Below are 107299 nucleotides of genomic sequence, written 5' to 3'. Positions count from 1 at the left end.
TAGATATCTTTTCAAAACTTATATATAACCACGAATTAATATATTTATTTTAATAAAGTTAAATTAAAAGTACCTCAATACTCTTATATACATAAATATTATGTATAATATAATTATATTTATTTAGATATACATATATTTAATTGTGTATATAACTTTAAATATTATTAACATACTTAGGTATTTTGTTAAACAGTCTTTGGATATGCTTTAATATATTATTAAAAGAATTTTATAACTAGGCTTAAAAAAATCTCATTTTATATATTATATAAATATTTATGTATTTATTTATCAGTATTATAATTTATTATATATTTTAAAAGTTGTATGTCAGTAATATATGTATGAAAATATAGTATGTATGAGTTTTTAATTATGCTTTAATAATATTATATATTAAATAAAATGTACATATGTAAATATTTTTTGCATTTATTATATCTATGTTTATATATGTTTATTAAAATTCAATTTAAAATATAATAATATATATTTATACATACTATATATTTTCTAAAATATATATTACAGATCTCAATCATTATTATATAAATATATTTATGTTCACTATTTATTTATATAATTTCATTTACAAATGGTGCTAATAATAAATAATTTAAATATGAATTAATAATTTAATTATTTATTTGTAATTAATGTACCATGATGTTCACTTGTTTGTTTATGTTCACAATATTCAATAAAATTATTTGTTGCTCGTAAAATGTTTTATTTATAATAAACTTTATTTTAATGAATTTTTATGCTAATTTTCAGATAAAAGCTAAATTAAAGATAAATGTGTGACTTTTACAGCCTAATCTACCTATTAGTTACTAAGATGGATGGATGTTTGTTAGGTATCTCCAGGACGGTTTCATTGATACTGAAATTTGGCATCGATGTAGAACATAGCCTGGAAGAATACATAGGCTATTATTTTTTTGATAACGCTCGGAATAAGTCGCGGGAGACAGCTATTTTATGGTACTTGTTACTACAAATTTTGCCATCATCATCAGCTCACTATACATCCCCTCCGATGGGTTCGGAGCCTACCCTAAGTTACGGGTGACTAGACCATAGTCAACCATGCTGGCCAAGTGCGGGTTTTGTTGACTTCACACATATCTTTGAATTTCTTAGATATGTGCAGGTTGCATCACGATGTTTTCCTTCAACGTAAGAACGTCGGATAAATGAACATATGTAAATCGGAAATCGAAAAACACATTGGTACATGGCGGCATTCGAAACCAGGACCTAAAGATTGCAAGTCAAGTGCTTGACCACTGACGCATAAAATTTTGCCAACAGTAAAAAATAGTCTAATTGACTTCAAAATTTACAAACTAAAAAAAACTTTCCAAATAATTATGAATAATATTTATACTAAATCATATTAAAATAACTTCCTGTTCTATCTTTGATACATTTCCGAACTTCAACTTTCAAATTATATTTAAAATTAAAATATAATTTATGTCAAATGTATATTTATTAATTTAAACTTTCACTGATCGTGTTACTCAATATACGATAGTCTAATATGGTTTTGCCGAACAGTCAATGGAGTTCATGCATAATGTAAACTGAATTCGCATTCTTGCCAAAATACGAATAAATTTATGTCGGACACGGCGCAATGGTATTTATGTCGGACATGTTTAATGATTTCCCTTGACCTTGAATTATACGAGTTAGTTTGTAATTTTATAAATGCCTATAACCTATGACTTTACTTTAGTTATTACTAAAGTGGTAAATAATCTCTCTGAGAATATAATCAGTTTCAGAAACCTACACTAATATTATAGATTCCCTTAGATCTCAGTTTATATTTATTTCATATGTTACTCGACCATGTTCTATATCTGTGCCAAATGTTTATAAGATGCGTTGAACTAAAGCAGAGACTCAAACGTATGCCACGGGAACTGTACACATTTTTGGAATCATAGCTGACCTACGTGTTCTTCCAGACTGTATTCTATATCTATATTAAACTTCTTAGAGATCCATTCTGTAGTTCTAGATATACATAATATCAAACATCCATCCATCCAACTAAACATTCGCATTTATATTATTAAGGTATTAACTATGCCATGTCTTTACCACTCATGAAACAAACTAATTTACTTATATTTTAATTACACGATTATAAATATGTGAGGTCAATGAACTTTGGTGAAAGTAACAAATCTCTATAAGTACTCAATGTACAAATAATTCCCTTAAATTACACGCTCTTCGATGCCTTGAAGGTAATTGTGTGTGTATGAAGAGAAATTAATGACAGTGTAGATGATACCGACAATCATTTTTATCCGTGATTCTTCGGAGCGTTGGAGTCCTTAATTATTAATTTACCTTAAAAAAAGTCTGTTAGCCTAAAAATATTTGTAAAAGAAGCCACGTGTAAAGGCCATACTAATATTATAAATGCGAATGTTTAGATGGATGGATGTTTAAAGATATCTGTGGAATCGCTCAACAGATCTTTAAAAAATTTGGCATCCATGTAGAATATAGTCTGGAAGAACACATAAGCTATTTATTAAGTTTTTGTTTTTAATTCAGCAGAGATAATAAAATAATTTTATCACAGCAAAACGTTGGAACGTGATTGACGTTCACTTGTTTTCACTTTTGATATAAATCCGGCAAAATTAAAAACACTTTCCACACACTTTTCACAAATTAACAACACAATTTACTCACAATTATGTGGGACTTAGCAATTACTATTAAGGTTAGGTTTCCACTGAAACATAAAATTAAAACATATGTATTCAAGAGTTTGCACAGTCGATTTTTTATGTTACTCAATTTTAATAAAATGTTAAAAGCAGAACACTATTGCTGTTTTTATAAATCATTTTCTATTACATACACATACTGGCTGTCGTCCGCAACTTATTCCGCTAGGAATAAAAAAAAACTTAATTAATATTTTACGTGTTCTTCCAGACTATGTTCTACATATATGCTAAATTTCAGCGAGATCCATTTCGAGGTTCTGAAGGTACATTATAACAAACATCCAACCATCCAAACATTCGTGTTTATAATATTTGTAAGATAGTGAGATTGAACTCAGTCGTAATGTTTGTTTTTATTCAAATTTTTGTTCTACAGCTCTCAAAGTTCATTACAAGTTTTTTTACACATCGGAAACAATTTTATTTATACAGATAAACACAGGATATTCTAAGCAATAAAGTTTCAACTCCATTTATGACAAGTTGCATTGAAAGCTGGTCTCGCTACAAACTCGATTAATTAAACGACCTTATTTGTTCTTATTTACTTTTCTCACGTTATAAATTACTGGTACTATATACATAGATTTAGGTATATAGTATTTACTCATCTTTTCATGTATATAAAGTTATTTTTTTTTTACAAATTTTGACTAAATTGATGATGACGATACAAATGCGATAATTTGTGATAGTTGACTTCACCCGCGCGCATGTTAAAAATAATACTCGTAATTAGTAGCCTATGTGTTCTTCTCGATTATGGTATATATGTATGCCAAATTTCAGCGAGCACCATGTAGCCGTTTTGGAGATACCCTCAAACAAACATCTATCCAAACATTCGCATTTATAATATTAGTAAGATAAGATAGCATTACTTACATATCAGATGAAATACTACTGAAATTAAAAAAAAATGTTTTAAAAAGCTGGCAACAGATGATGCCATTTCATATATTGTATCTGTCAGTGAGATTTGTTTAAATAATGTTAGGTTATATATAATTTTAGTAATCACTACTTAGTCTACTATTAAGTGACTCACGTAGATGTTGATAAAAAAACGCTAAGTAGATTATAAAAAGCGATGACAAACAAAAAAGTCGGTTTGTCGTAAAAAAAAGTAATGAGGTTACATCACGATAGTTATTCTGTGGTCAGTTTTTTTTCAAAAAGAAAGCAAAGACCAGAAGAAGTTTTAACTAGATTCTATAGTGTTACCATGTAATTTAATTTTGTGAGACATTTATTTTATTAAGGAAATTCCTCATTATATTTGTCGCGGTCATATCTATATTTTCTTTGTAAAGTATACCATATATATATTATATTATTTAACAAAGATTAAAGATATTTTTTTTGAAGTTTATTAGGTCTTTTTATTATAATAATAGTATCTGGATGATTGTGTTTTTTGGAAATTATATTTAAGTACGAATTACTAATAAAATGATGAAATATGAATAATATTTTTCGATCTTACCGGTAGAAAAAGTTACATTATGTTTAAGTTGATTGTCGATAAAACACGAATAAAATGACATTTTCTAAAAATGATTCCTAACTAGATCGATTTATCGCCCCCGAAACCCCCTATCGTAATCGTAATCGTTGGAGCCGATTTTCATATAATAAAATTTTGTATATAGGTTAATAAAGAATACCTCTGTCTTTTCAAGTACTAGCTGTAAATTTCTTAATTTTTAAAATTAAAAACAAAATTGTCCTTAATTTTATTTAAGACGTATGGTCACAGTAGCGTCTACAAAACAATATAACATGACACAATTGTACCAAATGTTTGTGGAACACATAAGTGAATTAAGTATGTATCTGCACGCAGAGTCGTTCGGCACTAAGGGATATCCTTACAGTTGTTAGTTTAAAAACCTTTAAGTAATCAATTTAAACTTGGAGTTTCTGTGATAAAATATAACTTAGTTTTCCAATACCAATTAACTTAATCTTTACAAAATTGTATTTCCTTTACCCTTTTTTTTTAGTTGCCTTTAGTTCGAGCCTTCTTTTATGTTACTTATATATTTTCAAATAAACTTAGAAACTTCAAAACTGACCTCTTTTTAATAACAAACTTTCTGCAACTCTTTCGATTTACACTGGGGCCCTAAGTAACAAAATGTCTAGGTAAACCTCTAACAATATATGTACTGACAAGTGCAAGGGAAAGTCGAAAACTGCACATGTAACATGCACCAAAAGGAGTTTAGTATTTTAACCATGAAAATGTACTTCAAAACTAGTATTATGGACTTGCAAGCTTTCGCCCGCGGCTTCGTCCACCCGGAATTAAAAACTAAAAAGTAGCCTAAGTGTTCTTCCATACTGTGTTCTACATCTATTCCAAATTTTAGAGAGATCAACGGAGCCGTCTTGGAGATACCTTCAAACAAACATCCATCCATCCGGTAAACATTCGCATTTATAATATTAGTAAGATAATGGAAGATACAACATTATATTTCTATAAGCCTTAAGTTTCTATTAAATATCCTCTCGTTGCGGACACCGCAATGTTGTGGACGTCATTTTATGACGTACATTTCACGACAACGTATAGTTCAACAAATAGTTCTTGATACTTGATAATTAATAACTTTTAATTCTCAGTAATTTATTTAGATTCGACGTCAAATTTAAAAGTATTAACATCAGATTTCTTTTTATTCTACAAGTGTGTTAAAACTGCAACAAATGGAATCCCTGCCTACCACTAAGGTTTACGGGCGTGAGGATGGTTTCGAATTAATAGTATTGATTATTATAAACCAGCAATTTACTGGTGAGAGTGTCTGTATGTCGTATCAAACAATCATATTTCATAAACACAAAGATTTTGTGTTGATTATAACGATTTTCTATTTTTGCCTGTCTGTTTATCTGACTGGAATGATTGTGATCGAACTTTGACTTGAAGGTAGCTGATACGGCTACTTTTTTTTAATTCTGACATTCGTGGGTCGCTCGTCTTTAATACAATGAAACATAAACGCAATAAACAATAATTAACTCAGTAAAACAATAAAATTAACGAGAACTCTCGAACACTTATGGAAAGTATAACATGTGATTTTTATTCTGTAGGCATTGTTTTTGATGTGAACACCAATATACTTATAAAACTTTGCTTTCTTTCATGGTAAATTAGAATCATGTTGCGTTTATGGGAAGTATGAGACTCTCACGCTGTTTATTTTTTAAATAATGGTTGACTGGCCTAGTAATAAAATACATAGTCTATATTTCTTTATGCAATTTATAGATGAAAAGTTATAACATATCTATTGGTAATGTGGTAGAGCCCGCTTTAACATCTTCGCACGAATTGTCCCGGCTCGCCCGGTGAAATACCACGACCACACAGAAGACAGGCGTGAAGTTTCGTCTGATGAGTGTGCGTCCCGGAGGCCTAATTTAGTCCTCTTTCCCTTCCCACCCTTTTTCTTATAAGGAAAGGATGGGAAGTGGAATTGGACATGAGAGGATGCATGAAAAGGGAAGATATTTTCTTTCTGTGCATCCTCTTCTCCGTCGATTAAAGGTAGGTAACGCAGATGCAATTGCGTATGTCTATGGGCAACAGTCACTCAGATGGCCGCTCGGTCGTTTGCTACCTTATGATACAAAAAAAATGTTTCTTGTTAATTCTATTATAATTGAAATTATTTGGTCACTCGCGACTCCGTCCGTGCGGTTTAAAAAACTTAATTAGTAGCCTATATGTTCTTCCAGACTATCTACATTTATGCCGAATTTCATCGATAATAATGCAGCCGTTTTAGAGATATCTACAAACATACGTCCAAACATTCGCATTTATAATATTAGTAAGATTTATATACCATAGATTTTGTTCATTAAGTTATTACTAGTAAGAATTAAGCTTGAATAATATTTCTTTTATTTGTTACTCCGGTTTTATACCATTGCGAAAATAAAGCGAATGCTTTTACCAGAACTTGTTATAATTATAAATGCACATATAATATGTATGTCTTGATATATGAGTCTGCATTAAAATGTATGTCGTTTTCTTATTTAAAAGTAAATTGTATCAAAAGTTAACGATTTCATTTTACTTTCTTTACATAATTGAATATGGATATACTTGCTTATTTAATCGTACAAAGTCTTTTATATTTTATCGTTATTATTATTATTACGAAATACAAGAGTAACAGATTTATTTTATGCTATTAATTTTAAATTTAAAATAAAATTATGTACTGGTCAGCAAATAAAGGCTTATCTTATCTTATCTATTTTAATTGTTATTTGTCCCACTAACAGAAGGATTGTACTATTCTGGAAGTGACAGATGTTCCATACGAAATCTTTCTTAAATGAATAAGAGGTGTCAGGCTTTTCGATTTATAAATTAACTAGCTGACAACCGCGAGTCCGTCCGCGTGGAACAAAAAAAAACTTAATTAGTTCCCGGCAATTATTCGAATTTTTCTCACCTTTCAAACCTTCCCTAGGCCTCAATAAGCATTCCAAGACCAAGATAAGATAAATCCGTTCAGCCGTTGTCGAGTTTTAGCGAGACTAACAAACAGCAATTGATTTTTATATTATATATACTTACTTATTTTTATATAAAACTCTTAATTATAAATCTTAAATAAAATCAAATTGAACTAAAGTTATAAAATAATAGTATTGAAAACAAATCAAATATAAAAATTAAACGTGAACTAGATTGAAAGTATCAAGAATGTTTTTATCTAGTTCTGAACGCATCCGTGCCGTAGCCTGTCCTACGTAAGTAGTACCATTGATCCGTGAACGAGTACACACATACAAGAAACATCAACACATACATATATGTGAATGAACCCAAAAAATCTAACATACATTAAACTGATCGTGTTAACGTGAAATTATTTCGTCGGTGCCAGTTTAATCGGACCGCCTTTGGGTTCACTTTTCTTGTCCGGACGGTAGTGGGGTGATACGCTTAAAACAGTCCGACTTATACACCGTAGCCACAGTTTGTACTAAGCTTTCTGGGGTTGTAGACAAGATGAGAGGTTTACTCGCCCTATTTCTGGTCGCGACTGCGCAGGCTATGCCTGCCTTCGACCAAGATGCGAAAGAACAAGGACTGATGACCAGCGTTATGGGAGTTGTTAAGGAGTGTGTTGAAAACGACGTATCTTTATGCTTAAAGGTACTTCGTAGTGTCTAGTGTTGTGTAGTGAAGTGTTCGTGTATTGTTACTAAGTTTATCTTTTGGTTGCAGGAGAAGGCTTTGAAATACGTTGAATCGCTGTCGACTGCTAGAGAGATGGATTTGGCTGATGGAGTAACACTTCTTGGTACTGGATCTCCGAGGTCTGCGAGGGCGTTTGAACCTCTGTCTGATGAACCTCAAGCGAGGGAAGCTCAAGTGGAATCAAGACTATTGGATTCAGCTGCTGACTTCTTGGAGAATCATGTGATACAGTTCAAACTACCGTCATCAGCTGTCGAAGGCATGAAGCGATCTTTGGAAGAGGGTGAGTTTTGTAACAGAACATGCATAATTAACTTTTAAACGCAATAATACAAAATTAAATCAAATCTACTTAAGTAATTTTGCAATATAAAGTTCTAAATAGATCTAAATTGATTTATTAAAATGTTTGAAATAAAAACTAATAAATAAAACTCATAATCAGTACGAAACTAGATTATATAAATCCTTATTCTTGACATTCATATGACGTCTAAAAAGAAGTAAAAAAAAAATCAATAGGTTTTTTGCACCAACTTCATAAACAATTAATAAATTCAGTCAGTAACAAAATGACATATCTAAAAATGTTAAATATATCAAAAATCTCATTTATTGAAACGTATCCAAGTACTTTCGTTTTCCATAAACTATTACATAAGTTACGAAACATAAAAGGAAAAAAAAATAATGAAATAAGAGACAAATAAAATAAACAACAAAGTAGGTCGGTAAACAGTTGAGAGAATGAAAGAAATGCTAACTTATTCACGGTCTGCATTTCAATGTTAACCAAATAAAAGATAACGCTAATAGTTTTTATTTTTTATCGTAGTTTACACATATTAACAATGCATTTTTAATTTAGTCGGATATTATCTGAATACACATTAATTAAAAAAAAATATTAAAAAATAAACTTAAATATGTATACGTAAATTTACATCATTATTTGTGTTTCTACAAAGTTCATTGACCTTTAGATAAATTGACACATATTTTTATCTAAGTAACTTAGTCAAAATAGCAACTAATTTATAAGGATAATTAAATCTATAATTTCTCCTATTTAATTGCTAATCTGACATTAACTTCCGTCATTTAACTAGCGTTTGTTTTATAAATAATTTAAATCTTATTTCGATGTTATTCTTTGGATGGATTGAAGAATATATCGATGTTTGTTATAAACTCCAGAAAAAAATGAATAACGATAAAATTTGGAACAACAGAACAGAAATGAAGGGTCGCATAAACTGATTAGTAACTTAAATCTTCGTTTTTTATTTTTAAACTTAATTCTGATGAAATCTCCTGCGATTGATATGAAAAATGTCTCTGAAATTTGCGCATTTAACATCCGAAACAACTTTTACTTTTCAACGATCGATTTCCGTTTAATTGATCTTAATATTCTCCTTTCTGTTAAATAACAATTTTAGTCACTTTCTCCCGCATAAAGGATCTGACTTTCACTGTGTCACTGCCCGCTATATTACCGTAAGCCAGTTTACATGGCCGTAAATGTGAACGAATATTATTATGTCGAATACATATATTAAAATATTTATATGAGACTAATCGTTGGTTTCTGAGACCAAAACTTACTAATATTATAAATGCAAATGTTAGGATAGATGGATTTTTAATAGAAATCTCCAGATTAACTGCATGGATCTCGCTGAATATAACTGAACATAGTCTGGATAGGTTACTAAAGTTTTTTTTTATCAAGCGCAAACGAAATCGAAGGCCACAGCTTGTTCATGTAAAAATCATATTGTTATCTGTTTTGTTCGAGATAATAAGATGTTTTTTTTTGGCTTCAGAAACCAACGATTAAAAAGGTTACTTGGAATAATGTTTATATTATTTTACATAAGCAATTGTTATATTTAATATTAAAAAAAGTTAATTTATATTATATAAATTTATCTCATTAAACAGCTTCAAAGTATTCCGAAAACATAAGTTTTATCTTAAACGTGTAATCTAATTACGATATAAGATCTATTAAAAATCTACATCAAGACTAGACTAAATGTATACATCCATTATTAATAATGCGTACAAAACAATAGGAATAATATTGACCCAATTTTTTTGCAACTTAGTATATTCGTATGCCTAACAGGTGTGTTATACGTGATCACACGTTAGTAAACACACTGGGTCAGGAAAGTGGAACTCAAAGTGGAATTCCTATAACGGCCATTAGACTTGTTCCGTAGTCGGAATCCTTGTATTCCGAGCTTTCAAACCAGTTACCTTAAGCAAGTCATCGTGAAATCTTACCACGATGCGGAAAGAAAGTTGTTTTACCATTGATGGTCAATTATGATACATCACTGCGTACCATTCAATCATTCAATCGATCAATCATTCAATATAGAATGTCATAACTGTCATTCAGTTATTGATATTAAGAAATCTTTTAATACTTCTATTTAATTAATCGATAGTTATAAAAGAACTTGCCGTCGAACGCGCCTTCGTGCGGAATTAAAAAAATAATAAGTAGCCTATGTGCTTTTCCAGACTATGTTTTATATATATTTCAAATTTCATCAAGATCCATTGAGCCGTTCTGGAGATTTCTAACATCCATCCATCCATTTAAACTATATCTCTCTCGCATTTATAATATTAGTAGGTTAGGTATGGTTAGATTTATATGATTACAATGTAACTCAAACGCGAAATACAAGTGGCTTGTAAACAGTATTTTCGAGTTAATTTTAAACTACTATAAATTACTTGATGTTGACAGCAACTCCGTCAGCCTTGAATTAAAAAATAATCGTGTCTATGTATAATTTGAAAAATAAAAAGGATTCTATCCCAAGGGAAACTTAAATTTTTCCACAATAAAATATAGTATATACGATATTCCAGGCTCTAAATTACTTAACGAAAATAAGGTGTTTTAAAAATTTTAAACTGTAAAATTCAATTAAGAATTAAAAAATAATATAACAGAACTCTACAATTATTATTTTCCATTCCAGCTCGTGGCAAAAAGAAGAAGCTGAAGCAACTCATCCCACTCTTGGCGATCGCTAAACTGAAGATCATGGCTCTCATTCCTCTGTTCTTGGCTATCATCGCCTTCGCCGCTGTTAAGGCTGTCCTCCTCGCCAAGATCTCTCTTCTAGTCGCCGGTATCATTGCATTGAAGAAACTTCTAGCAAGTAAACACCATGAAACTAGTTACGAGGTTGTCGCACATCCACATCACGAAGAGCACTTCGCAAGCAGTGGACATGGTTGGGGACGGTCTATCGATGATGCTCAAAACTTGGCGTACTCCGGACATATTAAATCAGATTAAGCGGAGCCTTAATGACAGTTACATAAGCGATATCGATAATCAACAAATTAAAATGACAGAGAAGTGACAAAAGTTGTCTCTTTTCTGGATAGCATTTTCAAATCAGATTAGACTTACGGTCTTATCTGATAAAAACTTTGAACATACATTTTGTCACGCTGATTATTTAAGAGCTAATGTAATTTTTGTCTACAGCCTTAGAAGAGTCATAGTGTTTTATGTTAATATTAAGAAATATTTATTTGATTATTTATTCAATTGAATGATTAAGAATAAGACGTGTTGTTGTTTTCATAAATTTGTTCTGAATTTGTATGGTCTTGTATGTACTATATTAGTATTTTATAACCCAATACGGTATCCGTATTCGTGTGATTTGTTTTAAACAAATCGTTTTATTTATATATATATATATATATTTATTAATTTTTATTCTAGTCCTATATTCTCATTATATGTAACTAATAGAATATTATTTCTATCCACCTAAATAATACTAAGTATTATAAGTATTGAATATTTTGTAAATATATTTTAGTTTAACTCTTTTCCAATATTTTATCTATCTATAAATATTATTCTTTAATATTTTTTTTCCTATAATATTCTTTGTCTATATTTCAATATATTTGTCATTATGTAAGCATGTTTTAGTATATCTTTACAGATACAAGTTATATATAACTATATTATGTTATATATTGCTTCTTTGGTATACATATAATATATACTTGTTTTCAATGCACGCACGTTTGTTATAAATATTGTTTTCTAACACTTGTTCAACGCACATTTTATTTTCCCACAATAAGATTCGTACAAATAAAGAACTGAAAAATATTACGTGTTATTATTAGAACCTTTAGAAAATCAATAAAAAATTGTAAAATCTTTTCTTGTTCTCCCAGTGCCTATTCAATCTTGAAGTTTGGCCGCTAACTTGGAATATATTTTTCAAGGCGAAACAGTTCCCCCGCTGACCTAATCCCCGTATTCCCTAATATTGCGTAGCCACGACTTCTTCCTATATTCAGCGCATCTCTTCCCTTCTTTCATCCAATCTTGCCCATCATTATCAGCTGAAGTAACTTATACCTGTCATTCCAATTTACGCTTTTTGACGGTTTACATGAATTTTCGGCTCATAGCCACGCGAAGCACCGTCTCGTTTCTGGCTTTCTGCGTCTAGCTAATCCGGGGCATATAATAAGTGTATATCGATAATCAGATTGGTTAAAAGTTTAACCAATATTAACCAACGTAAACTTATGTGGGATGTTGCTTAAAACAATTGTTCTAGTCAGAGTTGTTCTTAAGTCTATGTGTAGTGCTTCGCTGTTTCGGCGAATCCATGTGGCCCCTTGGCCTATTGCCACCTAATGATAAAAAAAATTACATCTTTAAACATTAAATACAAACTGATAACAAAAAAATACATTATATTATGTATAACATACAGATAGAAAAGGTTTTTTTTCTAGATTTAAAGTAAACCAAAAAATGTATAACTTAAATAAATATTATACGGCATTTAACAATTTATAAAAACAGAATACATCCCACAGTCAAATAATTTAAACGATTTCCTAGCTATTAATTTCGTGAATTAATTAATTTTAAGCTAGTTGTCCAAAAAAAAAAAATGATATTTTCATACTACAAATTGCTTTTGTAAAAATCTTGTCGAATTAAAATAATTGCGCAAGTACTGCTAGTTCGTCTACTAGTCGATAGATGGCACTGTTATACATTTTAAATACAATCTTTAAAATGGTTTCTTGCAAGATGCAATACTTATAGCTTTATGAAGCTTAAATTATTAAAAAAAACTACGATGTAAAATAATAATATAATTATTACTTGATTTAATTTTAATTTTTCGGTCAATACGCTCATTATGAATAATATTTATGATCACAGATAAAAAATTATATTATATTTCCTTTACTTTTCATGCTTCATATAGTTTTTTATTTTATGATATAAAAACACTCATATTATGCTATTTTTTCGAATATATTATTTGCGAACGTGAGTAAGAATCACATTAAAACCAAACGTGAAAGTTTAAGGAAGCTATAAATCTGAAGTGACGTAATAATAACGCGACTACGACCTAAATATTTCACGGATGAGATGAATAAAACAACTTTCATCCTTACTTCATTTGTTATTTAAAATTGCAAATTATGTCAGAACAAAACACGATGTTTTTTTATTTATTTTGGTTTATACAACACATCTTAATCATATTTTGTAGTAAGAAGAACAAACATAATTAAACCAAATCAAGTTTTTATTTTTCTTTTTTATGTAATCGCATAATATTTTTTTGTGCTTTTTGTTTAAAATATATAATATTTGTTCGCGCATACATATGTGTAAAATGCCACTATCGGCGAGGACCTATAATTGGCTATATATTTACTAACTATTGTTATACTTAATTTGTAAAAAAAGGCTTTGTTGAATGGAGGTTTTTTGAAGGTATTCAAACTATCCATCCATCCATCTAAACATCCGTATTTATAATATTAGTAAGATATAAAACGAATATAAAACGTTTGTAAAAAGGTTTGTTTATACTGTTACAGTATTAATTACTTAGTACGGCAGTTGACATCGAAATTCGATTAAGGATGTGTTAATAATATAACTAGTATGACAACTTTTCTAAAATAACTTATACAAAATATTTAGGTTCATAACTTTCTTCTAATATTATATTACCGGTTGTATAGTTATGTTCGCGGTTCCCACCTAAATATTTTATCAATGAGTAGACATTGTGTAACTGATTCCGGTTACACCCATCGTAAACGTGAAATACAAACAAAGAAAGTCGTGTCGCAAGGCGTAAATATGTCATGTCCTCTATTTGATTTCAATATATAATATATTAGTCTTTATTTATTTAGGTAATTTAAGTAAAATATTATTTAAATTGTGGTCATGATTAATATAATTCTAAGTTTAAATGAGTAAAATTTGATTTTTTAAATTAATATTGAAAATTGAAATTATAGTTTATTTTCTTGTATGAAACTCTACTGCAAAAAAGGTTAATAACATATATGTATATCAATATTGCGGTTGGGTAATTCAATAATTATTAATACATAATTTTACAGATGTGAAAATTACAAATGTCGAGTGATTTTGTAGACACTCCCGTTTATGTCTTTTATTTGACGTGACATCAAACTATAGAAAATCTACACCAAAATATTCATAACGTCAACAACATTTGTAAAGTACAATGACAAATGTCTTACAAATTTTGTCATATGATTTTGATGACGTTACAAAATTGCATATCGAAAAAAAATTGTTATAGACCCTCGGAGATTGCGTGTGTTGACTGGACTAACTTGGTACTGCCTATACGATACTTATGGGTACATGTATAAGGGTTATCCCTTATTATAATATCCAAAAGGTACTATTGGGTACTTTTGTAAATACACGCGGCGTCACTTCGTTTAACATTAATAGTATTAATCATGCAAATTACATAAAATTATATCAAGATATTTAAATTTTAATCATTACATGATAAGTGAAATTCACTTTCAAGTTTTATCACAGAATAGCAATTTAACTTCCGTTGAGAAAACATTTAACTTAAGGAAACGAATGAAGTAAACATTAGACAACGAGGATTGACTACGATAGCCATTTTATATAACTTAAGCACTATTACGTGTAGTCATAGAGACTAGAATGTCATCATAGACTTTGATACATGATTTTGTACTAACTTAGCGTGTTGGCAAAATTTTCTCTCAATACTTAAACATTCAACTAGTGCCTGTAGGCGTATATTTTTGTCCTTACAGCCAAGTTCATATGTAGAAAATGTAGCTACACGACAATCGATTATGGACCTAAATATGTTGTGTGTAAAGTTTAATTTTCTTTGTGTTTTTTATTCTTTGGATGTCGCATTGAATATGTATACTGGGCAAATGCACTCTCACCGATTCAGATGTGATTGTCTGAACGTCAATAGAACCTTTTTGTTTTGTATAAAGAGAGTTGAGTCTAAAGTGTGATGTCTGAGAATCTTTTGAACTGTATTATTAATTATATGTGAACTGTTACTCAAACTTATGAACTACGGGGTAAAAGTTCCCAAACATATTGATGTTTATATACAAACACCACCTCTGAACATTTTATGTATTACCTTAAGTTTTGGTCAAATATTTGACGAATCGAATATAATTTTAATATTTTCAAAGCACGTAAAGTTATCTTCTCTTTTCGACTGAAGTAAAAGACATTGTTCAAAATTAAAATTAAAATCATGACAACAATATGCAAATACTGAATCCCATTCAAAGAATTCAAAAAAACAAGAGTTTACTTTATTTTTTTTTTATTTTGCTAATCGTAAACCATCTTTCTAATATTATAAATCTGAATGTTTAGATGGATGAATGGATGGATGTATGTTTAAAGGTATCTCCGGCATTGCTGCATGGATCGAGCTGAAATTTGGTATAGATGTAGAACATAGTATGAAAGAACACATAGGCATATGTTAAGTTTCTTTTAATTCCGAGCGGACGGAGTCATGGGCGACAGCAAGTTTAATAAATCAATGCTGAAGACTTTCATTTAGTACTTATAATAATAATTATTAAATTAAATCTCGTTAATTAACTTTGAGGACTATAACATAAGATAATAAAATTTCCATGAGTGTACCAACAATATAAATTAGTAAATTAATTACTCATGCAATTTCACATTGTATACATTATGCTAACTTAAGTTATAATCACATAAAGTCTAAGTGAAATTTGAAGAAAAAATACATACAATTTTTTGTAAAAAGAAATTACATAATTCAACTGTTTATATTCAGCATTGTTCATATTTTGTTTCTACTAAACTTTCGCCTAAATGCTACGCGTTTAAATAGGCTGTATAATTTTTACCGCATACAAATGGCATTTATTACACCCAAGGATCGACACATCGATTTTTAATGGGAAAATTATCAATGACTTTCGAAAGTTCGATGCAACGTAAATGTCTTACTTGTTCAAAAAAACATGAATGAACCAACGTAATTTCAAACTGAAATCACTCGCAGAACAAGTTTTTCGGATGATGATTATAGAATTTTTATTTTGCATAATTACATATCTGTCGTTAAGTTTTAAATGTCATTAAAATTATGTCAAAAGATTAAAAAATATTAAATTAATAAATAAAAATAAAATTCCTAAGTTAATTTTTTTTAGGAAACCTAACCCTTAGAAAAAAATATAGTTGACAATTTACATTATTACTACTTGATTTCCAAAAAATAAAAAAGACAATAATACAAAAAAGTGAATCAGATTTAGTTGCACAGAGTATCACATGTGTACTCAGGTTCTAAGATGTAGGTTAAATATATCTATCTAGCAATTTAAAATAAAACAAGTGAAATTGCTGCTTAACTTTGTGACATAAACGTCAACTCACCATAAGAAATTAAGTGAAAAGTAACTTAACATAAACTTAAAAATAGAAAAGTGAAAATGCGCACAATCTAACCCTGCAATGTGATGATAACATACTTATTCTAATATACCATTAAAAATAGCGGTGTAATGTTAATTTGTTTAATGTGCGCGAGATTCGTGTGCTTTGTGTTTCGTCATAGCCGCACACATCTGCCAGTACGTGACATATGGAAGCTTGAGGAGGGGGGCACAAAATAAAACTCTCCGCCTTACAAGGTTCTATGACAATTGAACATTGGACATCGTGGAAGATGAAGGCGTTCGTGATATTATGTTTGGTGGCTACCGCCGTTGCCATGCCAACGGCCAAAGAAGATGGTGTCATGGAGAGGTTCATCTCTACTCTAAGAGATTGCGTGGAAACCGACACGATGCTGTGCCTTAAGGTGTGTGAAGTGAAGTGTTGTGAAGTGACAGAGGATAGTGATAAGTGACATCATTTAGTTCGGGAATATTAAGCCTTTTTAGACGATAGAGAAAATGAATTAAGTTAACATCAAGTTACTTAAAAGTTATTGCAAAGAAATACCTTGTAATTTAACCGTAAAGTGTTAAATAATTAAATTAAGGATTATTCCTATAAAAATTTAAGAAGCTTTAAGCTAAGTTACATTCTTGAATTCATATGTTTTAATCCCAATTAAGTAATAATTAAAAAAAATAGAAAATCTTAAATGGGATAAAACGGTAATCCAGATCTAGTTGTATTCTTTTATCACATATTTTCTCTCATAGCAATTATAAATGTCTAGCCTAAGACGTGTTAGTTCTCATGATTAAACGAGAAAGCTTGGGTTTAAAAGACAATGACTTAATGCAAAAAAACAAATTGCAGTCAATTATCAAGCGTCTGAATAACGTCTAAATACTCATCGATCACTATACTTAACTAGTTAGCTTTTAATATTAGCCGTACAGTAACTTGAACTTTTAAGAAAACATTTTTTTTTGTTTTACAGGAGAAGGCAATGAAATTCACAGACAATCTTGCGGTGGCAAAGGACTTGAATTTAGTTGAAGGTGTAACCTTCGCAAGGACTGGCAGCCCAAGATCTGCGCGTAGCTATGAACCTTTGGACACAGATCCTAAAGCCAGGGAGATGCAAGTCGAAGAAAGGATAATGGATAACGTAGCCGATTTCTTAGAAAATCACGCTCTACAATTAAGAATGCCGAAATCTTTCATCGAAGATAACTCTGTCGAAGAGGAAGGTGAGAAATATTTTTAATAGAAATTCGAAATTACCAGTCACATATTAATTAAAGAAAAAAGTTTAATTTACAACTAACATATTTTTGTAATAAATTACGAAAATATTGTTCAATTTGAATAGTCTAAATTAATTTGTGCTTTAACTTTTTTTTTTACTTTTACCTTTGCTTAATTTAATAAAGCCTATAAAAACTTCTGTAAACTTAACATCGGTGATTTCAAAATATGTACCAAATGTCTCGTAAATAAGTCTTACAGTTTTTCTTTAAATGTTATTATTACTTATGCTTCTGATTATGTTATATGTATAGTTATAAATTGAACGTTATCAAGTCTAATCTTAACGCAATATTACTTGAGTTTCATTCGGATAATAACGTTCGACTAATTTCTTATACGCTTATTTTAACAGTAAAAGATCTCAACAGATAAAAAATTAACATAATTGTGCGGTGTTTCTAATATACTTAGTGGGTTACTGTACGTGGGTACCGTTAGTATTTTTTTTAAACCTTATATCTAAAAAACTATCAAAATGTTAAAAATAATTTTTGATCTTTTAAGTTACTTTTAAATTATTTCTGTTAACTTACATACTTACATATGCCACACATTATGACGGTTAATTTATAGTCAAACCAAGCATTTTCTTATAATATTACTTGCTTAGTGGGATTTTTATTCAATAAAGTACATACGTTATATAATATATTAACTCAAAGTATAAAAACGTAGATAGAGCGAATTTAAAGCTGTTTATCAACCTTAGTTTCGTGACTAAACGTAGTTTAAAATTTTAACAATTAAATAAAGATTAATATTTATCAGTGTGCTAATTTGTCAACATATTTAATTGCATTACAATTCAACACATTTACTAAGAAGCTACTTGCATAGAATACATATGTACATAAAACATATAAAGTGTGTCCGGAGATCTAACCTTAGTGCTATTAGATTTAGTGGAGGAAGGATTGCATAACAATTGGAATGGCCTTTCTGTTCGTTCTCTCCTACGCATCTGCAATTGCGGGTTCCTATGAACGGCAGTTACCTCCCTATTTCGGTGATTTCAGGCGGTCGACAGCTCGTTTGCCACCTTATAAAAAAATAGTGTAATAATATTTGAGTCCATTTTCGAAAAGTTATTTTTAATATATTGTAAATTCCATCAAAAGGCCTCCGGGGGGTTTTTTAGATTGAGAGCAGACATAAGATGGTGATTTTAATGATATTCTTATTTCCAGGTCGTGGCAAGAAGAAGAAGAAGCTGAAGAAACTCCTTCCCATCTTAGCTCTGATTAAACTGAAGCTCGCTGCCTTAGTGCCCCTATTCCTTGGTATCATTGCCTTCGCTGTGTTCAAGGCTTACCTCCTCGGCAAGATAGCTTTCATCGCTGCTGCTTTTGGAGCTTTGAAGAAGCTTTTAGAATCGAAGAAGAATAGTGGCTGGTCTGAACCACCTCATGAAGAACATGGATGGGAAAGTAGCGGCGGTTGGGGAAGATCCCAAGATGCTCAAAACTTAGCATATGCAGCCCACGCTAAGCAATCATAGATTACAATCTAAGTTATTTATTTATTTATTCGTGTAATCTAAGTCTTGAAACGTTTTTTTTATCACGTATTTCAATTTTATTTCTTCTTTTAACCACCGTTTATGACACGTTTAGTTTGTGTGTATGAAAGATGATTGTATGAATTTTACTGTACAGTATTTTACATCATTTTTTTATGTATGTATATTTTTTTGTCTAAGTCCATGACTGATTTTACTTTAGTTTATGTATATATATAATTATGGTATATATGTAGTATATTTTTTATTTACAAAATGCTCTTTTTATAGGAGATATTGAGTAATACTGGTTGTTTTTACCAAATATTTATTTTTTAAGTTTTATGTTCCAAAGATATGATTTCTTTAAGTTTTTTTTTCTCATATAACAACGATAGAAGTATGCGTGCATTGGAAACGAGTCAAATATTTATTACCGATTTTAATATATTTATCATATGAATGTAATTTATATAACATATTAAATTGCAATAGATTTATATAAGAGAAATAAATTGTTTATACAAGAATTTAAGAAATTATTTCTATCCTCAAAACGCTATTTAAAAGAAACTCCCATTGGAAAGTATGTAAAAGTGTTTCAAGTTATTGGCATGTTTCCAATATCAGTTGTCCTACCAAAGGTCATTGACATCCTTGAATATGTGATGAACTTTCCTTATATATCAGTGTCAAGCATATAACTTTGACATTCCAACAGAAGGTAAATAAAAATCATGCTGTATATGAAACATCTTTCTCATTTTAAATGCGAATGTTTACATAGATGGATGTTTGTTTAAATATATCTCCAGAACGGCTACATGGTGATCGCTAAAATTCGGCATAGATATAGAACATATTCTGGAAGAACACATAGCCTACTAATTAATTGTTTGTTTAATTCCGCACGGACGGATTCGCGGTTGACATCTAGAGTTTTAATTATATTAGAAAATTCTTAATGAATATTTTATGCCGATTGTATTGTAATTATGTGGCATCGGGAAAGCTGTATATTATAAATTAATTTGAATTCATTTAAAATAACTGTTTTTTTTAATAAAATTAGCTTAATATTAACTGCTTCTGAGATAAAAAAAACGACAAAACAAAGTCTATAGAAGCTAATATAAAAAAAGAACTAAATATTTCTAGACTTTATTTTGATCTTTAATTGTAAACATCATATTTGAAAAAGGTTCTTTTTTCTTAAGCAGTATTAGATGCTTAACTGTGAGAAAATGTGTACACAAAAAGATTGAATGTTTGTCGAAAGTTATGTGCGCTTAGTACTCGGTACATCAAACATTAACCTGTTGATAGCTTCGTAAACAGAAAATTATTTTAACAATAGGTAACTCAGCAAAGTTTCACAGGTCACACGAGTACAAGTAACTTTCACTCTTAAGCTGAAAGAAAGTAGGTCTATAGTGGCATACGCAGTGAGATGATATAAGCAGATGTGTTACGGTGTGTACAAAAAAAACTTTCATTTTCATGTTAAAGAATTTTCGAGCCTTACACAATCCGCTTATGACCGGACAGTTTCCTAAATGTTAATATCGCGCGTAACTACATCCGTGTGGAATTAAAAAAGTTAGTAGCCAATGTGCTCTTCCAGACTAACTAACATAAATTAATTCTGAAGTTACATGGTGTTAAACATATTTAAATTAATTTAAAGTTATTAAAAACATTGGTACGATTTATTCCTCTAGTAGCGTTATTTAATTACGTTCCTTCTATCTTTCAAGCAGATTTACATATAAAGTAAGTCACCTAAACTAATCTTTAAAAACTATTCGGTAATTTTAAATAAACCAAAATCTAGATAGATAGTTGCTTAGAAGTCTAACTGTACTCAGAAACGATAACTGATCTCCTAAGTATAAGAAACCTATACTGAACACTCAAAACAACAAAGGATCAATGTATTTATGTATGTGTGAACGTGAGTATGAATAGATGCAACGCACTGCATCGCGTGAAATCGTCTGCTTAAATGTCTTGTGCGTTAGGGTTGCCACACAGTAGTAATTTTTTTCAATAGAAGAAGAAAAAGTTATATTTACAATTGTTGTTAACTAGAAATACTTAAAATAATATGCGCTGTATTTCAAAATGTAAAATTTAATAATATTTTTATTTCATTTTATTGAAATGGATATAAGAAGACTACCTCACGAATCACGAAGCCTTGTAATATTAAGTAAAATAAGTTTATAGGGAAAGTGATAATTGAGTGATCTCTGGATAATCCTAAATTAGGAATTATATGAATAGGAATTTGAAGGATGGATGACTAATAATAGATAAAAACATATTTTTGCCAACCCTATATATGTGGGTCGTTAACGTGTCATGTTTGTTGGAACATAATGTGCACTGTACGGAGGCGGATGCAATCCGTAAACATCTATTTTGAACTTACATCGTTATTATGATGGTATAAAGCGATGTCAACACGATGCAATAGTGAAGTCCAAACACGGTAATGTTGAGTCTAGAAATTGTGAAAAATAGTATAATAAAAAAGATAAATTTAAAGCTCATTAAATTCTGATTAAAAATTAATCACACATATCATGGATTTATAGATACTCATATATAGTATAAGCTTATTTTTAAGATTTAGAAATAGCTTAAATGTACATAATACACCTCAGAATACCTTTTAAACGATGTTTGCGTGGAAAGCATCACGGAAGATGACAGAAGATATATACATAGAAAATATAGTTAGATTAGTATTACTAAAATGGACATGTACATAACTTATTAAGTTACTCGTGTTAAATAAAAATAAACATCGAATTAAATTGATACATTTGAACACATCTACAAATTTTGAAAATCATTCATAGTAGTAATTTTTTTTTAAATTCCGGGCGGACGTAGTCGCGGGCGACAACTCGTTTATTATATGTTTATTCAAAAACGGTTTACAAAAATATACTTCATTTACTTCTCGTATATACATTGTTTTAGTCGGTTGAAATTCACTTATGTATCAGTTATGTACATACCGTAGGACGTGACCGTGAGTTGTAACCTCGTGAGGTGCGGTACAATGCGAAAGTTGGTACAACCGCACCCATCAACTTAGGCAAATATCTTTCTTAAAGAGTTTCCATTGTCAAATTCCTTGAATTGTAAAAGCTACATTCTTTTCGAAAACGGAGAGGAACAACACAAGAAGTTAAACTATTTATCACATTAATAATATTATATGCGAATGTTTAGATGAATGAATGGTTGCATGGATGTTTGTTAGATGGCATCTCCAAACCTGCCAAACGGATCTCGCTGAAATTTGGCATATAGATCACAGTCTGGAAGAACACATATATAATTACTAAGTTTTTTTTATATTTCCGCGCGGACGGAATATATTATGTATAGTATAGTATATATAATATAGTAAAAAATAAGTGGGATGATCCAAGCTCATTTTAAGTCTAAAATACCGTTGTCCAAGGTCACACACATTCTTAACCAACACCCAGTTACTGAATCATCAGTAGCCACTTTCTTTTTGGTTTTTAAGGAATTTGCTATTTGATAAATACTACTTTACGTAGTGGGTGTAGCCTTAAACTATTGAACGCAATTTATCTCATTCACCTTTTTGTTAGAAATTAAGTATGATAGTTGAAAATATTTCCAAAGTAATGAAAGTTAACTTTATACTGTAATGCAGTGATTGTACCTTTATTGTTTTATTAAAATTAGATAAAAAAAATACTGAAGTTTTTTTCTCAAACACGAACTTCGGGTTAATAATTTCACTTTTATTAATTTGAAACGGAATACTATAATTAAAACTATTAAGAAATAATTTAATAGGCATAATTAAAGATTAGAAAGTGATTTGAGATTAGGTAGGGCCGACGAGAAAAGGCAGTGACCCCATTTTTTTACGAGGCGTCATGTAAAAGACTTAAACGCGTGTCTTCACAAAGTCACTTTTAAGTTAAAAAAAAAAACTATTTTTTTTTATTGTTACGCATCATCATTCAGTAACCTAATCCATTGGTTATAAATTAGAACTTTTTAGGGTCTCCCTTCATGTAACTTTTACAACATAAGACCTTCTCTAAATTACTGTTAAACCATCGGATCTTCTCAGAACTGAAAAAAAAATTACAATAAATAGGTCATACGACTTTGTTAAACGGTAGCAATTTATCGCTATAATTAGTATTACAAATCTATTATTATTATATAATACTATTAGAAAAAAAAGGGTTTTAACAACATATTTTACATTTTTTTTATTTTTCAATCTAGACATAAGTTATAAAAGGTCTCGTATTTTGCGACAAGTAAAAAAGCAATCGTATACTTTCACTGTAGAGGCGAGGCGGTTGTACGTAATGCAAGTATTGCATCAGCTATGGTTGTAACACAATTGTACACTTGAGCTCAATTACTTAATCGTTTTATAATAATTCATGGTCAGCGGTCGCTTACTTATTTGCAACTTAGAAATTATATGGAATAAAAAAAAATAAAGCTCCATTTATATCACTATTTCTTTTTAGTTTTGATATTATGGGACATCATTGTTGAATGGAATTAAATAGATTAAAGAGAGTTTTTAGCAAATAAGTCAAAAAATAATACAAAAGACAATTATTATATATAAGTTACATTACCAAGATACAGTAAGAATTTTGATGAAATAAAAGAAATTCTCAACTTAAAAATTTGATAATATCTCTCAGAGAAATCTCGGCGATTTTACAGCCTTATTGTTTGTAATCGTATGAATAAATCTAGATATCAGATCTCCTAATGAGTTGTTTTTGGCTACATTGTAAACAACAGAAAAACATCATTTATTTATTAAAAAAATCGCTGTCATATAGATTTAACTGTGCTTTTGAATTTAGAGCAAGTATACGATAGGAATAGTAATTAACTTTTCATAGTCTTTTAAGCTATACTTCTTAACAACAATATAATTCACCCCCATAACCCAGAGGAGTGCGCATAGACCACGGACCACCGTTTGGCGCGGTCCTGACACATCTCACTCGCTTCTACATTCTTACATATACGCATACGTACACCTCGGTTTCTGATGGTCTTAATACCGCCCTTCTTTAGTATTTTAACCTTGACGGTATAAGTCCTCGGACGGCCCCGTCTAAGACGATAGTTCGCAATAGAACTAAATAAGTAAAAAAGTATTTTCCACATCATATTCAGTATTATTATGTACATTTAAAGGTATATAGGATGTAAGTAAATAACTTGTTTCATACTACCCATACCACTTTCACTTAAAATACATAAATCAATAGCCACACACACATTCACACACATTTACACATGCATACAAAACACGATGTAATTACATTCAAAATAATCTTTATAATCCATTACAAATCTGAGGTAACTAATATCTCTTTCAATTCCAATTATGTTTCCTCTTTTTATGTAACCATCTAGTTTCTATGTGAATATTCATTGAATTGATTTATGAATAAAAATAATCTAAAAGCCTCGTAGGCGATATTTAGATGTAACAATATTTTCTAATATATTAATAAAAATATATTATAATATAAATATAATATTAGCCCGCGACTATGTCTGCACGGTATTAAGTTAACAAAACTTATTAGTCCATATGTTCTTCTATGTTCTACATCTATGCCAAATTTCAGCGAGAACAATGTAGCCGTTCTGGAGATACCATTCATTCATCCATCCATCTTTCTAAACTTTCGCATTTATATAGTAAATAATAATTGTTATAAAAAAAATTAAGTTTAAAAATAAACTTAGTCTCAATCATTGTTATATTAGCAAAATATTATTGAATGAAAATGAAAATAATTCAAATCAAGAAACGGCAAGAAAGAAATGTGACTACGGAAAGTCAATCGAGGTCATACGACACTATCCTTTCCGGTTTCGTCGTTGACTATTATGACCTCCTATACGACGAATTAAAATTGGCTATATATAAAAATAGAAAATGTTTATGCCAAAGTGAACAAGTATTTTATTATTTTTATTTTTATTTCTAATTTTGATGTTTAAAATTAGATTTTTCGATGTTAAGTTAAATAATATACCAGATCATAATCAAAATTACATAACCGTTTTCACTGGAGCCTAAAAAGTGTAAATAATCACACTTTTTCTTTCATTTCATTTACACATAACATACGCTAACTAGCATTGGGATGTGAGCAAACGCTTTCTAACATACAATATTTATTTTTCTAATAATCCTTACGTGTACAGAACTTTGACGCGCGCCCCATCAGTTAGCACATGTCGTCAAACTGAACACACATACTTTGCGTCATCTTCAGTCACATAGTGGGGGTTTAAGGATAAAATGCATCACATTTTTTGAAAGAAACCATAACCTGTTCAGCATTCTTGTAATACATTACAAACAGGAATCATGTGGAAGATAGCATTGAGTGTAGCGTTCTTAGCAACGGTGTATACCAGTCCTATAGAAAATGGAGTTGCGGAAAACTTTGTGGGCGCAGTATCCGATTGTGTGGACGGAGACACGTCATTGTGTTTAAAGGTGAAAAGTGATTTAACGTGTTAGTGCAGTGATGTGGATAAAACAACGCGTCTTTCCTACACATACTTTAAAGAGAAACAGTTGCTTGTGTCCGATAAACTTAAAAACTACTGAATAAGGCCCTTCTAACTTTGAATAATGTAGTATATATTTGTTATAGCAAAGCCGGGACTTGTTGCTAATTTTCCATGTGAACTGTCAACCTTTACAGCTAGATAATCTTTTCAAGCTATTCCTGTCTTTTAAAGTATCGATTCACATAACTACTTAAGCTCATTACAGATTTAATACATATTAAGTAACTTTATTGAAACAAGTTGTGAACGTATTTTTCAATTGTTTCAGGAAAAAGCATACAGACTAACCGAAAGATTAGCAGTGGCTAAAAACTTAGACATCTACGAAGGTATCAGTCTTGTGAACACTGGTTCAGCTCGCAGTTCTAGAAGCTACGAGCCTTTAGTTGAAGATCCTAAGACGAGGGAAACACAACTGGAGGAGAGAATCGTTAATAATGTAGGCGACTTCTTAGACAATCACGTACTGCAGTTGCGTTTGTCTGAAGATTCAGAAGGTCGTGATCTTGATGATGAAGGTAAGACTTACATTTCATTTAAAACAATTATTAGTACTATGTATTCTTCCAGATTATGTTATATATGTATTCCAAATTTCATCGAGATCCTTACACCAGCTTTGGAGATACCTTCAAACGAACATCCATCCATCCAAACATTCGAATTTATAATATTAATAACATTGTGATAATAATTTATATAAATAAATAATATCATTGCAATTTCTAGTATATTTGTGAATAAAATAATTAGTCGTAGTCTAATTAAAATCAATAGAATACTGGATCCACTTCGTTTATTTGTCACTATCAGATCCATAAAAACCTTAAACTTTTTTAACTATTAATTTATTGTTCTAGCTCGTGGCAAAAAGAAGAAGAAGATCAAGCAACTCCTGCCCCTCCTTCTCCTCTTGAAAGTCAAACTGGCAGCACTCGTCCCACTATTTCTTGGAATTATAGCTTTCGTAGCAGTCAAGGCTGTCTTCCTTGGAAAGATTGCATTTGCTATTAGTGCATTTAATTTAATCAGGAGGTTATTGAGTAAGAATAATCATGATTCAGGAGTTGTGTCCTATGCAGCATCTCCTCAGCATCATGATGAGCATCCAGGATACTCCTATGAACCAGCTGGTGGATGGAGCAGAAGAGTCAATGATGCTCAATCCCTAGCATACGCTGGTCAATTAGGAAATTAGAAGAATGATTATTTATTAGTGTGTATGTGTGTATTTATTTGTGTGTGAAAGTACCTCAAATTAATTTATTAAAAAAATAAATTATTTCTACTAAATTAATACATTTCTTTAATTTTTCTACCGTATTTATTAAAAAACATATTTCATTTATAGCGTAATATTATTATATATAACAACTAGTTGACGCCCGCGACTTCGTCTGTACGTAATTAAAAAATAGACAGTAACCGATTCCCATGCATATTTAATATGTATATAAAATTTCATAAAAATCGGCCAAGCCGTTTCGGAGGAGTATGGTAACTAACATTGTGACACGAGAATTTTTTATAAAAGATATCAATTGTATAGGTCTAATAATTTTCACACATTTTGCATAAACCTTACATAAAAGAAAGAAAAAGCGCGCATATCGGAAATAAAATAAATATTAATGAAAAAATAACTATGTCACTCACAATGGCATAATGTCTTCTGCGTCTTGAATATGGCATCAATTACATTAAAATGTTAATGTGACCAAACGGGATAGTGGGGGAAATTTAGATAAAAAACTCTTACCAATCTGCCGATGAACACTGTCCAATCGGCCCCGCTTGAGGACGTACGACAAAAATTAAAAAAAAATAAAAAAGATGAAGTTCATCATATTATTAAGTGTTGTGGCTCTAGCAAGATGTGTGCCTTTGGCTCAAGAAGATTCAGTGATGAAATCGGTGATAGGAAACTTTGTGAATTGCATGAACAGTGATTTAAATATGTGTTTAAAGGTAATTCAGTGTTTTAAAACAAAACATAAAGGAACGTTTTCTTAAGATCGAAGTTGAAAGGACGAACTGGTTTCGTATGTGACATTCCCTCACTTTCTTTGCGCGACTTGCGTTTATGTTGTGTTCGTTATTCGACGATCGATATTACAACAGTGTTATTCCGTTAAAAAACATAAGCTTTTAAAGTGAAAAACTGAACATGAAAAAGCTCCCTCTTATTAAAATATTAGTGACAAATAAATAAAATAATTCCATGTTTAACAATGATTACACTATTTCATTCACAAAACACTACATTCAGTATATATAAAAAAAACTATTTATAAAACTACAAAATATTAATAAGTTAATTATTTCACAGGAACAAGCTTTAAAAGCTACTGAACGACTCGGCACAGTGAGAAAGCTCAACATTATTGAAGGAGTTACTCTGTACAATAACGGTCCTAAAGAAGCCAGAAGCTTGGAGCCTTTAGCCACGGATCCTGAATTGAGAAGCAGACAGGTTAACGAAAGACTTTGGGAGAGCGCCTCAGATTTACTCACGAAGAGTGACTTAGAACTCAGTTTCAATGGCTCTGATGATGATGATGAAGAATCCAGGTCCCTTGATGAGGGTAAGTTAGCAATCAAAAATTAAACGAAAAAATATATTGATAAAAAAAACGTTTTTTTCGAGTTTGCAATTTAAATAAAATTATGCAGCTTGAAAACAAATTAAACTTCGTGCTTTTTAAGTAAAAGTTAATTTTTTTTTCTAAAAACATTACATTTATTTTATTAATAGAAAAAGATATACATAAATAAAATAATATCTGAGAGTAGTGCATTGTGTTAAAAAGATACAAAAAAATGTACTGAAAATAAATTATAAGTCATTCATTTTTTTGTTAATGCTATCAAACATTTTCTTCAATTAAAAGACTCCGTAAAATATTATAAGTATTTCGTCAGTGGAATTTTACAGTAACAAAACAACAAACACTCTCACATAACTATTCACAAAGCACGCAGTGCGTAAATCTTCAAGCAATTATAAATTTTAACAGACTTTCCAAAACAAAGAGAATGTTGAGATTTAATTTACTTAATATGTTTTCTCACGTTGTTTTCACCGTAGAATTTCACTATATTGATATTATTATTATCACTTTCATTCCTTTTAATAAAAACAGATACCAAAATAAATACCTACTTCTAAACTAAACTCAAAAACGTATTATAAAGACGATATTCTGACAATTATCTATATTATATGAGTAGCAGTCGCCAGCGACTCCATACGCACGGAATTGAAAAAAAATAATGAGAGGCATTTGTTCTTCCAGACTATGTTCTACATATAAGCCAAATTTCAGTGAGATCCATGCAGCACTTCCGGAGATACCTTCTAACAAACATCCTTCAATATATTCAAACATTCGCATTTATAACATTAGTAAAATATGAGAAAAATTATAGTGTTTTTTTAGTAGAAAATCTGTTGAAATTTCTCTTTCTAGTTAGTTGTTTGTCCGGTGGCTATAAACTACTTTTCATTTTACGGTTACACATAAAACGTATGGTTAGTTTAACGGTTATTTTGATATGACATTTCGAAGAAAACACCGAACAGTAGAACTACACTGCCGTAACTTGAATTAATAGACATTGTCATCCCTTTCTTTTCTTTGAAAAAACTGAGACAACAATATCTGTTAATAAAAGTATCGCGACAGTGTAACTCTACGTTAATTATATTCCAGTTTGTTCCGTTATTGATTGAGCTAAGTTTGGATGTATGGATGTTAGTATTATATCTCCATATATCGTTGAAACTTGGTGTAGATGGAAAACATAGTCTGGAGCAGTACACGCATATATTTAATTCCGCGCAGACGGAGTCGTGGACTATAGCTAGTAAACACAAAAGCAATTGGCACTACAAGAGTGTTAATGTTTAAATTTAAACTAAATCAGCTGACTTGTGTTTTTAATTTTACGTACTGTTTATCATTTTTATTATATTAATCAACACCGTATCAATCTTGTGATATTTTCATTGGACATTACAAAAAAAAATACTTAATTCATAAAATTTAAAATTATTTATCACATAAAACTAATGTACAAAATTAGACTTTGTCTCTATAAAAAGGAAAGTGATTGTTTATTACTGCATATAAAATTATAAGAAGCTTTCACGAACATTTTATCACGTCTTAGTGTAATTTGACCCAGAGGTCAATAATCATCGGCCAACAATATTTTATGTTCACATAAGCATTATTCTAAACTGCATTCCTAGTTATCTTGTGAATTAGGGAAAACAATTTCAATCTTTTGCTAAATCAAAACTACTTAGCGTTTATTAAATAACCGTGGGTTTCTAAGACCAAAATCTCTTTTAAAAACATTTAGTTGTCTATGTTTTTTCAAAGATGACAAGGATGACGATATATTTTTTAGAGAGTTTATGGTATCAGATAATTAGCTGCTTGAATTTTCAAATTTATTTAACTGACTGTATATTTTCAGCTGAAGGCCGTGGAAAGAAGAAGAAGCAGATCAAGAAGAAGTTGAAACTCCTCATCCCTCTTGCCATCTTAGCCAAGGTCAAAGCCGTCGCCATCGTTGTATTAGCCCTTGTTGTTATCGCCGCATCCGTATTCAAGCTCGCTCTTATTGCCAAGATTGCGTTCATCGCCAAAGTTATCGCCATTGTGAAGGCACTTATCGCCAAGAAGCATGCGCAAGAAGAGCATACCTGGGTAACTGCTCATGAGGAACATCCACCTCATGGAGGTTGGGATGGCGGTTGGTCCCGTTCTAAAAATGATGCTAGTAACTTAGCTTACTCAGCGTATAGTCAATAGAATATAACCAAATAATTTATTCCGGGTACAAAAATTGGAAGCTATTTTTTGTTAAATAATTTTCGAAGCTATTTATTGATTAATTTATTGTGTGCGTGTGAGTGTGTATGGTTTTTATTGTTTTTTTTTTCTTTAGTTCATTTTGTTTTTCTTTTCGGTCATTTTATGTTGTTATTCTTTTTATTTTGTTTTTTTGTTATAATCTGACTGAAAAGGATTTTTAATTTGTATGATGTCGGATTTTAGTTTTGTTTTTTTTAATTTTGTGATATTATTATAATATGTTTTATGTGTAAATATTTATTATATATTTATCTATTTTATTTATATTTATAGTATTGCTATATATTGAAGTATATTTATTAATTTCGTATCATATTTATATAAGATTTATATACAAATGTTATATCTATTCATAATTTCATATATTTTTATGTTTATGTTTTCTTTTATATTTATATTTTATTCTTGTCCTTATTTTTTTCAATTATATTAAGTATTCATGCATATATTTTATTTTTAACTTTTAGAAATCGTCGCCACCAAGTTTTGTTTTTTTATTGTTTTGATTTTGTTTGTTTGTTTTGTTACCATACGCGTTATATTTTTTGTTTGTTTGTACGTATGTTTGCCTGTAATTTATTAAAGAATTGTTAAATAATAAACTTCAATGAACATTACAATGTACTCTTTATAATTCCTTACTCCGAATCCCTTAAATATGTAAAATATATCGTGATATTGGGAAAGCGATTCTATGTATTTAGTTATGTGCTACGACTTACTTAAATGAATTCATTCATACTTTCAAATTAATACTTGAAGTTACCTAAGACATACATAAGCTTTTTTGTCATGTAATTTAGATGTAAAATTCGTAAACTACAAAATCATTGAGAAAATTTTAAAAAATACTAAGATACATATCGTATGAAATATGTAAAATGTTATATGTCAACTTTAATGACTCATACATAAACTATCGTACGTTTGAAATGCATCATGACAAAATTAGTTGTAATCAGTTCCTAAGGTGAATGTTGTGGGACCGACATGTTGAAAAGAACGAAAATCCCTAAAAAATAAAGAGAAAAAAAAATCAAGACAAAACTATTGAACATTAATAAGGTCAATAACGCAACATACATATGTACATAAGCATACAATTAACTATTATAAAATCTACATTTCTATTTTTAACGCTTTCAAATTCAATTTTTTTTATTTATGTTAAAAAAACAGGATGATAAATCGCTAAATTGTGACTTACGATAGTTTACGTAGGAGCCATAGAATTTGACTACATTAAGCAAAAGCCCAGTTCTACATTGAACCTTATTAAAAAGTACAAGTTTCTTGAATGTTACTAGAAATCGAAGTTACTTAACATCAAACTAATATGTATTTTATATTCCATTAAAGGCATTGTTTTTACATATATGACTAATTTTAACATAAAACACTATAATGTTATGCTACGCTCGATTTTACAAGAATATAATGTGTTGTACATGACACAAATACTAAATGTATAATGCCACCCAAGGAATTGTGAAATGGAAAGCTATGAGGTAGCAGATAAAATATAAAGTACTTTTTGTCGCCCGCGACTATGTCCGCAAGGAATTAAAAAAAATCTTACTAAGTAGCCTATGTGTTCTTCCAGACTTCGTTCTACATCTATGGAAAATTACAGCTAGATCCGTTGAGCCGTTCCGGAGATACCTTCAAACAAACATTCATACATCTAATCATTCGCATTTGTAATATTAGTAAGATAAATATAATCACCTTTTGTGAATACAACAAATATGTTTATGAATAACAACAAACACGTAACTTTTAAGAATAATAACTAATTAAGTAACTAATTAATAACTTGGAAATTTGGGATACATTTTTCAACATACGATTTGTTAAATAACTAAAACAATAAGGAAGAACAGAGATCTCGCGAGATGCTGGTGACGTAGCACCTGTAGTTGGGATTATAATCTGGGTAACAGAGATCCAGATAATCAGTGTCTGCTATATGTGAATTTTAAATGAAAGATTATATCCATTTAATATTATCCAAGATTATATTATAGGAAAGCATTCGTTAACAATTAGCTTGTACCCAATAGTCTTGATTTTTTATTATCAATTTCTGTTACGAAATAAAGCAAACACATCATACATCTATCTGTAGTTCAGTTTTTTTTTCATAATTTTTGGAGCTTTTTCACTTATTAATTTCATCGAATTGCAATTATTTTTAGAGTTTACTTAACGCCTGATAAAAATATAACAGCAAAGAATATGTGTCTCGCCGACCGGAAGTAAGTAGCAATGAACTAGGTACGCCTTGGCCTTGAAAAGATCAATGTCGCGGTCGCAACATTGCCGCAAGAATTTCTACAGGTGCTTACTCAATGCCATTTGTGCGTTATAAACATTGCCAACAGTTTTGTGTATAAAAAAATAAAAAAATATATTTCTTTTTTTATTTTTCTTTTATAAAGGTGAACGTCTCTATGGCGCCAGCATACTCATTATGTATTACGGAGGCCAGTGTCAGCTAATGATCGTAATTTTATGTTTTTGTACCACTATGCGTGTTTCCTTATTTCGATGCGTTAAGTACTTAGTGGCAATGGCACACTAGCCTGTTACGTTAGCGTCGTTCATATCTGATATCTAGTACACTGTAATAGTAGTCTTTTTTATGCACTAGAGAATGCTAATCAAAATATTTTAAATAAGTTTATTATCGACTAATTAAAAGTTCTTTGCAACGTTAAAGTAAAGCACGTAAAACAGACAATAGTCGAATTATGTAAGAAAAAGTTTTTTTTAATAAAGTTTTTTTTTTCAATTGTACTAGGCCTAAGTTAGTTACTATTCCAATTTAATATTATGAGTAAAAAGACTAATAATGACATATCAGCACTTATTGAGTTACAAATGAGTACAGATCGAATCGAAACGATTGAGTCATTCACAAAAAGTCGCATAAAAAGAAATGACGCAATTCACAATACAATGTCTTTGGAACGCTGCCAGTGTTCTAATAACCTTGTACTTGAAAGAGCAATGCCCATTTATATTTGCAAACTTAGATTTATTATTTAAAAAATGATACACCTTTATTGAGCTTTCCTAAAATTTATTACTTTCATTTCATATAAAAGACTTAAACGGGTGCATTTAAAAAGTCACTAGTAAGTAATACATTTTTAAAGTTAACTATGATAACATACTTTGGTAAATTATGATTTAAATTTAAAAACATACTTATTTTTTATATATATTAAATTGAAATAAATATAAAAAATAAATTTAAACTGTGTTTTTGTCTATTATATATTTGATATTAGGTAATATTACTTTCGAAGTTTTATGTATTAGATTTGAGCTTTAATCAATTTGAAAGCTTGAATCAAGTCCACGGCCTGCTTAATCAAGCTCTCACGGTCCGATGGTCGTTATTGCACGTAATGACTGTCATCTTACTTAAGCACTTGCTTCCTGTCACAGCATTTATATGACTTGGTTACTAGAATTTTCTATGTTTTGCAACTTAAATAGCTGTTCTAATTTTTTTTTATAACTACTTTTTTATTTTTGTACTTAAAGTTGTATTTTGTCTAACTTGAAGTTAAGTGTCCTTGTTTCGTAATGTAATAATTAAGAGTGCAATGAGTAAAATATTAGTAAACTTTTGCGTAAAAGTTCGTCATAAACTTCACACTACAGTTCTAAAATCAGTAAAAAGCTCAGTACTCAGTGTCCTTGTGCCACTCATGTGGGGTCGGCGTACAAAGTTTTTATAAACTTTAAGCTTTTGCCTTATTTTTGTACGCCAGCCGCTGCCTCACACCAACCCTACTTGGAAGGAATACCTAATACAAAAAAAAATAACTTCCAAAAATACACCAACAATTAAACACTAGGCTACATATTGTTAAAAACTTATTATGAAAGACACAGAAAATATTCAGTACTATTACTATTTTATATTTAGTAATTTTATTCAGTTTATTATTATTAATTGAATAATTATATTTATTATACGATATTTGCAATGTAATCTAGTAATCAAAGTTTCAATCGTTCTCTAAGTTACAATGGCATGACTTGTATATTTTTTATATCTTAATACATAGCATATTGTTAAAATATGAAAGGCTTTCTTAGAAAGAGTTTCTCTACATAACTCTATCAATTCATTTAAATATATACCTTTACTAATGTAAAGAGAAAATCCAACGTTTTAATTAAGTATAATAAAGAAACAAATAGACTGTGTCTCAGTTAAAAGTCAAAAAGTATAGAAATGACATACCTTAATGTATTGACTAAAATCATTTAAAATCATAGCCTATCTTACTATAATATAAAAAATTTGAATGTTTAGATGGCTGGATATTTGTTTGAAAGTATCTCCGGAACGACTCAACATTTCTTGATGAAATTTAGCATACATATAGAACATAGTCTGGAAGAACACACAGGCTACTAATTTAGTTTTTGTTTAATTCCACGCGAACGGCATCGGCGACGACTATTAATGTAATCAATCTCTTTTTCGTGAAATAGTTGGAACAAATGAATGCGTATATGTGAAAGAGTTGCGAATAATTCTTATAACGATTTATGTAACAATTAAAGTTAGTAATTAATCAATTAAGATGTAACGTGGAAAGTTCTAATGGAGATAAACGGACGACGTATTGTGTAGGAGTTAGAAACTCTTGCCGTCTATCAAGCGATTACAACGCGTTATAGGCGGAATTTCTAATTTATCGTCACTTTCTCATCATATATTTTCAATATGCCAAAAAGCGGAAATATTCAAACACTATCTTTCGCCCGCGATTTTGTCCGCGCAGAATTAAAAACAATTAATAAGTATCGCGATCTATGCAGCTGTTCCAAAGACCTACAAACAAACATCCATCCATTCATCCATCCATCTAAACATTCGCATTTTTTTCTGAATTAGAAAAAAATACGATTAACAAAAGAGGTACAGACATTAACAAAAGAAAATTCGAACATTAATTACAGGAAATTAGATTGAATCGTTCTTAAGTATTTCACTTAAGTATGCGCTTAAAGTAATAATTAACTTGGATTAAACAATAGATAACTTCATCTATAGAAAGTTAAACCTTTAAATAACTTAAAACCAGTTTCTTTGACCACTCGCACGTGGTCCACACGACCGTTAACCTGTCGTAGAGATTTCTCGAATATCTTTTAATAACTATTCACTTTTAAATGTGGAACAAACATTAATAAACATATTAGAGAGAGTGAAAACGTTAGGTAACGTTGTTTGATATTTACAATATCATGAGAGTCAATAATACAATGTCTTACAAGTTTACTATCCGTAGATTATATTATAAGTTTTAAGGTAGGTTTACATTGCATAAACATAAACACAAATACAGTAATAATTTTTATTAGTACGATTGTATCCGTGGAAATCCACGCTTACACAAAGACTTAAGTAGTACTCACGAAAATAGTAATGGAAATTTAAGGTTGATTGATGAAACTATTATGTTAATTAAAAAATTCAATATCATCATATTATGGTTCTAACTTTCTACGAACTTGTGGTTTTCAAATAAATATCTCTACGAGTTATTTTATCATTCAATTTATCAATACTTTCCCATCAAATATTTCCATAGAAATCGAAAGGAAACGAACAGTAAAACTCAAAAGAACATTTATTTACGATATAGAGCAATAAGTTAATAACAATAAGTTAAATAAATTAAATAAATAAATCTTTGTACAATAGAGGTTATTGAGGTTACAATTTTTTTTGGTAATTACTTTCTGTGATGAGAGTAAGCACCGTAGGCTAAGTTCTGCGCTTCATCGATGTTCTTGTTCCAGTCAGAGCCATATCCTGAGCTATAACCATGGCCGTGGCCAGCATCATGTGAAAGATGTTCCACATGAACGGGATGATGAGACTCATGGTGGTGGGCGTGTGGTACAACTTCGTATGTCGTCTTGGTATGGTCATGTTTCATACACCAGGCTACGAAGAGGATGACAGCAAGGACTAGGGCAATCTTGGCGGTAGCTAAGGCCTTCAGAGCGATCAGTTTGACGATGAAGAGTTTTCCGAGGAGCATCTTAGCGGCGAGAAGACCGATGATTCCCATACCGCCGCCTCCCTTCTTTCCACCTTTACCGCGACCTGAAAATAAATCAACATATTAAAGTAATATGTTAATAATTTAACTTAAAATAATCTTGAAGTATGATGGTATTAATTTTGTCCAAAATTAATTTTGAATGTTATTATTAATTGTTTAATTTGTTACCTTCTTCCAAAGATCTTTGAACGGTTTCTTTATCAGCGGGATTCATCTTGACCTCAAGAGCGTGGGTTTCAAACAAGCTGACGACACCGTCCATGAGTCTGTAGTTGACTTCAGCATCTCTGGCTGTTGGGTCCACAGGTAAAGAGTCCAGTTTCTTGGGGGATCGCACATCAGGTTCCCCTTTCAAGACGACACCTTCAGCTATAGTTATTCTACGAGATGCCCTCAGATTATCGACCATTTTCAGCATTTTTTCCTGAGAAGAAAAATTATGTTTTCTACATTACATATTCTATTAGTTAACACTATTTTATTAATTAATGTTGTTAATTATTTAATAATTAAAATTAATCACAGATTGATAATTAAATATTTGATTCACTTTACACTTAATCACATTTAACACTTAACACTTTACACTTTAATAAAAAATATTATGAACCTTAACACACAAGAAGTAATCCCCTTTGCAATCCTTGACGAAGCTTAAAGCTATTTCCATTGTATTATCTTCTTCGGCTGCAGCGAAGGCACCTAACGCGATCACAAGAACGAGAGTGAACTTCATTTTCGTTAAAAATATTATTTATTATTTTCACTTTTCTAATTTTTCTGACATCGAGTGATGTCCGGCTGTGTTTGGTGAGATGGCGAAGCAGACATACAGTTTTATCATTTCCCCCCCACTCAGTCGTCTATTTGCTCCATACGAACCTCCCATCTGGGTTACAGATGATATTCGAATCAGTTTGGACCCTAATGTTTATGCAAATAAGTATGCTTTGTAAATATTAGCTTTTATCTAAAATATTTTCTTTAAATATAAAAAAAAGATAGATGGTTTTTGTGGAATGTCTATAAAACGTTTTAAGATATTTTATCAAGTAATTTTTCACTATAGTTTCCAATTTACACTTCAAAGGTTATATAAAAACTTGCACAAATAAAGGACTTAACTTTTATTAAAAAAGATCATTAATTTAATTGAATATTAAAATTATTAAAATTTTGGTTATATTTTTGCTATTTAAATAATATTATGACGAAAAATTTATCCATTTATGTTCAACGAATATGACAAAGTAAATAAAATAGTATTCAGATGTTTAATAGTTTTTCTTTGAAAGTGGATACAATGTTGGACGACGGGAAGTTATTTATTATCCTTATTCATATCAAGATTGTAACTTAGAGATTTACTTAGTTTACTATTTATGTTACTCTAATGTTACTATGAACAATATTGGACAGTTGATACCAATATTGGATAACTTAAGTTAATTTTAATTAAGTTTATGAATTAAAATGGATGATGGATGGATGTTTGTAGGTATCTCATCTCAGAACGGCTGCATCGTGATGTAATTTGAGATGGATGTAGAACATAGTCTGAAAGAACACATAGGCTATTTATTATGTTTTTAAATAAGCGCAACGGAGATGCGGGCGACTAGTAAAGGATATATTTTCATAGTTGTATAATTTCTTAGCTATTTTATTACAGAAGATAGAAGAGAATGATTTTGCAATGGTATTTCAGTAGTGGAAATGGGGATTAATTACTTATACTTATAATACTGGCTAATAGCCGCGACTTCGTCACGTAAAATTAAAAAAGCAACTATGTTCTATATCAGTGCTAAATTTCATCAAGATCCATTCAACCGTTCCGTATATACATAAACATCCATTCAAACTTTCGCATTTATAAGATCTAGATATTAGTAAGATCTGTTAAAACATCAAAGCTATAGTTAGGTAAAACTGTAACGTATAATATTAATTAAAAATGAATTTCTAACGAGTTACGCTTGAGAAAGTGGTGTATTTACATAGAAGATATTTTCGTTATTTATTAAAACAAACCATACGAGCCAGTGACACCCATTACCAAAATCAATAGAAAACTCTGTTTAACAATTGTATAACTTTATGGTAATGTTGGAGAGAACTCGATATAAGCGGCTTGTTTTATGAAAATTCATTTGTTGCTCGGTGACTTTGATAAGAACACATATAGTAGGAAAAAAGTTAAAATTGTTTTATTTTTTTTAATTCAATCATTAAGAAAGTGGATTTATATTACTTATTAATATGATAAATGTAGTTAACAGAAATACTGAATATTTAAAAAATAACGGGCAGTAATTTATTTAATCTATTTTTTTTAAATCTACATTTTTTTAGTTGTTCGTGGCAATAAATAAATATTCTATTCCATTCAAAAATTGAAAAAATATTTGTTTTTACTTTCAAACATCTTATTAACGAAACAAAATCTGAACTTAAGTGTATCTCAAGGCATGTTATGTTATTGACCTTGGAAGGTTAGTTAAAAATAATATTTGAAAAATCATCTTTTTTTATTTTTTTACGGAGCACAATTTAAAATTATTTTGTATAGGCGATGAATTATTCGATACTTTATTGCCGATCTAAAATTTATCGTCAGACTGTACATGGAATTACTTTGACGTGTATCTTCTATATAGTCGTATAGCAAAGGGGAAGCTTGTTGCTGGCGTCTATCACCGTTAAATCCAGCAAGTAATTTACCAAAACAGATAGTTTTCGATTTCCTAACTCAATATACACATTTGACCTGTGACTTATGACTCTTTTAAAAAAACGGCAACCACTTATAAAAGTTTTGTTCTTTAGTAAATTGCATATTGATGTATAAACTATAAAATTAACAAGATATTAGAACCATCTTATTATATGTAAGTTTTCTACGGCTTTCAAATGATTAACTGTAGTGTAATTCAGAGCATGTTAGTAATCGATAACGCTTCATTAGTTGCCTTGACGCATGTTATGAAAACTCGTTCAGATCTGTGATCTTTAAAGTAATATTTACTGCAACAAAAATTGAGCAAAATTAGTATGTTTTAGTATAACAGGGCAAATGCAAGCCATCTTTACTCATAGATATCTACAAGTTAAATGCATATGTATCAAACATTTAATGGACAGACGAGAGGATGTACATACAGAAAAAATATATGTCCCCTTATAACGATTAATACATTTCCCCTTCCTATAGTTTCCTTGGTAGAGTAAAACAGTGTAGTTTGAAGTAAGTTGCATCAGGTACCTCAAATTAGTAATGTAAATAAGTACAACATAAGTAGTTAACTTGTATATAATTATAATAAGATTGTACTAGCTGTCGCCTGTGAGTGTCCGTACGCGTGGAATAAAAAAAAACTTAGTGCGTAGCCAATGTGTTTTTCCAGACTAAGTTCCATATGTGTGGCAAATTTCATCAAAATCCGTCGAGCCGTTCTGGACATACTTTCAAACAAACAACGAGCCATCTAAACATTCGCATTTTTACTTATATATTTGCAATTATTATAAATCGGGCAATGCGTTAAAATATTTATCAAAATAACCGATATTTTCACAACGAAAATTTTATTTCGTTGCAGTCCCACGCATCTTACGTTAACAGACCCTGCTTTGAAGGCTTATGTGCCTAGGTCATTGTCAAGTTTCAATATCAAAGTAACTTAAATTTATCTTAAATTAAAAAAATTGAAAGGGATTCTCAACCTTTTGAATAGAATAGAAATAAAAAGGAAAATTACATGTTATTTTGTTTTTAATTTGTAAGTACAAGGTGACTTTTTTTAAATAATACCACTATTTGATATGTCAACTAAAAGAAAGAACGTTCATCGAAGAAGGTGACCAAATATTTGAGACTATGCTCGAAATTACACAAACATCTAATCCGCGGGTTATAAAAGACGAGGCGTGTGCAAGTTTTCGAGAATCATCGTCATGACAACCAGTCGACATAGATCTCACTCGGACTTTCGTTTTCTTAACTTAATTTTTACTTTCAACTAATTCTTTACTAGATTCTTTTCATCGATGATTCTCAAACTGTCTTTTGATTTAATTTAAATAATCTTAGTAATAAAATCAAAGTAACATGAAATGTTTGTATTGATTACTTTAAAAAGTTAGGACTTAAATCTCTAATTGCCTTTTTTCACAGGGGAATGTTTTAGACATATTTCGTGTCTCGGGGAAGGCACGGTAGTTATGTGGGATTCTGTTCCCTCATAGCCTTAATGTGGGAAATCTCTTGTTGCCTTAGACCATTCGCACACAAGGCAACGTAAATCTTAAATCCTATACTTTCAGTACTAGTATCGCGTTGTGCGCGATCGTAACAATGAGCGACAAATCGTCATCACGAATGGTACAGACAAAGAACATAATATCCGCTATGCATGCTGTGTACGAACTACTACGACATTGTATATCGTAAGTTGCTTAGCGACCAAAATCGTCGGGCTTTAAAGATTTACGTTGCTTTGTGTACAAAGGGCCTTATAGTTTGACGAAGTGTTAATTGTGATGTTATTTATATTAAAATAACATTACAATAATATATATATTTTTTAGTAATAAGATAATTAAACACGCCTTTGTATAATTTTCTGCAGATTTTAACACAAAAGCTAAAGTTATAAAAAGCAATAAAATAATATAATAATTTACATGTTAAAAAAAGCTTAAAAAATTAATTACTTAAAGGTTGAGAGCCACTGACATATTGTTTACACACCTCTTAATTTTTAACAAAAACGACATTCCTTGTAGACCACAGGTTTAGGTAACGTTTTAAACTCGAACAAGTATTAGAATAGTTGCTACTATTGAAAGTTTAAAAGTTAAATCAATTGTTAATCTGCTTAAAAACAATAGAGATAAAATCTTGCTTATTGCATTTTCTGATGCCCTGTTCCTAAATCACTTTGACCAATATAAAAAATCTAATATCGCTGATTTTATAAATGCTTCCTTCACAAGAACCTTTTTTTTTCACTAAAAGCATTTGTAGCATTTGAATATATGTTGTCCTGTGAATTTTTAGATTTATGTTTGGTCTAAGATCTTTTAAAGAAACTTTAAATACAGCTACTATTTTACTATTATGTAATTATAATCATCCTGTATATACATAATACATGCCTCAATGCGTTCTCAGTATTTGAACCTTTACGCATCATCCTGTCGTTTTGAAGACCCTTTCCATCTCAATACATTGAAAAAATAATTTAAATTTGGAACCAAATATGTATTCCAAAGTTCTAAAGTTCCAAATTCAAACAGGAGATATACTTTTAAAATTTTCTTTTTAATAACAGCCAGTTCACACGTGTTTGAATAATTAATAAGTAATTTATGATTCAAATATTAATTTTATCATAATAAGCCCAAGTATTTAATAATGTTGATTATTACAGTAAATTGTGAGTCATAAAATTCTTAACCATACAATAAAATAGCTTCGAATTTCTCACATTCTATTGTTTAGCGGGTGTGATGTTAAAGTGAAATTAACTTTCTTTCTAATAACATGGGAATTTCAAGGGTGTTTGATTATCCCATGTCTTTGAGTTTAAAATTACTACGTACATTTATAATTATAAAACAAGAATGTTTTGGATTCTTCGTGTGAATTGAGCTCGTTGTTACAAATCCAACTAAAATCAGATAATGTTTTTAATACAGCTGATTTCACTTAATAATGTAAAATGAAAATACCTCTTATATACCTTATCAAATACATAACAATCAGGTAAGATGATGAGAAAAAAGAAGTAAAGAAAATATCTATCTTTTTTGTAAGCTAATAGATATAAATGCGATTTGGATGGATGGATGTTTGTTGGAAGTTATATCCAGAACCGCTGAACAGATCTCGATGAAATTCGGTATACATGTAGAACATAATCTGGAAGAACACATTGACTACATTAAGTATTTTTTATATATTCTGTGCGAACGGAGTTGCGGGCAACTGTTAGTTTTATATAAAATCAGCCACGCCCTAGTATATTCTTACAATATACTATTATACTTTCACTATCATTTCCACAGAAATACGCAAATCACATCGCCATCTTGAATGGCGGCATTCCACAACCGTTCCTTTTTACGTTATTTCATAACTCACATTACTATATAGGAGAATCAACTTTCCTTTATTACATCCGGCCGGATGTTAACGGTCAAGGTCCTTAATAGCGGGTTTCCACTGTTGGAATATTTTTCATAATCATTACTAGCTGTCGCCCGCGACTACTTCCGCTTAGAATTAAAACCTAATAAGTAGCCTATGTGTTACGGACTATATTCCACATGTGTGCCAAATTATATTAAAATCCGTTGAGCCGCCCATCCATCCATCTAAACATTCGCATTTATAATATTACTAACTATCGGGCGCGGTTCTGTCCGCGCGGAATTAAAAAAAAACTTACTAAGTAACCTATTTGTTTTTCCAGACAATGTTCCACATGTGTGCCAAATTTCATCAACATCCGTTGGGCTGTTCCGGAGATACCTACAAATAAACATCCATCCATCTTAACATTCGCATTTATAATGTTTTAAATCCTATCATCATTGAATTATAGTATTGGCACACTCTTAAATTTTATATAGAGCTAATTAAAATATAACTCTCGTCCAAAACCATAATGAGACAAGAAGCATTGCGAATATTAATACGCGTTATATCATATAGTTTCACCGTTTCAAAATTAATTAAAAAAATTACACAATATCTGTGTTCATTCACGGATCAAGATGTTAAGGTCGTTGACTCTGGTTATAACGCTTGTCAAAATTCAGGCGAAAGTCGACCCAATTTGAAACATTCGCAAGTGATATGAACGTATTGGAATTGACTATTGGGGTCATTGACACCGTATAATTGCTATTACTTTATGAAAATTTACATCCGAAGAAATCAATTATACAAAGAGAATAAACCTTTTAATATGTAACCATTTAATATGTATATAAATAAATATATAAAAAGCTGTTACATTTTTAATTACATTGATTTTTAGGGTCCCGTACCTCATAGGAAAAAACGGAACCCTTATAGGATCACTTTGTTGTCCGTCCGTCTGTTTAATGCATTCGCTCTGAAGCGATTTCATAAAAGAGTACAAAAAATAGAACTTACAATGAATTATGATAATTCACGTAATTGACATTTTTTTTAACATAAGGTGGCATACGAGCGAGCGGCCACCTGAAATCGCTAAAAGAGCGAAGTGACCGTTGCCCATAGACATACGCGATTGCATATGCGTTGCCTACCTTTAATCGACAGAGGAGAGGATGAAAAGTAAATGTTTTCCCTTCCCATGCATCCTCTCATCCGGAAAGTCTAATTCCACTTCCCATCCTTTCCATATAAGACAAAGGGTAGGAAGGGATATAGGACTAAATTAGGCCTCCGGGACGTACACTCATCAGACGCAACGTGGAATTGCTTCCACTTCACGCCTGTCTTCTGTGTGGTCGTGGTATTTCACCGGGCGAGCCGGGCCAATTCGTGCGAAGATGTTAAAGCGGACTTTACCACTATTTACATGACATGTATCAGTTGTATAAATTTTTGAATTTCGTAATGAAATCGCTTCTGAGCAAATGCACTTTATCTATGGTCATGTTATACTCAATGAAACTAGCTTGCAAATGGAAAATAATTGTCAAACTCTGACAAATATATACCTATTTAACGTTTACTTTCTTTAGCGTTCATTCTATAATAGGCAATTGAGTATTTCAAAGTCGAACAGTACACATACTACAATTAGATGATATGTATTCGATGTACGGAGCGATGCGCGTGAGGGAAACCGTAACGTTAACGTGGAAATAGCCGGTTTGCGTTTTGTAGGTCGTACGGAAACAATTGAAATGTAATTTAGCATTTAGTTTGTACTGGGAATTGTCAGCGATCGCACGGTTTCGTAATCAAATCTATAATATGAATAGTACACACATTAATGTATAAGTAGAGCATGATTGATGAAAATAGATTATGTGAAAGAGCATACCAAAATAGAGTAAGTAGAGAATGGTAGGATATTCTTGACCCTAGAGAATAAGGCAAGGTAATGATTATTACAAATCTCGTCACCCAACCCAGTCACAATGGCCCTACAATCTTACTAATATTATGCGAATGTTTAGATGGATGGATGTTTGTCTAACAAACATCCATCCATCTAGGTATCTCCAGAATAGCTGGATAAATCTTGCTAAAATTTGGGATAGATGTAGGACAATAGAACACATAGGCTACAAAGTTTTTTAATTGCGTGCAGCCGGAGTCGCGAGCGACAGGAAATTCTATATATCCACTTACAAAAAAGTTCTTATGTTAGTCTGATAAACATTTGTGAATATTTTGTAAAATTTAATTTCTCGTAGAAAATCGGAAATCACCGGAACTGGACGTAACTTCGCGATACGTGTAATAATAACTTCCGGTGAATTCGTTAACGTGTTCTCACGGTCTGATCGAATTTATCACTTTATAACGTGGACGAGATGTGTTGCTAATTGTCGCATATGAAAGTTTTTTTATTACTCGCTAAATTAACGAACGATCGACATATCGCGTGATCATTTCGTTCGAATTATGAAGAAAGTATTTAACGGATGCAATATTAAAATTACGTTTGACTTTATTTACATTTTATTAAATAAGAGTTGTCTTATTGTATAATATATTTTACTAAGATATTATTGAAAATGTTTTGTTAGTGTAAGTATAGCATGCATCATCATCAGCTCACTATATGTCCCCACCGAGGGGCACGGGGCCTACCCCAAGTTAGGGGTAACTACGCCATAGTCAACCACGCTGGCCAAGTGTGGATTGGTTGACTTCACACATATCTTTGAATTTCTTCTCAGATATGTGCAGGTTGCATCAGAATGTTTTCCTTCACCGTTAGAACGTCGGATAAATGTACATATGTAAATCAGAAATTGAAAAACACATTGGTACATGGCGGGATTCGAACTCAGGACCTGCAGATCGCAAGTAAAGTGCTTGACTCCTGAGCCACTGACGCTCCGTAAGTATAGCATTATTTTCTCTTATTAGCATCTATTAAAATTTTGTTAAGAAGAATAAATCTATATTAATATTATATATATATATTCAAACTTGGCGGCCCTCAGTAGCTGTCGACATGAAGGCAATCGGTCTGACATGGTCCGAGACCAAACGCAGAGCCCAAGAGAATTTTTTTATTATTATTATTATTATGTTACGAACTACTGGACTGATTTCAAAAACTTCTTTACTACTAGAAAGGTATCACTGAGTAACATAGACTAATTATTACATTTTTTTTTAATTTCACACGGTCCAAGTCGCAGGTAAAAACTAGTAAACTGCTATAGAATACGAAGGAGATATAAGTTCAAGTCTAATTTAACTCTCCATGAGTTAAGCATTTTCCTTCTTTAATAAAATGGGATTTTTAGTTCCATTTGATCTGAGTAGAAATTTTTGAAATATATTTTTGAATGTTCACTATAAGTGTAAGAGAAACCAAATGAGGTCACGAAATCGTTACTATGAAAGAAATTCCATCGTTAAAAAACGAGTTTCTATTAAACGTTTAATGAAATGAAAAAGCTTAAAATAATTATCGCCTCAAGCATTTATTAAATAGCTCAGCCTACAAAGACTACAGTTTCCACTGACTTCCTTTAACATATTGCTATCTCTATTCTTTCATAGCGAGGAACAGGGATGGCAATATGTTTTGATATATATTTCGGCAGTGTAAACACGATTGTGTTTATAAATTTATACTAAGCCTTGGTGTTACGCGCCAGTATGTCTGGCCGTTTACTTACGTTTTTTTCGTAATTAAAGATAGTTGATTTGAAGTAATTTATCGTTTATTTTCTATTTTAGTATTATGAAAATAATTTTCAAATAGTTTTCTGATGATAAGAGAATATTCGAATAATGGATTCCAATATACTAACTCAGACTAATTACCAACTTAGTCTATTGACGTATTTTATTTAACTTATTTTATTTTTTTGTGCTATTTTTTTACAACTAATAATTTTTATATTTTATAATAACTTCATAAGAAACAACGTTAATAATAACTAAAATAATAGTTGTTTGAGTCATGGGGTTCCGCAGCCGGTGGTGTACTGTTTTTAATATAATGTGTTTTATATGTTTTTTTTTGATATGATATTTACCATATTAAAAATATTATAAATAAATGTATATATACTAAAATAATAATAATAAATTACCTAATACAGATGAATTAATTTATACTATATTAAATATACTATATACTAAAACTAAACCAAACTAAAAATAAAACTAAATAATATACAAAAAGAAATGAATATACATAAAAAAGTAATATATAGTAAAACTCACATACGATGACTAAGCACAACTTAAAATAGAAATTTGTTAGACGTAAAACGTGTTACGATGCGAATTCACGCACATTATATAACATTAGAAACTAAACAATTAAGTATATAACACTTACTTAAGTGTAAAAAACGCATGACTTGAGATTAAGCAGTTTCGTGAATATATTAATAATAGCGTAGGACTCTACTGCTGTGACAATTGACATTAACAGTGGTCCACGACTTCGTTTGCATAGAATTTAAAAAAGCCTAAGTTACTATCATACATAAGCTGGCTTCAAGTAAAATCTAGTCAAAATTAGTATAGCTGTTTCGGAGATTATTCGAAATAAATGCAGATTTGCCTACAAACATACATTAAACAGACAGAAATATTTAATTGGACTTCTTTCCGCACGATGTACTAATCGTGTTCTGACTCCGTCCGTGCGGAATTAAAAAAAAATAAAAACAATATAGTAGCCTATATACTCTTCCAGACTATGTTCTACATTTGTGCCAAATTTCATGAAGACCCGTTCAGCTGTTCTGGAGATACCTTCGAACCATCCATCCAATAATATTATAAATAAGAAGTAAGATAGTAAGATTGATTACTATAATTGGGAAGAAAATCCGACACTGTGATGGTGTACTGGCACAACACTAACCTTGCTAAAATGTCGACGTTTATGTCCCCTCACTAATGATTATGACACTTGACTTTGTAACGAAAGCGCGGTATACGCGCCAAAGGATTCTAACTAATAATGTCTAAAACTATGTTTTAACGTATCCTATATTTCGTAATAAAATAATTAAGACAGAACTTTTAATCTTTAATTATATAAATTATCATAACGATAGTAATACGTTATTTAAAGTATGCAAAATATTATAATCAAGTCTAACAAATTTCACGCAAACATAAAACAATGAAACTGTTCTCGCTAACATTAATCCAGCCATAGCGTTACGGTTATTGTACGCGAGATTAAAAATATAAGTAAATAAATAATGAAGGAAAGTTATAGTCATATGTATGTTTGCATATTAAAATATACCGGATCCAAACTTTATAATGCCAACTAGCTGTCGCTCGCGATTCCGTTCGTGCGAGATTAATAAAAACTTAATTAGTAGCATATGTGTACCAGACTATGTTCTACATCTATGCTATATTTCAGCGAGATCCATGCAGCCGTTCTGGAGATACGTTTGAACAAAGAAACATTGAAATATTCGCATTTATAATATATCCGAGTGTGGGTGCCTGAGGCTTAATATTGTTCCCTTTTCTCATATGAATTTGACAGAGGATATGACGCATAGGTAGGGGAAACATCATTTTTCTCTGCGTTCCCTCTTTCGTCGATTAAAAGGTGGGCAATACTTGTTTGCACTTAAGGATAAAACTGACAGAGAATTTGTCGTTTTTTCATCTGACTTGATTCTTAATATTTTTAGTATGTTGTACAGAAATTGTGTCATTTTATTTTAATTCAGTAACGGTATCGAAACATCTATAAAAATGTATAAACATCATACAGCATACTAAACAAGATGATCGTAATATGAAAATTATAGTAATCTTATATATAAAATTCTCGTGTCACAATTTTCGTTCCCTTACTCCTCCGAAACGGCTTGACCGATTCTCATGAAATTTAGTGAACATATTGAGTAGGTTTGAGAATCGGCCAACATCTATTTTATTATCCCGCGCGGACGGAATCGCGTGCGATAGCTAGTAGAAAATAAAATCCTGCGTCATTACGTTTAAAGCCTTGAGGCATTAACCTAGTCTAGTTAGTGTAATTTCACTAGTGTGCGGAGCATTTCACATCGGAACACATTTGAATCTATATGAACACAGGTGTCCGCTCGCTCGTTTGCCACCTTATGATATAAAAAAAAAGATAAGTTCCTAATAAGTTATTTGTATAACATAAACAGTGTAGAAGGAAAAAATGGTCTATAACACAACATTTACAATTGGTTGGCTAAATAAATCTTTAGGGCCTTACTATAAAAAATTAAAATGAAATGAAAATTAAAATTAAATACCATTTAATCCTTTTTACTGTTACAATGCATTTATAGAAAGATATCATAAAATATATAGAAAAACATAACTTAGTAGGCCATCGTAATTACATGAAAAAAACTTAATGTTCCAACTTTTTTTTGTAACAGAATGGGGCAAACGAACATCGGGAACACCGAGGTGTTCAACAACGCCCATGGACATCAGCAATACCAGAGGAACCGCAGTGTTGCCAGCCTTTGAGGTGGTGATAAGCTTAAAATGTCCATCCTTTTATACCGTGACCAACGCACAGCGAGGATATTTAACAAATCATGGCTATTGAAACATTATTACTGTAATCGATAAATTATAAAGTACTTTAAAAAAACAAGTGTATTAGTACATACTAATGGTGGACCATATAACGACTTTGACGTCAGTAATATCAAACAGTGGCGGTCAAAGGTTTAAAACACATGTTAAAACAGTGCATTTTTTGGGGAAATACAGTTAAAGTATATAACTTTACCTAATAATAATATCATATAATCAATAAATATTATTGTGTACTTAGGACTTCATAACATTTCAGATCTTCATAACTTTACTAGAAATATATAAAGTCAACAATAAAAAAAATATCTCAAGAATACAATATTAAAAATAAATTAAGTTTGCAAATCCGTTTTGCAAATCAAAGTGTTCTAATCTAGCGCATGATACACTTTCATGATTACAGAATCAAATAATTAAAACACATATTTCTAAAACAAAACTTTCCCCTAACATGAAAGTATATCAAATATTATTCGCGAATAAAACTAAAACACATTTAAAATCACAACATATTTAAACATTGTAAACAAGAAATATTAAAATTATTATTTTAATTAAATTAATTATTAATTGATATTATTTATTTCTTTTCAAATTAAATCCTTTTTACAAACAATGTCTATCGTATCATGCACAGAGTAATAATGTAGTCAATGTTAGTCGTGCGTACTCTACAATTGTATCGCATACATCTCTCCCTTCAATACTCTACGCGCGTACGCAATTTGGCGGGAATAGATCCGCAGTGGGGATACGTCAAATAAAAACAACATCGTACACTCCAGGCTTTACACTCTGTAACATCGCTACGGAATAGTTACAATGAAGGCGATCCTTCTAGCACTCGTGTGTTTAGGTGTAACAGCCGCGAAACCGACCGGTGATGAAGATGTCGTAGGTTCAGTCATCGGTGTGGTGAAGAATTGTGCTGAAGAAGATGTTTCTTTGTGCCTCAAGGTGTGTGATTGTGAAGTGTTTAAACAATGGATTCATTGTTCGTAATAAGTAGCTTTTGACCTACATCGGAACTAAGTGCATGTAACATAGTTTAAAGTGGTTTTATAGACCATTGTACTTTATTTCTAACTAAAGATTACACTATTTAAAATAATTAAATATATCAGCATCACATTAATGTATTAACTAGACTGAAATATAGATTAATATTAATTATATTAATTTTTTTCTATAACAGGAACGAGCACTCAAATACGCAGAGAATTTGGCAGCGGCTAGAGAAGTAAGCATCACTGATGGGATCAGCCTCATTGGAACTGGATCTTCAAGGTCGGCGAGGTCATTTGAACCTTTATCCGAGGAACCAAGGGCCAGAGAGAACCAGGTAGAAGGCAGACTTATTGATACCGCCCTTGACTTCTTCGAGAACCATGTCATACAGTTGAGAGTACCAAAGGGCGCGGTTGAAGACGTCAAAAGGTCACTTGAGGAAGGTTAGTTATCATGATTTTATTTATTATTTTATTCAACAATAGTCTTGTTGTTAACTTTTTCTATTAAATTACCTTTTTGACAAATGATAAAAAACATTTTATAAAGCAAGTAAAATAATTTACATCTAATAATTTTAATAATATATGTTTCAAAGTTTAATAATTAAAAATAAAATTTATCATGACAGCATTAGCTAAGCGATTTATATTTTTATTTGCAAAATTAATAACAGATTTTTCAAAGATTGCTTTAAATATTTCTTATCATTTATTAATGCAATTAAAAAGTATTATATTAAATTAAATTGAAAAAAAAACATGAAGTAATAATATGTGATATTTACAGATTATATTAGATTTTTTAAACGTCATATTTGACAAATGACAATAGAAATAGACGTCACTTATTTTTTGCTTACATACGCAGTTTTGACATTTTTTTTAATCAAACATTTGATAATATTTACATATAGTTTTTTTAGTATAAAATATTTATTTTAGATGCATTTCTTGTCACTATTTATAGACTGATTTTAAATACGTTCCATAATTCGGTAATTCTTAACGTAATTTTTATCACTTATTATTAATTAGTATTTACAAAGAGATTTAAATTATAGAGCGGGCATAAAAATCATTTAACTATCTGTATACTTCAAATACATGTCAAACTAGTACTAACAAGTCATGATTTTTTTTACTGTCCTATCTATAATTATGTTATGTTTCACGCTATACTAGATTGTTATAAAGTAGAGTTTCAATTAATTATAATTATTTATGTTCACTGAATTATTTGAACAAGATCTTGAAAGTCATCTATACCGTTTTTAATTGGATATCTCATAGTAACTCGTTATCCATCAGAATCGCGACTTTCTTTTTTTAATAATAAATTAATTTTATTACGAAACTATGAGACCGTGTAGCTACGATTGTTAACTAACTTGAACAAAAACACACGTAGAAATTTCATCTCTTTTCTTCTCTTTGAAAAAAAAAGAGTTAACAAATTGTTTATGCAAATGTTTCGGTAATGGAAACCTACGGTTACCTAGATGTTAGACCTAATGTAAATAAAATGAAAGTGAACATTAAATTTTTATCTATAAGACACTTAATAAAATGGTTCTGTCTTTTTACTATCGCTTTTTTAATTACGTAATATTTTATTAAATATTTTAGCAAATCCGTTAGTCTTTACTAAAAACATATTATTTTTTAGTGTTTGTATTAAATTCTCTAGATATATGACATAGACTTTATATTTTACATAATCGTGGATTTTCATTGTCTTGTCATTTGCATAAGAATAGATTGTTCTCTCTTTCATTTTTATATAGAATTAAAGAGTAAGCAATATTGTTATAACAGAGATAACAATATAGTGGAAACGCACCGTAAGACGTAGAAAGAATGTCAGGTCAATTAATTTTACGATTTATCTTTGAATCAATTCTTAAAATCGATGATAAAAATTAAAAAAAAAAAGTTAAAAGCAATTTTTATGATCTTGTCATTAACGCGATTTACACGTATGTACAAAATTGCAGCTCAATCATTAACCGGGAAGTCAAACAAATAATAACAATAGTCATAGTCAAGACAAATAGCAAAGGAACAAAGTGTTAATAAAATTTTATTTTAAAAGTGTATAAGAAAGTAATCCATTTTACTTTAAATATCGATATGGATTAATATATATAATGCCTTGATTATAGTGTACTCGATTGTCTTATTAAGTTAAGTATAGTGTAAGTTCTTACCTGTTTTTTTTATAATAATAATTTATTTAAACCAAAAAACATATAAATATACATGAATCGTTGGAGCAACCTTTTAAGTATATAATACCTGTTTCAGAATGCTCCTGTTGATTATTAACTTAGTGACAATCTTAGAAAAAAATATAGACTGAGATAAAATAACATTTGATATACATATATTGGCCTTGTCACGCTTAACTTAGGTTAGGCTCTTAACCCCTCGGTGGGGACATTAGTGAGCTGATGATTCATATATTTAATTTAAAAAATGCACTCAAAGTACTAAATTCGATTCCCACTTCAACCGATTATCGACACGACATGTATGGTTTTTGGTACGATTACTTTTAGAACAAATTGTAGGCGTAAAATGTTAACGGCCAGTTATTATATAACCGCACTTGTATAATTCTGCTGCTCATAACACCCACTTTGAATATTAATAAAAAACACATCAACCTGCCCGCTGTGAACCTTTAAAATAGAAAGTTCTTTATCATTTTGAATCAGTGCAGTACAATCAAGGAAATTAATTACCAACCCACTAGTCACAGACCAGAGAAATGGGTTGGTAGAGAGAGACCGACTAGAGACAGTAATATACGTCCTAATTTATATATCTGATGATAGTTTTGTGTAAGATATTCGATGCTAAGTGGGTAGTGAATTAAATTCTTTAATTAAACCTACAATAAGAGTAGAAATTGCATGTTAAGAAATGTTAAAAATTCAAAGATTTTCTTTTACAATGTCCATATCAGTAATCAAGGCTAGAAGATGTGTCTAGAAATCTAAACATGGGGATTTCTCTGACCTATTAACACGTCTCATTATAGTTGAAAGCTGTACCTACATCTAGTTTTTGCTGTATGTGGGACTATTTAACTCGTTTGAGATTTCCGCTCTTTCTGTTGTAGGTAAAAGTTGCTTGAGGCGATATCTCAGACGAAATATGGTAGGCTTGGAAAGCTTTCGAATTGTAACGCTCAGTAATCGATGCAGCTTTCTAGATAAACGAGGTTGTTATGCAAACTGGACGTAACATTGTGAATTTCAATGTAACTGTTTAAATTTCAGTTGACGTTTGTCTTTTGAAATTCGAATTGCATTTTCTTATATTCAAATTAGTAATTGGAATTAGAAATTAACAAGACGAATATATTTATCGCTTTTGAATTGAATCGTGACAATGTTTACATAAAACTTTCTTTTATTCTACTTTTTATTTAATTTGCATATAGTCTAGAGTATTTTTTACGAAACATTTAGTCTCATTGAATGATTACAAGTTTTAATAGATTAAAAATTAATACTTGTATTAGTGCTACTCTGAGTTATTCGATGGCTATTTGAACAGTCCTTTGATATTCGTTTATGTAATAAAATGAAAAACACTAAGGGTCGTCTTTCTATCCACTTAATGTCTGTGAGAGTGGATGTAAGTCTTTAGTTTGATCGTAGCCTTTAGACTATGTTGATATTTGTCTCTAAAATTAGTTTGCCTTTGGTGCTAAACAAAATACAAATAAGCTTTATATTAAGCTATGTCTTAATAACTTAACTGTAAATTACACCAACTGTTACACCTTTCTTTATAATCTATACTAACATTATAATGAAGAGAGATTTTATGATGTGATTGGTTGCATTGAATAGACTCCGAAACTACTAAAACGATTTGAAAAATTAATTTATACTTGGGAAGTTATACTATCCCCGGGTGACATAGGCTATTTTTACTATTAATATATTTTAATTCCGTGTCGACTTTATAGTTTTAATAATAACGTTATGTTATCCTTTTTTCAGGCCGTGGTAAGAAGAAGAAGTTGAAACAACTCCTTCCCATCTTTGCCCTTCTGCAGTTGAAAATCCAATCTCTCATTCCACTCTTCCTTGGCATCATAGCCTTTGCAGCAGTCAAGGGATTAATGCTGGCTAAAGCCGCGTTACTTGCATCCGCTCTTCTATTACTCAAGAAATTATTATCTAAAAATGAACATCACGAGAGCTACGAAGTGGTTGCCCATCCTCATCATGATGAACACTTCAGCCATGGTAGTGGTCACGGTGGATGGGGAAGGTCTCAAGATGCACAGAATCTCGCCTACAGTGCATACTCCAATTAAACCTAAGATATTCCAAATTAGGTACTAAGTCTAACGGACCTCAAATTTTGAGAATTAATTTATTGTTATTTATTTAAATTATTTAGTGAAACTATACCTTAACTATTCTTACGCATCATCAAAAGCTAAAACACTACATTGTACCTGTTTTATTATAAAGTACAAAATGTTATTTTAAGTTTTTTTTTAGCTTAATTTTGTTCTATTTTTTTCACATTCATTTGTTTTTTTGTTTTGCTTTTATAATTATTTATGCCTTTTGTAAATATGTTTCGTATTAATATTTATGTAAAATATTATTTTTTGCATCTTCATTTATTCATTATAAAATATTTATTCGCTATTAAGTATTTATATTTATATATGTATGTTTATATGATGATGCTCTTCTAATTTATAACTTCGCTTTCACTTTTCGAATTAACTTTATGAATAATTCATAAATTAATAAACATTCATAAATTATTTTTTATTAAATTAACATAATAACTAAAGTCATTTAAATATCAAGAAATAAATATTTTAAATAAACTCCTTTGTTTTTTTCGATATCCGTTTGACTTCCGGTAAGAAACCTTGATTGGTGATGACCTGGTCAAGGTTGCGGGAGTGCACTGGATGTGGGCGGCACAGGGCATTGTGGCAATCGATGGGGAGGCCTACATTCAGTGGAAGAATCTAGGCCGATCATGATGATGATGTTGGTTACCAAGTAACCGTTAAATTGAAACAATCTTATTTCCATAATCAGTGAAACTTATTGGTCAATTAAACAATACTTAGTACGGATTACAATTTGTAAACCAGAACTAAAGGACTCTACATTTGTTACAGCTAAGTAAAATTTTATATAAAAAGGTGAAATACTCAGAAAAAAAAATAGAAAATAGCACAACACCTTTTCCATTATTATATTGTACTAGCTGTTGCCCGCGACTCTGTCCGCGCGGGATTACAAAAATAGATGCTGATTCTCATATCTAAATTTTGTATTAAAAATTTCATAAAAATCGATCAAGCCATTTCGGAGGAGTATGGTAACTAACATTGTGATACGAGAATTTTATATTTGAGATTCAATTGATAATCGATTTTGCTAATGCAAATTTTTATAAGGTTTTGAAATATGCAGTACAACTTACTATGTTACTAATATTATAATATAAATGTGAATGTTTAAAAGTATGCGTAGATGGATATTTATTAGAAGATATCTCCAGAAACACTAAACGGATCTTGCTAAAATTTAGCATAGATGTAGAACACAATCTTGACGACTAGGTAGGTTAATAATTAAGTTTTCTTTAAATTCCGCGCGGACGGAGTTGTGGGCAACAGTAAGTGTTAGATAAATATAACCTATCTAATATTAATTCGAATTAACTAAGATTAAAAAACGCAAAGGTAATAGATATTCATATAATACGTATAATATGGCTATTAGTTGCTAAATTGTATACAATTCTAAGAGAAAATCTTGTACTTATGACCATATTATAAGGCCAAGTGTTAATCTTAATGAACAACCAATGGCGAGAAAGTTTTCACCTGCCAAAGGTCAGGAAGCTTTCGCCAACTTACAAATTATAATTGCGGTATATATCTCTAATCCTACTAATATTATAATTGCAAATGTTTAGATGTATGGATGGATAGATGTTTGCTAGAAGGTATCTCCAATACGGCTGCATGGATCTCGCTGAAATTTGGCATAGATGTAAAACATAATCTGGAAGAAAACATAAGCTACTTTTTTAATTCCACGCGGACGGTGTCGCGGGCAATCGCTAGTATATTATAAGAAACGAAATATAATTATGATATTACATTAATAGAGTATTCGATAATTCAATGCTTTTCTCTATTGATTGTGAATTCACAATACATTAGGTTTGAGAATGGAAGAAAGTGAATTCCACGTTAAAGGCCTTTCGTTGCGTCATACAAAGTGTGACCTAGATGCAAGGCCGTAGGTCTAGGTATGCGTTTCCGTTTAACATATTTACAAATGTGATAAACCTCAATCGTTGAGTTTAGTTTATGTTCACTTCGTTATATACAAGGGGTCACCAATTTCGCTTAAAAAAATAAACATCTCAATTATTAAACAAATTTAATAACGGAAATAACAGAGGTATTTTTAAGAAAAATTCTATTTTTCATTAAGTCATCGTCAGGTCACTTTAGGTCCCCACCGAGGGGCTCGGAGCCTACCCTAAGTTAAGGGTGATTAGGCCATAGTCAAAAACGCTGGCCAAGGGGGGTGTTGGTTGACTTCACACATATCTTTGAATTTCTTCTCAGATATGTGCAGGTTGCATCACGATGTTTTCCTTCACCGTAAGAACGTCGGATAAATGTACACATGTAAATAGAAAAACACATTGGTACATGGCGGGATTCGAACCCAGGACCTGCAGATCAAGTGCTTGACTCCTGAGCCACCGACCGTTTTATTAAGTATGGTCGATGCAATAATATCCGTACAAAAAAGAGAAACTTAAACTACTTATTTAACTAATCAAAAAAAAAAACATTAGCTTGAAAAACAGTCCAAAAAAAAACCACGGAGTTCTAAAAAATTAGGATCACAGTTATAGCTTTCAATTTATTTTCTTATTTTTAATCTGAGAAAAATCCGTATATATATTTTGTGTTACTTATAGACATTCTTAACAAAACACGGTTACCTACAATAAACCTGATTAGCCGCGCCTAACTAAATTACCAAGTCAACGGTTAACTCGACTCATGCATACTGATAAGGTAAACCATTCAAATCGTACATCCTTTAGTACTAAAATATAACTAGCTAATGTTAAAGATTACATTGTAACGCATTTAAAAATTTCTTCCAGACTATCCAGTCCACTCGTTCCCAGGAGATACCTTTTAAAAATCATCCGTCTTAACATCCAAATTTTCGCATTTACAATATTAATTAGGTTAAAGTTAATTATTGTGTGAAGTACAATTATCGAGCTTAAATTAAGTTTATTGGGTACTAATTAGCAGTAAATTCTCCGTTCCTCAAATTTATACATTTCTCGTAGATTGTCATAAAATATTTTAGCACTCTTTACAACTGGACTTGTTTATTTTTAATAATTTTGTAAAATTTAGGAAACTTCAAACGTAGCAAACATGAAGGGTGGTCCGAAAGGGGCACAACAGATCTGCGAAACAGTCTCCCATAACCCTGTTAAATCACTTCCTCTCTCAAAGTCATGGTAGAAGAAGACACCGTAGAAATTTCGCCCAGGATACTAGAAAAGCTAAAACCGTTATTAACCTCCAGTCTAAAGTTTTTATATCTAAAAGAAGTTTAATAGAAGAAAAGTCGCAGAACTGAACCTCTATGCAACACGATATCTCTTTTTTCTCTACATTTTTCTCTACTTCTCTATCTCAATTACTGTAAAGAAATCAGACGTAAAAAAACATCATAAAATATTACGAAATACAGCGCCATCTACACGAGATATGTTAAACTACGTTCATGGTCGTTTTTGTTTACGTTTCTACACGTGGTAAGCTTATGAATGAACGTCGAGTTAAGTTCAAGGTGTCGCCGTGAAAGGACAAGAGCGCTGGCGTCGCGGCAATGAACTTTATATTGACTTTAGTACTGCTGTTTTGAATTTGTTGAAGAAAGAATATTTCTAGATCTTTATTTATATACTTAATATAATTAATTCTTAATCAAATATAGTTCAATTGAACGTATTTAATTGTAACTAGCAATAACTTTAAATGTCATTGGTTGTGTGATATTATGTAAAGAAAAATTATAAAACGGTGGAATAAATCTCAGAATTCAGTAACAATTTTTTACATAATTTAATTCACACATTGTTGTGAAATAAAATTGTATGAATGAAGAGAATCAACACATCTCTTTATGGTTTCGTTCATAAAATACGGCAAAGCTTACGTTACGAGTTTGTTTTATTGTTCGCTTTGTGTAAGAGATGGCGTAATTGTGTTTTTTTTTTAATTTTAGTTTCACTTCTTGGTGTCAAATTACAAGCTTACACATACTAGCTGTCGACCGCAACTCCGTTCTCATGTAATTAAAAAATTTAATGGAAAAACAGCCTCGGAGCCTACCCTAAGTTAAGTGTGATTAGGCCATAGACAACCACGCTGGCCAAGTGCGGGTTGGTTGACTTCACGCATATCTTTGAATTTCTTCTCAGATATGTGCAGGTTGCATCACTATGTTTTCCTTCACCGTAAGAACTCGAAAAACACATTGGTACATGGTGGGATTTGAACCCAGGACCTGCAGATTGCAAGTCAAGTGCTTATCCACTGAACCACCGACGCTCAATCAAAAGTGTTAACAATTCTTAATCTCTTATTATATCATCTTGTTGTTTGTTTATTGTATATATTGTTAGTGAAAATAATGATTTCTCTTCAACTACCATAAATAGTAGAGTTAAGTCCAGCTTTTCTGGCCTCCTTTGAGAACATAACGTTTTCTTTTCTCTACGATTACAACTTGAATCAAAGTCATGTATAACAAGATTCAACTTTATGTTGTTGTGAGCTACTAGCGCATGTCTTCACAAGTGGGAATCGGTTAGTGGAAAAGACGCGAAGTAGTGTGCTCAACAATTTTGTTTAGTGCCGCATGCCAAATTGTAACACCGCGATAAGGTTTGAATAGTACTTTACTAACTTATTTTATTTTTAAAATAAATTTTATTTCTATTTTATCTTTTTAAATATTCTTTTATAATTAAACGAAATATTGTATCGTTAGGTAACTTAGATTTATCTTACTAATATTATAAATGCGAATATTTGGATGGATAGATGGATGTTTATTTGAAGGTATCTATAGAACGGATTCATGAATATCATTGAAATTTTGCATAGATGTAGAACAATCTGGAAGAACACATAGGCTACTCATTAAGTTTTTTTTTAATTCCGCGCGGACAGAGTCGCGGGCGACAGCTAGTTAACTATCGAACTAACATAAAAAAACAAGTTTCGAATAGATTTCGTAACCATAAGTTCCCACTGTCAAAACATCTATACACTATTATGTTTTTTAAAAGTAAATGAGAGGGATAATAATATGTGTTTTTTTATGCAAATGTTTCGGCAATGAAAACCCACGGTATGATTAACTTGACAATGAAGAATTGTTGACCGCAAGTTGACATTTGAGAACCACACGAGTCGTAAATACTTTTCATAAAATAACGTGACGGATCTGATGATTTCACTGACTCACCTTTCTCTAGCTAGAGGGCGAACTGACGACCTGGAAATAAGGAAAGCTCTGTATAGTCCAAGTGTATGTATGGGGGCGATTAAATACATTTACAGGTTGTAAATAAAGATACCTGTAACGGATTTTAGTTTGCTTTGTATGATTTTACATAGCGCCCGCACCAAGACAAAGCAAATTCGTTTAATCCGTGCTTGCGGTGCGTACGGCGCTATGGATGCGTAGCTTTAAAAACTACTGTAATAATTATCGAAATCCTTCGACAGCACATATGTTTGATTTCAGGCTAAGCTATATTTTTACTAAAAGTAGCTTGAACTTTTGTACGAAATATATCTTATAAAATTATATTTATGTTCTTTGATCTAGCGTGATTAATAATAGGACCTGTCAGATAGCGTCGTTTAAACCAAATTAAATAAGTACATAAAAAAATTATGAGACCTAACCGTCCTTATATAAAATATAGTCTTAACTTTGATTGCGAATGTAGTTCACTGCACCGGATGTTTACGCTATCAGATAAACGAGCCGAGTTTCTAGATAATGCATTAAGATTTCTCATTTGACTTACGTTGCCCATATTGTACTTAACTTAGCGTAAAATAACGCACCAAGTTACGAATAAGTAATGCTGTTGTAACAACGAAAATTTTAGCGTGAAATTAAGTATAGCATTTTTTTAATTCAATAATTAGTAAGCATAATAATGTTGAAAATACAAAAATGCAATTTGTTACAGTAAGCTAAAGGATCCGTTCTTATTTTATAACTATTTAAATTGTATATTATAATATATCAAAATGCAAAACTATAGTTCCCTCAAAATTCATTCAATATAGGACCAGGAGTTACGAAGTCAAATCGGACCAAACACGGATTTGAAGACAGACAGAAAGACAGACAAAAAATTTTCGTCAATAGCTAAGCAAATTACATCTATGAAATGAGTTTTTTTTTCTCAATATTACATACAGATACTCCAATTTTAATAATATATAAATACACGTAATGTTATCTTTTATAACTTAAACCTTATAATTAATGCTAACGTATAAAATTACATGCACACTATCAAGTTTCTCTATCTCACAACAAGTGCACGTTAGACGTTGTTTATATGTTAATGTATTAAAATTAGGAAAGTTAAATGAACTTAGTAGATCTGTGCATAATTTCGGGAAAAAGTGAATGTAAAGATGAGCGTCTGGGAGCAGTTGAGCACTTACCGGACCGTACCGAAATGTGTACGCCCGAGTTTAATCCCCGTATGCTTTTCGATATGAGAATTTCATGATGTACATTTATCCGACGCTTACGATGATGGAATACATCGTAGAGCACCTGCACATATCACAGAAGAAAGTGTAAGGCCTAGTCAATCCTAACTTGGGTAGGCTCCGAATTACTCAACTGCGTATAGTGAGGTGATGATGATTATGAAATTTTTAATACTGTCGAAAATATATTATACTAAATACGGTTTATTATTCCTTAATGTATTATTAGTCGAAGTTTTTAATCACAGATTCTTAATAAAAGAATATTTAATTTTAAAATTAAAAAAAAAAGTTTTTGCACTTCTTAACATAATTCGTATCCAACACGGTTGTCTATTCGTTCAATTTTAAAAAAAGTGGAACAAAGTTTATAACGATAAGCAACATATGCATATAATTAAAAAACACAACATGAATTAATAATTTAATAAGATAAATTTGTACAAAAAAAATGCAAAAAAATAACATTAAACAATGCAACAAAAATACAATAAAATAATTACTAAAGGAAAATCTTTGCAAATACAACCCGTGGAAAGGTATATAAGATATAATGTATAAATAATTAGCTGTACATAATAATAAATAAGTCTTCTATATACTTAAATTGTAATTAAAAAATTAAAGCCAAGTACAGGTCAAGGAAACCATATAAACGCTACTATTGCTATACATAAATTAAGATACTAAATAATTGTACATAATCTTAGGCGTATAATACATAAAATTACTACATATATAAAATATACTATAAATATAATTACAAAATGCCTATAAGGCATACCAAGAAGAGAATAGTGACTTTTGCTATCAATGGCAAATAATTGAAAGCTTAAATAATCAGTCAAAATAAATAAACTGTATCAAAACACATTCACACAACAAACAATAAATAAACATCGAGAGGACGTAGAGAAATCGTCACGGGAACGAGGTCATTGAACTGGGGCGAGCTATTGAGGTTTTTGCGCGGAATATGCTAAGCTTTGCGATTCAATGGAACGTCCCCATCCGCTTGCATGACCTCCACCGCTACTGTAACCACCAGTATCACCTCCGTAGCCACTTGTACCGCCATAATCATGACTTGATGTGTGACTGGATGTATGATGTGGATGAGCAATCACCTCATAAGTCACGTGCTTCTGTTGTGATAGCAATTTCTTCAATCCTATCACTGCGGAGAGAACTAATGCCAGTTTTCCTATTAACAATGCCTTCCCTGCTATCAATGCAATCGCTCCAATCGCTAATGGCAGTATAGCCATCATCTTCAACATCACAGCGGCGATCAACGGTCCGAAGATTTTAGCAGCTTTCTTCTTCTTACCTCTTCCTTCTTCCGTGACCTCATTATCTTCTGTTAAACTCGACACTGTATCTTCGAAGGCACGTCCCGCACTGGATACCGCATCGATAACATCCGAACCTTTGACTTCAACACGAATCGCGTGAGTTTCCAAATATCTTTTCAATCTTGAAACGGGATCTAATGATCTTGGCGCTCCGAAATCCACTGGCGCATCATTAGCTCTTACAACTGTGACTCCATCTGATAACGGGAAGGTTTCCTTTTGTCCGATGACTTTGTCTAGGTACGAGAAGAATTTGTATTTTAAACATGATGTTGATTCTTTTTTAAGGCAATCAGTGATGCTTTCCGTGTCGTTTATTGTGGGGCCTGTGTCTTGTGCGGGGAGCGCGACGCACGCGGCAATGATGGCGAATATCGCGCAAGTCCTCCACATTGTAAGCTGTCTGTACTGAGACTGTGCGCCGGCGCGAATGTAACAACCTTAAATACCCCTCCGCACCCCTCAGGAGGCTGTACGTCGATTAAAAAACTCACCGAAATCATGTACTTTCTCAGTCTGGAAGTAAAAGTGAAGTCCAGGTTTCATAATACTGGGTTACGTGAAAGCTTGAGAATTTAAACGGTCATTGCGAAGATCGTGAACTTGAAACTTGTATATGTGTACTAGCTGTCGCCCTTGAGTTCGCCCGCGCGAAATTATAAAAATATTTAGTAACCTAGAACACCTAGGCTTCGTTTTATGTGTATGCCAAATTTCGTCACAAATCTAGTGATAGCCATTAACCAGGAATGGTGTTTATAGATGACCTTAATTACTATTGATTTAACTTATATTTATCTATAAATAGACTGAATGATAGGTGATGATGATGATGAATAGGCTAAAGTCATAAGCAATCAACTGTGTATTGACATTAACCGTTCAATTTGCTATCCGTAGAGCTATCTCAGATAGATTAGATCTGATATATTTCATCACCTAAGAATATATTAAATTTGAAGTAAAATAAAATAAATTATATTTACATTCTTACAGTAATTAAATGACTAATTAATTAAACTACCAAAATAATACTATAAACTATATACTAAATCTACAACACCAACACCTTATACTTACTATTTTTGATGCTTTTATTATTTGGGACAGGCCTGGTCTAGGAAAGCAAAAATATGAAAAGAATGTCAGAATCTGGAAGAGACATTTATCTACACGGGACAAACGGATACAAAAATCTTACCTTATTAATATTATAAATGCCAATGTTTGGATGTTTGTTTGAAGGTATCTTCTGAACGGTCGAATGGATCTTGCTGAAATTTGGCAGAGATGTATAACATAGTCTAAAAGAACACATCGACTATCGTCTTTTTCGTTCCGCACAGATGGAGTGGCGGGCGACAACTAGTTTTAAATAAATATAATGTAATTTCAAGTATCTGAATAAAGGCTTATTATTATTATATTATTTGCCATTTTAAACGAACTCTCTCGTCTCGAACGATTTTAATAAAAAAAGATTTGGTTCAAGCTAATAGACATACAGTGAAATACAATATGGCAACCCTTAAAAAAAAGAATAGAAATTTGAAATCCACTTTCATTGCAGTTAATTCAAATTGTTATATGTTTAATGTAAGTTAAGTATTTAATTTTTAGAAAATACAGCTAGAAAATTGTATTAAAAGCAATTTATTCCCGTTTACGATAAAAAAAAGAGTTGTATGTAACAGATCGCTCGGAGTAGAAATTCATAGAACCCGTTTGCAGTCAGGTATTGCTATGAAAGTTTGTAGTACATCGAATTATACCAACACTATCTACTATGGAGTAACCATAGATAGAAAGATTTAAAAAAACATAATTAGTAGCGTATGTGTTCATCCAGACTATGTTCTACATGTATGCCAAAGTCCATCAAAATTCGTTGAGCTGTTCCGGAGATATACAAACAAACATCCATTCATCTAAACATGTGCATTTATAATATTAGTAAGAAGTAAGATATAAATTGAAAATAATTATTACGTAAAGAAAATGGAGACATAAAAAGAAAAAAAAACAAATTATATTTAAAAAAAAACTTATTTCCTTGATCATTTTGTCAAAAAAAATCTCTATAGGAAAAAAACATAAAATTTACATAGGATTTACTTACGAACCTTTAAGTATAGATCATTATTAATTTTTTACGCACACACATACAAAATACAGACGAATTAATAACCTCCTTCATTTTTAAATCGGCTAAAAAACCGAGTATCTAAGTCCAAAAACAAAATAGACCTAAAAAAAGGCCATTTAAAACATATCAAAGTTGCTATAAGAAAATTATATATTATTACATATTATTGTATAAGACATAGCTCGCTCTACAAATTGTCATAATTAACAAAAATAGTAAAAGAACACAGTCACGAAGTGTGTCAGCAGAGAATCAAACAAAATACAACAAAGTGAAGGCCGTATCTCTGTTAGGTCTTATTTTATAGTCTGTCGTCGGCTTAAACCTTGAATAATGTAGATTAAAAATAAAAAGAATCATTCTTTTCTTACGAATGAATGGATTACTATAGAATTTTGCATATACATTTTCTGGAGTGACACACATCTACATTTAAAGAATATTTTTTGGGCATAGGAAAATATCACTTGACTAGCGGTCGCCCGCGACTCCGTAAGCGCGGAATTAAAAAAAAACTAGTAGCCTATGTGCTCTTCCAGACTATGTTATATATGTATGCCAAATTGAATCGATATCTGTTCAGCCGTTCTGGAGATATCTTCGAACAAACATCCATACATCAATCCATCCATCTTGTCATAAAAACATTCGCATTTATAATTTCGTAATGTATTAGTAAGATTATCAAGTTTTGATGACGTTTTAACATATTTTTTGGCGCTTATTCCTTTCACATCTTACTTCTTACTAATATTATAAATGCGAATGTTCTATTGGATGTATGTTTGTTCGAATATATCTACAGAAAGACAAAACCGATCTTGATAAAATTTGGCATAGATGTAGAACTTATTTTGGAAGAACTCAAAGGCTATTAATTAACTTTTTTAAATTCCATAAAGACGGAGTCGCGGGCGTCTAGAACGTACATAAAAGTAACAAAAATGTTTATGGAGATGTTTGCAATTATATTCTAGTACTAATTAAAACAACTAAATGCATCCTAACTTTCAGCTTACATTTTTAGAATGTATTATCTTCAAATATTGAGAGAGCGTAAACACTTGAAGTAAAAGTTTGTCTTCGTCACGGCTGGTGACTGCTTACCGGATATATTATTGCATATTAAAATGATTACTGACTTGATTTCTTCGAAATATAATTCTTAATTGTTTAATTACTCAAATTTCAGATCTTAAAGCAATTTTAGCTTGGGTACTAAAATACAACCTTTGTAGTATCATTGATTCTTATAAGACTAGCACTCGCCTTCAACTTCGTCAAAATAATTAAAAAAGAAGCCAAAATTCCCGCAGAAACCAGCTCTCAGGCAAGGTCCTATCAAATTTGGTCCAGCCGTTTCGGAGATTTATCGCGTCGCCCCACTAACTAACCCGAGAAATGACCCCTTAGTCCGAGACGACACCGTGCAATTCAGGTTCGGGATAGGCCTATCATCTCCCTGCATCTATACCAAGCTAACCTTCATTTGGTTAGTAGCAATTTATCATTATCGGTATGTAAGTTTGTAAGTTAGTATTTCGTGACGTGGGAGCAGACATCATAATGATATCCAGGTTACTAGTCGAGGTCGTGCGATTTACTGATTACTGTCTCAGTCAAGCTTGGGAAAATATAACGTTGTTTTATAGTCTCTTTTATAACTTTCTTTTCAACATGAATAAATCATCTGATAGGAAGCTATTCTCATAACTAAAAGAAACTATAGTTAACCCTTAACCAGGATTTTAAGGTTCAAAATCCTGGTTATGTCGGATTGGTATGACCATCATGTCCCTTCCAGATCGATGCATCTTTAGTAATTTCAAATGATTTGGAGGTCTGGTAAATACCTTCTTATAATGAGTTTGGATTCTTTTTGTAGTCTTGAAGCAGTACCAAATGATATTCAATATAATGTATGGGATCTAAAACAAAGCAACTTTCACTTTAGGAATTTGTAAAATTTTAATAAACCTATTTACAATCGGATCTTAGTCATACGAACTCGGGGCTGATATCATTAGAAGTAACCTCACGTACATCGATAGTGGAATTTTTGGCTGTTCCCACAACACAATGAGCACACATCCGTCAATAGTTTTGTAATCTTTTACTGTTAACACTTTCAGTGCTTAAGTCCTGCACTTAAAGTCCCCCTTAGTGTATATTTAGTACGAGAAAGTTAGCAAAGGGTCTCGTACTGGAGTCTGTATTTTACTTAGTCTGAGGACGTCAAAGAAAAAAAGAATTAGGTTAGTTTAATAGTGTTTATTACTTACCATGGGTTTCTGAGACCAAAATCTCTGTATGAAACATATTATCGTCATCCCTGTTATTATATTCGACAAAACATAGATAACATTATGTTTTCAACAGAGTTTTTCGTCTCAGAAACCCAAGGTTAATGTTGTAACATAACTTTTTCTGCTCTTTATATTATGTCGCGTGTCAGTTATATACAATTATGTATAACAAAATTATATACAGGAGGCAACAGTTAGCAACATTTTAACCGTTCTCTTGCGCACTCGGAGATAATCCTTTCACTTTCAAGAGTACTCAGAGTTCAATGACATTGTGTGCAAGTTATGACCTGTGTCTAGGTTGGAAGATTAATCCCAGGAATCTTACAAACTCTACAGTTTAAAAGCTTAACCCTTAAATGCATGATTTTATGCATGATTTTATTTTTAGACCGAGAAAAAATATATTTTGAAGCCATGAATATGCTGATTTAGGGAAAAATAATAAAAAAAATAGTTTTTTATTATTTTCATAGCTATTTTTATTAAAAACCATTTGTTGCAGAACTACAACACTATGCACTCACTAGACAATAACTACATATGAAAATGTTTATGGTATGTTCCAGTTTTACTACTTTATGCATTTAAGGGTTAATGCTTGTAGTCTATAGTAAGTCCCGTAAAGCTCCTGCTTTTATGACCACAGGTTTTTGTAATTAACTAAAAAAAAGGAATTAACTATTGTAATCTAAATAAAAACAATTGCTATTCGTTAGTCTCGCTAAAACTCGATAACAGCTGAACGGATTATCTTGGCCTTGAAATGTTTGTGGAGGTTTGGGGAAGGTTTAAAAGGTGAGAAAGATTCAAATATTTTTTTTCATTCCACGCGGACGTAGTCGCGGGCAATAGCTAGCTTTATCATAAAAAAGACGTGCAAAAAAGAGTACGAACCAAGAGAGAAGATGACGTTTGTGCTATAAAAAAAAATTACACTTAAGCTAGCTTCACACGGCGGCAGATTGTTTATTCCCTACCTTATTGTTTTCATTCATGGTCTTCAATCCAGAATGTATCATAATATTAACTACTCAAAGTATAAAACCAAAATATAACATTTTGTGTTAAGATGCCTTTAAATTTTATCAAAGTGAAAGTTCAATTGTTTTGCTTTACGCACTTGACATTGTCATGAAGAATGAACGTGTTTTATTTTGCACTCAAATTTAATAATTATTCACGCTTTACACTGAGTAATTTTTATATTAATTATTATTTGGAAGATCGTTTATGTTTAATTATATTTGTTATTATAATATGTAAATATAAACGCATTATTACGATGATATGTAGGAGGAATTGGAGTAACTCATCAGACTGTACGCGGAATTGCTTCCACTTCACGCCTGTCTTCTGTGTGGTCGTGGTATTTCACCTGGTGAGCCAAAGTATTTATAATATTAAGATTTCGTCGTCTTAGATTACGTTAGATTCGAACGAAATGTGTTGAAGAGGTAAATACATATTTGAATAGCGCATACGATAAATTCAAAAAATTCTACTCCTCAATGAAGACACATCCAGCTACCGTATCATCACTTGTGATAGTTAATACATCAATCCGGTTCATAGTCTCAATTTGTATAGAAAGTAACATTGTGGACCGATTTACCTCGAAACATAGATAACGCGCGCGTACGATGTACTTGTTAACTTAATACAATAGTTACAATGCAAGAAAGGAGAAAACCGATAACGAAATATGATTTTTATTAATTAAACAGACATTATTTTATCTATATATATATAATTCAATTGTTTGTTAGTCTCGCTAAAACTCGATAACAGCTAAACGGATTTATCTTATCTTGGTCTTGAAATGTTCGTCTAGGGAAGTTTCAAAAGGTGAGAAAAATTCGAATAATTGCCGTGAACTATTTAAGTTTTTTTAATCCATGCGGATGGAGTCGCGGGCGACAGCTAGTTTCATTATTTTTATGTATCAACAACTGTATATCTTCCTTGCAGAATAGATTCAATATAACATTAAACATACCTTACAAAATAGTTAACATAATAACAGTGAATAAAACATGACAAAAATATACTCCACTAGTTGTCGCCAGACTCCGTCGTGTGAAATTAAAAAAAACTTAAGTGCTTATGTGTTCTTCCACATTACATGTGTGCCAAATTTTATAATGATCCCTTGAGCCATTCCGAAGATACCTTCAAAAAAACATCCATCCATCCATCTATAGATTCGCATTTATAATATTAGTAAGATTTTACGGGTAATGTTTGTACTATGTACTTTGTACACAAGAAGTGTAAAGTTTTCACGTACTCGAATATCCCGACTTGGACCGTGACTCAACGGATACGGCCATTACGGGAGAGAAGCCGAGACGATTTTCTAACAGACATCTTTTAACCGGACATAGCTTGGTACCGTCAGAAAAAAAATTGTTGTACTCAAAAAATTATAATTCATAAAAGTGCGTTTTAAAAATAGCTAAAATATTTTGATTGAGAGCGTCGGTGGCTCAGAGGTCAAGCACTTGACTTGCGATCTGCAGGTCCTGGGTTAAAATCCCGCCATACATTCGATTTCCGATTTACATATATACATTTATCCGACGTTCTTACGGTGAAGGAACCTGCACATATCTGAGAAGAAATTCAAAGATATATGTGAAGTCAACCAATCCGCACTTGGCCAGTGTGGTTGACTATGGCCTAATCACCCTTAACTCAGGGTAGGCTCCGAGCCTCTCGGTAAGGACGTATAGTGAGCTGATGAAGATGACGATGAAAATATTTTAAGATTGTCTCATTTAAGTCATATTTTAATCTGTAAAGAGAAAAATGGTTACCAATATTTATATTGTAAATTAAGCGTTTCTCGGTTACAATTCATAGAATATATCATAAGTAAAAGAGGCAACTTTTTTGTATTGATAAACTAGTGATTGACAAACTTATATTAAATTCAATGCTTAACTGTTTGACCTTTTATTAGCCTGACTAAGTACTGGCAACTAAGGCACAGAAAAATTAGGTGATCCTTTTTTAAAAATAAAAAAAAATGATATACGCGATTTAATATTTTTTTCTGTCAACGGTACCGCACTCGGCGCACCGGCAATGGCCTTATTGGTATAGAAAACTTGGCGAACGGGAGCTCACTTGCTTTATATAGATTACCTGAGCTCGTGCTCTCTAAAACATAACTTAAAATAACGTTACGGTTATGCGCACTCTGTAGTTAAATTAACTAGACCTCATACCGGCTTAAATTCATTCAAAAATTAGGACCTTAGAAATAGTAAAATAAATAAAAACCGGTTCATCGTGCAAAGTCGCTTTGTTATCTACGTCACTGGTAAAAATACTTATGAAATGACACCCCTTTAGTTGGTAATTTAATAAATTAAATAAAGCAATCATCAGTTAACTGTATATTAAATAAAGGTCTTTTCACCCATTCCAACTACGTACAGAAAGGATTTTAGTAAATCTATGAATAAAAATAGTGACATCCAATGCTATTTTTACTAACTATTTGCAATGATAAAGCTTTAGTACGTGAAGAGTTGCAGAGGATCGTACTAGATGGCGCTAATTCATAATTCATTCTTCATATCTGTTACTTTGACAATTTTAAAATGAGAATTGCGCATTTTTATATAATTCAGATAAATAACAACATATATCTTGACCGATGCTTATATGCCTTCCATGAGTACTAATGCAAATAATCATTTAAACAAAATTGCTATTGTTTTAGTACAGGCGCACGCAATATAATGAATTAAAAGATTGTGTGTCAGATTTTTAAAGGTTTCTAGCATATACACTGGAAAATAAAACATGACAAAATTAAGAAATTATTTTTATTTCAATTAACAATAGAGGATTTAAATAAATAATTTAAATAATTTATTTCTTACAAAGAGGTAACATTCTTACTACAACTTGATAAAGTCTCATTTATTTTCTTGTTTGTACTGTGTCCATCCTCGGTAAGGTAATGGTGTGTCTATATCTCTCCTCTTCCGGTGATGTCCGTGCCCTGCGTAGATCACTTGGTGGTCATCATGATCGTCGTGAGACGCTAGTTTCTTGACGCCCACGATAGCTGACAGCATTAACGCAAGCGCTGATACAGCTAGCGCCTGGAATAATGTTACATTGACTTTTTTAACTACTTTTAGATAATTATAATTAGAATAATTTGAAGCGAATGGCATGCTTTTGTAACCAAGTCAAGTTTCAGGTCGATTAATAAGGGGACGTAAGCGTTGATATTGTTATAGGTCTAGGGTTGCGCCGATACACCGGCATTGTGTCGGATTTTCTTACTAACACTACTATGCGTAAAGTCAATCAAACCACACTGGGCCAGCATGATTGACTATGGCCTAGTCGCCCCAAAAGTGTAGATTAGTTAGTAGAGTTCGGACGTCTAGTGAGCTGATGATATCATAGGATCATATCTGAAAGTGCTAATACATACTTTGGCATATAATAACAGTCTACTATAAAGGTATAATTAGGCTACGACATAAATTCCGACATAAATATCCGACATTAAAATACGACAAAAGTGTATGTACTGTTTATACTTCTACGGTTATAAACAACGGCTTACGCTGCATTTATTATGTCGCTATAAATGTTGAAATCAAACACTCGTGTTTATAAAGAAAAATTCAATGGAACGCCAAGTGAACCATGTATATTGTCGTAGTCTAATCGTACCAATTCTATTAAAAAGCTTACTTTTTTTATAACGTATGTATAATATTCAACATTTGAAAGTAGCTAACGCGGTCGCAACAAAACGAATAACGCGTTTCACTTTGCCACGCGACGTGACCATCGAGATGTTTTCCACTTTTCTTATTATATGTACCTGTATAGTGTTGTACACTTTTCTAGTTACATGTATGTAAAAATTCTACTACTTTAGAATTTCTAGTCAAAAGAACTTTTTAAACTGATCTTGATTACATAGAGAGTAATTTTAATAATAGTACATAATCTATGTTAAGGTAATTTAAGAAATTTTCGTTTTCCAATAATTTAGGAATCATAAGTTTCGTGAACCGAAAATAACTCTATCTATCTCTAATTTTCATCAAACATATATAGCTATGTTTCGATTAATCTGACCTAAAACAAAGGAAATACGAATATATTTTCAAATAAAGAACACTTTCAGATATGGATGTGTACTTTAAAAACAAATAAATCACGCGTAATCTTACCAATATTATAAATGCGAATGTTTAGATGGATGGATGTTTGCTTGAAGGTATCTCCCAGAAAGCTACACGGACCTTGATGAAATTTGGCATACATATAGAACATAGGAAAAACAGAGGCTACTTATTATGTTTTTTCTTAAATCCACGCGAACGAAGTCGCGGTCTACCGCTAGCATTTCTCATATAGAACGTATTTTTATGGAGATATCTGTAATGTACCTTCATAGTTAATAATCCCAGACCACCGATTCCCGCTGCACCAATGGTCTTTGCAAACATTAGGCCCAGTAGCGCCAGCCCTCCTCCGCCGTCACCCTTGCCCCTTCCTGTTGCTGGAAATGTCAACATGATTTATACTTTAAAAAACGCCTTGTAAAGTCATTGAAAGCAATTCGTTAACAAGCAAGCTTTTGTTTATTTTAATATCTTAATTTTAATAAAAACTTTTACATTTGTATTAAACATATTGGTACTAAAATTCAGTTTATTAACAGTTGCTTCATTTATATTATATCACATTAATATTATTAATACGAATGTTTAAATTAATGGATGGACGGATTTTATTTTGAAGATATCTTCAGAACTGTTGTATGGATCTTGATGAAATTTGGCATACATATAAAACATAGTCTGGAAAAACACATAGACTACTTGCGAGGTTTTTTAATTCACGCGAATGGAATCGCTGACAGATATGACTATAAAGTTACGGGTTATACTAGATGAGGCTCATATATTTAAGAAGATTTCTTGAGATTCATCATGAAGACAATTAATTTAACTTTAAATGAGTACTTACCATTGTTACTCTTGTAAGATTCATCAACAATCTTCAACGATTCAGCTAATAAATTACTGATTTTCTCTTTTTCGATTATATTCGGCAATTTAACATGTAACTCATGTCCTTGTAGAAATTTCGCCATTCGCCATAATGGCGAATTATCGAAAGATCTACCTTCATCTTCGATGCTATTAGACACTGGTATGCTAACTAATTTAACACCATCAGTTATGTCAAAATCTACATCCAATAAAGAAGCTAAGCCTAATGATATGAAAGTAAAAAGCATGGAAGCTTCTCGATACATTTTCTCTAAAAGACGCTCGATCAATAAGTTAGAAAAGGAGATATGAACGCTTTTATAGTGATAGCTTTCAAAAAAATGAAAAACTAAATCGCAATTGCTCTCGCGACTCGAGAGTAAAAAGAATATGGGTTATTCTGTAACGTTTTGTTACTTATTTTAATTTCAGTCAAATTAGCAACTTTTTTTTGAATTTTTATTGGATATTAATAGTTATAATGTGCTTTTTGTTACAATATAATTAATTATGATAGGAAAAAGAGACTTTTTCGATTACTCTGTAATTAAATTTGTTTTTGTTATTACAATTAGTATGTAGTATTTTTTATTAATTTTCAATATATATATTTTTTTTCTACTAAATATAGTTTTCAAAATAATTATTGCAGAATAAACCAACGGACGACATTGAAACAAATTACAAATAAAACTAAAACAATAGTTTGCTATAAGCGATTATATTTACTGGATGTGACATTATTTAACAAAGTTTTTACGGAAATTACGTTGAAATATTATATTAGATTTTAAGCATACTTAAAAAAGGTTATCAATTCGTCTGTATTGTTTTAACAAGAGTATATAAAATATTTTATACAATAATAATTATATTATCTGTTTTAATATTTTTAAAACATTTATTTGTGTACAATTATAAACCTTAAAACATGAATTTCGCGCTTGAAACAATATGTGTACGTAAATCTGTTAGCATAACAAAGCCACATCTAGTTTTAATTATCTATGTCGTCGTCGTGAAATAACACTTCAAACAAGTGATTTCCGCCGGCGGCTAGAAATAACCGCGAAGGTTTTTCTTTATTTACATAAGTAAAGAGTGAGAGTGGTAGGACTGAAAGTTAAAACGAATCTAAGGGCCTCGAAATACCCTAATTACTTTCAATTCTTACTAATATTATAAATGTGAATGATTAGATGGATGGATGTTTGTTAGAATGTCCAGAACGGCTGCATGGAGCCACGAGCCACAGCTAGTCTATTATGCGAGTTGTAAATGCGTATATTTGGATGGGTGGATGGATGCTTGTTAGAAGGTATCTCCAGAAAGGCTACATGGATCTCGCTGAAATTGGGTTTAGATCTAGAACATAATCTGGAAGAACACATAGGCTACTAATTAACTTTTTTTTTAATTTCCACGCGGACTGAGTCGTGGGCGACAGCTAGTATTAGAATATTTAACGAATTTAGTGTCAGAACTACTATGGGACTGTTCAATTACATTTAAGGATTCTACGTGTGACAGACACGAAGACGGAACACATAATTTGGTCATGTAGTAACTGTTTTTCATTCATGTATGACAACAAACAAATTCATGTATAGCAAAGTTTGCTTAACGTTTCACTTTAGCTATACGCTAAAGGTGTACTTTAATTTGCTTCCCGTTCGAAGCGACAACGATATTACGTTACCAAGCCATTAGTTTCCATCAAAGGGAACGAACAACTTGACTTCAATTTAATATTATTACAGCAGTTGATTACACCGACGGCTTAGTTGTTTAAGAGGTAAATTAATGAGTTTACACTATCGAAACATAAACAAAAATCTATAATTGTCCAAAGGCAATTAGAAATGATTCTGATTAGTTCGCGAACGAATACCTTAATGTTGTAGAATCAAGTTTGGAAAACAAACTTTTAAAGAAATTTAAAAAAGAATACATACTAATCGAAACAACGAATTGGAACTAAATATTATTATACAATTAGCTGTAGCCCGCGACACCGTCCGCGCGGACATAACAAAAACTTAATAAGACTCTGTTCTTCCTGGCTATGTTCTTCGCGCCCCGGTTGGGGGGGGGGGCGGTAGTTATGTGGGATTCTCCTCCATAGCGGAGGCATACCCACTAAATCTCTCTGTTCCTCCAACGCATCGGGACGGGGCCACGGGCACGCTTTCGCTCTCGTCCGCGACCAAGCTCGTTGCAGCCTAGAGATACCTTCAAAAAAACTTCCATCTATCCATCCTTCTTAACATTCGCATTTATTAAATAAGTAAGAAGTAGGCATGTTCTAAAATAAAAAAAAGATAGTTCAGAAGAAGGGCCTCTACCTTTTTTCCATGTTACTGAGGATTTCGACGTATCAAGATTTGACTTATAGAGATTCCACTGTATTTTATTTTATTCTAATATGGTATATTTAGTAACTGTTAACTCTTCATCCAACATTAAGTTACATAATATACATTCTAGACTGAAACTAGATCTTAAAACTGAAACAGAGATACACAAGGACGGGCTCTACATCTGACGCAACAGTGAAAGTATAACGCAACAGATTGGAGCAATAGAAAGCCTTCAATATTATTTACTCTTTTTTAATTTGACAATAGCATTGGTCCGAGTATCGTTTTCTTTCTTTTGAACTTTTTGTTGACAATCGAAAGTTATGTTGGTACCTTCCTGATGATGATGGTGGAATGTTGATTTTTTTTGGTGATGTATTAAATTTATATATGTATTTATTATTCAATTAAGGTTATTTATTGAAGTAAATTTTGAAGTTAACTGTAAGATTCGACTGACTTATCTTACTAAAATATATGCGAAAGTTTGGATGAATGGATAAACAGCGTAGAACGCGTAGGCTACTTTTGTTTTTAATACCTCGCGGACGGAGTCGCGTACGACGGCTAGCACAAGAATGTGTTTTAATATATGTCGTTTTCACAGATAGTGAGTGGGACTTTCGTAAATTTATTTTGTATATTTTTTTAAGACGATAAAAACTGACAAATAATTTTTCATTGTAATTATATGTCTTATTGATGTTATAAATGCGAATGTTTAGATGGATGGTTTGTTATATCCAGAACGGCTGCATGGATATCGCTGGTTGGCATAGATGTAGAAAATAGGTTACTTATTAAGATATATTTTAATACCGAACGAACAGAGTCGCGGGCGAGAACTAGTACTTACATATTGGTGAAATTTACGAACTAAGGAGGAAATAATGTTCTTTACTTCCAGATTATTTTTCATGTATATAAAAATATCTGTGTAAATTGTGACGTCATCAAGTCTCAAATATAACAGAAGGGGTATATAGCATTGGGCGCGACACATTCGTCATAGAAATTAATATTCACAGATTATTGGGAATGTAAGATGTTACAGAGGTACATTATGAAATATTAAATCAAACATATGTGGTTGCTTTGTATATAATCAAGATTAATTACAGTTTACCCTTTGTAGTGGCAATGGCCCTTTAATATTAATTTTACAAATGATATAAATGGAAATGTTTAGATGTATAGATGTTTATAAGAGCTGCGGAATATCCCAAAGAATCTCGCTGAAATTTAACACAGATGTAGAACATAGTCTGGAAGACTACATAGACTAGTAATTAAGTTTTTTTTTTTATGACACGCGAACGGAGTCGCTGTCAATAGCTAGTTACTCCATAACTAAAGCTTAAAGGGATGTTCTACCAAGCTTAAAGCAGCAGTTGGCAAAAAAGGGGTAATATAAAATGGTCTAAAATAAAAATAAACTCTGGATAAAAGAATTCTTTTTACGTTTACATGCAAAGGAAAAGATTTACTGTATCTATTTAACTTCACGATATATGTAAATATACTTCAAATGTGTTCCGTGTCCGGAAAAGTCTCCGTCTGAGTAGAATCGGGCCAATTATGTCCGCACGAATGCGATTGGGCCTTGTCAACCGTAACGCCACCGTGCGCCGGAGACAGAAGAAACTAATGCTAATATTTCTGTCAAAGAGTAGACAACGAAATAGAATTACTAACCTAAAGATTACAAGTTAAATTAAGACATATAGTCCCACTAGACCTTTTTAAGATTAAACAATCTTGTTTTGTTTTTTATTTTATGTCGAATGCCTAAGTTGATTTTCCTTATATTGTGACAAAATCATCCTCGATAATGGGGCTACTTTGACTGAGATAAGTTTTTTACGTTCATTCATTGCAATTATCATCAGCTCACTATACGTCGCCATTAAGGGCCTCGGAACCTACTCTAAGTATAGCATCTTTTGATTGCCTTAAATTTAGATGACTATTAAACATTAAACGCAAATAACCTTTCTATGATCCGGACAGAAACTCTCGTACTAATAATATGAAGGCGACTTTAGCGATCTCTTGTGTCGAAGGCCAAGACCCACTTTGGGTCGCTGCTCCAGTGGATTAGTAGTAGAATTTTTGGATATATGTTTGAAAGTATCAGAACGGTTGAATCTCGATGAAATTTAACGTACATGTAGAACATAGTTTGAAAGAACAGTAACATACACGACTGTTAATTCTACTTATATGCATAAAAAACAGAATAGCATCGTCAAATCAACTTGTCGTGTCTGCGATGCAAAGTTCTTGCTCTAGGAAATCAGTTTATCGAGTATTTGCGCGTGTATTGCTTTGTTCCTTCTTTCCTTTTATCGTTTGCTTCCTAATTTATTTATTTACACGTTCATTTCATTCGATAATTGAGACATTACTGTCTATTTGTTATAAAATACGACGTATAAAGAAATTTATAATTGACATTTAAATAATTTAATATAATACTATTTTGGCCAATGTCGTATTTTATCCCCTTTTTCCCTCAAACCTACTTTTACGCTTGTTTTTTTACCATCACTCATCTACAATCCAACTTCTGTCTACTATTTTTTAAAGTGCTTAAAGTCAGCGGTAAACTTACAAATTCAGCTCCAAATATGCTTTAATATAAATAGGTTAACATTCTTTGGCAAATAAAATTTTCACATATTTGAGGAAACAAACCAACATACATATCTGCGTAGACTAGAATCTCGTCAATTAAAAGTCTGTCCTTCCCTTTTTGGATATAAGTTGATTTATTTGCTTGGTTTTATATTTATAAATGAAATGAGGCGACTACGTCTCTATATGTTCTACAACGATGAGAAATTTCAGCGAGATCCCTGCAGCCGTTCTGGAGATACCTTCTATCAAACATCCGTCCATCCATCCATAAATCCAAGCATTTGCATTTATAATATTAGTAAGATTTTTATAATTGATAGATAATATGTATGTAAATTATACAAGAATACTATTAAATAAAATCGAAACACGTCACAAATCGAGAACGTATCAATGAACTCAGTTCAAAGCAATCGCGTCTAGGCATCCAATGTCCGGCGTATTACAAACACAGTCGAAGCAAAATAATGTCCATTAAACGATGGCGTGTTTATGAATTAAAATCTGATTCAGCTTGTACTTTGGTTATATTACGATTGTAGCGTTAGCAAGAAAAACCTTTATTGGTTTGTTGCGAATTTTTCTTCCCACTAAACTTGATGCTCGAGGCATGGGCTCTGCCTTGTCCCCATGTAGATCCGGGACTGTTGTGTTCAAAAACTTAAAAATGCCTTTCCTGGCCCACTTATTTTACTTTTATCTTTTTAAGTTAGGTTAATCAAAGAACAGTTTCGATCTGTAAACTGCGATTTTTTCCGCCCACTGAAGTAGCCGCCCGGGGCATGGGCCTTGGCTTGTACCCACATAAATCCGAAGCTGTAAAGAAAATGTTCTTGAAATAATTACTACAAGCTTAAATTAATTATACTTTTGACTAGCCGCCGCCCGCGACTCCGTCCGCGGTGTAAAAAAGGCAGACTAGGTTCTACAACTACATATATAAAATTAAGCCAGGTCCATACAGCCGTTCCCGACATACCTTCAAACAAACATCCATCCATCTATTTAAACATTCGCATTTATAATATTAGTAAGATTAATTAAACGTAATCCTAATCTTTGTATGCTATCTGTACTTTTGAAAGTAAAATATCATTTCACCAAACTTTTTAATCGAAACCGTAAAGTGCGTAACGCGTATCATTTTTTTCAACACCAATATTTGTAACGAATTAGCAATAATATACTCTATGTATATAACGTATGTAATATTTTCAAATAAATCGATGAATATTGGAAAGAAAAGTGGTATAGTTAAATAAATAGGAACACATGCACACGAGGCGAAAAAAAATAATGCACACACGATCCGCTAAAAGCATTGCAGCGTGACGTAGGATAAAAATCATCAACGGACCAAACAGAGTCTCATTGACGAATGAACCACCGATGTAGGTGGTACGTAATTACGTGACCTACAAATGGATTGGTGACGATAAGTGACATTGTGTTTGGTGATAATACAGTGTGTCAAAATGACTGGAATTTATATAATCGCTGTTCTATTGATCAGTCAAGTTAACTCTGAGGTGGTCGAATTGAGTTGCGCAGACAACGCAACATGTTTAAATCATTTGGGTAGGCAATTGTACACGAGTATAAAACAACATAAAACAGTAAGGTTATTCGATTTGATAACTATAGAACCGATAAGGACGAGAGAATCAAGGTCGTATAAAGGGCCATTGACAAGGTTGTTGACAAGCCATGCTATTAGCTTCGATTGGAATGACTTTACCTTCAGGTTATCAAATCCAGAAGACAAGGACGATTCCATGGATTTAGAAGTGTTCGAGAATAGATCCAGTAAAGGTAAGTTTCTGTACCTAATTATTTATTTATATGGAAAACTTACAGCTATGATAATCTTATTAACTATAGACTAGACAACTGAGAGCCAATGACAAGTCTTCACTTATAACAATATTATATCTATAATGAGCAAACAAACAAGTATCACAAGTATTAAACTATAATAATATATAACAATGTAGTTAAAAACTAAATTATAGTATATTATGATCAAATTCTATTTATGTAAAAGTAAGTTTCCACTGCATGTAAACATATTTACATTCCTGATATATAAACACGGCTAAACACTCACGTATATTCGTCCGGTGTCGCCACCGACTAGTTTCGAGCCCATCGGGGGCCCTTCATCAGGATGAGTGGTACTGGTATTATTTCGCGGACCGTCGCTCACTTAGTTTAGTATAATGTCTCACGAAATTTTGAATAATTTAATATTTACATTCCTTTCATTCTCTATAATTAAAAAGAGACAAAAAAAGCTTTTGTACATCTGTTTTGGATGAGGAAATGACAACGGTAATTCCTTATAGCTTCTTATATACAAAAATGTAATCTATTCCCTAGACCTATCATCTCAAAGGTAACAAGAAAGACCATATTAAAAAATAAATAAAAAAAGTTTAAAAATTGAAAAAAAAGTATCAGCTCGTGAGGGAATTGAACCCCCGACCACCACTGTTAAATAAACGGGTGCTCTGACCGCTGAGCTAACGAGCCTGCGCATCTATAGTAAAATAATCTATAAGTGTTATTCTTTTGTACACCTAGTTTGCACATCACTCGATAGATGGCGTTTTCTTATAAAAATAACGTAGCATACAGATTCGTGTTTAACGTCACTTAAAAGCGTTTTAAAAAAAACGTATCGGTAATTATTCAAATACAGTAGTTATCTAGTACAAATAAGATCTATTTAGATCATTGATATGAATTATTCAGACAGATTTCTTCGGCCGCACGATTCCACCACGCGATTTGAAATAAGTAGTCCATAAAAATTAGACATTGTGACGGTGATTTTTTGCATGTAAGAGATACAATAAGACCGGATACGTCTTAATTAGTACTAATTCACAACTATTTAGTTATTGATTATTTAAAAAAAAACAACAAAAAAGCGTACTTATTCAAATCACACTAAAATAAATTCAAATAATGATTTAAAACATGATTTCTTAATTAAAAAAAACTCAAAAGAATTATTAAATAACTAACCACTCTCAGAAAGTTACTTAGTTTACTGTGTGTATTTACTATAAGAGTGTCGGTGGGTCAGTGGTCAAGCACTTGACTTACAATCTGCAGGTCCTGGGTTCGAATTCCGCCATGTACCAATGTGTTTTTCGATTTCCGATTTACATATGTACATTTATCCGCAGTTCTTACGGTGAAGGAAAACATCGTGATGCAACCTGCACATATCTGAGAAGTAATTCAAAGATATGTGTGAAGTCAACCAACCCGCACACGGCCAGCGTGGTTGACTATGGCCTAATCACCCTTAACTTAGGGTAGGCTCCGAGCCCCTCGGTGGGCACGTATAGTGAGCTGATGATGATGATTTACTATAAGAACAGAATGTAGAGCGTGAAATCACTGAATTTCCAATCTTTCAAAAGGCTTATCTTAGTGACCATTACGATTCTCCGTACATTTATTGTATTGTTCTGTATATTTCAAAACTATCTATTGGTACGTTTCATTGTTTATATCTCGTAAACTTTATATCAAGTAATATAGTCACTTCAGGTACTCGAGACGAAGTATCTATAAAACTTTGTGTTATTTACATTATGTGAGTAGAAACTTAAGTTCTATAAGCAATTTTCCTAAGACAAAGGATTCTTACTATGATTAAACACTTTGAGATCGTGAAATAAAATTTACATGTTACTTAGGAAAAGATTCAAATATGGTTTATGGGGAATTTCCATGGGACTTAATCGTATGCTGGAACTAATTCTTAGGTGCCTTCCCCTTACCACATTTTTTTATAGTACAGGAGCAAGCACTAGATGTTCGCAAAATAGCAAAGTGACCGATGTTCTGAGACATTCATATTTGCAGATGCCTTGCGATAGACGACTCCTCCTTGAAAATAAGAACTCACAATGAGAACATATTTCCTCAAAATATGCATCCACTCCTCTCTTAAATCTTCTGCCACAATCCATCTTTACCTTATAAGAAAAATATAAGAAGGATAAAGGGGATTTGGCAAAGATTGCAAGGAGATATTTTTTTAAATCTAATGAGTAGTGGTCACTTCGTTTTATCGGCGTAATCAGGCGACCTATTTTACATTTGCCACCTTTTGCTACAGCAAATAAGTACACATAACAATCAAGAAAACTTTACAATACTGTTGTGGACAATTTTAAGAGTATTTGCTTTCCACGTTGTTCAGCTTCACATTGTTAAACCAATGGGATAAGTTTTTTATGCGTTCGTATTTCACTCCCGTTGTCTCATAAACTTGCACGATAAAAGCATTACGTTCCAACCCTTCCGCGACTGATAACATACGGCTACCTTTAATGTAAAACATCGACTATAAAATTTATGACATCATAAAATTTACGATACGACTTTGGTAGGTATACGTATGAAGTAAGTTTCAGATAAAGTCTATGTTGCTACAGGGAGAAAAGTTACCTTTTTCTCACTGTAGATGTCAGCACGATCAAGAGTGACAGAAGCAATAAACACAGAAAAAAAAATACTTTTTTATACAAAATATAAAGTTCTCTATGGACTGTAGTTAGCAATGACTTCTACATAAAAAAATTCACGCAAACATCAGAAATAAGTAATGTGTCGTAAATTATTTATAACAAAAAATGTTTATTTTTTCAAGCTAAGAATGCTCTTTCTTGATTGCAGCAAAGTCAATATGAAATACATTTGTTAAATAGCGAGAATGACGGATAACAATTTTGGCAGATAACAGCGGACTTTTGACGCTGGCGCCAACTACTTAGAACTTTCAGTTCTTCCCATTGCGTGAATTATATTTTCAACCATAGATAAAATGTATACTTATCGCTTAAACCCGTAATTTTGGTATATCTATAATTTACTATATCATTCCACTTTACTCACGATTTCCACAAAATAAATGAAAAAAAAACGATAACGTAATGGCCGCCATGTTTGTAGATAAATTGTAGTACAACGCCATCTATTGACTAAAATTGCGTTACGAATTCAGTACAAATTTTATTGATAACGATACGATAGTATTTATCACAAATATTTCTGCTATACCCATTATAATAAAATGATAAATAGAATAATATGAATACAAGTAATATAATATTTAGGAAATGTAGTAATTAAATTTAGTTACAATAGAACATTCCAGATTTCTGAACGCAATATCAATCTAATATATTTGCGACGGAACCGTGGTTTATGTTCGTATAATTAATATCCGATATCACAATGTTCATTTCATTTAATTATTTCCGTATTCTATTTCAAAATTATTTTTAATTTAGAAATATTAAATAATTAATATTGTTCTGAATAAACGGAATACATTTAACGATAATATTCTAAAAGTAAATAAGTCATCATCATCTCACTATACGTCCCCACCGAGGGGCTCGGAGCCTACCCTAAGTTAAGGGTGATTAGGCCATAGTCAACCACGCTGCCCAAGTGCGGGTTGGTTGACTTCACACATATCTTTGAATTTCTTCTCAGATATGTGCAGGTTGCATCACGATGTTTTCCTTCACCGTAATAAGTACTTAAGTTTTAATTTTATATCTAGTACTAGCTGTCGCCCAACTACTCCGTCTGCGGCCTTAAAAAACTTGATTACTTAAGTTTAGTTAGTTCTTCCAGACTATGTTCTACAACTTTACTAAATATTAGAAAGGTCCATTTAGCCGTTCTTGAGATACTTTAAAGGTACAAACCAACATCCATCCATCCTAACATTCGCATTTATGATATTAGTAAGAAGTAAGATATTATAGTAAGAAATAAGATTAGTTATGTCATAGTAGAAACTGACATAAATTTAGCTTAAGTTAAAGATGCAGTTAAATTTAACTTTATTTTTTCAGATGAACCAGAGACCATCCCAAAGAAGACAGCTGTTAAAGCAGAAGACGAATTAGAAGACAAATTACCAAAGAGTCGTATTAGTGAGTAAATTAAACTTAGACAAATTATAAATATCCATATTTTTAATATTCACCGCAACATAAAAACTCCTTGAATACGTATAGCAAAAAAATAGACTACGAGTTATATTTAAAGTTACACTATTTGGTAATTAAATTGTATGAAATTTAGGGATAGATTGAATCTAATAAAACCCTCACGCGACAAAATTAGGTCACAAAAGATATGACATATGATACCTACATACAAACACACATACACCCAAAATTTAACCCTATATATTGAGTTAGTTTTGCGTACAGTAAGAAAAGCTACGAGTATACATTCAAAAAGTTCAAAGTATTATTTGTGACATGCAAATATATTAAGACTTAAAAATATTATAATAATAATTTAGTATTACAATATTCACGCGAATACTATCCTTCGTTCCTAGAAATCTTACCACAAAACGTTCTGATGATGTTTTAAAATAGACGATAGAGGTCGTTGTTTACCACAAACGTTATTGCTCCACTGGTGCATTATTGTGTGCTAAAGGTAATGGAAATTAATTAATTAGTGGAAATATTAATATGAAATAAATTACATTTATTATGTTGGGAGGTTGTTGATAAACGAACTTGTTAGTAATGTGAAACAAACATTGTACTTTTTTACAGTTTTTTAATTACCAGTAGATATTTTCATGTTCGTACTAAAATAAAATGGCAAGAACGTTTACAAGCTAAGATTTTAAATATACGCAACCCATTAAATTATAGGCACAATAGTTATGGCCCGAGACTCCATTCGCGAGATATTAAAAAAATCTAAATTAAATTTTAGATTAGCCTACGTATACTGCCAGGCTATGTTCTACATCTGTGCCAAATTTCAGCGAGATATATAGATCCGTTCTAGTGATACATTCAAACAAACATTCGCATTTATAATATTAGTAAGAAGGAAGATTATACACGTGTGTTTTGGTGAAATTTTCTTTTAAAACAAATGTAAAATGAGGTCACGCGCTTCTTTTGTGGCTGTATAAATATTTTACGTGAGTTTCCAAACGAAATAATAGTACAAAACATACTTCTATCTCTATTATTTCAGAGAGAATGAAAGTGATGGCAATATGTTTTTCTATTTGTGTTTCTCGCAGGAAACACCCAAGGTTATTCCTTTTCTCTTTGCAAGATTCCTCATGTATTTCAAATGTTAGTGATGTTTATTTAAAATCGAATAAGTTGTTATTTTTGCTACAAAGAGATGTCTCGATTTCTTATTCCGAATCAACAATGAAACTATTGAATTTATCTTCCAAATTATTTAATCTATTACAAACTTATAAAGGAGTATTCTAGGCTATTTTTTATACTTTAGTTAGCTGAGCGTCTGACCGAACCATGGGCAGGTTTGGAGAACAGACACATTAAATAAAATTTAATCTTTTACATCATTATCTTGACATCTAGTCCGATTATAAATTACCGAAATTCACAATCGATCAGCAACATAATTTTAAATAATAAATAACCTTTTTTTCGAAAGAATGTAGAGGCGTAACTGATTTTTTTCTAACAGTAGACATTGGCGTACAGAATTAGAAACAATTTGGAATACATTGGATTCCTTTCAAGTTGCGAATAATTTATGTATTTTCACCTTGCGGTTCTCAGTAGCGATCTCTAAGTTCGCGTGCGTGTAACACAAATATTTACACGAATGATCCGTTCACTTTCTTGTCTTTGCTCTAAGGTATTTACATTTTATCACGGATTGAGAAGAATTCTGTTGTCTACTTGAAATGTATCAATAGGTTTTATAACAAATGTGGATGAATTCGTATACAGAAATGCGTACAACTATCAAATGCCAAAGTATTTGAACAAAATATTAATTAAAGAAATAGAGCGTCGGTGGCTCAGGGGTTAAGCAATTGACTTGCAATCTGCAGGTCCTGGCTTCGAATCTCGTCATGTACCAATGTGTTTTTCGATTTCCGATTTACATATGTACATTTATCTTACGGTGAAGGAAAACATCCCGATGCAACCTGCACATATCTGAGAAGAAGTTCAAAGATGTGTGTGAACTCAACCAACCCGCATTTGGGTAGCGTGGTTGACAATGGCCTAATCACCCTTAACTTAGGGTAGGCTCCGAGCCCCTCGGTTGGGACGTACAGTGAGCTGATGATGATGACAACATGAAATAGAATAATTTCTGTTATACTACATTATCAAAGAGAATGTTTAGTTGGATGGATATTTATTAGAAGGTATCTCTAGAACGGCTGAACGGATCTCGCTGAAATTTCCCATACATGTAGAACATATTCTGGAAGAACACATAGGCTACTAATTAAGTTTAATTTTTATTCCAAACGGATGGAGTTGCGGGTGATAAGAATATTCCTTATAAATTGTAACTCAAAAGTAGTATAAAAAAGACAACAAAAGGTGTATTTGTTAAGATTTAAAAATATGTTACCAATAATATTCGCGATTATATTCAAATTAAATGCTATAATACATAACCTCTTCTTTTTATAACATTTACTACATTTATTTCCACTATATATCTATTCATATATTCTCAGTAATTCGTCGTAAAAAGAGAATCGATGTAACAAATACGAGTAAACACGAAATGTCGTAAAATGTACGACCACTTACAACCAGTCATAAAATAGTTACCATATCTTATCTACTATTGTTATAGAATGTTCAAATACTCCATACATTGCTTACTATCTTGATTTGCGATATAATTTTATGATAGTATTTCCTAGTACAATGGAATATATTTGATACATAACAGAGTTGCAATATGAATACTATAGTGTTATACTTTTGTACAGTCAGCTGCATAAATCTTAATACTATTATAAATGCGAAAGTTCGGATGGATGGATATTTATTAGAAGGCATCTCCAGAATGGCTCAACAGATCTCGATGAAATTTGGCATGAATTAATAACATTGTCTAAATCTAAATCTAAATATAAGCTTTTATTTTTTTAATTCCGCTCGGACGGTTTTTTTGGTTTTAAAAATATGCTTGCAAGAATATGTCTGATTGCTTCCGTCAATAATTACATGGTCTTGATGAAGACGGCCTATACAAGTTACTAGACTTGTAAATGTACACATATTTATGCAGCTGACTGTACTTGAAATTGAATGTTTTTCGTACCCAAAAAATGTAACTGAACAAAATCGTAAATTTATCATGATAAATTGAAAAGCCAATAAATTTTATCATCTTTATCTAATATATCAATAAATTCATTTTTTGACAAAGGAAACAAAAGTGGAGCTATAGACAAATAGATTTATGGCCTTATCTCAGCCCTCTACCCCTTACATATATATAAAATTCTCATGTCACAATGTTTGTTACCATACTCCTCAGCTTTACTGATTTTAATGAAATTTTCGAGATGAATTTTGAAGAATCGACTATTTATGTTTTAATCCCTCGCGGATAGAGTCGCGGGCAACAGCTAGTTAGCAAATACTTTCTTTCGATCGTAAATCTCAATGAATACAAATTAACAAGTTAGTAGCTGGCACTTGAAAACAAAAGCGTTAACGAAATAGATTCAATGAGTCGTAAATTATTAGGTTTTAATGTAAACAAAGTGCTTACGCGTTTATAGTTTTATGATTTGTGTCAAAACAAATATAAAACTAAAAACATTTATATAATTTAATTTAATGACTTTTAGTAGAGATAATTTTAAATAAAATAAAGTTAAATAAACTAGATGGGTCCACGATATTTATATGGCTCACTAGCTGTCGTCCGCGACTCTATCCGCGCGGTATTAAAAAAAACATAATTAGCTTATGTGTTCTTGCAGACTAAGTTCTACAACTGTGCTAAATTTCAGCGAGATCCATACAGCCGTTCTCGAGATACCTTCAAACAAACATCCATCCATCCAGGCATTCGCATTTATAATATAATTATATTATATATAAGTAAGATAGAGATTTCTCGCTTATCCCGATTCGACTGTACATAATAAAGAACAATTAAATTTACTGAAACAAGTTATTTTTCAAAGAATGTCTCTGAATCGTTCGATCGCAGGACGATAGTAAATCTATTATACTAATATACTGCGAGATATATCAACTTATCAATTAGTTACTATTTAATTCCACACTCAGATAAACAAGCTTCACTTTCCCAGATCCGGTTGTAAACGGATTTGACATAGAAGTTATGTCGACCGTTACTAACTATCTTGTAATTAAACTAGAAAACAGTGAAAATATTTGAGATAGTTAAAATTAATTAAGACAATGATTTCAATGGATCCTACTCATAGAAATGTTATTAGTTTTTTATGTAATATAGTCACATAGCGGCTTGGTTGACTTCACACATATTTTTGAATTTATTCGCAGATATGTGCAGGTTTCATCACGATGTTTCCCTTCACCGTAAGAACGTCGGATAAATGTACATATGTAAATCGAAAATCGAAAAACACATTGGTACATGGCTGAATTCGAACCCAGGACCTGCAGATTGCAAGTCAAGGGCTTGACCCCTGAATCACCGATACTCGTTGCCTGAGTCACCGATACTGGTTGCAACTAGCTGTTGCCCGATCAATATTTGCTCTCAAAGATAGATATCTTAGATATCTAGAAAGATTTCTAGTCGCTTATAATGCAAAATTCATAAATGTTTAAAAATTTTATTTTACATAAATCTTCTAATGTAGTTTACCGTTTATTTCAAATACAGTAAACGATAAACGCTATTTTAGGAGCTTTTAACGTTTTCTTCAAAGCGTATTTTTTATCTTTGCTATAATAATTCTCATATATTATAATGCCACGCTTGTTTCCCGGAATATACACGTTAAGTAAGCAACACACGTTAGGTTTTATATAATTTTAACCTAGCATGTTAAACCGATAGGCATAACCGAGGTCCAAACTCCACAACTGAACAGTTATCTGATAAAGAATAACGTATTTAAGGCTCACTTCAGATGGCACCTTCACTTGTTTTCAAAAAAAAAGTTTCATCACTTTCTCGATAGCTTTTGTTTAGATTTTAAACCGATAAAACCGTAATTCGAAACCTAACGTGTGTAACTTGTTTAATAGCCACCCTCACCTTTGTTCTCAGTTCTAACGAGGGGTATGCGTTTCGAATTCTAATCTTATTACACCCCCAATTTCATACAAGATTGTGGATGTTAAACATGTTTGATATTCTCTTATATAAAGGAAATTTTATAATAATATATAAAACCCTCCTTAACTCACTAAAAAGCTTTTTTATCACTGAAAATATACTAAGATTTCATTTAAAAGTTATTTGTGTATCGAAATTATTAATTGCTTACTTATTTGCTACGTTCTACTATAAAAACTAAATTAACCGTGGGTTTATGAGACCAAAACCTCTGTATAAAACATATGGTCATACCTATCAAATTTACCAAAACAGAGGTAACAATATTTTTAAACAGAAATTTCAAAAACCCAGAAGCCAACTCAGACTCTCAGAAACCAGAAACTCAGAAACCAGCAGTAAATAACATTACAATATGTTAACAAATAGAATATATAACAGAAATAATATTAGAAAAAACCATGATATATAGCTCTATTCTACCAATCTTTAAACAGCAAAAATTGTCTCCCCAGAAAATGATCTTATTACCAACCTAAAACACTATAACTTTTCTTTTATTTCCAGAGAGAAAACGACCAAAGAAGAAGGTCCTTCAAGCAGTCATCCCACTTCTATTCGGCATGAAGTCAACTGGTGCTATCATATTTGCTATGGCTCTGGTTACTGCTATTACTATGAAAGCGTTCTTCGCAAGTAAACTGGCTCTCCTTGTTACTATAGGCATGGCTATGAAGAAATTATATGAAAGTTACAGTAATGGGTGAGTATTTCCTGACAGTTATGTATTAGAAGTAAATAGAATATAGTAATAAATAATAGAAGTAAATAGACAAGTATTTGAACTTATAAGTAGAGATTTGTTTGAACTTGTAGTAGTTTTTATATGACTTTGGGAATGTACAGACAGCTGCATTAATATCTATACAATTATAAAGCTACAGAAACGTATGCACGTATACTTATTCTTCCAACTTGGATACTTACGTTTGGTGAGACATGCTTATATGTTTTTGAAACCAAAGACGTATACATGTTTCAGGACTTTTGTAAATAGTTACATATTTATGCAGCTGACTGTACACATGTTTGGAAATCAATTTACATACAATATTAAATAATATTAGATAAGATAAACTGTTTTATATAACACAAGATTAGACTAGACTTCACTTGATTAGATAGTACTCACAATTTGACAAATATCCTTGACTGACTCTTGACTCACTACTGCATTTGACTATGTAGATGCTTTATCATTAACCTTTGGACTGACCAGAATCTCAGTAACGTATTGCCATCCCTGTCATTATCTTTGACAAAACAAAAATAGCAATATGTTGCAAACGGGGATTTTGGTTTCAGAAACCCACGATAAATAGTTTAGAATCTAGACAAGAAGCAATGAACAAGAGACTTGATAAATTAGAAAGACAATTCGATCGAGTAATGCTGTAAAATTCTTTAAGGATCATTAATATAAATAGTAAATTTTGGATATGTAGATACACATCAATTTCACCAACATTTTGATAATACCGATATGACTTTATCATGACTGGTATAGACTGAATATAACTGAAACTGTGACCAAAGAGTAAGAAGTGAATTTGACATACGACTAAATATACAAACTATTGATGCAGATATAAAGTTACTGACCAATAAAAATTTCTTTGAATTGCAGCATCGGTTTGCCAAATAATCCATATCTATACTCGCAATATCCGATCGATTTTCCGAGCGCATCATCTCAAGGGTACTCCGTAAACGGAGTCAACACGCAATTTGCTTCCCCAGACATGTACAATCCCACAGCAGTGGGTTCCCAGTCTCATTCGCATGAGATAATACATCAGAATGAAGTCACTGCACAGCAGTCACAGCAAGCGCCGACCTTACTGCTAAACTCGACAAGATCCGCTTCAGAAAGATGGGATGGTAAGTCAAAATTACTAAAATTTCTCGAACCGATTCTTGGCTCCGTAAGAAACGTATTCGAGCCCCTCGCAAATGTCTTCTATTCGATGCCAGCAACATTCCGCGGACTCAATTCTGACGTGACAACGGCCAGCAGCGAAACTAACGTGGACGAGAATAATATAAAAGAATTTCTAATCCCTCAACCGAGACACATAGCTCAAAGGAAAATGAATTACAGAATGGCGCCGAGAACGAAAAAATACACCGAACTGAAAGTAAACTTAGAGAGACTAAGGCAGAATAAAGATTTACCTGACTATTTAAAAACAAAGAAATATAAATTTAATTATCCTTCAACATATTATTATCCTAGAGTGAAATATTTTGTTAATCCTAATATATTCATAACGAAACCTAATAATAGTCGTTTGTCACAGTATCGAAAAGAAACTATGAGAAAAAACGAAACAGTTGAAGAAAAAAATAATGATTTTATCACCGAAACAAGTGATTGGAAACCTATTATTATGCCACAAATTACAAATGTTACTTTAAAAGCAAATGATACGAATAATAAAGTAAAAAAATCTAAAAAGAAACATACAAGACGTAAGAACAAACGAACGAAAAGAGATGTTAACAATAACATAGTACCAACATTCTACGATCAATCAGATTTAGGAAATGATAAAAAAATTATTACTTTTGGCAGAGGATTTATTAGTATCTTTGGTAGTGGTCTATTTGAATTCTTAATTGATCCTATGTCAGTTATTTTCAAACATGCTGGTGAAATTACTAAAGATTTAATAGAATCTTCAACGAAAAAGAAAAAACCACCGCATTATTATTCTATAGCTTACAATATGGTTATGCATAGTTTGGATACAATAGCTGGTATGTTTGATATAACTAATGTACTTACAGAACAATATCTTGGAGATCTTACAAAGAAGAAGAATAAAAGTAAAAGTAAAATAAAATCCAAAGATAAGAAGAAGAAACCAAAAATTAAAATTACTAGCAAATTTTAAACGGCAATGATTTCGTTCCATTATTGACAGGAAATAATGAAAGTTGAAGATTGTGTAGTGATTGCATTTATTCAAGCATTTAATATTTAGCGGTAATTTGGTGATGGTTTCCTAATAATCAAGCTAATTGGGTATATTGTAAATATTCTGTAGATTATTTCATGTATTTACTTGACAATTATTTTATTTCAAAGCATACGGATCTTTACGTGAAATTTGGCTGTAGTCACACTTGTAGTTAAGTCTACCTATTTTGTTCTCTATTTGTTTAAATAGAATGAGTCGAAAGCCTAGATATTTTGATACAAGTGTGGCGACAGTGGAAACTTACCCTTAAAGTGTATTTAAACCTGATTGTACTGCTGATGAAATAAGAAAATTGTCGATGAGATTTGCAAGTTTATTTTGCAAAGAGAATTTTCGCTTGTATAATAATGATTGTATTATGCAGGGTACCGGGGACGTCCTATGTTTTATGGAACCTCGCGCGCTACTTCAGAATCCTATTCGGCTTACCAGAAATCCCGCCGCTAAGCAATTCAGCGTCGATATCGATGCCAATGTACGCAATGCCACAAATGTACGGCCCGACAATGCCGATGCCGACAATGGCCATGCCAACTAATCAATAACAAAATTGGACATCTGGACGTAACCTTTGGACGGAATGGACCAAGTGGCTTTAATTTGTGACCGCTAAATGTCAGATTGCCACGTCAACTTGGTCCCTTTAGTTTAACGAGTGCGACGTGGTAATCTGACATTTAGCTATTGTTAAGTAGTCGCAGTGCTTTAAGTTACTGGACCTTATTCTTAATTTTAAAGTTCCTTGACTCTCTTAACTTAAATCGGTCAAGTTAGCTTAAAGCATTGTATGACTCTTCCGCCCTTTAGATGATTAAAAATAAATCTTTTTAGTTTAAATCTGAGATCGTAGCGCGAGCCCGTCGACTTTATTTATTTAGATAATTTAATTTATTTTATTTTTAAGCTTTATTATTGTAAGATTATTTATTCTGCACTGAAAGAAATAAAACATGAAATTATATATTCTTTTATTTCCTACAAAATGCTCATTTCAGAAGCACGATTCACACAAGTGAATCGTTTATTGCAAACGATTGTAAGAATAAACTGACTGAATTCACAATACGCCGATTTCATTGTAATAGCTGAAAGGAACGCAAATTACAAACTCATTTTTTTATGTTAAGGTAGCAAACGAGCAAGCGGCCACTTAAATTCGCAGAAATCGGCAAACACTGCCCATAGACATTCGCAATTGTAGATGCGTTGCCTGCCTTTAGTCTTGTTTTATTTAATAAAACTAAATAATATTATAAGCGGTTACGTTTGGATGGATGTTTGTTACAAGTTATCTCCATACATGTAGAACATAGTGTGGAAAAACATATAGGCTACTAATAAAGTTTTTTTTTATACTTCGCGCGGATGGAGTCGTGGGCGACAGTTAGTAATACATACTCTATGTTGGTAAATGAATATTTTTGTAAAAAAGGAATGGAGTAATGTAATTTATACGCTCTAAAACACTAATTTCCTACGCCAACATAATATTAAAAACATTTTCAGAAAGGCAGTAGCGAAGTATAATCTACATTTATATATAAAAAAAAAGTCGTGTTAGTTACACTATTTATAACTCAAGAACGGCTTTACCGATATGCCTGAAAAATGGTGAGGTGGTAGCTTAGAGCTAGGAGTCGGACATAGGATACTATTTATTATTATTTTTTCGAATTTATGCCTTGAAGAGCTGCTTTTTTTAACTTATCTATATATTAAGTTTTTTTATATATCTACGCGGACGACAGCTAGTTATGGAATAAAGATAAAACTGTTGAAAAGAAAATTCAATTCCACATCTCGTTTTCAACTTTACGAAATAACAACTTCTTAGTAACTTCTCCGGCTCATAAAGATTTGAATTAAGTTATGGATAAAGTTTATATGTATGCTTTGATAATATCAAGATTTTCATTAGAATTTACCCACGAATAATATCAGGCAAGTTTCTTGACCGTTAATTAAACATTTATTTTTGTCTAAGAGAGACAGAGGCAGAGGTTATTATAAAATTAAGGGTCTGTTCCACGACGTCCACGTAAAGTGCTGGATAACTAAAACCCAGTGAAATATAACTTTTCTAGAGTTAACCAAATTAAAAGGTTATCATTAGAAATCTATATATATAGATGCGTATGTTGTGATGTATGTATGTATGGTTAGATGGATGGTTGTTCGTTAAAATTTAGCACAGATGTAGAACTTAGTCTAGAAGAATATATAGGCTACTTTTTTTTATTCCGCGCGGACAAATTCAAGGGCGACAACTAGTCTAAATAATCATGAGAACTGTGTTATAATCAAAAGACGTAGTAAGCTAGCTTAGCAATAAAATCATACAAATAGGCAGGATCCTTAACATTCCATTATTTTGATGCGCAATTCAATAAAGCCGAGTCGAAGGCGACATAAAATATTTTTACGAGCCTTGCCCATTGTATTGACGACTGTCGGACTGTTGCTAGTCTACTATGTAGTAATCATTACTGTTTTGTTATAAATTTGTTGATATAAACGTAAGATTCCACTACTATTATGCTTATGTTGTTACATATTGTCTCTGTTTTATTTAAAGGGAGTGAAAAAGATAGCTATAATTGTTTTAACACAGCAGTGGAGCCACTTTATACCATAAAGTAGAGCACACTTTTTTTGATAAGTTCTATTTTAGTTTAATTTACCAATAGTTCAATTCTTTCAAGAGTGTAGCGTTGTATTTTTTTAATTTACTTAGTTAATTTTCAACATTTTAGAGCTAATTTACTTCCTAACCTCAAATAAACCCACCGTTTATAAATTACTCTACTACTATTTGTACTGTGTTAGTGTCTAGATAAATATGTTTAAAGCTATCTAAAATGTCCGTTCCATTGTGACCTAATGTAAACTAAATTTTTGACGTATGTTCGATTTCTACTCCAAAATTTTAGAGCAGTTAGTTGAATTTATAGTTTCTTAAATTGTACAAAAGTATATTAAAGTATGTCAATTACTATTTGAAAAAGAAAATACTTTATAAAATGTATCAAAAAAAAATATATAAACACGAAAAGCAAAAAGTTCAAACGTGTGCCGAATTCCTACTTCAAAACTTTTCACATTACAAAACTTCATAATCAAAAGTTGATTCAAATTATAATAAAGTTAACAAAACGAATGATTCTTGAAGATGTTTTTTGAATATATCATAAGAAACATGAATATATTAATATTTATATTAAGTTTTAGTTAAAATTAGATAGTATTTAAATTAAGAATATTTTTACAATATAAATAAAAAAAAAATTGCTCGAAACAAAGTTTATGGTTTAAAGTTTTTATAATATAAGTTTGACAAAAGGCATCTCGGGATCCTGAAGAAATTTGACACAAATGTAGAACATAGAGCGTCGGTGGCTCAGTGGTTTCAGCACTTGACTTGTAATCTGCAGGTCCTGGGTTCGAATCCCGCCATGTACCAATGTGTTGTTCGATTTTCGATTTACATATGTACATATATCCGACGTTCTTACGGTGAAGGAAAACATCGTGATGAAACCTGCACATATCTGACAAGAAATTCAAAGATATGTGTGAAGTCAACTAACCCGCACTTGGTCAGCGTGGTTGACTATGGCCTAGTCACCCTTAACTTAGGGTAGGCTCCGAGCCCCTCGGTGGGGACGTATAGGGAGCTGATGATGATGTGATGATGTAGAACATAGTCCGGAAGAACACATTGGCTACTTACTAAGTTTATTTTACTAATGTTACAAAAGCGAATTTTTGTATTGATAGACGGATGTTTGAAGATATCTCCGGAACGACTTAACGTATCATGATGAAATTTAACATAGATGTAGAACATAGTCTGGAAGAACACATAGGCTACTTACTAAGTTATAATACTACGCAGCGGGCGACAGCTATATTTATATATTTGATTGTTTTCTGGAATTATCCTCAAAATATATGTACATAGTTTAATGTATAAAAGAATAGTACTACTAAATTAGTATTTCGTTTTAATGGCCCATTTCATCCGGTAAGATTATCTCCCCTTCATTTACGATAGAAGCTTTTTCGTGCCAGTATTGCCGAGTCTTTGTGTTGCCAAATTCACTTGTTATGTATATCATAATATTAAATGTTGCCATATACATAAAACGTGTTTGAAAAGAATTTTATTTTTCTAGATAGTAAAAAAACAAATGGTTTTTGTGAAAAAAATATAATAGTATGTATATGTCCTATTGCAGACTTGAGCAAATTTAAAGACCTACAATTCGTTCCTAATTCACTTTTATGTAGGTCCTATAGTTTAGGCTGCGTAAGCGAAGTAAGCAAAATTGTCTCATTTTCCTCTGTGTTTTTGGCGTGGTGTATTGAGAATAACTCAAAAACTACTGAATAGTTTTTAATGTTTCAAAAAATAGGATCAAATAACAAGTAACACCATTTCAATAAAAAAATAATTATGAAAATCCGACCACTAGGGGTGGAGTATCGACGAACAAAAAAAAAACCTACAGACGAATTGAGAACCTCCTCCTATTTGAAGTCGGTTAAAAAGTAAGTGGTGTATAAACATATCGTCATCCTTGTCATAATCTTTGCAAAAATTTAAATAAAGATATATTTCAAACGGGGTTTTCGGTTTCAGAATCTTACGGTAACATATCTTTAACAACAAAAGCAATAAGAAAGTAAATAGAAACTTCTTTCAAACCCATTCAAAACGGCATTTCAGGAAACCCTTTACTTCCGTAGCAGTTACCCTTATTAAATTGCTTTTAGACTTTGTTCCTTCTAACTAAAGTATAATAAGCATAAGTATGTAACTTTATTAGTACGGTTACAATAATACTTAATCCATTGGAATAGAGTTTATAATCTCTTGTTCGAGTTTTTGATATATTTGTCTGGTATGGGATAGTTTTTCAGACTCGAGAAAACTTGTAGGTTATGTTATAGTATTATAAATAAGTAATGCTCGTAAGGAAATTTTTATAAAACAGTTTTTGTATCTCTTTTTAGTTAATTTTCATTTAATATAAGCTTATGTTAGTTAATAATACTATATATAAAATAGAAACTTTCTTCACGTAATTTGCAAAACACAGTTAATAATTTGTATTATATACGATTGTACTAATAAATAAATTAGTATAGATATTGTGTTCTTAAACCTATTAACAAAATTTCTTCGACTTTTACAATATTCTTTAAAAATGTTGTAATTCGGCTTCCTGTAACAAGGCAAAAAATTATAAAAGAACAGCAAAATGATAGATAAACATTTTTGCTCATTGTATTTTAGTAGGCGTTTTGTTCTGCAAAATGTTCATCGTTATTATCTACTAAAAATGGACGATGTTTTATAAATAAATATTTTCTTAGATAATCCCAGTTATTTGTGTCGGCTTTTCTTGAAAACATAAAATTCTGATAAATTCCGTGAACAATCTATTTTTAATTTAGTTATACGTCTTTGGAAAGCTAAATTTTATATTGTTTTATTTGAATTATAATAAGAAAGAAAATTACACAAATTAAATTTTAAAGGTACGCGTCCGTAGGGCGGACACACCGCCCGCACGGCCCGCAGTTTTAATTTGCTTTATATGATTTGACATAGCGCCGTATCCGTGCTGCTCACATCAAGACAAAGCGAATCGGTTTTACCTGTGCGTGCGGTGCGTCCGCCGCGTGTTAATCGACGGGTACCTTATGATGTCAACTTATCCTGTGTGTACCTAAAATTATGTCACGAACTTTGATTCACTCGATCCAGGTTGGTGTTGTTCGTTTATACAAAAATACGAGAAATACTTAACTATTCAATTTACTTGTCTCTTTAAGACTATGTTAAACCTATGTTTATTACCGTACACGATTTTATTCAGTTATTTCGCGTGATAATAATGTCGTGTTACTTTCCACATTAAGAGCTACTCGTTCGCTTGAAAGTAATTTTTTTCTTAACAATTTTCCCCACTGTAATGTGACGGCGTTTAATAATTCATGTTCGAAGTGTAGACTTGACTCTCGTTTATTTTTACATTTATTAAACTATAATTGTTCTTGAGATTCGAAATGTGATATGAAAACTTAATACGGTAATGAATTATTATTTTTTCTTAATGTTTATCTTACAAGCTGTCGCCTGTGACCTAACGTGAATAACAAAATCTTCATTGCCTATGTCTTCTTCCAGACTATGTTCTGCATCTCAGTCAAATTACGGAAAGATCCATGCAGACGTTCCGGAGACACCTTCTAACAATTTAATAAGGTAATTAACTAATAACATTTTTTGTTTATGTTTTGTTAAAGTTTAGATGGATGGATGTTTGTTATAAGGTCTCTCCAGAACGACTCTACGGATCCTGATGAAATTTGACACAGATGTAGAACATAGTCTGGAAGAACACATAGGCTAATATTTAGTTTTTTTTTAATACTACACGAACGGAGTTGTCGTCGACAATATAATATATTCTTAAATATTTTTGACTGTAACTAAATTGGTGTACTATATGGTAATTACGGACATAAAAAGTCGCTGGCTAGTTGATTATAAGTCCAGAAAATTAACTTAATAGAATATGTTTGTTTTATATCTACATATAAGAGCGTCGGTGGCTCAAGGGTTTCAGCACTTGATTTGTAACCTGCAGGTCCTGGGTTCGAATCCCGCCATGTTCCAATGTGTTTTTCGATTTCCGTTTTACACAAGTACATTTATCGGATGTTCTTACGACGAAGAAAAACATCGTGATGCAACCTGCACATATCTAAGAAGAAATTCAAAGATATGTGTGAAGTCAACCAACCCGCACTTGGCCAGCGTGGTTGACTATGGCCTAATCATCCTTAACTTAGGGTAGGCTTCGAGCCCCTCGGTGGGGACGTATAGTGAGCTGATGATGATATCTACATATAACATGGTACTCCAAACATTATATGTTCCACTTTCAACATCTATAAAAAAACATGTAGCTATCTCAGTTATTTAAAAGTGTTTGAAAGGGATGAACATATTTTTATCTGAGTATTTTAATAATGCATACCCGCTGTTATAAAACACAATACTGTTATTTGCGTCATTGTTTTATTTTTAAATAGCAACACTTTTGTGACAACAACATTGCGGAAACAACTCGTGTGACATTTATTGAACACTCGACTTGAGTGTTGCAATACTCAAAACACATTAGTCACTTCGTATCTAGTTTGCTTCTGTCGATAAGCTTTTTAAAATCATTGTTTCCATTAAATAATGCATTTCAAAATTAACATAATGTTAGAAAAAACCGACATTGTGCCGGTGTATCGGTGCAACACTAGCCTTATGTGCCTATTATACTAATCAATCTAACACTTGACTTTGTAACGAAAACGCGTCATTCCCGCCAAAGGATTCTATAAATATTTATCACATATCAAATGAACGCCTGAAACAAACAAATTATCTCCAAAGAAATTTATGATAATATGAATTTATATGGCTTCAAAATTGTTTAAATTTAAAAATTGTTTAACTCCTAGTCAACCCTAATATAGGATAACATCCGAGCATTTATTGATGCGTTTTTTAGTTCGTGACAATTAGTTTATAATTAAACTAGCTGTCTCCCACGACTCCGTTCACGCGGGGTTAAAAAAAACTTAATGTGTGCAAAATATCATCAAGATCGGTTGAGCCATTGCGCAGATACCTTCAAACAAACATCTATCTAAACATTTGCATTTATAATATTAGTAAGAAGTAACATAGTATTTTATACACAGAAACATTTTCAACAAAAACATCGAAAGATAAAATCCAATTTGCATAGTGTTCCATAATTTTCCTTTCCAAATCACATAATTGGTAGCATAAAATTTTATTCACCAACGTTACAATAAACTACGGCTGTTATAATAAACATTGCCAATTTGACTACGAACACACTAAAGGTGGTAAAAAAATACTATCGATTTCAGTTCAACTAATAAAATAAGATTTAAACAGGGACCAGGACAAAACAAGTGGTAGAGACCGCTTTAACATCTTCGCACGAATTGGCCCGTCTCGCCCGGTGAAATACCACGACCACACGGAAGACAGGCGTCAAGTGGAAGCTATTCCGCGTTTCTTCTGATGAGTGGGTATCCCAGAGGCCTAATCCTCTATCCCTCCCCAACCTCTTTCTTATTAGGAAAGGATGGGAAGTGTAAGTGGAATTTCCAGATGAGAGGATGCATGGGAAGGGAAAATATTTTCTTTCTTTGCATCCTCTCCTCCGTCGATTAAAGGTAGGCAATCTCATTACTTTTTTGTTTATATCATCGTCCAGAACGCCCTAACCTTTCGTTCCTCAATATCCCGATCAATGGCGCTACTTACAAACTTCCTCTAATATGATTCTGGACTTTATCAGAGTAAGTAGTATATAATAATTATACTTTCAATTATTGATTTTCTTAAATATTGAATACACTTGAAACTAAAATGAAATAAACGCAAGTGTGTTGCATATTTTATGCCACCCCACTCGAAGTTCATTCATGCGTTGTCATATAAGACTGTAGTCGTTGCATCTGTGCATTTAATCTACAACGTGAAGTGCAGTTGTAGAAACTGTGTAATAAATAAGTGACAATTAGAAGTGAAGTGAGGGACTTTAATTGATAAAAATGAAGAGCGCTTTTTTATTATCGATTTTACTTATTGGTATCGTGAATTCGAGTGAGGTCGACAATGAGGTTAGTTTTATTTTACTAGCTACGCCCATGACTATCCGAGAATTAAAAACAAACTAAATAAGTAGTAAAAGTAGATTATGCGTTTTTCCAGATTGTGTTCTACATCTATGCCAAATTTCAACAAGATACCTGTAGCCGTTTTGGAGATACCTTCAAACAAACATCCATCCATCTAAACATTCGCATCTATAATATTAGTAAGATTACGAAACAAAAAATCATCTATTATGATATCCCGATTTATTAGTTTCTGATGCCAAAATCTCTGTATCGCAATACCTTTGATAAAACAGATATTTTTTGAACGGGGATTTCATGAAATACGCAATTGCATATGCGTTTGCCTACCTTTAATCGACGGAGGATAGGATGCACAGAAAGAAAATATTTTCCCCTTCCATGCAAATGAAAGTCCACTTCACCTTCCCATCCTTTGATAAAAAGGGTGGGAAGGGAAAGAGGATTAAATTAGGCCTCCGGGACGCACACTCATCAGACGAAACGCGGAATTGGTTCAGCAATAAATTATACAATTTCACGACGAAACAAACGCCGTGGAATCTGTTATGTTCAATGATTGATGTATACAACGCATGCAACGCACGAGAAAAGAAGCTGCAAGATTTATGCCGCCTTATAAATGATTAGTTGTAGTCCGCGACTCGGATTAAAAAAACGTTATTAGTAGCCTATGTGTTCAGACTATGTTCTACGTCTTTGTCAAATTTCAGCGAGATTTATACAGCCGTTCTGGAGATACCTTCTTACAAACATCCATCCAAACATTCGCATTAATAGTATTAGTAAGAGTAAGATGTTTGGAAATGAAATTAATGACTCTTAATCTTCATTATTCGTACGAATTCTTACAACTACTACTAGGTGCTCCGTCAGCTTATACAATTGTTTCGGCAGTGGAAACGGATATTAATACAAGAAATGTAATGGTTGAGCGGATTATCTTCTACCATACCGTGTTTTCTAACGGACTTCATATTAACAGAGCTGTTAATTGTATTATCAATCCATTTGCTTTATAGACCGTGATGTTTATCATTTTACTAGCTGTCGCCCGCGATTCCATGCACGCAGAATTAAAAAAAAACTTAATTAGTAGCCTATGTGTTCTTCCAGACTATGTTATATATCCATGCCGAATTTTGTCGAGATTCGTGCTACCGTTCTGGAGATATTTTTAAACAAACATCCATCCATCCAAACATTTATAATATTAGTAAGATGTAGTAAGTTAGTCTTTCAGTCTAACAATATTTCTTTTTCTAAAACATTTATCAACTAGTTGTCGCCCAAGACATGTGTTCTTCTAGGCGATGTTCTACATCTGTGCATTTCATGAACCGTAGAGCAGTTCCGGAGTAATCTTCTATAAACATCCATCTAAACTTTCGCATTTAAAACACTAGTAAAAGAGCAAGTAGCCAGTGACATGAAAAAAATCACGCTTAGTCGACCTTATAGCAGATTGTTCAATACGTGTACTCTTTAATTAATTTAGGTCACAGTCAATCTATACAAGGTATCAATTATACTGGGAAAGTGGAATACTGGCGCAGCGCTATCAATTCCCAGAGCTATTGGCTTCTAGTTAAGGCGATGTTTGCGCTTTGGTAGTATCGTTGAAGGGCTTTTTGATATTGGCAAATTTCGTGCATATTCAAAGGAATTGCAATCATTTAAAACGTTTCGTAAATTCTCATACATCTTTTATATCTTGTTTACATTACTCCAGCACAGTAGGACAGAATCGCTGACCTGGCATGGACTGTTTTGACTCATTGTTACCAGTAGTGTTTACATTATGTCAGTTGAATGCTAGCTCTGATTATGAGTCTGAGAGCTACTATCTTACTGTACTGGTATAATGTAAATAAGGCATTAAATCTAACGAAAATTGAGAGACAATAGACATAATTTTCGGCAGTGGAAACTCATACTTCAATTTACTTTAAATTCTCTTTAGATGGACAGTCGCAGAATTTTTTTTAGAAGAACATTAGTGAAGTAGACGCAGACATACAAAGATAAATATTACAGCATAATAGATTTTATTTCAGCGTATTGAAAAGCCTATAATCTTACTTCTTACTAATATTATAAGTGAGAATGTTTGGGTATATAGTTAGATGGAAGGTATCACCAGAATGGCTTAATGAATCCAAATTAAATTTGGCATAGATGTAGAACATAGTCTGGAAGAACACATAGACTACTATTTTTTTTATTGCGCACGGACGAAGTCTTCCCCTTAAAAGTATAGAAGTGTAAAAGCTATACCCGTTTCAATTTCTAGCCTTCACTGAGTTTCTCCTTAACCTTGACATTGAATCGACAAATTACTCATTTATTGATTCTTATTCACTTCCAATAAAGATTATTTTCCCATGATTATTTTTATGAAATGCCATATTGTATTGACTGTGAAAGTGTTTGCGATGATTTGTTTTTGTGTTGAAAGTATTTGGTATTGTTTAAATTCTTCTCACGTGTCTGGACAATTGTAACGAGTGTTTAATGAGATAATAACGTCGTTAAATACTTCGATAATGTTTTTGGATTAAGGTTTAAAATGGCAAAAAGCTGCCAGATTTCTTATATTTGCAATTAGTTTTTTTACATTTATAATTTTTAAACACATTAGTTCTCTTTCGTGTAATTGCCGCTGTCTTTTGCCACTGGTCGCTATTTCGGCGAGTACAGGCCACTTGCTCATTTATCACCTTATGATAAAAAGAATAAAGCACTTAGGTCTATTTTTCTCTTACGGGAACAAATATGGCATCACCATAAATTACTGATTTAATTCGATTTAAAAATAAAAAGCGTTACTCTGTATTTTTTTCTTATTTTCCTATCCTCGGAGATTGTTACTGATCTTATTAAATAAGGTTGAATAATATATTATATCTTTGTTCCAGCTAAGATCAGAAGAATCGGTGAAACGTAGTTTGAACAACAAATGCGTCGCGCGGGAAATTTCCTCGTGTCTCGCCGCAGAGCTGGTCGGGTACGCGGATAACATACTGAAGACTGCCTCATTCCAGCTCACAGATGACATGATGATCGTTGACGAAAGGTAAATTATTAAAAAATCGAAGGTGTTAGACTTTTTAACTGAAGAAGCAAGCGGTCAAATAACGTTCCAAAAATGCAAAATGAACTGCCCATAGATGTATGCAGCAAGTGAAATGATTGAAGTCGCAATGGCTACTTTTAATAATTTTAATACGAGTATACTTGAAGTTGATATGTATTTGCAAGTCAAAAGGTAAAGTGACACATTTTTATAGAAATTAGGAAAAAGGCCAGACGCTGGAATCCTCATTCTTCTCAAGTTACCTTAAATAAGTTGTAAAAGCTTTAATAAATGATTGGAATAGTTTTGAACTTTTTTCTAAACAAAGATTTATATAATGAGGATGCTTATTTAAAAAAACCTAGGTATTGGGATTGTTTATGATGACTAATAAATTTAAATACATTATACTTTTTAGCAATGGTGCTGCAGCTAAAATGCCAGTAAAATCTGAATCATTGGCGCGAGCTGGTAAATCTGTAGAAGATAAAGCACAAGATATCATCATTAACAAACTGTGGAACTTCGCGACCACTCGTTCCTTGAGATATAGACTGCTAGATAACGCTGATGTTGTTATTTCTGGTAAACAAGAGAAAGACGGAAACTTTGGAGTTGGTGAGTAAAAAATGTTATTAAGGTACTCTATACTTATGGAAAGAACACGAATCATATGACACACTCATCAAAAATAGTTTAGTTGTTTAGGCTATAGGTAACTTACCCCCTTGCGTCTAATTAGAGTAACACGACGTCCAAAAAGTAAGCCTTGGTCTCCAACCAATCAGTTTTGAGTTAGTCGGGTAAAATATTTATACGATTATTAATATTATAAATGAGGTGGATGGATAGCGTAAAAGGTGACACGATTAAGAAGGAGGTGACGTCCGAGATGACAGTAGATAGATTGATGTGGATGACGGGAACCTCGTGCTCTATAACTACGTAGGATGTGTGGATGCTTCTTACCACGTAATTCTAAAACGGATGAGTGGATTTGGATGAAATTTGGAACAGATATAAGATTTCTCATTAAATATCTCAAGGACCATATCGAACGAAAAGGAGGAAGAAAAAAGATAAAGTGGATTAAGATTTCTGGCGACATTTACTGTAACTTATTACAATGATAATATAATTTTTATACATAAATCACAATTATTCTGATATTCAATTCGTGCAATCAAATTGAAAAATGATAATATTATAAATCTTAGAGAAACTTTACTTAATATATTATAATTGAATCATAAATTTTAAGGGACACTTTTATTGTTTTTTCTTGTAGTAAATCACAACTAAATAACAAGGTAATTTCGAATTAAACTTAAAAATTCTTCGTTCATTCGTTCACATCTAGACGTGAATTATGATTCATAAATTTTATTAAAAACACCTCAGGGATAAATTACAACATTCCTTTAAAAAAGTATCTATTAAAATAGTAACTTAATTTAATGAAGATATTAAGAACCTGAACCTGATAATTTAGAGGACAAAAGACTGTCGTATTATTAGTTAACACATTTCGTATCTCTTTTTCTTTCAATAGTATTTATAGAGATGACAATATGATAACACTAGCCATGATAGTCGAAGACAGTAATCATGTTTTCGTTCCAGGTGTTTCAATGAAAGCACCAAAAGCAATTGAAACTGGAAGAGCCAGAAACAAGAACATGGGTCCGTTCTTGGCTGCAGCAGCTATGAAGTTTGGTCTACTCGGTGCCCTGACATTTAAAGGCTTATACTTAATGGTCGGGAAGGCGCTTCTAGTCTCCAAGATAGCTCTGCTATTGGCTACAATTATCGGACTCAAAAAATTGTTCTCTCCTCAGGTGATCGATTAGATAATATCGTCTTTTTGCATGAATCTTTATTTATTGAAACTGATGGATTATAAAAATTAGTTGCACTTATTTGTAAATGTTATATTGATACAGTTTTCTGATTTTTATTCTTCATCAGTTTTTTGCATGAATGTGTGCATGTGCATGAATAAATAATTTGCTAATTTAAATTGTGTTTTCTTACTCTTATCACTTATGAGATAAATCTAATCCTAACTACTTATTTATACTACTTTAAAATGTTAAAGAAATCAAAAGTTGTTCTTTTAGAATTATAAGTCGTATTTTTACCACACTTCTGTGGACTTGTTTTGCAAAAAATGAGTATTTTGGATTTCTTATTACTATATCCAAATGTAGCTAACATTTTTAACTACTACATAATTTCAAACACATTCAACCTGTCGTCATATATTTGGGAATTTTTATTTCACTTTCAGAATTAAAAGATGCTATTAGATTTCTTTGATATTCCACAAGTAATTCTTGTATACATAAAGTTAAATATCGTAGTTACATAGTTGCAAGTATTTAGTGCTGGTATTAACCGCCGGTTTCTGAAACCAAAATCTTTGTATAAAACATATCGTCATCCCTGTCATTACCTTTCTCAAAACAGAGATAACAATAAATTTCAAATGGATTTTGGTCTCTGAAACTCACGGTAAGAACTTTTTTCATATCTTTAAATATAAATAAGAATTTATACCTAAAAAAAATA

The 107299-nt window shown here is 31.7% G+C and overlaps 10 protein-coding genes across 11 annotated transcripts; 7 read left to right on the top strand and 3 right to left on the bottom strand.

Annotated features, from left to right (window-relative positions):
• The first annotated feature begins 7813 nt into the window (after positions 1 to 7813).
• Positions 7814 to 12138, top strand: Osi9 (osiris 9). The gene is given in 3 exon segments (NM_001312397.1): positions 7814 to 7962; positions 8035 to 8290; positions 11016 to 12138. Coding segments are annotated over 3 exon segments (726 nt in total). The 5' UTR covers positions 7814 to 7815; the 3' UTR covers positions 11339 to 12138.
• Positions 12139 to 17083: 4945 nt separating this feature from the next.
• LOC106116251 (uncharacterized) lies at positions 17084 to 20161 on the top strand. The gene is given in 3 exon segments (NM_001312414.1): positions 17084 to 17246; positions 17820 to 18072; positions 19321 to 20161. Coding segments are annotated over 3 exon segments (699 nt in total). The 5' UTR covers positions 17084 to 17111; the 3' UTR covers positions 19632 to 20161.
• A 5875-nt stretch (positions 20162 to 26036) lies between these two features.
• Positions 26037 to 27563, top strand: LOC106116248 (uncharacterized). The gene is given in 4 exon segments (NM_001312400.1): positions 26037 to 26193; positions 26539 to 26788; positions 27131 to 27468; positions 27471 to 27563. Coding segments are annotated over 3 exon segments (720 nt in total). The 5' UTR covers positions 26037 to 26061; the 3' UTR covers positions 27471 to 27563.
• Positions 27564 to 28091: 528 nt separating this feature from the next.
• LOC106116245 (uncharacterized) lies at positions 28092 to 31773 on the top strand. The gene is given in 3 exon segments (NM_001312386.1): positions 28092 to 28238; positions 28600 to 28855; positions 30756 to 31773. Coding segments are annotated over 3 exon segments (729 nt in total). The 5' UTR covers positions 28092 to 28103; the 3' UTR covers positions 31094 to 31773.
• A 5028-nt stretch (positions 31774 to 36801) lies between these two features.
• Positions 36802 to 38062, bottom strand: LOC106116244 (uncharacterized). Its single transcript, NM_001312383.1, is given in 3 exon segments — positions 36802 to 37301; positions 37429 to 37684; positions 37871 to 38062. Coding segments are annotated over 3 exon segments (759 nt in total). The 5' UTR covers positions 37997 to 38062; the 3' UTR covers positions 36802 to 36924.
• Positions 38063 to 50835: 12773 nt separating this feature from the next.
• Positions 50836 to 55901, top strand: LOC106116250 (uncharacterized). The gene is given in 3 exon segments (NM_001312409.1): positions 50836 to 50989; positions 51228 to 51483; positions 55059 to 55901. Coding segments are annotated over 3 exon segments (711 nt in total). The 5' UTR covers positions 50836 to 50854; the 3' UTR covers positions 55379 to 55901.
• A 6464-nt stretch (positions 55902 to 62365) lies between these two features.
• Osi7 (osiris 7) lies at positions 62366 to 63668 on the bottom strand. The gene has a single exon (XM_013310004.1). It carries the CDS (start codon positions 63652 to 63654, stop codon positions 62860 to 62862), a length of 795 nt encoding a protein of 264 aa, XP_013165458.1. The 5' UTR covers positions 63655 to 63668; the 3' UTR covers positions 62366 to 62859.
• A 7977-nt stretch (positions 63669 to 71645) lies between these two features.
• LOC106116097 (uncharacterized) lies at positions 71646 to 74023 on the bottom strand. The gene is made up of 3 exons (XM_013309838.1): positions 73732 to 74023; positions 73149 to 73261; positions 71646 to 71834 (listed from the first exon to the last, which is right to left on the bottom strand). The coding sequence occupies exons 1-3, from the start codon at positions 74021 to 74023 to the stop codon at positions 71646 to 71648; spliced, it is 594 nt and encodes a 197-aa protein (XP_013165292.1).
• A 6125-nt stretch (positions 74024 to 80148) lies between these two features.
• Positions 80149 to 93460, top strand: LOC106116241 (uncharacterized). Of its 2 annotated transcripts, XM_013310001.1 has the most exons (5): positions 80149 to 80569; positions 84649 to 84729; positions 90428 to 90623; positions 91548 to 91801; positions 93269 to 93403. In XM_013310001.1, the coding sequence occupies exons 1-5, from the start codon at positions 80233 to 80235 to the stop codon at positions 93349 to 93351; spliced, it is 951 nt and encodes a 316-aa protein (XP_013165455.1). In that variant the 5' UTR covers positions 80149 to 80232; the 3' UTR covers positions 93352 to 93403. The 2 variants fall into 2 exon arrangements, with proteins under 2 accessions (XP_013165455.1, XP_013165456.1); XM_013310002.1 differs by lacking the exon at positions 91548 to 91801 and having other exon boundaries at positions 93269 to 93460.
• Positions 93461 to 101556: 8096 nt separating this feature from the next.
• Positions 101557 to 106578, top strand: Osi3 (Osiris 3). Its single transcript, XM_013309837.1, has 4 exons — positions 101557 to 101634; positions 104571 to 104728; positions 105147 to 105346; positions 106352 to 106578. Exons 1-4 carry the CDS (start codon positions 101566 to 101568, stop codon positions 106576 to 106578), a joined length of 654 nt encoding a protein of 217 aa, XP_013165291.1. The 5' UTR covers positions 101557 to 101565.
• The last annotated feature ends 721 nt before the right edge of the window (positions 106579 to 107299 follow it).

The sequence above is a fragment of the Papilio xuthus genome, unplaced genomic scaffold (genome assembly GCF_000836235.2).
Source record: "Papilio xuthus unplaced genomic scaffold, Pxut_1.1 DF827756.1, whole genome shotgun sequence".
Classification (NCBI taxonomy): Eukaryota; Metazoa; Arthropoda; class Insecta; order Lepidoptera; family Papilionidae; genus Papilio; species Papilio xuthus.
The sequence above is the reverse complement of the archived record's forward strand: the minus strand, read 5'-3'. Positions and strand labels throughout refer to the sequence as shown.

Coding starts and splice junctions, on each gene's coding strand:
- Osi7 (XM_013310004.1), bottom strand. CDS start 63,654: ATGTGGAGGACTTGCGCGATATTCGCCATCATTGCCGCGTGCGTCGCG.
- LOC106116097 (XM_013309838.1), bottom strand. CDS start 74,023: ATGTATCGAGAAGCTTCCATGCTTTTTACTTTCATATCATTAGGCTTA. Junction 73,262..73,731: donor ATCTTACAAGAGTAACAATG/GTAAGTACTCAT, acceptor TGACATTTCCAG/CAACAGGAAGGGGCAAGGGT. Junction 71,835..73,148: donor TGGGATTATTAACTATGAAG/GTACATTACAGA, acceptor ACATTATTCCAG/GCGCTAGCTGTATCAGCGCT.
- LOC106116241 (XM_013310001.1), top strand. CDS start 80,233: ATGACTGGAATTTATATAATCGCTGTTCTATTGATCAGTCAAGTTAAC. Junction 80,570..84,648: donor CGAGAATAGATCCAGTAAAG/GTAAGTTTCTGT, acceptor TTATTTTTTCAG/ATGAACCAGAGACCATCCCA. Junction 90,624..91,547: donor TATGAAAGTTACAGTAATGG/GTGAGTATTTCC, acceptor TTTGAATTGCAG/CATCGGTTTGCCAAATAATC.
- Osi3 (XM_013309837.1), top strand. CDS start 101,566: ATGAAGAGCGCTTTTTTATTATCGATTTTACTTATTGGTATCGTGAAT. Junction 101,635..104,570: donor CGAGTGAGGTCGACAATGAG/GTTAGTTTTATT, acceptor TCTTTGTTCCAG/CTAAGATCAGAAGAATCGGT. Junction 104,729..105,146: donor ATGATGATCGTTGACGAAAG/GTAAATTATTAA, acceptor TATACTTTTTAG/CAATGGTGCTGCAGCTAAAA.